At 37.5% G+C, this 124,568-nt stretch overlaps 2 protein-coding genes across 2 annotated transcripts; both read left to right on the top strand.

Moving 5' to 3' along the window:
- Positions 1–15,924: 15,924 nt before the first annotated feature.
- Positions 15,925–65,158, top strand: abca12 (ATP-binding cassette, sub-family A (ABC1), member 12; the record flags this gene model as incomplete). The annotated part of the gene is made up of 45 exons (XM_079821328.1): positions 15,925–17,249; positions 17,569–17,672; positions 20,087–20,193; positions 20,451–20,659; positions 21,263–21,339; positions 21,486–21,616; positions 24,398–24,565; positions 24,904–25,068; positions 25,152–25,347; positions 25,503–25,642; positions 26,042–26,161; positions 26,261–26,351; positions 27,236–27,415; positions 27,896–28,184; positions 29,792–29,906; positions 29,988–30,317; positions 31,839–31,908; positions 31,999–32,133; positions 32,250–32,405; positions 34,387–34,570; positions 34,736–34,954; positions 35,913–36,109; positions 36,537–36,694; positions 37,327–37,563; positions 38,519–38,666; positions 38,851–39,097; positions 39,973–40,062; positions 41,249–41,348; positions 42,267–42,394; positions 43,602–43,689; positions 44,445–44,550; positions 45,744–45,798; positions 48,194–48,371; positions 48,569–48,684; positions 49,562–49,721; positions 50,446–50,699; positions 50,797–51,001; positions 51,503–51,612; positions 51,749–51,899; positions 57,209–57,343; positions 57,730–57,833; positions 60,562–60,654; positions 60,810–60,915; positions 63,518–63,655; positions 64,259–65,158. The coding sequence occupies 45 exons, from the start codon at positions 15,925–15,927 to the stop codon at positions 64,358–64,360; spliced, it is 7,917 nt and encodes a 2,638-aa protein (XP_079677454.1). The 3' UTR covers positions 64,361–65,158.
- Positions 65,159–69,515: 4,357 nt separating this feature from the next.
- On the top strand, positions 69,516–116,509 carry bard1 (BRCA1 associated RING domain 1). Its single transcript, XM_079821323.1, has 10 exons — positions 69,516–69,646; positions 73,280–73,388; positions 77,403–78,409; positions 79,682–79,762; positions 82,873–83,045; positions 94,874–95,000; positions 95,168–95,300; positions 102,472–102,567; positions 112,202–112,299; positions 114,609–116,509. The coding sequence occupies exons 3-10, from the start codon at positions 77,975–77,977 to the stop codon at positions 114,942–114,944; spliced, it is 1,479 nt and encodes a 492-aa protein (XP_079677449.1). The 5' UTR covers positions 69,516–69,646; positions 73,280–73,388; positions 77,403–77,974; the 3' UTR covers positions 114,945–116,509.
- Positions 116,510–124,568: the final 8,059 nt, after the last annotated feature.

The raw sequence follows: 124,568 nt of genomic DNA, 5'->3' as shown, positions 1-124,568 counted from the left end.
GATGCCAAGTATGCCCAGGAGGTCTTCCTTTCTCTAATGAAGAATGAGACATTTGCTAAGGCCTGGGCTGACCATGGCATGGACTCTATTGTGCAAACAGTGACCAAGGTGGGTCAAAAAATGCCAATTTGCATGTGGGCTTCATGTTGTTTGCATTCAGGGCTTAATTTGCCACATTGGATGTCCCCTAATCTTTTTCATACAGGTTCTAGAAGGTCACACAAGCTGCAGAGAACTTTCTGCTCCCTGGGCTTGGATGTCAACATACAGCTCTATAGACCCTCAGTTGTGGGACATTCTAGTTTGCTCTGGGAATGACACAAGTCTTCAGAAAATGCTGTTAACACCATTTTTGCCTGTAATCGAGAAGGTAAAGGGATGTGTTTTAAAGTGATTTGCAGAACACTTAAAGCTTTGTTACTATTTGACCAAAAAAATTAAATGAATGATTATTACTGCCTAATCAAAATGTTTCCACAGGTCCAACAGATGGTTGGTGTAGTAAATGGGACTGTAATGTACAACGTCACACCCTCCATTATTCTGGCGGAGTGGCACAGTTTATACACAACCTCCCTGCAGTATGGCTCTGCCCTTCAGAACTTGCAAACTGAGCTTAATGAGGAAATTTTTGCAGCTTGGATCCCAGGGAACATTTCAGTTGGTTTGCCCCAGATTCTGTTGACCAGGTCAGAAACCTACTAATTGTTCAATTGCTACTATGTGATCAGGATTTTGCTTGTTGAGAATTACATCAAATAGTGACCCAACTTATTACAATCCCCATAGAAACACATTTCAGGGCATTTTATATGTTTATTTGCATTGTAATTTCTTGTGAAACAGGGGTATTGATGCATTTGAAACCATGGGTTCTCTGCTAGAGAAGAGCTCTCTGTGGCCCTCCATGGAACCATATTTCCATATGGCTTATTGGATTTTGACCTACCAACCAAATGCCACTGTATCACCAAACTGTGAGTGTTGAAAAATTACAAATCTGTGATAAATCAGTAGACTTGATTCTTAATATCTATTGCATAATTGTTCACGAAACCTAATGTTAACAAATTCAACCTTATTTTAAAGTGTTGCCGATTTTATTGATATGACATAAATATCATTATGTATTAAATGTTATATAATTACATAAATGTTATAAATTCCAATTATCTTGCAAAGTGTTATCATTTCCAATTATCCTATCACTTAAAGGGCACCTATTATGCAAAAAGGTATTTTTTATAAGGTGTTTGAACATAAATGTGTGTTGGCAGTGTGTGTACACAACCACCCTATAATGGTAAAAATCCACCCACTCCTTTTTTTAATCCACATAAATCATAAGCAGTGTCTCAGAACAAGCTGTTTTCAGAATCCTGGCAAAGTGACGTCACATTTCACAGGCCCCGCCCACGAGTGTTAATGGAGACTGCCGTATTAGCATAGACTGTTTTCATGTGAACTTTGTGTGTTTCTGACATAACATTGTGTGCATTTGAAAGTTTAATTGCAATAACATATGAAAGAGAACAAGTTTTAGACTAGTTTAATAGCCTACTCATGGACGCGCCGACATCCAGCTCTCTGTGCGCATGCGTCGGGTGTGTGTGCTCAAGTTGAGAGGGATAAGGCTTTAAAACACATGCAGATGATAATATTTCATGATGGTGAACGAAACAAACAGATATCATGTTTCAGTTTGCATTTGCGTGTTCACGAGCCGTGAAGGCTCCGCCCTCTGGGAAGGGGAGCAGCAGCTCATTTGCACTTAAAGGAGACACACAGAAAACAGCTAATTTTTCTCAAACACAGAAATTGGCATTTTCAAAATGGTATATGAAGTGACACCTGAGACCTTATATTACATCTTGTGAAAAGGGGCATGATAGGTTCCCTTTAACATAATCGTGGAATTACTGCTTAATTTTCATTTCATTTATTTTAACAAAATTATAATAAATATACACAGTGCAGTGAATTATGCTCACCTTTTTGCAGGCACTCTTACTTCATCGGCCTTCACCTGTCAGACCAGCTTTACCTGGGAAACAGCTGTTCCACTGATCTCTGAAGTGATCTCTGAACCTGACAGCCTGCTAAGGTAATGATTGTTTACTGCAAAACATTTACTGATACCCAAGTAATTTTGTATATATATTTACCTAGTCTACCGGTATGTGATATCCTGATATTCAAAATGTATTAAACTGCATAAGGAGACCTGTAGATGATATATTAAGTATATATATTGATTATTTTGTTATAGACTAAATTACTTTACATTCCACTGTAATACTGACATTTTTCTTCTGATTTTAGACCTCTCCAGGGAACAGTGGCTCTCCTCCAAAACAGTTACATGGCACTTTTGCAGCAAGTCCTTGTCAACAACATACCTAGTCAACTGCTTGGTAGTGACATTTCACTACAAGACTTGTTGCTTGACCTCATTAACACAGTTGAAAAAGAAATTCAGCTCCTCTCCAACATTGAGTCCACACAGCAGTTTGCCACTCAACTCTCACTCAGTCTGTTAAATGACATCTTGGCGGCTCTTGGACTGGAGCAGATAGAGAACCTGTGGTCAGGAGGATCCCAAACAACCAGCGTGCACCCAGTGATCATGGACATTCTTCAGGTCTTGAACAACGATTCCATCCAGATGCTAAACAACGAGGAGGTTTTTGCAGTTCTTCACACAATTTTGAGCCAACTTGGAGCCGTTTTGCCTCCAGAGCAGCAGTATCAGTTAGAAGCAGGGTTAAATAAGACTCATGCCCTCATTCGAGATCTGGAGATCTGTTCAGCTCTTGCCCAGGACTGTGTTGCTGATGTCCAGAATGTATTTGATTTTCTGGGTGGAATGCTTGCATTTGGAAATAATGTCACCGTCCGAATAACACCTCTTCAGGGTAACATGACTCTCACTGTTGTAGTTGATGTGCTCACTCTGTTCCTTCCATGGAACATGTCCCGACCAGCAGAAGCCTCCATGGAAATTGTGGGGAAGGTTCAACATCTTCTCGAGCAGGCTTATGCATCTCCTGTTTTCAATATCAGTCAAGGACTACAAGCCTCTAATCTCACCATTTTTGAATTAGCACAAATCAATTCTACAATTTATAATAGATGGTCAGCAGCCATACTGCAGACTCTGAATATGGCCGTTCAAATCCCACAATGCTTGAACACTCAAACCACACAATCTCCCCGATGGCATCCTGCCAGTGGAGAAGCCAAATGTGTCCTTCAGCTCATTCAGAGTGCTTCTGGTTTACTTGAAATAATACCTTTGGCAGAGAACGCTCAAATGAATCTTAAAGATTGGCTTAACATCACTGTGGTAGAGTATCAGAAAATAAGTAACATGTCTAGTTCCGGATCTGACCCACTTGCATTGACGGAAGAGGTGCTGATAACGACACTGTCAGCCATCAGACAGAACCTTCAGGGTCTCGGTGTAGAGAACATCACTGATATTACAAGAGAGCTAAACATTCTGGAAGACCTCTTGAAAAAGATAAACAGAGAACATTATCCATACCACACCATTAACTCAACATTGATGGCGCAAGGGCAGTATGCACAGAAGGTGTATGGAGATATCACACTGTGGTATCTAAACAAGCTTGGAAATGCCACCAGTGGCAGTATGTTTGCAGAGATTCTCAATCATCTGATACGCATGACAGAAATGCAGGTGGCACTCATAAATGCAGAGGCAGATATGGAAACGCTGGTGATGAATCAGATCCAGAACTTGACCCATGTGCAGCTTCCTCTGGAAGGCGAAGATCTTGTACAAGTTGCTAATACGATTATGATTGTGCTGCAAGGAGAGCTGGAACTGATTAAAAGAAACCTTAAGATTCAACAGGTGTTCTACGATTCTCTTGGCTTCCCAATGAACATTAGTATTCCTGCTGAAATTGAAGCTCAGATCATGACCTATCTCAGCTTGACAAAGGAATGGATCACTAACTCACAAGTGACAATGGCGCTTGCCGGAATTTTCCAATGGGAAATGAACTCTGTAGATATCACAACACCTGGGATGGATTTTGAGAAGCTCCTCCAAGCCATGATTCCCCTACTTCCTCCTGAAGAGAGAGAGTATCTCGCTGTTGTTGACCAGGTCTCACAGGCAGTAAACTATGCTCTACAGGTGGCTAGCACTGACGGTGGTCTCCAAAATGAAAACTTCACTGAAGCCATCCTCAGTGCTGTGAGAGTGGTTCTGGGGAGTATATCTAATGAGACTTGTGTTCTATCTCGGGAGGTGGTTGAAAATATTCTTAGTGCTTTTAACGGTTCCCTTCAGCTAATCCTAAACACCAATATGAGCTATGCTCAAGCTAGCAACCTCACACAGGAAACTCTCCAGAGGGTGGAGGGACTGATTCATGCACTTTTGCCAGCAGAGGCGGCTGAGGTATTGGTTCCCATCACAAATAGCATTCTCACCTATTTGCAGACCATCTCCCAACCTAGTGGACCTGACAAATGGAATGAAGTGTAAGTTAAGTCCAAATTATAGTTTATTTCTTATTTAATCATTTATTTGTTCAAAATTAAGTGTCTGTATCTGTAAGTGACTGTATGTGTATAAAGAGATAAAAAGATTCCATAACAGACTTGATGATTTTTCTTTTTTCAGCATTATCAATGTGATGAAAGAATTTCAGAATTCCTTGCCATCAAACAACACATCTCAGCCTATTGGATCCACGTTGATGATGGTCTTAGAACTAATTTTGAGCTCAAATGAAGGCAACTTGACAAAGGACTGGATCATTAACCAACAACTGACAATTGCACTTACCAGAATCTTCCAAGGGAATGTTAGTTCTGTAGATCTCGCAACAACTGGGGTAGATCTTGTACAGCTTTTGCAAGCCATTGCCCCCCTACTCTCACCGGAGGACAGAGCCTTCCTCGCTGTCACTGAGCAGGTGTCTCAGACACTAAACTACGCTCTGCAGATGGCTAGTGCTGATGGTGGTCTCCAAAGTGAAAACTTTACAAAAGCCATCTTTAGCATTGTCAAAGTCGTTCTGGAAAGTATTTCTAATGGAACCGGAGCTATACCTCAGGATGTGGTTGACAATATTCCTGGTTCTTTTAATGGTCTACTTCAGCTGATCCTGAACACCAATATGAGCTATGCTCAACTTGGCAACCTCACACAAGAGACTATCCAGATGATAGAGGAGGCGATTCATGCCCTTTTACCAGCAGAGGCGACTGAGGTGATGGTTCCCATCAAAAACAGCATTTTAACCTATCTAAATAACATCTCCCAACCTGCTGGATTTGATCAATGGAATGAACTGTAAGTGTAGAGACTAAATCTTTTTTGCATATTGTTCTTTCTCTATGTTTCACTCTTGCTTTCTAATTACATTGTTACATGTACTTTATGTGTATTTGGAGGAGAGATGACAGTTGTACGGATTTTCTTTTTCAGCATTATAAACGTGATGACAGAACTTCAGAATTCCCTGACATCTAACAAAACAGCTCAGCCCATCATATCAATGATAATAAAAGTCACAGAAAACCTTCTGAGCTCAAATGAAGGCAACATGTCAAAGGACTGGATCATTAACCAACAACTGACAATGGCACTTGCCAGAATCTTCCAGGGGAATGTTAGTTCTGTAGATCTTGCAGCAACTGGGGTGAATCTTGACCAACTTTTGCAAGCCATGGCCCCCTTACTCTCCCCTGAGGACAGAGTCTTCCTGTCTGTCGCCGAGCAGGTGTCTCAGACACTAACCTATGCTCTGCAGGTGGCTAGCACTGATGCTGGTCTCCAAAGTGAAAACTTTACAGAAGCCATCATCAGTGCTGTAAGAGTGTTTCTGGAGAGTGTGTCTAATGAGACTGTTGCTCTACCTCAGGATGTTGTAGACAATATCCTTGGTGCTTTTAATGGTTCACTTCAGCTGATCCTGAACCCCAATTTGAGCTATGCTCAACTTGGCAACCTCACTCAGGAGACTATCCAGATGGTAGAAGGTGCGATTCATGTCCTTTTACCAGCGGAGGCAGCCGAGGTGTTGGTTCCCATCAAAAACAGCATTTTGACCTATCTAAACAACATCTCGCAACCTGCTGGATTTGATCAATGGAATGAACTGTAAGCATAGAGACTTTATATTTTTGGGATATTGCTCTTTCTCACTGTTTCACTCTCGCTTTCTTTTTACATTTGTGTATACAATATGTGCTTTATGTATATTTGGAGGAGAGACAATTGTACTGATGTTCTTTTGCTTTTTCAGCATTATAAATGTGATGTCTGAGCTTCAGAATTACCTCCCATCAAACAACACAGCTCAGCCCATTATATCAATGATAATCAAGGCCACAGAAATTCTTCTGAGCTCAAATGAAGGCAACTTGACAAAGGACTGGATCATTAACCAACAACTGACAATTGCACTTGCCAGAATCTTCCAGGGGAATGTTAGTACTGTAGATCTTACAACAACTGGGGTGGATCTTGACCAGCTTTTGAAAGCCATTGCCCCCCTTCTCTCCCCTGAGGAAAGAGCTTACCTTTCTGTTGCCGAGCAGGTGTCTCAGACACTAAACTACGCTCTGCAGGCTAGCACTGAAGGTGGTTTCCAAAGTAAAAACTTCACAGAAACTGTCATCAGTGCTGTCAGAGTGGTTCTGCAGAGTATGTGTAATGAGACTGTTGCTCTACCTCAGGATGTGGTTGACAAAATTGTTGGTGCTTTCAGTAGTTCACTTGAGCTGATCCTGAATCCCAATATGAGCTATGCTCAATTTGGCAACCTCACACAGGAGACCATCCAGATGGTAGAGGAGGCGATTCATGACCTTTTACCAGCGGAGGCAGCTGAGGTGTTGGTTCCCATCAAAAACAGCATTTTAACCTTTCTGAATAACATCTCCCAACCTGCTGGATTTGATCAATGGAATGAACTGTAAGTGTAGACACTATACAGTATTTGTTGCATTTTTTTCTTTCTCTCTGTTTTACTCTCACTTTCTAATTACATTTCTGTGTATATTTGGAGGAGAGATGAGAGTTTTACTGATTTTCTTTTTCAGCGTTATAAACATGATGACAGAACTTCAGAATTCCCTGACATCTAACAACACAGCTCAGCCCATCATATCAATGATAATAAAATTCACAGAAAACCTTCTGAGCTCAAATGAAGGCAACACATCAAAGGACTGGATCATTAACCAACAACTGACAATGGCTCTTGCCACAGTCTTCCAAGGGAATGTTAGTACTGTAGATCTTGCAGCCGCCGGTGTAGATCTTAACCAACTTTTGCAAGCCATGGCCCCCTTACTCTCCCCAGAGGAAAACATCTTAATTTCTATTGCTGAACAGGTGTCTCAGAGAGTAAACTACGCTATACAGGTTGCTAGCACTGAAGGTGGTCTCCAAAATGAAAACTTCACAGAAGCCATCATCAGTGCTTTCAGAGTGGTTTTGGAGAGTATGTCTAATGAGACTGGAGCTCTACCTCAGGGTGTGGTTGACAATATTCTTGGTGCTCTTAATGGTTCACTTCAGATAATCCTGAACCCCAATATGAACTACAATCAAACTAACAGCCTCACACAAGAAACTGTTCAGATGCTAGAGGGAGCTATTCATGCCCTTTTGCCAGAAAAGGCAGCTGAAGCATTGGTTCCAATCACAAGTGGCATTCTAACTTATTTGAAGACCATCTCCCAACCTGGTGGACCTGACAAATGGAATGAAGTGTAAGTGCAGACAATTTATTTCTTCCAAATCATTCTGGCTATCTCTGTCTTTCAATATGTGTTGTGCGTAAGGGTGTATTCACACTAGGCAATCTGAACTGTGCCGACGTTGGACCCTCAAAGTCTGGTTTGTTTGACTAGTGTTTTTGCTTTGTTCCATGCCCGGACATGTAGTGTGATTGCTAAATGTGCCATAGCACTGAACAGCTCTTGTATGTGCTACTGCAATTATTATAACAACAATCATCTTCTATTACTACTTGGATAGTACTTTTAAATTCATTCGAGTATATTTAGATTTATAACGGAGTAGTTTGCGAGTAAAGCTGCAAATTCCTCCATCAATGTCAGCTGCCTCCGTAATAATCTTCTGATACGTGCCGTACAATTAAGTGAAAATCGGATGCAGCCTCAGTGACAGAAATGTTCACCTGCTTCTTTTGCCATATCTATGTACATAAGGTGCATTTCCGCCTCCTAATGGACTGGAGTGTGAAGCGCTGGATAGCGCTATAAACCTTCTTTAATCAGACATTTTTTTTAAACGAATTTTGTCCTCAGCACAAAAATTCCAATTACATCATATTTTTGTAATGGCTATTAATGTGATGCAATAAAAAGGTATGTTTTGTAAAACTCAGGTTGGGGAAAATTGGCAACTCATTTGAATGAGGACAAGTTTTCTCTTGTATTGTATATCGTATAATTAATGCAATAAATTACTTATAATGTCTACTGGGAAAATAATGGTTCTGTAGTTGTGAATGTTTTCACTGTTTGTGTTTTATTGCCTTTTCTGTTTCAGTTCTGCTAAAAAGCAATTAAATAGCATAGGATTATATAGCTTAGCCTATAATAATTAAATTTTCAATACAATTTGTTGTGGACATAGCTTTTTCGAAAATCTTCTTCTCAGATCACTGTTAATAAATGCAACTAATCTCTTATATCTCTTATGAAAGAGTCATGAGAAACTTGACAATGTTCTTTATCTTTTTCAGACTTCTAAATGTCATGAAAGAACTTCAGGTTTCCTGGCCATCAAACAACACAGCTCAACCCATCATATCTATGCTGCTAAACCTCATGGAATTTGTTCTGAGCTCAAATGGAGGCAACTTGACAAAGGACTGGATTATTAACCAACAATTAACAATGGCACTTACCGGAATATTCCAGGGGAACGTTAGCACTGTAGATCTCACAACAACTGGGAAGGATCTTAATCAACTTTTGGAAGCACTGGCCCCATTGCTTTCTTCTAAGGACAGAACCTTTCTCTCGGTCACTGGACAAGTGTCTCAGACACTAACTTATGCTCTGCAGGTGGCTAGCACTGATGGTGGTCTCCAAAGTGAAAACTTTACAGAAGCCATCATCAGTTCTGTGAGAATGTTTCTGGAGAGTGTATCTAATGAGACTGGAGCTCTACCTCAGGATGTGGCCGACAGTATTCTTGGTGCAATTCATGGTTCACTTCAGCTGATACTGAACCCTAACATGGACTACAGTACAGCTAGCAACCTCACTCAGGAGACTATCCAGATGGTAGAAGGAGTGTTTCATGCCCTTTTGCCAGCAGAGGTGGCTGAGGTGTTGGTTCCCATGAAAAACAGCATTTTAACCTATTTGCAGACCAGCTCCCAACCTACTGGACCTGACAAATGGAATCAAGTGTAAGTGTAGACTATATTACTTCCAAAGTGTTGGGTCTCTCTTACTAGTGCTTCCGTTAAATATGTATAGAGCAGTGATTCTCAGCCTTTGTATCTCCAAGACCCCCCTACTAGCAAATTTAGAGATTGTATCTTTAGAAGGGAGATCTGTTAATATTTAGTAGATAGTGAAAAACAGACATGTATCTATCTATCCATCCATCTATTCATTCAAAAGTTTTGGGCCAGTTAGATTAAAAAAAAAAAAAAATTTATCCAGCATTGATGAATTAAATAGATCAAAAGTGACAGTAAAGTCATTGATAATGGTACAAAAGATATCTATTTGAAATAAATGCTGTTCTTTTGAACTTTCTATTCATAAAGAACTCTGACAAAAATGCATCACTCAAAAAAAGTATCCACAAAAATATTAAGCAGCATAACATTTTTCAACATCGATATACATTTCTTGAATAATAAATCAGCATATTAAAATGATATTTGACGGATCATGTGACACTGAAGACCGCTTTGCTGCACAGGAATAAATTACATTTTAAGATATATAAAAAAGAAAATAATATATTAAATTGTAATAATATTAGTGCTTTTACTGTATTTTGATCAAATAATGCAGCCTTGGTGAGCATGAGAGACTTCTTTAAAAAACATTAAAACATCTTACCGACGCCAAATGTTTGAATGGTAGTGTATATGCTGTATGTACATGTATGTATGTGTCATGGAAGTTAGTGAAGTTGTTTTTTTTCTCGTTTTTAGCATTGTAAATGTGATGCGAGAGCTTCAGAATTCCCTGCCATCTAACAACACAGCTCAGCCCATCATATCTGTAATTCTTAAGGCCACAGAGTATGTTCTAAACTCAAATGAAGGCAAGTTTACTGTGTGGTGTTTGTTGGAATTCATTGGATGATAATTATTGTGAGCATCATTCTTTTTTATTCAATCTAGTTGTCATAGATATATGTATCATATCATTTTTCGCAGGACCTACAAACATGTGGGATAACTTAGCAAACATCAGTCTTGGCAGCCTAAATGAAATAACAGAACAGGTAAATTGCTTTTATTTCTCAAAGGCCGGTTATTGACATCACCTTCAAAACCAACAGCTCTTTTGACACAAAAATATCACCATATAGATTTATTGCATATGTAAAAACACATAAACATGTCAATGTATATTTGTTTTAAAATTTGCCACAGCTTTCCTTCTTTCTGGGCTCTGTGTCACCATTCTTGAATGAGTCCGCCCAGACTGTCACAGAATCTGTAGCCGTTCTGGTCCAGATCCTCTCTGGGAGTGCTGACCAGCTGACCTTTGACAAGTAAGACTGGCACTGAGACTGAGTTTTTTCTCACACTGAAGATCTGATAGCTTTTGTTTACTTTGGATTTGGTCAACAACAAAAAAGTCAGTGCAGAGTCATTTATTGCATATGCTGAATCAAGCATGTTTGTTGGTTTTCTACTCTTAAATAACTGAAAAATGATGAAAGCGGCGGTCAGAGGCAGTCATTTAGTTTGTCACATCACAACTTCAGCAAAAACAATCAGTATGTGCGTAAATTTTTACCAAAATGTAGTTGTCTAGAGTCTTCTAAAAGGATGCCTACAAAATCTGATGATGAAATTCTGCCATATTGGTCAGGATGGAGAATGTTCTTCAGAATCCCAGAACGCTAAAGTGCCCCTATTATGCAATTTTAAAGCTTCCTAATTTTATTTTGTAGTCTCCTACAATAGGTTTACAATCATCAAAGGTCAAAAAACACTTTCATTTCATCATAATATGCATTGCACATCATCTAATTTTTCAATGATTCTCAAATGACCTCTGACCAAACAAGTCCTCTGCTCTGGCCAGATGACCCAGTTGTGATTGGTCTGCCGCTTACAGCATATGTCAGAAAAGAAACGTCAATACCATAAGTGAACTTCAGCTCCGGAGGCTTCCTAAAGCTAAGCGTATATAAAATATATAAATTGTACAATATATAAAATATATAGATCAATAAATAATCATATTTATATGTTGTGATTCTGAGGAGCAAGTTGGTCCAAATAAAGTGATTACTGTCCCATCTGTAATGGATAAGCGGTTTGTAAATCCCATTTAGACCTCACGAAGATTTGAAAAGCAATCTCCCCGAATAGAATTAACAAGCATAACCACACACTATACTAGATTTTTTTTCATTGTCTCTCCGCTTTTGAATGTTAATCCGACTGTGTTTGTTGAACAGGTTGGAGGAGATGCTGGCTGCTCTGTTTTCAACTTTCAGAGATACTCCTATGTGGGATTCGTTGCCGTCTATTGTGTCCACAATTCAAGAAGCCATTATCAACAGTACTCACAACATGCAGGCACAAACAGGTGAGAAAAGCATCCCCTACAGTTGAATTCTATTATTACTACTAGTGTAGGTTTCCATATATACGGACAGATTCTTCCAGATCTGTATCTTTAATACAAGTGCTTTCTTTTCCACAGAGCTCTTCTATGTTCTCCAGCAGCCACTGTCCAGCCTTTTGTCAGACATTTTCCATGTTCTGAACACAAGCAGTTTTACTGCTCAGTCTATTGTTAGTAAATTGCCACAGGCCATTGTGTTGACTGCAGAAGCTGCTCTACAGGTTAGAACAACATTTCTATCTACTGATGTGTCTTACTGTTAAGACAATTATACAGAAGTTTCAGAGACTTACAGAATGTAAAGAATGCATAGTTTTCAGCATATAATAGAGGGTTGGTCAACTGGAATTTCTATTTAATCCCGCTGAAGCTTGGTGAAGAATGATTGACCTTCTCGTTCATGACACATACCGCATCAGTTACAAAGTTATGTGCATGATACTTTGTTATCAGATTCAAACAATGTTTTTGTTGTGGGTCTAGCTTAAAACAGTCCTTAGTGACAGTAGAAAGAAAGAGTGCCATTATACAAGCATGACAGTGTAAAATTTAAATGGAGATAGGTGCCCTTTTAGGTGCCTGATTGGAAGTGAGAGAAATGGCTCCCTATGATGCCAATTGAATAGTAACTGAAATCACAAAGAAAGATGATTTGAAAGGTTGGCTTAGAGCTAATGGGTTAAGATCTCTTTTTATTAGTAAGAACACAATATCACAGTAATGTGCTATGTTTTTGATCAGGCACTGAGGAAATAAGATCTTGAATAACCCTGGCGTTATTTGTTTATTAGCTTCCAAACAACTATATGCACTATTAATCTATTTTTTCCTGGCCCAACAGGCCCATTCAGTGTGAGGTGAAGTGTATTAATCACAGATAAACAGCTAGCCTAGATTAGCTAGTGTGCGTTAGATGTTGCTTTTCATCCCTTGAGAGAATTTGGTTTCCTTTTACAATAGATGCTTAAATCCTGGCAGGAGTCATATATCCATACTTTCCCACTACTTGTTCAATGAAGGCTTTGTCTATGAGAGTATCAATGATCACATCACTTGCATTCGCAAGGCATAAAACAAGATCATGCCCCCCTCCCTTTCCCTTGGGCCTAATGAATGAACCATGGTCAAAACTTTTTGCCATCATGACAAACTGAGAAAATGTGTTTATGTATGTATTTATTTGGCTGTTATATTTTTTATTTAGTTAAAAATGTGACCTGAAGTACCTGAAGAATAAGATAGAAAAAAGGAATCTATGTTGTTGTACATTTATCTGTGTATATAGTAGTTGTTCTTGCTTTTATAAGCTGTCTCTATGAACTTGAAGACATTTTGCCTTTAGTATTAAAAAATTAATTGCTAAAAAAAGTGTATTGTCATCCTATATCTCTTACAATTTCTGCCTTCTCTGATAATTATTTTATTTCCAATGCTCTCCCCTCAGGCTGGTTTGAGGGGTCAGAACTTGAACTGCAGCTACGTGCAGCAGATATGGCAGGATGTCAAAGTTGTGACTGGAATAAGTGAAGACCGTGTCACTTTGTGGTGTAACATCAGCCTACTGCCAGTCATAGCAGCCTTCAATAAACCAGGAGATGCAACTCCAGCCTTCAATATGACGGTGAGACAAGTTACAGTTTTATTAACAATTTACAACTTTTCTGTCAGTAGTTTGGTAATAGCAGTCTTTTTTCTTTTGATGGCTCTCAAATGCAACTGTTAAATGTCACCACTAGATGGTGGTGTGCACTAAAGACTGATTTAGACTTTGTCATTATGTGTTTCTAAACAGGGAATAGAGATGAATCCTCTTTGGATAAACGTCACTGCAGGAATAATGGCCGGGTCACTGGAGACTTTCTACGAGGCGATCCTGAACAATACCTTTGCTAGCATTCACCTAACAGAAGTCCTGTTGTATTACACATCAATGCTATCCAACATCTCAGTGTCTGAATTAATAAACCAGGCTGACTGGAATGCCCAGCTTTTCCAGATGCAGCTGTACCAAAGGTACATTTATAAACTAGTTATTTTTACAGGAACATATATTCTCACCCTGAAACATGACCTGAGTCATATTAAATGACAGAAAACAAATGGTAGTCCTATAACAGAGAAAGATCTTTTACAAAGATACACACTCTGTGCTTCAGTGTGTATTGAGCTTTTCACCATTATTTTTCAAACTGTATAGCTTGAATAATTTGGCAACAACAAAAGTATGCAGCAATTCCACACGCATCCATACGCCCATTATACCTCGACATTATCATGAGCCCGATTATATTACCGAAATACATCCTCAAATTTGCAGAGAGATTAGCAGGTATTACCCATAAGGACCAGGGGTTGGAATCATGCAAACAAACTAAGTAAGAGTAATTAAATTTGCATTAAGGTTGATTTATTCAGTTTGACTCCTTTGCTTCCAAACATGTTTGAGCAGATAAAGTAGTTTCTATTATTCTGTTATCTCTATCTCCCTGCTCTTAAATTGATTCTGCTTTATGTGCTCATCCCTGTAATGAACTGACTACTGATTGGAATCAAATTATGCATTTGTGGATATCTGGGCAAATCAGTCACGTAAGACCGCAGGAACATTTATGCACCCGCTGTAGATCACTGAACATGACAGAAATTGTCTCTAAGTCTATTATAACTATACAGTTCTATTAATATAATGTTAGTGCCCACTGAAATGGAGAGCAAAATCAAATGAATTATTAACCATTTTGCAGCATTTAAATTTAAGTTATCCAGTTTTTAGACATTTTATGATTGTATGGCCGATTCATAAAGATCGATTGAAATATCTTGGACTGGAATAGTTCATAATCTCTCGCATATATGCATAACAGTACATTATCTAATCTAGCTAGTGAATGGATACTTAAAAATACATTTTTATTTGTAACTTTTTTGTGAACATGCAATAATAATTTCTCTCTCATCAGCCTCTCCACAGTACAAATGACACTGGAGCAAATTAAGACAGAAGCTCCCTGGATGACGCCATACATCGAGGCAATTGGAAAAACAATTGAGGTCATCCTACAGAATGGCAATATCCTCCAGAACTCAACTGCGAGCCCTCTGATCGTCATGCAGGCTTTGGAGATCACACTGACCGGAATGAATTTCACAGAGGAAATCATTAATTATATCCTGAGTGGTGACATATTTATGAACCCCAATGGAAGCATGGTTGACAATATATTAAAAGAGGTGATCCAGCAAATAATTGGTACAGGATTGCTGGAAGACTGGCCCATGCTTTATGTAGTAATGCAGCAGGTTCTGTATTTGGAAGATACAAGTGGCACCCTATGGAAATCTGTTGAGTTTTTCAACTGGCTGTACACTACGGAAGATACTGGACTAAATTTTGCCTTGGAGATCCTGCGCAAGATGTATGAGATATTAAGGAATGCTCTAACCAAGATGCCAATTCCTCTGTCGTGCTTGTCAGACACTTTTATTGATATTGCAGGGAATGTTTTGTACCTGCTGAAACAGATCAAGCTAACCAGTGACCTCTTTGCCCCTGTGGAACAATATCTAAGCCCACTTAAAATGCACATTGCTAATGAAGAGGACCTAAAAGGTCTTGTGTCCTATACAAGACACAACAGAATGGCTTCACGTGAAGTACAGAGGGAGCCGGTGGATGACTTCCTTGACCTTCTTGACATTGACTACCAAGCCTTGCTTGAAGTTCTCGCCATTCCAGCCACCTCGACTGAAATATTCGAGACCATCCATGTTTTCTTTGCAAATCCAGACTTGGGTGTCATCCTGAAGGGACTTTCGAGGGAAACAGCTGGAAACATGAGTCAGGAGGAAACCATCGACACAGCTTTGAATGTGCTGTCTTACTTGACACTTCCTAGTAATGGACAAAAGTTCCTAGAGATGTTCATGGACATTGCTAGTGAAGGAGGGAGTTTGCAGGACCATGGTAAAGTAGAGAAGCTGGTAGAAAGCCTTGGAAGAATGATTGATGTGGCCATGGCGCTATCTGACCAGCCATCTTTGAACATCGCACAAAGAATCGAGCACATGGCCCAACAACTTCAAGCTTCGGTGTCAGACATCGTCTCGCAGGAAGGAAATGGCACTGACACTGCAATCGAGTTCCTCACGACGCTCAACAGCATCCTTAGTGAGAACTTTGAGGGAATCAAGGACATCAGCCCTCAGGTCACTGGCATTCTCCAAAACATAATTGGTTCATTTTTCAGTACAGGGTCGCAGATGAGCATAGCATCCTATTTGGCAGCCGTGGATCAAACTGCTGAAACCTTCGCCTCACTCCTCTCTGGAGAGGTAGCAGTGTATTTCAACATATCTGGACAAATGCTGCAAGCCTTTGCATTGCTCGAGGCGTATCCTGGAGACATAGAAAAAGTCCTGATGTCCACCAGCATGATTTCTAACTCCCTAAACCACGTCCTTGCCCTCTCAAATGTCACAACTCTTCCAAATGGACAGTCCATTCAAGAGGTCACCCATCCCCTCATTCTTAGCAATGCCATGGCCACCCACATCCTATTCAACCTCTCCATGTCAAACTACAGCCTGAGCAGTGATGCTGAGAGGGAGATGCTTTTGACCCAGACATTCAATCAGATGGTTATCATTGTCCCCAAGGAAACACACCCGTACCTCTTTGCTATCAAATCAGCTCTTTTCACTGCACTCTCAAGAGTATCCAGCACTGCAGAAATCACATCCAACTTCCCAGAAATCTCTCAGTTGGTTACACAGTCTCTCCTCAACTCTCTAAACATTACTTATGATCCGACATCCACGCATATGACTCCAGATGGCCTTGTTTACATCTTGATGACTGTGTCTAATCAAGTGTCCATGAGTCTCTTCGAGGGTCTTATGTTATCCGGTTCCCCTATCCAAATTGTACAAGTTGTGAACTCTTTAAGTGAGGTTGCATCTTCCATTCACTCGATAATGCCTGTTGAGGGACAGCCGTACATCAATATCATGCTCAAACTCATGGAGACGATGTCTTTTGTTCTTAATGACACCAGCACCTTTGGGGATGTCAATGGGACTGTATCTAAAGTAGTCAATTCTTTCAACAACCTTCTGGCCATGGTGCCCAACATGAACACAAACTCTTCCAGCAGCATTACAGGTGACCTGGAGCACACCCTGAAGACAATCTTAATGATCATCCAAGCAGACCAAAGCCCTCTCACCCGAACAGCTGATATTGCCCAGCAGCTGCTGCACACCATCCAAAATCTCATCTCGCTGGGCAATAGCAGCAGTGTGGAGTCTGAATTCGCCAACATAGTGCTGGGGGCTTCTAGCATGAATATTGGCCATCTGCTGGGGATGAATGACACTAACTGGACCGACAAGTGAGTTTCTTTAAGGTTCTGCTCTCAAGGCTGGTTCCTGGTTATGAGCTCATAACAAGGCCCAGTTTTCACTCTCTTTTTTTGTTCATTGCAAGGCTATTACTTTGCTCTCATACATTACTTTTCATCCACCATGGCATTTACCTGCATAAATACTTACTTCTTCAGAGAAATACAGTTTTTGACTCTGAAAAGAACACATTCTTGAGGTCATGAAAATAAATAATTATAATCCATAGTGTAGTGCATTCTGATTAAGTTAACCCAGGAAAAATATCAAGTTTGTGTTAGTTAATTAAACTTTTCTATGTTTGCATAGGCTGCCTGTGTTGCTGACAAACGTTGCTAATAGCCTTCCAGATGACCTGCAGTATTCTTCTCTTGTTAAGTCCATCATGAGGAGTCTGGCCAACGAATCCCAAGGTACATATATCATCTCACTACATCTACTGACCTTTAACACTGTTCATTCTGGGGTTTTATTTCCACAATCTTATGTGCTGATTAGATATCCACAGTTGCATATTGCGCGTTTAAGTATTTTGCATTCAGCCGTGTGAATACATAATTATTTTTCTGCATAATTTACATTTGTTTAGCTCAAGAACAAGATGTCTGTTCACAGTGTATGTTGCAGACTCCATATTCTCCCCCTGAATAAATTACTCTTAGCAATCCCCATAGACATTAAACAATGTATGTTGCTTTATGTTTATGCCTTTGCAAAAATGTTTTGCGTTATCATAGCAACTCAGTAAAATGGCAGGTTTGATATCAGCATTCTGTAATATTCAGCCAGGAGGCATGTGGCCAGATACAGTATATGAGAAAGCCTTTTACAGTGCCTGTGATATTTAAAAAAGCATATATTTCTGTTTTCGTCATCGCTACTCTCTTTTTTTTATTATGAGCCCAGTTGCTTTTAATGAGTAGTTCACCCCAAAATGTTCATTCATTTAAAGTGCCCCTATTATGCTATTTTAAAGTTTCCTAATTTAGTTTTGGAGGTCTCCAACAGCAAGTTTACATGTATCAAAGGTAAAAAAAACTCATAATCAAAATTTTTTATTTTCTCATAATATACATTGCACATCACCACAATGTTCAATGATTCTCAAACGACTCAATGGATGAATCAGTCTCTCTAAATCCCTCCTTTCCGTGAGCCTACTCTGCTCTGATTGGTCAGATGGCCCAGTCTGTTGTGATTGGTCTAACACGTACAGCACGTATTTCGGAAACAATCGCCCATTACCATAACTGAACTCCAGCTCAGTCGAGAGGCTTCATTAACCTCAGAGATTGTACACACTGTATAGACAATAATGATGACGTTGATTTTACATTAATCCCAGCACGAGTCCGAATTGAAGATGAAACATCGGTAGAAATAGTTATTCAACCCGAAACTTGAGCAGGACGTTTCTTAGCCATGCTACTCAGTTTGAGGTACATTATGAGATGTTTCAACTGTAATTTCTCACCATCAGAATTAACAAATGTGTGGCCATGAAGAAACGTGTGTGTTTGTGTGTGTGTGTGTGTGTGTGTGTGTGTGTGTATGTGTATGTGTATGTGTATGTGTTTCTAATTTATTGTGGTGCATATATGTGGGAACTGTATCAATAACAGCACATACGTTAGCCGAGCACGTAAATGACTGATGTAACATTTGCAAAACAAATCTTGCACCATCCTTTATCTTTACTCAAAGTAGTAAGAATGACAGACAATCTGCATTAATAGACACAGTTTTATGTAAAGTGGCCCACAGCTGATTCACAGTAGCATTTCAGTAAGACCTGGGCGGTTGGCTAGATACCTACACAATATGAAACACAATAAACACATTGTAGAGCACAGCGTCTTGTCAACGTCAGTATCCACTGGAGTTTTTGAGGTTTCCCTGGTGTCTGCACGCACAATAAGTGGACGGGTAATATGCTAATGTTTCATCTTGACGTCACAACGAAACGGCTTGCGATTTGTTTGAAAAACCATTTGTTTAATTGACTCAGAGTCGACTCTTACTTTTGAGAGACAATAACTTTATATATGGTGCACTTTCAGATTTAAACCTTTGCAGGATGTTTTCATTCACTTACACACTTCATGAAAGGTAATTTTCAAAGATCCATAATAGGGGCACTTTAAGTTATTATTTACTAATTCTTGTGTCATTCCAAATCTCTATGCATTTTTCTCCTGTAAAACACAAATGGAAGGAAGACATTTTGAACCGTAAAATTTCTTGAAAAGAAAAGGTGCGTGAGATATTAAAGCTTGTTTTCTGAGAATATATCTTAAAATAATAAGTTTACCCCATTGGCAAATTGATTTTGTTTTAGGCATACATATAACACATTTTAGGACATTTGTGCTTTAAAATGATCCTTTTAAGAGTTAACTTTAAAATATATCATCATGCTGTACTTATTTCTCTGCAGATCCACAGTTTTTCCTCACTTTCTTTGTCTGCAGCACTTATTATTTTCTCTTTAAGCCTCTCAATTTGCGTTATATTTTCTTTAATAAAACTGATGTCTTCTTGAGCATTTAATTTCCCTAATAAGTGTCTGATCTTTTATATCGCTTGAGGTGTTGTACAGGTAGGAGCTGTCAGATCTAAATCAGCACACGGCACCATAAAGCTTTTCAATGGCACTTTTCTAAGGGGGGTTTCTTTGCTAGATCATTTGCTGCTTGCTGCACAGTGAGGTTGGCTCGAAAGTGGAGTTAGGTGCAAGTAATGATGCCTGTAGGGAATTTAAGTTACTTTAGCTCTGCAAAAGCTTGATCTTTGTTTTCTCTCTTTCATTTATCTCGCTTCTCTGCAGAAGATCTGCATCTTCTACTGCAAGTGCTAAACACTACCTTTGAATTTGGCTCAGCCAACTGGGCAAATGAGAGTTCAGGCCTGATACTGGACCACCTGTTAACTCAGGTAAGATTTTTGATGGTTTAGATGGGGAAAAAAATTGACATTCATTAAAAGAATAGGTCTCTCAAAAAAAAATCCACATTTTGTCATTAGTTATTATAATTTTGTCATTATTATTCAAAATGTTCTCATGTATCTCTTATGCTAGATTTCAAGTATTCTGAAGACATGCATTTAGTTTTATGTCAATATACAGTAGCACATGAGTGGATTTCTGTGTAGGGTTGGTTTAACTGTACATTTCTTTCTTGATAATATAGGTGTGTACTCTGGAAAACTTGGCCTCTGTGCAGCTGATAAGCCAGGTTCTGCCACTGGACCCTAGACTGCTATGTGACACCGTTGTTCCCGCAATCCAGGCTTTCCATGTGCTTTCAACCAGCCTGGTGAACCAAACCAGCGAGATCTATGATCTGATTTTCCAGACGTTTGTCGGAGACCCTAGCACTTACAACACTGACGTGAACTGGTACTGCATTCTATAATGACCTTCAACCTTGTTGTCGTAGCTTGTATTATGCATGTTACCAGTGTTGGGGAGTAACTCACTAAAAGTAGCTATGCTACTAACATTTTTAATAGAGTGAAATCAGCCAACTTATTTTAAATACAGAGAAGCATTTCCAGTAACAAGCTACTTTTTCAACGATTTGCACTACATTTGTTATTAGTGTCACATTCATTAGCATGCACAGCCTAAAGCTTAGCAAACTGGGTTGTGATTAAACTCACTAGCCTAAAATGTCCACTTTTCCATATGAAGCATTGGCAAGTCTGATTTATTTTGAGAATTAATTTTTTGTTTAGACCCCAAATTCCAATGAATAGGTAAAAAAAATGACCAATTCATCAGATGTTTACACATTTACACATTTTTATAAAAAATATAATAATTACATAAAATTGTGTTTTTTATCATTATTATATTTATGACAATAATATTGATATAATAATACAACACAATTTAATTAATATTATTAATTTTTATATAATACATTTTACAAAATTTTGAATGGTTTGTCTCCAGAAATGATACTCATGGCGCTTACTCTCTCTCTCTTTTTTTTTAAAGGACCTCAACTCTCTCTCAACTTGTAGGCTTCGACGTCTCCACTCTGAAAACTCTTGATATCAATATTACATCTCCAGGTGTGTACCGCTGTCGCTTCCAGCTAAAGAACTGCAGAAACACCAGTGTTCCTTAGCTATCAGATTGTGATTCAATCAGTCTTTTTTAACCTTATCATGCATGCATGTCTGCTCTCTCACTTGTCTTTTGTCTTGAATTTTGACAGCTGAAGTGAAAGTTTCAGAGCTGCTGAAAAATACAACTCTGTTTGTTCAGGATGTCAAGCGGTATACCAACTTTCCCCCTAACGTTCTTCAGGCTCTGCTAAATTACCCTCTACCCAGCAGCAACAAGCAGGTACACCATGACTCACACATACAAAATAGGTGTCCAAAAATCTTGGCTTCACTCAGTGTGAGGCAGAAACTAAAATAAATAAATAAACTGAATCTCACTTAATTCTGAATTTTATCGCCATCCTCCTCATCCTACCTAAACACCTTTGACCGTTTTCATTGCTATTTTTGCCTTTGGCTTACTCATGGAGGGGTGTTGGGCTTTGTTCTTGGTAAAGCTGCTTTGAAGCAATAGCCTTTAGTAAAAGCTGTATGCAGATAAATAGAGAAATTAAATTGAAAATTAAAATGTAGAAATATGTGCAAACAATCAAAGTGTAGCATATATACTGTATATAATATATATATTTATTATATAAATAAAATATATATACATGTGTATCAGTTTGTATGCATTTCACAAAAAAAGTTCACTAAAAACTTTATTATTATTATTATTATCTTAAAAGTGTTCAAAAGCTAAAAGTAGAAAAAAAATAATATAAAAATGTATAGATGTGGTAGAATTGGTTGATTCTTTTAGTCGGGGGCATCATGCCCATTCAAACTGAGGGTATGGTGTACATTTTAGGACATCTTCAGACCTCAGTCATATGATGAAAAAGCATCATGCCTCAGGCTAAAAGGCTTCAGCCATTAGACGAAACGCCACCACGCCACAGACTGAAAGGCTTCAGGTCTCAACAACATCAGGTGTCAGGTCTCGTACAATTAGGCATCGGGCAAAACAACCACAGCACAGACTAAAAGGCATCGGACAAAATGGCATCTGACAAAATGGCATCAGATCTAAAGGCACCGGGGAAAATAAACTTTATTGTAAAATGCCTAATTGTGCGAGACCTGACACCTGACATTGTTTTTCTGACATTTAAATACAGATAAGTATTAATAATATCATGTCTGACTGTTTGGTTTTAAATACTGGTGTACCGCAGGGATAACCTGGTCCTACCAGTCTCTCGTACATTTCATTTGTACAGAGAGTCTGGCCACTCTCCATTGACAAGCGTTCACTTCCTTGAAGGCGGGTTTAAAACTTTTGGATCTGCCCAGAGCCACTCTGGATCTGCTATAGCCAATTGCTAACGTTTGGTTGTGATGTATGTCATCTCAAACTAGCGCACGACATCAACGTCATCGTTCTCAGCCACTCCCTCTGTTCAACAAGTTAAAATTTGACCGGAGAAAACCAGAGAATATACAGCAATCCCAGACGGAGTACTGAAGGAAAATAAAAATTGAGCGGAAGTACGTAGGAGGGCGGAGCCAGGCCACCGCAGGGATGTGTCTGTCAGGGACTGTCTCCAATACTGTTCTCTGTATACATTGATTAATTACAGTGTGATCATGATAATCTCTCCCTCACAAAGTGTGCTGCTGATATGGCATTGGTTTCCTGTCAGAAGGAACTGCTCCTCATACTTTGAGTATATTGATAGTCTTATTTGTTGGTCCGATAGTAGTTTTTCGATATCTTAATATCGAAACGACAAAAGGGTTATGCTTGAGGAACCACACAAGGATAGGAGGTACAGGCCTTGCATACAAACCAGTCATCATAAAGGGACAAACTGTACAGCAGGTCTTGATTTTTAAATACCTAGGAACAATTATTGAAGATAAACTTTACTTTGAAAGTAGCATAGAGTCCATCCATAAGAAGGCAAAACAACACATTGGTCTTCTTTGGAAATTGAGGGGTTTTAACATTAGCACACATACTCTAACTATGGTTTATAGATCAATGATTGAGAGCATCCTTACATATTGTCTTGTACAGTTAAACAGAAGAACAAACTTTCACAAATAGTTAATTAGGCAAATATGATCACTGGGCATATAAAACTCACTCCGGGACTTTTATGGACGTTATGGAAAAAAACGTCAGTTGTAATTTTTAAAGACCATACTCGCCCCCTTCACTCTACTTTTGAAATGCTCCCATCTGGGCGTAGACTGAATTCCTTTGGCCAGAAGAAATGCGTATAAAAATTGGTCCCAATGGCAGTGATTATTTTAAATTGCACTATTTTCTAAATAATGCAAGATAATGGTTGTCATTATAGGGCTTTTTAAATTGAATGTCTAGATGTTTACAGTATATATACAGTATATATATTATTGTGAGGTGTTTGCAAATATGTTAGGAATGATGTGGATATTGTAATTCTGTTTAATTATGTGTTTTTGTTATTAATGTGTGTGTTGTTAAGCGCTAAACTAAGTACTAGCAGAAAGATATTTATAGTTTGTAAAATATACGCTAGTCAATGGAAGTGGGTATAATCCTTTCAAATATAATTTGATGACGCGTTTTATTGATATCTGATATTCTGCACATTGCGTAGGTAACTATACATTTTATTCTAGTCTTAGAATATATAAGTACAAAATGAGTAGCGCCTAAAAGTTGTTGTGTTTTGGTGAACTTCTTAGTTTTGAAGCCAAAATTTGTCACACAGCCTAGTCGATTCGTGCAGAACCAGCAATTTTGTCGCATGCAGGTGGTTGGGGGAATTTGTACAAAATACATTTTTAGCCTTCTGTTAAAATGACTATTTCTGATCGAATGAACTCAGCGAACGCTAGGTAATGGAGAGGATGATGCTGCTGTCACCAGCCCCCCCCCAACCCCCGTTGCCGCCTCAGATAATCTTGAAAAAAAAAAAATAAAATCAGCTTATGTATCATGTATTGGTTTATCACTAGTGTGAAGTCTTGAAGTAGAGTGCCAGATTATTGCAATAGTCTCTGTTTGTCCTCTTTCCTCTCATCACAGATCTTGACATGGTTGGCAAACCTGCAGAAGTGCTTAGACCCCTCGTCTTTGCACCTGGACCCTACAAGTCAGGAAATCTTCAGCGCCTTCTGTCAACTGTCAGATGATTGGTACAGCATGACAGTTATCTTTCTTCGTCATGTGGACATGAAGGCTGCTTTGTTCAAGGTAAAGAGCTGGGGGGCTCAGAATGTATTTGACACACTGTATAGCCATTAGCCAATGAAATACAAGTATGTTTCTAACATGATTACTATGAAACTAAGTAATAATAGTTGTTGTTTTTTTCTTATACATTCATTATTATGATTTTTTCTTATTTACTTTAATAGATTAGGGATTGCAATTAGCTGGTCAAGATTTTGCTATAACATTTATTTATAATGGAATATCCAGACATAGACACTACTACTATAAAACATCTTTTGTTACATTTCCAGAAAAAAATGAAAAATACTGTTACCCATTGGTGCTGTCTGTCATAACCCTGTGACATTTTGTTGCAGCTGATGTTATCCAAAGAGATTCAGGAATTGGTGGAAATCATGCTACAGATGATCAAATTTTTGACAGACATGATGCAGAAACTGGTACCTGCCATTAGCAAACTGCAGGAATACCTAACAAACATAGGAGAACTAAACCTGGTGGCCAACAAAGAGTTCAGAAGTGTAAGTTCTCCCAAAGAAAAATGTATTACTTTACTTTATTTTTATTTTTATTAAAATGTGTCTTTTGATTCTCTCTCCCACAGCTGGTGAGGGGAAAGCGGTCCACCATGTCTAGCAGGGCCACCTTTAACACCATCTCTCGTGCCTTGTGCAAAAACGGCATCCTGACACTGTTTGCCATCACGACAGTTCCTATCTTAGCCGAGACTGATCCTTCCGTCCAATCAGACCACAAGAGAGAAGAGCTCATTGAGAAGTTCAAAATCCCACACGATGCTAGTAAGGATGCATAATCTCAGCACACAGCTAAATGTGCAATAAAGCATTATGATAATGACCTGTCAAGAATCTGCTTACAGCATATTGAGTTCAGATTGATGAAGTGCTGTGGTCAGGCTTAATTAATATACTGCTGCTTATGCCTTGGTCTCCAGGTCCCTTCTGTATGAGCCTCTACTTGGATATGGTGAACACTACAGGCGGTGCGGTGGCCTGGGCCTTCCTCAAGCCCATGCTGTTAGGACAGGTCCTCTACTCACCAGACACACCAATGACGAGAGAGATCATGAGAAAGGTGCTGCTTTTAATATTTTTTTATCTTCCAATATAATAAAATACATTCATGATAATTGACAGATTTTTGCAAAAAACATGAGATCGAATCCCATTTTAAATGCGTTTTAATGTTTTCAAGTTGGAATTCATTTTTTCCATTGAAAAGTGTGATTGAATATCACTTAACTTCTTTGATGAGAATCAGATAACCTGCAAAATAAAGTACATAGGCATATTTGGGATGGTCTGCTGCCTAAATCCTGAAGTTTTACACAAGGTCATCTGACCTATACCTAAACAGTCAGATTCTCCTCTTAAGATATACAGTAGACAGAGTCTGGTCACAAAGATAAAATATTGTCTCTTCTTGTAACATTTTGTGTTGGACTATAACAAAACTTTTTTTTCTTTCCTGCAGTCAAATTCTTCACTGCACCAGTTTGGCGATCTAAAGCTTTATGCGTCTGAGTGGATAGAGTCATCGTCCTATGTGATTCAGTCTGCTAACTTTCTGAAAAAAACCTTGCCAATACTTCAGGTATACTACCATGAGTCAAGAGAGAACCAAATAAATAGTGATTTTTTTTTATTCCCCTCCACTGCATTTACTGTTCTCTTATCAAACAACTCTTCACAGAATTCTCTGCGCAATCCCTTCGTCCAAAACTTCATTCAGACTCAGACTGGTATTGATGTTGCACAAATGAGCTCAACTCTCAACCAATTCTGTAAGTTCTCAAGAGTTTGATACATGCAATGCTTGAATCATGGTGATGCGTCATTACTACTACAAAGTTATTATGAGAGAAGTTAATATAACAAGAATATTTATCTTTTTATGAGAAACAAAGTCATTATTATGAGAAGGTTCTCATTATTACGAGTTTCTAAGTCATTATTATTAGAAAGTTTTACATATTTTACCATATACCATATACATATACCAACAATTCTTTGAGTAGTTTTATATGTACAATATATAAATTCTTCCTTGTAAACTCAAAGACCCTGGAGTTTGTCTATAAACCATAAGCAGTGGTTAAAAAAACAGGACATTAACGTTTTACACAGCAATTAAAGGGATAGTTCACATAAAAAAATTAAGATTCTGTCATCATTTACTCACCCTCAAGAAGTTCCAAACCTGTATGAATTTCTTTCTTCTGCTGAACACAAAATAAGATATTTTGACATCCATAGTATGAAAAAAAGTACTAAGGAAGTCAATGGCTACTGTCACCGTCACCGACATTCTTCAAAATATCTTCTTTTGTGTTCAGGAGAAGAGAGAAATTCATACAGGTTTGAAACAACTTGAGGGTGAGTAAAGGATGACATAATTTTCATTTTTGGCTGAACTATCCCTTTAAATGACAGACTACCATCTATAAATGCTGAAATCAGGACTAAATGCTGAAATCAGGGCTTAAGTCTATGAGATACAAATTTACCAAACCTCCCCAGGGAAAACTAACCCCGTCCAAATAGTGCTTTACAGCCGAGCACTTGACAACTCATGACAACAGCCAGAGAAGCATTACTCCTATACAGCCAAGTGTGTCTTATCCTAAATCTGCTGTGGCTTGAACAGTTTTTCTTACTCTCTTTTCAGCAAACATGACAGTCCTGTTAGAGAAAAACAAGTTTATCATGGAGCAGATCACCACTCTCTCTATGCTGATGATGAACCTCTCCTCCTGTGTCAACTTCGACCGCTACCGAGGCTTCAACTCCACGGATGAGCTTGACACACAGGCGGAGAAGCTGGCTCAAAACCGTGAACTCTACGCCAGTGAGTGCATGCACGCACGCACACACACACACACACACACACACACACACACACACACACACACACACACACACACACACACACACACACACACACACACACACACACACACACACACACACACACACACACACACACACACACACACACACACACACACACACACACACACACACACACACACACACACACACACACACACACACACACACACACACACACACTCTCTCATCAGGAGATACCTCTTCAACTGACTACTCCTCTCATGCGGTTGGTGATACTCTCGGTTGAGGACACCACAGACACTGAAGAGCCATTGGGTTGTTAAGCCTGTAATTCAATGCAATTCGATTCAATTCCTTTGAGATATAGATTTTCACTGTTATCGAGGAGCAGCAGGCCTCTGAGGTTACTATGACAACAGATCACTTGCATGCTGAACTTCCCTTTTATACACATGAGTTCTGCTCATCTTCACAGGCATCATTTTCAAACTTCCCGAGGAGACCTCCAGCAGCCTGCCCCCGAACATCGACTACACCATCCGCATGAACATCGAGAATGTCATGCGTACCGACCGTTCGCGAAATCCCTTCTGGGTGAAAGATGCCTACATCTCAGTAACAAAGACCCAGCGGTACAGCCGAGGCTTTGTGTTCCTGCAGGAGAGCATTGAAAGAGCCATCATTGAAATGCAGACGGGTAAAGCCATGGATGGGCCCGCGGTCCAGATGCAGGCGTTCCCTTATCCCTGCTACTACAAGGATGAGTAAGTGTCTCACAAGCAGGGACTGAGATGCTCACCTAAGATGTGGTGTCTGCACAAATAATCTACAGCTTTTACAGCTTGTTCACCTGCTTCGTTTTATTTATTAGAAAAAACTCTAGTAAGACGAATGTCCTCTTCATAGAAATACTAGATTTGCATTTGCTACATAAAACTGTAGTGCTTGCAAGGCAGCAAAACAATTGTGAAGGTTTTAGGTAAGCTTAGGTTTGGCTTTGGTTCTGTGTAGATGAAGTGCTGGATCAGAGCTGTTGTCATGGCACTGTGTTTTCTGTTGGCTATGCATGAGAATCAATATAAATAACCTCACAATAACATCCCATACAATTATTTTTGCAGTGCAAAGGTGGCTTTAGATTGTTAAACAGATGCTGATGTTGTTTTTTTTATATATTAAAACTAGTGAAAATCATTTTCATTAATTGAAATAAAGGCAAAATAAAAAAAAATATTGGATTAAAATAGTGAAGTGAAATCGAATCAGTTTTAAGTTGAAGTACCAAAATTACTAAAACTAAAATATATAAACTAAAGCTGAATAGAAATACTTAAACAAAAAACTATTAAAATTACTACAATTAAAAAATGACTAAAACTTAAAGGGGTAGTTCACCCTGAAATGAAAATAAAGCCATCTCTTACTCACCCTGCTGTTGTTTCAATGCCTTCTATCTTTTTATGACCTCAAAAGCAGAAATTAAAAAAAAAATAGTCCTGCACACGCTCTTCCATATAAGGGCAGTGAATAGCGACCAGGCTAAAACATTACAAAAATGATACAAAAGTATCACGCAATGATACAGTGAGACGCACGCCATATATGGAAAGTGTTCAGGAGGCATACTATAAGGTTTTGCGAGAAAGAAACCGTATTATTCAGTCAAAATACTGAGCTCGGCCTTTTACAAAGTACTATGGCTGCCCCAATGGAATGTATAGCCTTACTGTTCCAAAAACATATTGTCCGGATCTCCGCTGGGAAGGAAATATAGAGACTGGACCTCTAATTGTATACACTTTGTAGACAGATAAATTACTTGACAATAGAAACTTCATCATGCCAAATGCAATGTAAGGTGCTGTCGCATTAGTAAAACTTCAACAAAAATTTCTGGGGGAAATAGGTCTATTGTCAATAGTGTAGCAAAGCATGAAGCACAGCTTACTCTGAGGTCTCCTCCAAACCAAGCTGCGTTGATGTATTTTGTCTGTGGAATTTCGCCATACAAAGGTAAATGTGGAATTATGCAAATATTATTAATATGACATCATCATTGTTTGAATGCTCGATATTCGACGATCTGTGATTTGTACCATTTAGTCTTAAAAAAAACGAATCTTACAAAACTTAATCTTACAAAGAATGAAAATAGATTGCATACAAAATTAACATTGAATTAATTGCAGAAGTTTAACATTTGGGCCATCAATTTAAACTCGTAATTACAACATAAATCAAAGAGGAACCTGACCTAAAACAAGTCAGTCATCAGTTTCTCTGCCTTAAACATTTGAAGTGATATAGTTGGGTAAGGATAACAAATATGGCAAAAAATTACCTGCTAATCTCAAATCTTTCTTTTCCCCAGGTATCTTAACAGCATTGCTTTTGCCTTCCCAATGGCACTCATGATTTCCTGGGTGCTGTTTATTGCCAACTTTGTGAAGAAACTCGTCCATGAGAGAGAACTACGACTTCACGAGGTATGGGACCAAACATATTTTTCCTTAGTCTGTTCCAACAAGCTTTGATTAAGTCTCTAACTCTCTTCACTTATCCCACAGTACATGAAAATGATGGGGGTCAATCCCTCTAGCCACTTCTTTGCCTGGTTTATAGAGAGTGCTGGGTTCTTGCTTGTGACCATCATCATCCTCACCATCATTTTGAAAGCTGGTGGCATCCTTCCCTACAGTGATGGATTTGTGGTCTTCCTCTACCTTTGTGACTACGGCTTCAGCGTCCTTGCAATCAGCTTCCTGGTCAGCTCCTTCTTCGATAAGACCAACATCGCCGGGCTGAGCGGCAGCCTTATCTATGTCATCTGCTTCTTCCCCTTCATCGTGCTGATCCACTTGGAGGACAATCTTTCCTTCTCTGTGAAGAGCGCTCTGGTCTGTACTGCATTGCAATTTAACATCATTGCACGTTACATTTTGAGATATGTAAAAGGGCTTATGTAATATGTAAAAGTTCTCAATAACGCACAAGATTAATTATATAAATGAATGCAGCTTTTTTTAAGGCTTTCAGCTTGACATTATGTGATTTCTAAAACACTGTTCTGTCATGGTGGGGACCTTTTTGCATTTTTATATTTAGACATTATTTAGTGTGTTTGTTAGGTCACTTTCCTCAGTGATTTCTGTCATTGTGGGGAACTAACACACACACACACACACACACACACACACACGCACACACACACACACATGGACCTCTAAACCTACCCATCACACAAAACGTTCTGCATTTTTACATTTTCCAAAAAAACATAAATTACTACAATCTATAAGCATTTTTTTTATAAGCATGGAGACCAAAAAATGTCCCCAAAAGGATTTTGGAAGTTGCCATCTTTGTGGGGTCATGATGTCCCCATATAAAAATGTCTGTGGGTTTACCAGTACGCACACACACACGCACGCGCGCGCACACACAAATCCAGAGAAATGTATTTCTCAGTAAATTGAGGAAGGAATTCTTTACAGATAATTTATTTATAAATCAAAGCCAGACGGGACATTTAAGTCATTTGCATTCTTTGTATGGTGAAATTTAATTATCATAGCAGATCCACTAGTGAAATATCACCCACAAATGTGAAACCACATCATTCATAGAAATGTTAATGCGAACACCAGCAGAGGACTAATGCGCAGGCCACGGCAGCGGCAAAAACATATTTACATGTTATATTATGTCCATGAAGTGTGGGGTTATAAAATTGTTTTGTTGAATTATTGCAGACTTGCATTTTCATTTTCGGTTTGATCTGTTTTTGATCTATTTACCTCTGTTCAGTCTCGTTATATTGATATGGACATACACTATATTGCCAAAAGTTTTGGGATGCCTGCCTTTACGTGCACATGAACTTTAATGACATCCCATTCTAAATCCGTAGGGTTTAATATGGAGTTGGCCCACCCTTTGCAGCTATAACAGCTTCAAATCTTCAGGGAAGGTTTCCAAAAGGTTTAGGAGTCTGTTTCTGGGAATTTTTGACCATTCTTCTAGAAGCATTTGGAGGGGTGTCCCAATACTTTTGGCAATATAGTGTATATTCCATTACTAAACCCAATAATTAAAGATTATTTTGTTTTCTTGAATGCATTACCGTTTTAACTACAAGAAACATGAGATTAATCACAAATAAAGGACTAGTTCACTCCAATTTTTTTTATTTCTGTCATTGTTTACTCACCCTCATTTTGTTACAATCCTGTATGACGTTTTTTTTTTTATGACGTATAGTGTCGCAGTCTTTAACAACAGCTCACGTTTTGTAAGAAAGTAAAGTTTGGAATGACATTATGGAGAGTAAATAATGACAGAATGTTCAATTTTGGGGTGAACATCGATTGACAGCTGTAATATAAATATGTCTGACTGTGTTTGTTTTTGGTCTACAGAGTCTCTTTTCACCGACATGCTTCAGTTACGCCAGTCAGTATATCTCCCGCTATGAAAAACAGGAGGAAGGTAAGTCGGCACAAAACCTCAGACTCTCTGTAATTAGTTTTTGTTTGGGATAATTAAATTGACGGAATGGATTGTGTACTTACACCTCAGGCATCCAGTGGAGCAACATGTATATCTCTCCCCTGGCTGGTGACACTTCCTCCTTCGGTTGGCTCTGCTGGTTGCTGTTTATTGACTCAGTAGTATATTTTATCATTGGGATTTACATCCGCATGGTCTTCCCAGGTATGTGTGAGCTGCCCAATTGAGAAACTCATCCATTTTTTTGTGTGTGTGGTTAGATAAAAAAGTGAATATTACAATATTACTGTTGTAATCCCCTGTATTTTTCTTTCAATCAGGAAAGTATGGCATTGGTGTTCCGTGGTACTTCCCTGTGACACGATCCTTCTGGGCAGATATGTTCAGCTGCTGTAGCAGAGGGCCAAAGAAAATAGGCAGAGGGCTGCTGTTCACCAACATGATGCAGGAACAAAGAGGCACTGACAAAAGCAAAGGTACATTATTACACACTGATTTGGAATGCTCGATTCTGATTGGTCTATAGCAGCTTTGAGCAGTAACTTTTGCACGAGTGCTAATCTGTATGTTTGTTTGTCTCTCATATCACTCATATTATCAAGGCATTTCACAAAGAAATGAAATGCTTCAAATGCTCTACATTTTTAATGCCTATTAATTAATTAATTAATTTGTTTGTTCAGTAGCGGTGTAAATAGCAGCAGGGCTTGACATTGACTTTTTTGCTCGCCAACCAGCTGTGCTAGTGGTTTTCCAAAGTTACTAGCCACTAATCATTTTCACTGGCCACAATTTTTACATCGATAGCATGGGGAAAAACTGCTATTTAGATATTTTTAATATTATCTCATAATTTGGCAATTGGTATAATAGGCTCACTTTAAGACCTGACCCACGGATCCATTAAACTCTTACACATGCGTTATCTTTCTCAACTGTTTACGTTCCCTTAAAGGCTGGGACACCAAGCCGACAGTCAGATGCCGGGCAATGTCAGGCTGTTTTTCAGCGTCGGTCGGCTTTTTTTTTTGGTGTGTTCCGCACCATTGGCTCTATTTGGAAGTTTTTGGAGTGTTGGGCTGTCGGTGAGAGAGAGAACTCTGATTGGCTGTTCAGCTTAGTGAACAAGCCAGTGCACGAGAATAAACATGACAGACTGTTATTTTGTGTGTATTTGACTGTTGAAGAAACTCAAAGAACTCAAATGACCTATTGGTAAGCCCCTCCCCTCGAACGCAGGTGAGCCGATTTGCAGTTGAGTATCAGTTGCATGGGGACCGGAACTCGGACATCTTTAGGTTTCAGCGCCATAGAGAAACACTGGAAGATCCGAAGCTCTCATTGGTTTCATGGTGTTTATGCTACTAAAATTGTAAAACGATGTGTCTGGGGTACTGTAACACTGATTCCAGGTATCCTGAGAGGATTTTCTAGTTGTCATACTCTCATTAAGTTACGATTAAAGTTAGTGAGTACCTGCTAACATACAAACCGAAATAACGAACTGTTCTCACATCATGTAACGTTAAAACACATAAACGAAGGTCTACATTTCAGTGCCTCTCTCCATATTAAGATGGTGAAATGCAAATTAATTTAATCTAACCCTGCGGTACATGAACAGTGTTGATCCTGGAGGTTGTCATCTGCGTTCGTGATGACCATAACATGAGGCTTCTCCCGCTTGAATTGTGATCTGTAAACCCTAGGTTCCAAATTAATCTCCGGAGAGATGAGAACGCGAAAAAGCGCAGCTGGTATCGTGTATCAATTCAGCAGGAAATTAGTATGGGAAGTGTTTCAATTATTTCAAAATGTGTCGAAAAATCTATTTTTTTGTCATCACTACATTGCACTTAGTTTATTATTTCATATATATTTTTTTACAATTGAAACATATATTAAATATAAAATTCAACCCGCCAAAGTGACAGGGGTGACTGCGTTACACGCAACTGCTGAAATCCCCCCAAATTTGGCTGGTTGGCGGGTGTAAATGTCAATCCCTGAGTAACAGGGTAATATTCAGTCAGCTGGTCATTATCACAAAATAATAAGACCCCTCCGTTTCGCCTCAGAACATCATAAATACAGTAAAACTAATTATTATTAATTATTACATTTTAAAATAACTTTCAATTTTAATTTATTTGAAAATGTATTTCTTCCTGTGATGGCAAATCAGAATTTTTAGTAGCCAATCCTCCAGTATTCAATGTCTTAATAATAATATCATTAATGATCAATATAATGTGTCCTTACTAAATAGAAATATGGATTTCTTGACCCCAAACTTTTAAACAGTAGTGTTTCTTCATTTGCTTCAGATTTATTTGCTCCAAAATACTTGCACTCTCTACCCTCTGTGAAGGTGACACAAATTGTAGCTGTGGAATAAATGTTAATCCTTTCAATTTCTGTGCAGTATTTTAACATCTTTCTCTTCATCTGTGTTAGGTAAAAGTAGCTTGGCGGAAAATGGAGACGAAGACTTCTCAGGATTGACTGTTGGAGTGTCACTGTATGGCCTGACAAAGACCTACGCAGGCCGGCATGCTGTAGACCACCTGAACCTTTCTTTCTATGAGGGGCATGTCACCTCTCTGCTGGGTCACAATGGAGCTGGAAAAACCACTACTATGTAAGAGCAGAACGGGATTTTATATTTAAATAATGCTGTTGATTGCTAAGATAATGATTTAATATTCTAATAAGCATACAAATACGTAGTCCACGTGAATTTTAGGTTAAAAAAAGTAAATTTTTCATTCGATTGAACTATTTTTTTGTATTTTCTATGTTTCAGGTCACTTCTGACAGGGTTGTTTTCACCTACCAGCGGCACTATTGAGGTTTATGGGATGGATATGCAGACGGCTATAGATGATGTGCGTAAGGAGATGGGTGTGTGCATGCAGTATGATGTCCTGTTCGACCACCTTACCACTAAGGAACACCTGTTGCTATATGCTCAGATCAAAGCTCCCCACTTGTCCAAACAGGAAGTGAACGAACAAGTGCACAGGTAAGTCTCAACACTTGTCTCACAGTATGTTATTATTATTTTGTCCTGTAACATTTCCTGAGAGAAATTAACTTTATCCGGGAGCCATTTGTTATCTTGACTCATATGGTATGTAGGTTTCTTATGTACCCATAATGGTGTTGGGGAAGCTACTTTAGCACTGTAGCTTCCCACATAACAACCAGCTGCTAAGAAAAAGTAGCTAACTATATTGATGTTGTAAGGTGACATGTTTTCATTACCAAATATTAATACATAAATAATGAATGATAAATTGTTTAGTTTTTTTATCAGTCAAAAACATGAATGTTTAACATAATATTTAGACACAAAAAGTCAGTTTTGTTTTGCATGAAAAATATCAAGTCATTAACTTGAAATTGTATATTTTTACAAATTTTTAGACCAGTGTTATTTTAGTATTATGTATACAAGGTTATCGTTTTTATTAATATTTTGAATTGGCTTTTATTTTTATATTTTCAGTTTTCATTTGAATTTTTGTTTATTTTTTTAGTAATTTTGTTATATGCTTTTGACATTTTATTATTATAATTTTTTTGATATTCTTATATAGGTTTAATTTATTTTTATTTTGGTGTTAGTTTTAGGTGTATTTATTTCCAGTTAGTAATTTTAGTGCTTCAACTTCTTTTAGAGCTCTAAAAATGAGAAGTTATTCAACTTCATATTTTTATAAAGATGAATAACTACATTAAATATCAAATATAGATATGTTATTTTATTCCAACTTTATTTAAATTTAATTTTAATTTACGATCACTGTTTCAGACAAATGGAGGGTTTGGTAAAAGTTTGTTGGTTCAAATCCCACAATAGACGATACATGAACGCGCTGTGCCCTTGAGCAAGGCATTTTACCTCTGATCACTTTAGATAAGAGTATCCAGTAAATGAGAAATTTGCATTAACACGGTCCCTCTTTTTCCTGTCTTAGGATCCTAATGGAAACAGACATGCACGCCCACCGCCACAAGCGTGTTGGCACCCTGTCAGGAGGTATGAAGAGGAAGTTATCCATCTCCATTGCCTTCATTGGAGGCTCTCGGCTGGTGGTGCTAGATGAGCCGACCACCGGGGTGGATCCCTGTTCCCGACGCAGCATCTGGGACATTGTCCTTCAGTACAAGCAAGGTGAAATCCCTCTGCAATTTAGTCCAGGGTGAAAATAATCTCCTGGCTTGTACCTGAAACAAACTCCCCAATGGGCTTTGTTCTTATCGGGTATCTGACACTTAGTTTAGAATTTAATTAGGCTTGAATGGATTTTCTCAAGGTGCGTGCAGTCAAATCCAGACAGGGAAAAATCTAGACGCAGATGTAGTAACGACTGATTGTTATCCGTCATGCTCCCTCTGATGTTTAATTATCTTCCTCAGAGACAGTTAGCGAATTTATCTCGAGCAAGGATTTAAGACCGTAAAAGAGGGTCATGTCAGATTCTCCTGTTTTATCTTTGTTCATCAGCTCTTTGTTCCGAGTCTGTCTCTCTCTCTGTCTGCCTGTATCAGTGGATCTTTCATTTGACATGCCTCTGTGTTCGTTTTGTTTAACTGTCCAGAACGCACCATCATTCTTTCCACCCATCACCTGGATGAGGCTGAAGTTCTCAGTGACCGCATCGCCTTCCTGGAGCGCGGAGGCCTCAAATGCTGTGGTTCACCCTTCTTCCTTAAAGACAAGTTGGCTAAAGGCTACAACCTCACCCTCACAAAGAAGGTACATCCTAGGGAATATGTCATTTACCCCAATTGAGTTCTTTCTTGAGTTAATTCTCACAAAAAGTACCATGTGAGTACTGTAGTACACTACAGAAATGGTATAAAATAGTAATACCAAGATACGTTGATATACACTACTGTTCAAACGTTTGAGATCAGTAAGATTTTAAGTCCTTTATGTTGACCCAGACTGCATTTATTTGATAGAGAATACTGTAAAAACAATAATATTGTGAAATGTTATTACAATTTAAAAACGTTTTCCTATTTTAATATATTTAACAATGTAAATAATTGCAGTCATGACAGCTGAATTTTCAGCATGTTTTCTCAGGATTCTTTGAATATAACTTTCAAAAGAACAGCATTTATTTCAAACTTATTTTATTAATGTCTTTACTGTCACTTTTAATAAATTTACTGCATCCTTTATGAATAAATAATTTTTATAAAAAAAAGGTCACTTTTATTTGAAACCTTTGAAAGGTAGTGTATAAATACAGTAGTATATGCTGATTATCGTATTCATGTATAATTATATAACTGTGGTAAAATGTGACACCCTGGTATTCCAGAATTTATATTTAAAAATTTGTCATATCAACATGTATTTCTATGCTTTTGGTTCAGGTTCAGACTCCTGATTCAAATGAAAGGTTTGACATTGAAAAAATCAAGGATTTCATTCAATCCTACCTGCCTGATGCTCGACGGAAGGAAGGAGAGGTGGGTGATTTGGTCTATGCCCTCCCACCGTACAACACCCAGAACGCAGCTGAGTACCAGTCTCTTCTCAACGATCTGGATCAGAACCTGGACAAGCTTCAGCTGGGCTGCTATGGCATTTCCGACACCACCTTGGAAGAGGTAATTATCAGATGAAGACCCAGGTGCAGGATTGGATTATGGACTGAGCCACTCCCACTGGGGTTCAGACTGCCAGCACAGCAACGTTCAAAGCCTCAAACAGTGCAGACCAAGATTGCCAAAGAACCACACTATGTTCCCTGGGACTCTTGGCGCATACAGTGCAAGCTTCACATTTTACATAATTTCAAAGATCCTACGTAGAGCTGGGAGATATTGAGTTATTTAAATGATCAATCAATCCATGCGTAAACACATGAGATTTGTGTAGGCTACTATTTTTAGCCATCTAATGCATGGTTTTCCAACATGAGGGTGACTGCTTCCAGAAGAGGTTGCCAAGCAATTTAAAGGGCTAGTTCACCCCCCCAAAAAAATTATTTCATCATTTACTCACCCTCAAGTTGTTCTAAACTTCTATGCGTTTCTTTGTTCTGTTGAACACAAAATAATTTATTTAGTGGAATATTGGTAACCAAACAGTTGCTGGCCCTCATTGTCTTCCATAGTATTTTCTTCATATTATGGAAGTCAATGGGGACCAGCAACTGTTTGGTTACCAACAATCTTCATCTCCTTTTGTGTTTAGAACCGAACTAGAACTTCAGGGTTAAGTAAATGATGACAGAGAAAGGGATAGTTCAAACAAAAAAAACTAAAACATTCTATGAAAATTTGTTCACTTTCACTTTCTTCAGAACACAAATGAAGATGTTTTTAATATTCTCTCAAATAGTACTTTTCTTCCAAAACATACTCCAATAATCTTTGAAAAATACGGTTTACCATTACGATTTCAAACAATGTTGTGCATGTTGTGAGAATCGTGAAACACATCAAGTAAAAAATTGTCAATATATGAAGTAAAAAGGGGGAAAGTTGCTCTAATGTTAACCTAACAAAACCATGTTCCACCCTGTCCAGGTGAACTAAAAAAGATTGTGTTTTTTCTCAGGTGTTCCTGCAGTTGACTCGAGATGAAATGGACCCTAAAGAAAGTGAAACCTTGTCTGTATCAGAGTCTGTAATAGTGAATGACATGTATGCTTCAAGAGACAGTATTCCTGACGACATCAACAGCATGTACCTTGGAGAGAGAGCCAGTAAGTGGTCTTTTTAGACTATTCGTTTCTTGCAGCATTCCGCAGAATATTAGTTCCACGGCCTGTACTTTCCCAGTTAACCCTTGAATGATCTGAAAGCACATCTTCAGAATTTTCCTGGATTGAAGCGGTTGAGATGATTGCCTCTGTCTCATATGGCACACTCTCTTCTTCTCTTTTATAGGCCTCACTGGGACCTCGACCGTGAGTGGGCTTGCTTTGACTGCACAGCGGGTGATGGCCATGTTGCTGAAACGCGTGCATCACTCCAGGAGGGACTGGAAGGGTCTGTTCTCCCAGGTGTTGTTGCCCGTATTCTTTGTAATTGCTGCCATGGGCCTGGGCTCCATCAAGAGTGATCTTCAGCACTTTCCTAAGATTGCGCTCTCTCCTGCTCTGTACCACGTTGATGAACAGTATGCCTTCTTCAGGTTAGACTCGCTCTGTTGTGTAATTTGCCTGTGATTCAAGAGTAGCTCAGATTTCAGTTATAAAATATGGGTACTCCTGAACTACAGATGATTAACTTGTTTTTGAGATTAATAATATATTCATTTACATTTATGCCATTTGCCAACACTTTTATCCACAGCAACTTGTGTTGCATTCAAGGTGTACATTTCATCAGCTCATGTATTTTGAGCTACATGAACCCTATTCACATTTATTCAAATTTAGATATTGCTAATCTACTCAAAGATAATGGTGATAATGATGATGACTGGGTAATATAGCTAAACAGTATGGGATAATGTGCTGTCATCTGATCTTCTTTGAAAATATACAAAAAAAGATTTTACGATTATGACCGGCTAACCTTTATTTATTGATTTATTTAACTCTGACATCGTCTAGAAGGGTGATTTTTATAAATGCAAAAAGTAGAGTAAAATGTAGCATCTGGCAAATTATTTTTTATTTACTTTTATTTATGGAAAATACATAATAAACAGCAGTATTTATATCCATATATATTTTACTACAGCCTTTTTAAGCATGTAAAAATGTCTCACCAAAACATGCATGAGTTATTATGCTTATGAATCATTCATTTACTGATTCAAAATAACTGATTCGCTGAAATTATTTGAACTTCCTCACTTTGTTGACATTTAATGAGGTTAATGACAGAGATGCTTTTAGAATACCTCTCATACTTACGGGTCACTGGCGCACAACTAGCCAGTTGTCACTTTAGCTGTTGCAACCCAGCACATTATTGCACCAAAACAATATAGTATATAAAGTGTAAATATTCAATATTTTGCACAGACTTAAACATTGCCATTACACATTCTCTCCATAGCAATCAGAATCCCACCAGCAGCGGTCTTGTAGATACCATGATGTCCTATCCAGGCATTGACCACGTGTGCATGAAAGACCCCACAGATTCGTAAGTAATCATCCATATGTCTTAGTGATCTGCGATGCAGTTCGGCACTCTGAGCTCAGTAATCAGACTGCAGGCCGCTATAAGCCATGAGTGATTGCATATCACAGCATCAGCTCACCTGGCCACTGCAAATGGCTTTCATTTTTGCCGGCTATGATTTTAGCCTCTCTGATCTTCGCAGGTCTGTTCTTAAGCTCTGGTCGCCATCTCCTTAGCTGAGCCCTGGGACTCTGATACTCTGTCTGCTTGTATCAGTGGGTCTTCTCGTGTTCCTGGTCAATTTCATCACACTAATGTGCCACTTTTAGTTTTCTATCACTGTTTTTTATCACACTATTTTTCCCATCTCTTCTCATCTTACTCTTTTTTCCCCCTCTCTCTGCAACTCGCACATTACACTCTCTTGCTTTCTTGTTCTCTGTTTTTCTATTTCTCTCTTTCACCCACACATCTGAAAACTCTACCTTTTGTAATTCCTCTGTAAGAGCTCATAATAATGCTTCTGTATAGGGACGTACATCTCAGAGAAGAACCTCACTTGCACGTTTTTGCATGGGCGTCGGAAGCAAAAAAAATCCTCTCTCAGAAAATTTTTACTGGAGTAGATGTCATTTACATTAAGTACAACTATACCACCTTGTTTACTAAACGTATGGTTGGGCCAGGAAAAAATTACGGAAATCACAGTATTATTTAGAGCGGCAATAGTGTAGGGGTAAGACGCATGACAGAAAGTTTTGATGCAAATCGACCCGAGATTCGAATACGCCTTTTGCCGAACTCGCTCTACTCCCTTTTCCCATCACATAGCAAATCGGAAAGGCATTTATTTTCAATAAAAATGAAGAAAATAAGAAAAGTGGAAATAAAGCGTCTAACGTGTTTAATAATAAGTGTTTATCGGTTATGGGTAGGTAAACAGACGTGCTGAATTAGAGACGATAAAAGTGAGTGGGTACAATATCATTGGTTGTGAAAAAAAGTGACATACAATGGTTCTGACGCCCATGCGTTTTTGTGAGATTCACCCAGGGATCATTTGCATTTTCTGTTCATAGGATCGATTACAAATTTATCACCTTTATACCTTCAAAATAATCATCACACTTTTTGAAGTGGTTCTTGTATGTAGACTATTGCTTTCTTCTTCTTTTTTTTACGACAAGAAAACATTTATTTTTTACAGGGTTTGCAAAGAGAGACCACATACAGGAACTGAGACCTGGTTCTCCAGAGGCAACAGCTCTGCTACATTTACCACCTGCAAGTGTAACAACCAAGCGCAGGTGGGTCAAACAGAGCATAACCATCATAACACAAAAAACATTATCACTTATCTTCAATGATGTGCATCTCTCACTGTTTAAATATTGATAAAAAGATCATTAGTGTTTTGATAGCGTGAAGGTGATTGTTGATCACAGCAGGGTTGCACGCCCTTCAGAATTGATTTGAGAATGCCTTTTAAAATCAATTCCTTTGACTTTGAATCAAGGCAGCAAGCAGAATGAAAATTCAACATTCAAATTTAAGGAAACATGGAATGTTTAATAATTCATAATTCAAATAATACTTTTTAAAAATGCTTTCACTTCAAATTACACAAACATGTTATCATTCACAAAACACATTTACTTCAACATTATATTATATTAATTCATGTTTTGAAATACCACCTATAAAGTTTGTATTTAATTTATAAAGATTTATTTTTAATAGCTTTAATTTTATGGATTGAGGACTTAATTTCTCAGAAGACTCTATATCATCAGAATTTATATCCGTTTTAAAAAGATTTAATTAAAACTGTGGTTCTGTATAGAGATTAAAACCAAAGTTTTTTTGGCTGTTTTTCCACAGTATTCAACCAGAGAATTGAACTTAATTTAGGGAAATATGTCAACTGAGGAAAAACAATTACACATTAGAGAGTAAATGGGCATAATTTGTCAACTTAATGATGTAATTAATAATGTTTTGTCACCAAATTTGAGTTGGGCTAATGCAATTTTCTGCTGTGTGCCTTACTTGTAATTTACTTGTAATTGACATGTAATTTAGTAAATTCCTCTTCCTGTTATTTCAAATCAGCTTCCTCTTGTACTCTTGAATTGACAGGGAGCTAATTGTCAAATTCAGAATTTTCCCCAATATTTCATTGCGGTGTCTGCTCAGAATATCACTCACTTTTCTGTCCCTTTCAGTCATGTCCTGCATCAGGTTACCAACCACCTCACCGAAGAAATCCATCATCCCAGATTGTCTACAACCTGACGGGCATCAACATAGAGGACTACCTGCTGTCCACGGCGAATGACTTCATCAGAAACAGGTGAATTTGATAACACATTTCACTTCACATCATTAAACTAAAAGGTAATTCCTTTATGTCATAAATTCAGAATATGGTGAGGTGGGATATTAAGGAATTTATGAACCACTAGTAGGCTCATTAATAATTAAAAAGGAAGCACTTCGGTTTATCCCATCTTTACCATGGCATTTCCGACCAGCTGACATTTTCCAACCTAGTCAAATAGCACACAGCGCTTGGGCATGCTGCTGGCATGAAAATACTTTATTACACCTAAAATAGTAAGGCAAGCATTTATTATTCATACATTGCTCTTCCAAAAAAAATGTAATAAAATACACAACCCTGCTGGCGGGTGGTGGTGAAAATAGTAATAAAAAAGGCAAATCACTGCTCTATCAAGAAATTGGATGAGAATTCAACAAAGGCGTAAAACTAATAATTAAGAGTATATCATGAGGAAAAAGTCTTTAGTGTCTCAAAACACAAAATGTATTGTTAAATAAATTGAGCTTTAATATATAAAGATTTGCAGGCAGTGAGTCCAATTAAAGTTACTAAAAGAGATTTTTAAACCACTCCTTTAACCCTAGAATGCATTAATGCATATACTTCCAGATACTTAATTTGAACAACTTTAAAAGCGATTTTCTCAATATTTCAAAAAAAAAATTTGCACCCTCAGATTCCATATTTTTAAATAGTTATATCTCGGTCAAATATTATTCTAATAAACCATACATCAATGGGAAGCTTATTTATTCAGCTTTCAGATTATGTATAAATCTCTCTCTCACACACACACACACACACACACACACACACACACACACACACACACACACACACACACACACACACACACACACACACACACACACACACACACACACACACACACACACACACACACACACACACACACACACACACACACACACACACACACACACACACACACACACACACACACACACACACACACACATCAATCAATGTTAAGTGGTCTCTTAATTTTTTACAGAGCATTTTTTATATATAGCGTTTTAGTGTCATTGTTCAGCTTAAGTCAGTTCAGAGTTTGTTTAGTTCAATTCAAGTTCATCAATTATTAAACAAGTTCACTTGTTTAAGCAGCTCTACAGAAGACAATAGTGTTGTTATTAATATGGACAACATGTGAACAAGATTTTACTAATATAAGTTGTTTTGTGCTTTGTTTCAGATATGGAGGCTGGGACTTTGGAAAGCCTCTTCCCATTGATCTTAAGTTGGACATGTTAGATGTGCCAGCAAACAGAACCCTTAGTAAGGTAATTTGGATGAGTGATGTTACATTGCCCCAATGGCAAAGTGGCTCATGGTCCCAACGTAGCAGTTTATGTAGATGCTAATTGGCTCTGTTCCAAAACCAAGCTGCCACGTAGGCAGCATTTAAATGCATCATAATCACCCTCCTGATGTGAAAGCTGTTCCAAAAGGTAGGCAGCATAATTATGTTACCTTCTAAGATACCCTTTTGGCATAATTTTAAGGCAATATTGCAGGCAGTAATGCAGTGTTCAGTAAAAAAAAAATACTTTCAAGATAACGAATGAAGCAAGATAAAAGTTCATTCAGTTCCAAAATACAGTAGTTGAGTCTAATTACAAATTGATTTTACACCCAATATTTGTATGAGCTATGTACAGTAACTGTCAAATGTTTGGAAACATTATAATTTTTGAGCACTAATTAAGATTAGTAATATTTCTAAATATTAAACATTTTCCATTTGTATATATTTTAAATAATTTATTCCTGTGATGTCAAAGCGGAATTTCCAGCATCATTACTTCAGTCTTCAGTGTCACATGATCCTTCAGAAATCATTCTAATATCAGGTACTGTATCTTTTGTTAGGATGTTAGGTTGTTCGTTTTCCTGTTAAAGCCTTAAAAGGCAGCTGCCTATGTGGGCAGTAGATGGCAATGCAGCTCAGTACGTTTTGGAACAGAACCTTAGCCTCATGGACAAGATGATTATAGAGTAATTGTGGAGTATTGCATTAATATTTGTGTTCACACAGGTTTGGTATAATCCAGAAGGTCACCACACCATGCCTGCCTACCTCAACAGCCTAAACAACTTCATCCTGAGATCCAGTCTGCCACCTGAGAAACGACAACAATATAGTTAGTTAAACCTCTCTCTCTCTCTCTCTCTCTCTCTCTCTCTCTCTCTCTCTCTCTCTCTCTCTCATCTCTCTCTCTCTCTCCTCTCTCTCTCTCTCTCTCTCTCTCTCTCTCTCTCTCTCTCTCTCTCCTATCTCTCTCTCTCTCTCTCTCTCTCTCATTTTGTAAGGTTTTGTAGATTCTAGTTATCTCTTAAAATCTATAAAATTTAACGCACACTGTTGTTCAAAAGTTTGCGGTTCGTTTTTTTGTGAAGAAAAATTAATACTTTTATTCAGCAAGGACGCATTCAATTGTAAAAAGCTACCCTAAAGACATTTATAATGATAATTGTATATTTTAAATCCTGAAAAAAGTTTCCCTAAATATTACCAAATCAGCATATTAAATGATTTATGAAAGATGATTAATATTTGTACTATATTTTTGACCAAATAAATCCAGCCTTGATGAGCATAAGAGACTTCTTTCAAAAGCATTACAAATCTTACCCACCCCAAACTTTTTAACAGTAGTGCATATCTAATAATTTGTATAAGTTGTATAACAGATAAAATGTGTTATGCATCCTGAGCTTTCATTTTTGTGTGCTTAGTTTTTGCGTATCTAGAGTTTTGCAGCATAAAGTCTAATCCACTTAGCAGCTTATTCTGAGCAAGAACCGCCCACTTAGACAGGAGCAGACCTTCTCACTGACTGCAAAGATCCCAACCATGTTATTTTTGTTTTCATATGTAATAATTACTGTTTATCTGAAATATGCCTTTTTGCAATATGCTGAAATATCACCCTTGCCCTCTAAGACAATAATGACAATAAAAAATTGTAATGCCACTACCCTTAGACAGGGGGCAGTGTGTCTATTCTGTCTCCCACCATAAGGCAGAGTGGTCTGAATGCTAATTAGAGGTGCTGAGAACTGAAATGAAGGAATAGAGCTGGTCTTATTTCAACACTGCCAGACTGGCCCAGTGGCTGAGATTCACTGTCCGCCTTCAGGCAAGCAAGATTAATGCAATCCAAGCAGTCAATAATGGAAAGGGGGGATGCATTCATTCAAATGTAGCCAGTGAACTCATTCAGGGCAAAACAGAGCATAAATTCAGCAAAGATTCATGGGAGGAGCAGATTGCCGATCACGTGTTGGCCAGGCAAGTGTGTATTTTCTCATGTGCTAAAATCTCTCTTTACAGCTATCTCCATATCCAGCCACCCTTACCCTGGCCAAGTGCAAGACGAGGATATCATGTAAGAGCACACACACACACACACACACACACACACACACACACAAGCACGTCCTTCTGTCTGGCAGCTAAAGCTGATAAAGTACTCTGTGGGACCAAATACAGACTGAGCATATTAGTTGGGCTGGTACCAAATCACAGACCCAGTGGTGGGGAAAAGAAAGCAATCAGCCAAATGATGGGCTTTAGATAAGATATGCAAACATTGCTCTGACATTTTCATTCTAGTGGAGCACTTGAACTAATGTAATTTGACTCCTGTATTTACTCCTCTTTGATTTTTTTCCTGAGCTTGGCTTATTGATTACTAACCCAATATAATGTGTGTTTACTCTGAAGGTGGTTCGGAGGTTAATTGATTCAACATCGCCACCCAAACATGCTTGTATTTTGAACACTGTGGGCAATTTCAACCGTGCCTAACTTTGAAAGACACGCTCTGTAAAATGAGTGCAATTGTTTTAGTCTCACAGCTGGGATGAGTCTGGCTTGACGCCTGCTACTTAGGCTTAGGCTGAGGGGAAAAACATGCAGAGAAGGCAAGTCAAATAGAGAAGAATAGATTGGCTACTCAAAATGAGTAGCTGAAAAGAGCAGAAAATAATGTATTCGTTTTCCAGATACTTTAAATCAAAAGCAAAGTCCCTTTAAGGCAAGTCAAAGCACTTGGCGGCCATATTGGTAACAGCCTCAGGCCGCTGTTTCAAGTACAAATAGAGTGCTGCAGGAATGAGTCCTAAAACCCAGAAATTATTTAGCATTTTTCAACTTCTGGTTCCTCATGCCGCACTGGAAAACTCATCTACTCACTATAGTCCATTTTTAAAGTCTTGTTGTATTAATACTCACGCGCTTACCATTCTAACTCAAACTTTACCACTTGTAGATTTAAATAAAGCTTAAAATATTTGTTGGGGACATTGAAGTCAAGCGACTGTGGTGTAGTTCGTTTATAGACTAACTTTTGTATAGACTAAGCTTATTTTCTGACATAATCAAAAAGCCAATGGAAAAAGCTCTATTGACTTTTTGTTGAGGGAACCAGAGTGATCTAGGTTGGCGTACAAAATTACGCCATTCCCACAGTAGTCTATTGTATTTACTTCAAAATCTCAAAAACTGTGAAGATTATGTATCAGTAACATTTTAATGTGTGATTGCTAACCTTGTCTCATACCTGATAATCATAATCTGATTGGCTGATGGCAGCCATATTTACTTATTTGTTTTTTAAAGTTGTCATCTTAGTTAAGACCAAATCGATCTTAACCGCCTTAACCATAGTTTAGCACCATTTTGTCATGATGTTTATAATTTTTATAGTTTCAACAACTGCCTGAAAAAGTTTTCTGTGAGTAAAACCAAATGTAATGAAAATGACTTATTCAGGAATTATAGCAAAATAGACAATGTCCAACAGTCTTCATTTGCGTCAGACAGCCACGTTGAATTCAAAGTAATAAAAAGTGCTTCAATAGGATCGAGTCAACCTTGGGAGGCAGTAAGAAAACGTTCCAAAATTGTCTAGGAGAGTCTGAAGCTGTAGACAAGTACGTTCTAAGTAGTTTCTTATCCATTGACTTCAGTGATCAACCAACCGAGCCCTTTCTTATCTGAATATAAAATGATTCTCGCTTCTGCATTCATGCTCAACTCTCTGTGGTATGGGCCTCTTTCCCTGAGATGAGTTCATTCTTATTTGTCTTCCATTTTTGAGTTCTTGGGAGCAGAGCTGGGACGCAAAGGGGCAGCATTAAAGGCAAAAGCTCAGCTGGTGACTGCTAGAAAAAGAAGTGTCCTGCTGAGACTGAACTCTTGATCGTCTCTGACTCTGTCTTACACATTTCTCACAGATAGAGAGATCTTAATTCTCATGGCTTTCATGTTTTCTCCTCACTGTGTCTGGTGCCGTTGTAAATGCATCAGGCTTGACTGAAGAACAGTGTTAAGCTCATGTGTGAGACTGTTGGAAATGTGAAGTGCAGTTTGTATTGTAAGGGTAAGACAGCAGGATATGCTTTTAAAACCTGTCTCGAACTGCACCGCTGCTGCAGAATAACAGGCTGTTGTTGTTTTTGTTTTTTTGCAGGTGTATCCCATTCACTTTTTTATTTCATGTCTCTGATCTTATTATATATAGAACAGAAAATAGTTATTTTAATTGTAATATTTCACAATATTACTGTTTTCTGTATTGACCGACCCTAAACGTTAGCATAAAACATAAACAATAAAATCTAAATATATTTATAAAATGCACCAATATATCATTTATAGTATTTTTTTCTATTTCTATATTCTATTGTAAAGGGACACACGAGGTCATATACTCTGAACTTGCATGTCTTGAGGTCCATTTCCTCAATATTGAGATCTTTCTTTTTTGTATCCTCAAGGGTGGGCGCTTTGGTCAGCATCCTGGTTGCGCTCTGTGTCCTCACTGGCTACTCCATCATGACTGCCAGCTTTGTCATCTATGAGGTTCAGGAACATCACACGGGCTCCAAGAGACTCCAACAGATCTCTGGCATCAGTGAACCTTTTTACTGGATCATCAACTTCTTCTATGATATGGTACTAGTTGACAGAGTTCAGCCTTTTAGATCTGTTGCGTTGATCTAAAACATCGAAAAAACTAAACTATGGACTACATGATGAGCATGCAGTAACAATAAGCATTTGTGCCTGTGCTCAGATTATATAATTAATTTAATATTCATAAAAATATAGACTGTTTGTATAATTACGAGGTCTTTTCTGTTGCATTGCAGACTCTTTACATGATTCCCGTGGTCCTTTCGGTGGCGATGATAGCAGCGTTCCAGCTCCCAGCCTTCACAGAGAGGCAGAACCTTGGCGCGGTCACACTTCTGCTGGTGCTATTTGGGTCAGCATACATTAGAGTCCCTTTACCACCAGAGATTTTCCTGTCACAAGACAGACATCTCATTAGAACGTCTCAGTGCTGACAGGTCCTCAAGGCACTAGAGCTTCATGAATGTATTATTCAGCAAATGCTACACGTTGCGGCATTGGCAAAGGGGAAGTTTTAGTTAATGCACCGTCTTTCAGGTAAACACAGGCTCTCTGCTAGAAAGAGGAGAGCTGCTTGAAGCTTTCCTGCAAGGCCTGGGCTCTGAAGAAGCGATTTCACACACTTCGTCACCCAGTTAATTGCATTGTGGAGGGCAGTGAGGCCACTCACAGTCAGTCTTTAGGCTTCAGAGCTCTAGGCTGCTTGGGAGGCCCTTCATTGTGTGAAGTCAGCAGTCTGGCCCGCATTCATCCGCCTGTGAGCTCACCAGCTCTTGGCCCATAAATAACCACACATCACAGCGATCCGACCACTTTCCCTTCAACCTGCTTAATTGCTTTTGTTTAGCTGAGCGGTGTGGACTTTCCACCACTAACAATACACGCACACAGGCCGACAAACGTGCACATATACACACACGGTACCCCCTCAGTTTAAACACATCCTCTTCCTTGACCCCGCCACCCCAATCACCAAGAGTAATGAATAAAAAACCAGATCATTCTGTAGAGCTGAAGAGTAGAGAGAATGCTTCACGAAGAGGAAATAGATGAACTCATTTATCTTCTGGCTTCTTAGCTCAACTGTGGAATATATTCTCTCTCTCTCTTTGCTAAACTCAAAGCAGAAGTCTTACTATAGTTCTTTAGTCTTCCTCCATGTTGTAATTCTTTTCAGACATTTTTTTAAGCTTGCCACTTACCACATTGATTTCATTGTTTCTTTTCAGCTTCTCCACCTTCCCTTGGATGTACCTAATGTCTGCGATATTCAAGGATACAGAGATGGCCTTCATCGGTTATGTTTGCATCAATCTCTTCATCAGTATCAACACTATCATCTCCACATCTATTATCTACTTCCTGGGCCAGCTTAACCAGAATGACCTGGTGAGAGAAGAGTCAGAGGGACATTTCACCCCAAAATGAAAAACAAAAACAAATTCGAATTATATTTTGGCAAAAATTACTAAAAAACAATTTTAAGAAATTTTTGAATTTTTGCTTTGTGATATTTTTTTCATGACAATTGAGCACATTTATTGCCCTCAAATTTTCATAACCGATAATCCTTTTTTTAAATGATTTTGTAAGTAGGGACATATACTACCATTCAAAGGTTTGGGGTCGATAATATTTTTTATAAACTATATATTTTAAATAATATATTTTAAAATTATAAAAAAAATTCTGTGATGGCAAAGCTGAATTTTCAGCATCATTACTCCAGTGTCAGTGTCAGAAATCATTCTAATGCTGATTTGGTGCTCAAGAAACATTTCTTATTATTATCAATGTTGAAAACAATTGTGCTGCATGATATTTTTTGGGAAGCAGTGATAATTATTTTCAGGGTTTTTGATGAATGGAAAGTTCAAAAGAACAGCATTGGTCTGAAATAGAAATAACTAACATTAAACTGTCACTTTTGATCAGTTTAATCCATCCTTGCTGAATAAAAGTATAGAAAGGTAAAATGTAGCGTATAGAATAAAATAGAATAGAGAATATAGAACATTCAAATAAATTTCCACCAAGCAATAAAATTATCAACAAAATAGACAGTAGCTTTGCTCATTGTCCTTCTCTAACTTGATCTCACTGTCCATTTTAGAGCATCCAGGATGTGTACCGCACCATGACCAACATATTCCTAGTCTTCCCTCAATTCAGCTTTGGCAATGGGTTGATGGAGTTGACAAGGGTTGACATGCAGGTGCAAATCTTGAGCGGTTTCGGGGTGGATGCCTACAAGAACCCCTTCAGCATGGATGTTCTGGGCTGGATGTACATTTCCATGTTCCTGCAGGGTTTCATCTGCTTCACGCTCCGCCTGCTACTTAACAAGACACTCCTTCGCAAAGTCAGGTATACCTGAGGCTCTGGCACTATTGATTGAAAGTGGTTAGTCGATCCTTTTACCCTATAGCTGTCTTATTTTTGTGCATTTGTGTTTTCTTTACAGACGTGTATTCTGCAGGAAGAGAAACGTTGTTCAGAGCTATAGCCCCAATGAAGATGAAGATGTGGTGGCTGAAAGCTTGCGTGTGGACCGTGGGGATGCGAGTGCGGATATTCTCCAGGTTAATCAGCTGACTAAGGTGTACCAAAACCTGAGCAAGAGGGTGCAGGCGGTGAAAAGGCTGTCTGTTGGCATCCCAGCTGGCGAGGTCTGTACCATTTGCATAGTAACATTTATTATGAGAGCATTTACATGCACAAGAATATTCCAGTCAACATAAATTTGCAATACATTTTGCTTTCGTAATAAGATGTATTTCCGATTATCAACAAGAATTTATCATTGCTTTTGTGCATTGTGAATTAATTGGACTGTGAAAAGTGGGTGTTCTTTTCTAGTATGAAAAATAATAATACTTGGAGGCTAAGAATGTATACTATGCAAGTAAATTGGGTCAATTCAGATCAAAGATCAAAATGCTTGTTCTGATTGTTATGCTTCAAACTGAAAAGAAAAAAAAGTTGATGACCAGAATATGGATCTTAATCATAAAATGTGCATGTAGATGTGGTCACCGAGGGGAAATGCAGCTATGTATACACAGAAATTCTTGTTTAAGGCACTTTGCATATGCTGTGCTTGTGTTAAGAATAATCAATGAAAGCAAAACATTCAATGTAAATGAATGGAAGCTCAATATCTTCCTTAGTGCTTTGGATTGCTGGGAGTCAATGGTGCAGGGAAGACCACTACCTTTAAGATGCTGACAGGAGACATTAGCCCTACCGATGGCTCAGCTAAGATCCGTGACATTGACGGGTACTTTTCTTTCCCCTTTTACAAACTACATCTGGTACCTTTACTGTTGCTCACCTTCTTCTTCTGATGCATTTTACTAGACATTTGTGCTGGGTTTCATTGCATGTTCATAAATCTACCTGGCCTGTGTCCTCAGGAGGATGGTTGACATCATAGACTGCAGGAGAGAGGGCATAAACATTGGTTACTGCCCCCAGGTGGACGCACTGGATGACCTCCTGACTGGAGAAGAACATCTCTATTTTTACGCCCGCATCAGGGGCATCTCCAAGAGGGAGACTGACCGGGTAAGGTCACAGCTATATCAACATCTATTTTGTTCTGGCAAAGGCCAGCTTCTTATCAAAGTGACCTACAAACAGTGCATGTTTTCGGTTGTAATGTGACCTGTGGGTGTAGTTGTCATTTTATGTACAAAAATTACAGTATTCGATACCAGTGAAATTTGAAGTTTCGCAATACCAATTTCAAGAGATCAAATGTTGGGGGTCAGTAACATTTAAATAATACCTTAATACCAATATAAAATCAAATAATATCAATATCAATAAATAATATAAAATTTATCAAAAGTGATCAGTGCATTTATAATGTTACAAACAATTCTATTTCAAATAAATGCTGTTCTTTTGAACTTTCTATTCATCAAGGAATCCTGAAAAAATTTCACAGTTTCAACAAAAAAAGCAGCACAACTGTTTTCAACATTGATAATTATATAAAATGTGTCTTAAAGGGATAGTTCACCCAAAAATGAAAATTAGCCCATAATTTACTCACCCTCAAGTCATTCTAGGTTTGTATGGCATTCTTCTTTCAGACTAATAAAATATGAGTTATATTACAAAAGTCCAGACTAATCCAAGCATTAGAATTGGATTCATAGTTGCTCTGTTTTTGAAGTCCATAAAAAGTGCATCTGTCCATCAAATAACTGCTCCACGTGGCTCCGGGGTGTTAATAAAGGCCTTCTGAAGCAAATCGACGAGTTTGTGTAAGAAAAATATCCATATTTAAAATTTTATCAAGTAAACTTTCGGCCGACCGCCTTACGTGGAAAAGTGTTGAATGTTGAAAGTGAAACTCAAGATGCATACTTGACGTCATGACGAGCCTACCTGGTCACGTTAGTCTTTCGATCGGCAGGGGAACTTTCAACAATTTTTCCATAAATTGAACAGGGAAGGCGGTCGGCCGAAAGTTTACTTTATAAAGTTTTAAATATGGATATTTTTCTTACACAAACGCATCGATTCGCTTCGGAAGGCCGGTTCAAACAGACAGTCAAGTGACACTGAAGTCTGGAGTCCTTTTGACATCCCTGCTTATATGCAACTAAATGTTTGCCGCTAATATAGTTTGCTGTTTGGAAATGAGAGGGAAGATACGAGGTGTTGCAGACAGCTGTCTGTTCATATCATGTCACATCTCACTGACTGACTGACATCATTTAACCCTCTAAGAAAGATTTGCATCTGTTTTTCGTCAAGTGTCACTCTAGCCTGATGACGTATTTCCACATATGTAAAAACATGTCAGGAAATGGAGGTTTAACAGCTGTTCTGAAAGCACCAGCATATAGTGGGATTGAGATGCTGCTGCAGCGTCACCAGTTTTAAACAACTTTGCAATGCGGGTCTGCCGGTGACCCGCTTGGCCAGCACTAACCATCATCGACCCACCTGGAAATCCCTGCTGGACTTCTCAGTAGGATGTGAATAGATCTCAGTTTGGTATTGTCCGAGTATTGCATTTGACAGGAAATGGTTGGCTCTTCTCCACATTGATTAATGAGGAAGCTAATTAATCTTGCATTCTCCCTGGATTATTGGTAAAAAGCACTTGCCTTTGGCTGCAGATGTGAACTCTTTATCAGTTTTCTTAAAGATAGAAACACTGGTCTGAGGAAATATAGCTTGCATAAAAGGTTGCTATGTCATATTAGCAAGTTATTATGAAAGTCGGAATAGTGGTCCTATTAAACAATGGGTTATTAACAGCTGTGCGTAACACTGTAGCATGCCTTGTATTGCTCTTATACAGCAGCAGCATTCTAAATATGAAAAAAGTTACTGTTCAATAAATAATTCAATGTATGGATTAAATGAGCCTCTAAATCAAATTTTAGAGTCGGAGCCATCCATTTTTGTAATGCAGGACCAGCCGTGCTGTTTTCAACAGCTAAATTGCTGAAGATACACTTGAGAACTGTTTAGATGATCAATCACACTGCGTTGTCTATTTTGTCTTTATTGAATCCTGCACAATATTTTGATCTAGAAGGCTTAAACTTAAACTGAATATATCAACTCCATTATGATCAGAGACTGACACACACATTATGACATTGTGAGCACATGGCTCTAACATGCGCATAACTCTCTGTCACTCACTTTTTCCTCTAATTTAATTCGGGGTTGTCTCTACTGATACTTTAGCCGCTGGTTAGCCTGCGGAGAAAGGATCTCAAATAATGCACATAATGACGTGAAAATGAAGCAGAACTTTCAGCAAGATGAGTCATCCACATAAATTGTGAAAACAGAGTTCCTTTGTAGATAAAAGTCGAAAGGAAGATGCTTTATATGAAGGTTGCCACCTACAGTATTTGATTACACTAATGTGACAATTCAAATTTAAAAATGAAAATGTATTGTTTACTCAACATCATGTTGTTTTAGAACTACATAATTTGCCAAGGTAAATGCTTTGAAGAATGTTCTTTTTTTCCCCTATACAATGAAAGTGGATGGTGACCAAGGGCTAGATTTTCGGGGAATAATCTCTTCTGTTTCTCACACAAAGCTATCGATTGGCTCCAGAACACTTATAATATACATTGTAAAAAAATATCCCGTTAAATGTATGGTAAAAAAACCAAAAACATATATTGTGAGATAATGTACATATACCTACTTTAGCTACCGAAATCTGCCTTTTTACCTTAAAAAGTTCAGATAACCACCACAATAATACAGGTGGCACTGTTTGTAAAGCACAATACTCGTATATAGACGATGCACTGGGTCATACACATAAACACAAAACACCATCATGACATTAAAATAATGCAATAAACATTAAATAACATAAAATTTAACACAAACACTAATGTACATTACTGATAGCAAAAATTTGAAGAAACAATTATTTATTAAAATGGAATATGTGATGTCTAACGCAGGGAATTCTGGGAATGTCTTTTTCGTTTTTACTTTTAATGAATTGCACAGTATTTTACAGTAAAAATTACATAATGTGCTGTTAAACCATTTAGGGCCCTTTTACAATCTAAGTGCATGGTCTGAAGCACATGACACAGGTGCACTTAGGATGTGTCTGAGTCCGCTTTTGCTAGTTTAACTAGCTAGTTTTACACCCTCAACCTGACGAGTCCGTTTAAATACATGTGTGTATTGCCACGATTGGTTAAATAATTAGCCAATTTAATTTGCGATACTGCAAATAGGTAATTCTGATACATGCAATGACTATCCATTATGACATGTAGCATTTTTATCTTTATGTTCACAATAATAATCTTACATTGTAATCCTTTTATTTAAAATTTTTGGCATGTTTGTGTGCTGCTGCGTGTCCCTGTGTGTGTAATACACAGAGTGTTTGCGTGCTGTGCACCCGCCTATAGGCGCATATTACTAATAGCCCTTTAAATAACAAAAAATACTGCGCTATAGACTTTAGACCAGGTTTCTGTTGGTCAATGGCGGGTGTATGATAGGGTTCTTATAGTATTTACAGTATTTTATTTTATTTTTTTACAGTTTAAAAAACAATGGCACAAGTCATGTAGTAGACTATTTTTTTTTTTAAATCTTTTTTGAGCTTGACAGTCCTTGGTCACCATCCACTTTCATTGTAAGAAAAAGAGCTGCTGGAACATGTTACAAAAGTCCTTTTTGTATTCCCATGAATAAAAGAAAGTCATAAATGAAAAGGGTGAGTAAATCATAACAGAATATTCATGCTTGGAGCACTAACCCTTTAAATCTTTGAGTAAAGTTGATATAAAGTGCAACTGTCTAAAATGAAGTAAAACCGGCACCCTGTAATGATGATGTTACCCTTCTATAAAAAGGGCAGAGAAGGAATTGACTCAACAATCTATGAATACCATCAGTCATCTTTTGGCTATACCGAAAGCCTTTGTGTAGAAGCTGCTGAGACTTTGAAATGGCTTTTGCGGTTTGGCCCATTAACTTGGATTAGAGGATTCAGAGGAAACGGCTGGTAAATTTTGATGTCCTGAGGGAAGCGCGCAGCACAATGCCGGCCCAAAAAGATGATCTGTAGGTGCAAATAACCCCTGTTAGACCGAGAGTCCTTTATGGTTTCTTGCAGGTTTATGAGAAGCTATTTAAATTCATAGAATGTCTACTTGGATCCTTTGATGTATGAATCCAATTAGTCAAATGAATGCAGAAACCATGACATGCTCTGTGTGGGGTCAAATGTCAACAGGCATTTAATCAAAACATTATTCAAAGTGACTCATTATGATGTCAAGACTACACAATTAATGTGTTAGAGCAACTTGTTAAGCCTTTTTGGGGACAATTATTGCTTTGTTAATCAAAACTAAATTGCAGGGAAATTATGACTGAACTGCAAGTGTAATACATGTTTTAAAATAGGGCTACACAATTTTGGAAAAACATGAAATTGGGATATTTTTTCTGATACAAAATTAAATTGTGATTTAAAATGGTGATTCGAAATATTAGTAAATGTAGTAAACTAAATAAAGGATATATTCAGTGTAAAAAAAAAAAATAATAAAAAATAATAATAATAATAACAAAATTTGTTGTAGTTGTAAAATTACAATACTTAAATTTAAGGCTGTCTTGATTTCTTAATTTTCAAACGTTAGACCATCAAGATTTTATTTTGGACCAAGGAACCTCTATTTTGTTGACCACAGTTGGCTTATAAATGCTTCTCATTATAATTTTGGGAAGATGTTTGGCATATATTGTGTTCCCAAATGCTCATTATGAGCGACCCAAATTCAGAGCAGATGCAGAGATGAGAAACATGCAGAGTATATATTTATTTTTTATAAATTTTAGCGGCATCTAGTGGTGAGCACATAGAGAAGCTACGGTGGCTGACACAGGACAACGATGTTGTCGTCTGAGACAGCAGAGAATAGCTAGTGCTCTGTAGAGAAGTTTGTCCATTTAGGGCTACTGTAGAAACATGGCGGCCCAAAATGGTGACTTTACTCTAAGGGGACCCGCGGTGTATGTAGATAGAAATGGCTCATTCTAGGGTAATAAAAACATAACGGTACATTATGTAAGGGTTTTATACACCACTGAAAACAGAGATATGTATATTATATAGTATTTCTGTCAATAGATCCTAATATTACACACTGCACCTTTAAATCGCAGCCTTTGCGATTTGATAATCTATTAACATTTTTCCAACGTCCTGGTTTTTGCACGGGCAAGAGGCACTCATATAAAATATGAAAATCTAATTATTAATTTAAGTTTTCTTTTTTAACATGCTGTTATAATAATGCATGCTTTGAGAATCTCAATAGTTGATCTTTTGTTCCCTTTAGGTTGTGAACTATCTGTTGAAAAAGTTGGAGCTGGATTACCACAGACACAACAAAAGCGAGAACTACAGTTGTGGAACACGCCGGAAGCTGTCTACAGCCTTGGCCCTGATTGGAAACCCACAGATCCTTCTCCTGGTGAGCGAAAAACACAAATCATCCTGCTAAACTGAGACTATTAGTTACCATTTAATAATCTGTACAGCTACACTATAAATCACTATATTGCATGTTGTCTTGAGTGTTGGCTCCGAGGGGTTTGAATGGGTAAAATGTTGCACGCTCATTACAAACACCTCTAAAATGCGTCGGTGTGCTGTTTGGCCAAAGTCTCATAGCACATCAATTATTCTTAAGTTATTCTAAACTTGGCTTGTTCGATACTGTACTAAATTTTGGCTTGATGCATTGCACGATTGCATTTACCTGGGGAGTGTGTGGGAATTGCATTGGGTTTTTCGGTTTCTGTGTAAACTCACAGAAACATCCCACATGTTTCTTAAATGTCTCCTCTAACCTTTCAGGATGAACCCAGCTCTGGAATGGACCCACGTTCCAAACGACACCTTTGGAAGATCATCTCTGAGCAAGTGATGGGCAAATGTGCTGTGGTCCTGACATCACACAGGTAATGATTGCTCTTGACTGACACTGCATCAGTTCCTCCAAACAAATGGGTGGTAGTAATGACACATTTAGCCTGGGGTTTTCAAGCTTTTTGATGCCAATGACATCCAAATATGACAATCCACTTTCAAATATAAGGGAGATCTTTTGTAAATGATAAAGGCAGCTACATATTTTCATGTATACGAATTTATTTGTATTGAGAAAAATATTAAGCATAATATTACAACGACAATAATTGGCCTTTACATTGTCATTATACTAAGCAACCCTCTATTAGAATTAGATGTTTGAACTAAAATATTTTATATTCTTGATATCCATGTTTACCACAATAAATATCATTACAAAGTAGCTTTACAGACAATTTTGCCTATGTTCACCCAAAAATGAAAATTCTGTAATTAATTACTCACCCTCATGTCGTTTCAAACCCGTAAGACTTTCGTTCATCTTCGGAACACAAATGAAGATATTTTTGATGAAATCTGAGAGCTTTCTGACCCCTCCATAGACAGCAATTTAATTACCAATTTCAAGCCCCAGAAAGGTATTAAAGACATGTGACTCCAGTGGTTCAACCTTAATGTTATGGAGCGACGAGAATACTTTTTGTGTGCAAAAAACAAACAAAAAGTGGGCCGGCCCGTTGCTACTTAACTATATATGAAGAATGAAGAATATTACATTTACGTAGCCTAGTTTATCCTTCCGTTCTGAAAGCACAGACGAATCGCCCGTGCGGCCCACTTGAGGGGAAAAACTCAAATCTATTTTGCCTGATCAGTCTCACTGGTGTAAAAGCGCTCGTCAATGTCAAAATGTTTGAGATATCCAATCAAATCAAAGGAGGCGGGATTTATTGTACACAGAAACCGAGCAGCTTGAATGCGAGCCGAGGTAAGATAAAATGCTGAACTTAACGAGTCAATACAGCAATATTTCCCGACTGTTTACGATTGAAAAAAATGTTAAACAATACACATTAATTTCCAGGGATGCAAACTACTGCTGACCTTTTCGAATTTCTCAGATTGTAATGCAATTTACGTTATTCGTCACACAATGCACAAGCAACATTAACGCAGCAGTTTTCATCATCAGAGTGAATGTTTGTGTATCTGTTTCCAGGCTTTCTTCAGTAATATCACAGTCATTTGAAAATGATTCATAAAACTCAAAATATTATTTTCACTAAAACATGGTAAAACTGGCAACTTTCATATTCAAATATACGTCCCGTGAAGGAACGTGTCATTTACTAAAATAAATATAGGCTATAATTTGCTAGTTAGTTCACATGCATTATTTTACACACTAGCAATAACAGTTTTAAATAATTAAGACTTTTAATAATTAAGACTAATGTTTTTGAAAGGAGAAGGCTGAATTTATTTGATTAAAAATGCAGTAAAAACACAATATTAAGAAATATTAATACAATTTCTAATAGCTGTTGTGAATATATAATAAAATTGTTTTTTTTTCCTGTGATCAAAGCTGAATTTATCATACTCCAGTCTTCGTTGTCACATGATCCTGCAGAAATCATTCTCATATGCTGTATTTTTCATTAAAAAAACTTCAGGACCAATATAATTTTTAAACTTGAATTTTTAAACAATTAGAGCTCTATTTCCATAAAATGACAGATGTCAAGCTCCTGAAAGGACAAATACTATAACCACTAGAAAGGCACCATAAAATAGTCCACATTCTGCACTACATACTAAGTCTTAGACCATAGCATTGCTTTATATGGACTGATTTTATGGTAGGTATTGAACTTTAGTGATATTAAACTTCACTGTATGGAAAAGATTTCAAAATGTGTAAAAAAAAAAAAAAAAAAATCTAAATTATTTATTAATTGCCATGTGCATGTCATAACATTGGAAAGACCAATTATAACAAAGAAGTATGCCAGTCATTCATTAATGTTAATGATGAGCATTTCAATAAATAAAAAAAAATAGCATTTATATTTCTGTATAAATAGCATCTATATTTTTATGTTAGTAAGTGGTGTTTAAAATTGCTCTGTGCATAATGAGCTAGTGAGTTTATGGTGAGATGAAAAACTTTTCTTCAAAAGCAAAATTAATTTCCTATTATCACTGTAAAGCTGCTTTTAAGCAAGCTGTGTTGTAAAAAGCGCTGTAGAAATGAAGGTGACTTGACATGTTAAGGACAGGTTTTTATGGGCCGCTTTGTGCCAGAAAGTCAAGGGCCACTTTTTTGCCCCAGTCCGCCCCTGGGGTGAGTAATTAATGACAGAATTTTTATTTTTGGGTGAACTAACCCTTTAAAATATACATTTGTACTGTATTCAATATGGCAATATACATGGAAATAAATATTGATGTATAGTTTGTTAGGATAGGACAATATTTGGCTGAGACAACTATCTGAAAATCTGAGGGTGCAAAAAAATCTAAATATTGAGAAAATTGACTTTAAAGTTGTTAAAGTCCTTAGCAATGCATATTACTACTAATACATTTTTTATATATTTACAGTAGGAAAAGTTTAAGACAAACGTTGAATGTTGGTTTCACTAAGCATTGCCTGAAACTGAAGTGATAGTATACACTGAGATACTATGTATTTCTTATGCTGCTTTTGATCTTTCAGCAAAGTGCATTTTTCTACAGAAAGTTTTTGCCAATTTTGATGGGTTTGAGAGAGTTGACAAGGGAGTTTCAGCAATATGTCTTTGTGTCCTACAGTATGGAGGAGTGTGAGGCTCTTTGCACCCGTCTGGCTATAATGGTAAAAGGACAGTTCAGATGTCTCGGCTCCCTACAGCACATCAAGAACAGGTCAGTGGTTTATCTTTCTGTGCCCTGTGTTTTCTCCTACCAATTATTTTTTTCCACGTCTCCTTTTATTTTCCACACTCTAGAGCCTGATATCTCCTGCAGACACTTCATCATTTTTTTTCCTGGTGATAAAATAATCTGTGTTTATCTGACAGGTTTGGCAAAGGATTCACGGTGAAGATGTACTTAGCTGGAGCCTCCTGCGATGTAGATATGATCAGTAACTTCATGCAGCAGAATTTCCCCAGCACGTTCCTGAAGGTGAGAGAAAAAAAGCATCATAATGACGTTTTTCTTTAATACTGTCTGTTTTAAGACAACACATTTTTGGGGGATATTTTCTGGGATATTTCCTACATTTAAATGAATTGATCACTTTTATTTCTGGAGTCATACCATGAGGAATCACATTCACATTCATTTTTTTTTTAGATAAGAGATGATTGTTCTATGAAAACATATTGTGAAAGTTTCAAATCTACTTCTCCAGTGAAAGCGAGTATTTATTAAAAGAGGCCCTATTATGCCCAAATACAAAGTCTTGATTGTATTTTTGAGGTCTTCTAGTAAAGGTTTTCATGCTTGAATGTTCAAAAAACACATTATTTTTCACATATTTTACATTGTTGCAGGCAGCACCTCTCTTCCCAGTCTGTCAGTAATGCTCTGGGGTGTGTTTCCCGTAGAACGACCAAACTTGACCACTATAGCTAGAAACTAGTCTCAACTGAAACATTTGAACCACGTTGCTTTAACAATCTGTCGATCTATGATGTCGATAATGATGATACATGCAGGTGGTGGAGTAAAAACTGCTAATTTTTTTATTCTAGTTTTATTCTAGCAATTAATGTTTCATATTATTATAGTTATTTTACAGAAAGCCGTTCATTTTTTAATCATGTTTACATGCAGTATTTGACACACTTCAGCAGCTTTCTCCACTTAACTTTTTTCTGACATGATAATGTAACGAACTGAGGACTATTTCACTGTTTTTGTTCCCTTTCGTTTTGCTTTATTTGATGTTTGATTCACTGTGGGTTCCCTCTGCGTCATACCTTGTTCCTTTACACATTTATGTATGTGCACACTCCTCAAAAAAGGCGCTGATTGTTGACACGCTAAAATATTGGGTATACATAACCGTGGGAACATATTTTATCAGGGGGTGCTGGGGGTGGGGCATGATGTTGCAGGGCGGTGCCACAGGCCAACTCCGCCCCCTGGTTTTCCTATGGGGTTTTTCAATATACAAGTAAAATAATGCCTGTGGTAAGCATAACTTGACGATACTGATGTTTTGTTCTACAACGTAAATTACACACACCCATAGCAAAACACGCATTTTGAAGCAGTTTTTAATATGTAACTAGATAAAGCAGTTTGGAGTGTGTGCAGTTTACATTGTAGAACAAAACATCAAAGTATCGTCAAGTTAGGTTTAGCAGAGGCTTTAGATTGAAAAACCCCATTATTAAAACAACATTATTTCAAGTTATCTTAAATTCCAATGCAGTGAAACAGCCCTAGCTCCGTATATATACTATATATTTAAATGGGACAAAAGATATACAATGTACTGAATATTAGCTTGCTTATTGTGCCCAAGAGCACAATCTATTTAAGTCCACATGTCATTTAAACAAGAAACTATGCTTCTTACCACAACCCAAGAACTGTAGATCCAGCCATGCAAGTTTGCAATGCTGTTTGCGAATGTTCGTTGGTACTATGGTTTCGGGAAACGGCAAAATCGTTCAACTACGTTTGTAACGATGGGACTTGCAACCATATTTGGCTAACGATGCTTGTGGGAAATGCACCCTTATTTAGTTCCTGTCTCTAAGAAGCCCCTCCTTCCGAAAAGCGCAGTGTGCTCTGATTGGTCGTGCTGGATCAGCGTGTTAAGATTGGTCAACCGTTTGTAGTGTTTTCCGGAAATCTCACACCCCTTATCATAGCCGCAAGTTTCAACACACTACTAACTAGGGCTGCGCAATATATCAAAATTATCGAAATATCGCAAATGTACATATCGCAGCATATCTGAGTGATTTTAATAGGCTACTTCAACATTGTGAAAAGTGTACATTTTAGGTTGATGCATATAGCAGATAATAGACTGTGAAGGATATCAGTTGGGGAAAGAAATAGATTTTACACACTTAAAGTAATATCGTATCGCATATCGAATATCGCATTATTTAACAAGGATATCGCGTATAGATTTTTTCTTCAATATCGCACAGCCCTACAACGCAGCTCAACCAGGCATATGATTTGAGCGGAAATTATTTAACTGAGAAATACAACGATGTGTATATTCCCGGAAGAAAACTGAAGGCTATAATCAAGGCTTGTCAGTGAGTTTAGAAACAGTGTTTGCTGATATAGAGAATAACTCCATTTGGAGTGGACTTTGTGCTTTGTAACTTTGAGGACCTTTTTTTTGGCTGAAACAACAACATTACACATTTAAGAAAAACCCCAAAACGAAATAGATTTTAGCTATGAAATCAGCCTGTTCTGCACTCCTACTACTTTTTACGTCAGATGAATACATTTAAACATATGACAGCCCACATGCAATTTTTGAAGATTTAAATTTACAGTATATTGGACTTGACAGCAATGCACTGTATCTCATTTCACATGTAAATAGGGTGTTTACATAGAAGTCTAGAAGGCACAGCAGCAAAACAAAAACAGCATGGGTCAGAGAGAGGGTGGAAATTGTCATAAAAATTTAATTATGCCTGTTCTGGAGACAAAGAAAATTATGAAATATAAATCTTTGATGTGAAGTGTATTTTTTTATATAGTTGTCTAAGTTAACGTTATCCATCTTCTGTCCATAAAGGATCATCACTCGAATATGGTGGAGTACCATGTGCCTGTTGCTCAAGGTGGTGTGGCTTCAATCTTTGGCCTGTTAGAGTCCAATAAGGCTGTACTGCAAATTCAACACTTTTCAGTCAGCCAGACCACTCTGGATGAGGTAAGATGCATAAGCTCTCCTACCCAACATTATTTATTTTCCCTCATGCTTTGTGTTTCTTTGAAACACAAAGGGATTTTTTTTTTAAGAAGAAACATTTTCACACATCTCTTTTCTATAAAACTACAGTCCATAGTGATTTGTCAACTCATAAAAGTAGTCCTTAAACCAGTTTTATCATTTTTTAGATTTGTGTTAATATTTTCTGTTTTCGTTTTAATTTCAGTTAAAGTCTTAGTAATTTGTTGTTGTTTTTTAAGATTTTATTAAATATCTATATAGAGTTTTGTAGATTTTAAGTTTTTTTTTTGTACATGAAGTTAAACTGAATGACAGTATGAGATGGTGCCCTTTTTATATTTCACTTGATACATTAACATTTTTTTATTTACAGTAACATTTTTAATAGTGTTACTTTAGTTTCATTTATAATAATAACCCTGCCTTACACTAGTCATTCAACAGCATATGAATAAGTAATGAGTAAATAATGACAAAATGTTCAGTTGTGAAGGTGATGATGGTGGAAATAGAGAAAAATAAAAAAGAGAGACAAAGGTGGTGATGTAGAAACTAAATGATCGTCTTGACTTGTCTCCTTAGGTTTTCATTAACTTTGCCATGGCGAAAACGGACACAAACGCACAGGAAATCAATGAAGGATCGGACATTGACAGTCTAGACTCGTACAATGCTTTGGACTGATGAAATACTTGCACATTATGATACTAAACGAACCTCAAAGAATAAATGTATTTAATGCATAGGAAATCTTTTATAGACTATATCATATTTTGGGTTTGTGATTTTTGATGAAAGGCAAAAAAGATGTATGTTGTATTGACAAATGAAGTCGCCAAATACCTTACGGATAATTATTGAAGATTATTATGAAAAAATATGTGTATTCACCTTCTTTCTACTCCTCCAAATATGGGTTAAAATATTAAAGGACTTTTTTTTGTTATTTGTATCACCTTCGAGGTTGAATATGCAGAAAGTCTACATTAGTTTACATAGTTTGATGCAAATTCAGTAGTCTGTCATTTGTCCTCAAACAAATTTGCTGCTGCTTATCAAAGGAAATTAAGTCATTTATTTACTAAATTGTTTGACATTTTACTAGCTCTACCAGATATATATTATATATATTTTAATCAAAAAATAAGTAATTTACATGAACAGCCAACAATGTGTTACTCAATTCAGAATTAAATATGTATGCAGAGTGAAGAGTCCATCCTGTTAAACTGCTGGCTGCATCAATGCAACTCTTGTCTAGGGTTCATATAAATCACAAAGACCTTTTTGGCTCAGAGATATAAATGATTTTTCAATGTCTGCACATCTTCACTCTCATTAATATTTTCTCTGAAGGCACATCTCTTGTGCAAGAATGTACTGAATATTTCATCGGCCCTTTCCTCTGTCTGCTTCAAGGCACAGTTCCTCTTTTAAAAATGTACCAAGCTTATTTTTACATTAAAGCTATTTTTCAAATGCAGTTGTTGAGCGTTTGTCTTATTGAATGCAGTGCAATTGGTTCTTTATGTCATGAGTTGAGGTATGCAATTTCTTTGCATAGAATATTGAGCACTGTGGAAGTGATGAACTATCCAATGTTCATTTGAACTGCATTTCAGGCATGTTTTCGTTTTCCTCTTTACATATGGAAACACAGGTGTAGTGGGACACTTTCTGATAAATTGTCACCGGTGTCATTTTAAAATATTTCAAATGACTTAACCCCTTTCAAATGACTTACAGATGGATTTTTAAAAGCAAATTTACAAAACATATTAACCTTATAGACTGAACTATATACACTGTAGGTATACACCGATCAGGCATCGGTGACCACTGACAGGTGGAATACATTAGGCCGCAAGTGAACATTTTGTGTTAGAAGCAGGAAAAATGGGCAAGCGTAAGGATTTGAGCGAGTTTGACAAGGGCCAAATTGTAATGGCAAGACGACTGGGTCAGAGCATCTCCAAAACTGCAGCTCCAGTATCTATAGTGGTAGTGGTCAGTATCTATCAAAAGTGGTCCAAGGAAGGAACAGTGGTGAACTGGTGACAAGGTCAGGGTCAAGGCTCACTGTCAAGGTTCACTGTCAAGGTCAAGGCTCACTGATGCACGTGGGGGAGCGAAGGCTGGCACGTGTGGTCCGATCAAACAGACAAGCTACTGTAGCTCAAATTGCTCAAAAATTTAATGCTGGTTCTGATAGAAATGTGTCAGAATACACAGTGCATCGCAGTTTGTTGCGTATGGGCAGTGGTTAAAGTGGGATTTGGCAGGTGGGGGAACCCTCAATTTTGTGTAGGTGAAACGGAAAAATTACTCACCGTGGGACAACATTTTGAGCATCGTGGTATAGCAATACTTTTTGGGACAAGAGTGTCACTGGCACCAAGTATCACAATACTTATTTACTTTATATTTGAATTGATTTATTTTGGTCCATCTACATCTACACTGATATGATGATGATACTATGTTAAAATAATATGGAACACAACCTTGTTTTTCACATTGTAAATTCAAACATAAAAAGAGGAAGTATAAAAATTCTTAACATTTAACACACCAAAATGGCTGAAGACACAACTAAAATAGAAATAAATCACAGTCTAAAAAGACCTATTGCAGTCTCAATGTCAAAATGCAGAATCAAAAGTTTTGCTGTATCATAAAACATAAGAAACAACAACAAAACAACAACAATGTATGATGGTCCAAATATTGTCTCACATCCAGCGAAAATAGCTCCCATATTGACTGGAACTGTGATTTGTACTTCACTGCAACCAGGCCATGATTAAGAACATGCGGGCCCTGAGGCAATAACAAACCCAAGGGCCCCCATAGCTGATCTTGGTGCCACAACGTTTTCTACCACAGAATTTTTTTTTTCACTAAATCGTCAAAGCACAGAGATACAATGAGTATATAATGTCTGAATATTCAATTTTAATATTAAGTAGGCCTATAAATATTCCAAGCTGCAACACATTAACATCATAACTCCATTATATGAGGTCAAAGCAAACATGTTTCCAGAAACAGTCGCCTAACAACTTTTGAGTATAAAACTGCCTTAAGGAATTTTAAAACCGGTGAGGTCCCAAATTCAAGCTATTTAGGGGGGTTTGGGGGGCATGGTCCCCCAAGAAAATTTGTATTTCTCTGATTTACATATGTGCATTTTAAGGTGTTTGAATGCTAAAAAATAAATAAATAATAATAAATAGCTTTTATCTTGTCACACCTGTTCTCTCCTCATTTCATCACTCTCTCATTTCCATCACTCTTTCTTTTTCTCTCAGTCTCCTTCTCGTCATGTCTCTTCCCATCCTATCTGAGCTCTGACTAGTCTCTTCATTTTCGCCTCAGAGAAGAAAGTAAACATAGGGTCAACTGATATTTTTAGCCTATATTTTATTAATTCACCGAAGGCTCCGAACGCTAGGTAAATACATTTAATAAATTAATTCACAATATGTACACACACATTCATTATTCTATGCTAATCTGGTTTAAATTATTTTACAACATATATTATATAGCTACACCTCTGAAAAATACCGGTGAGCTGACTACGGCATGATTACAGTCGTGTAGGCCAGTGTTTCCCAACCTTTTTTCGGTCATGGCACCCTTTGAAAATGTTCTCCATTCTGTGGCACCCCCTCGCATACGCTACGCTAGGGGTGTAACGGTACAGATTGCTCACGGTTCGGTTTGTATCACAGTTTTAGGTTCACGGTTTCGGTACGGTTCAGTATTTGCTATGTTCAGGGAAAAAAGAACTACTGTCAAATAAAAATAAAGAAAATAATAAGAAAAAATAATTTAAATACAAGCAGCAGCACAAATAGATACTATTGAGCAAAGATACTAAAATAAACTATGCTTTTCAGGTTTTTCAGGTACGTCTAACATTAGATTTCAGGTACAGAAATTTATCAAATGTAAAATAACATTGCAAATAACAAATAACATATTTGAGTGTATAAATTAAAGATTAATCCTATTAAACTTACAAAAGCTATTCAATCAAGAGCAGTGAGTGATGTCCTTGTCTTTTGTTGTTTGACATTAAACAGACAGCAGTAAATGCTACTGCCCCTTTAAGATATGTGTTGTCTTTCTCGATTATATTAAGTTTACCTAAGGCATGTCTGCTAGAATACTCATCAAGATGGACATGTTGACATACTTTTTGTGTGAGTTTGCCCGTTCAAGAGCAAGACTTGAAAGATAACTCAATATTTGCGCGCTGTGAGACGTGTGCGCGCTTTCGGATGAGTGCACAGAGACAAATTTTCTCACAGCACGCGAGACTTCTCATTCGCGTCTTCTGGCACTACACCCGGGTGATGACGGCGAAAACGACTGGTCATATTCAAACATACGGCAGCACTCGCATGCATTGAACAAAGTTTACAAAGAGAGAATTATTTGAAAAAATTGAAAGCAGCACCCCGGTTGGGAAACACTTCACTTTATATGGTCGGACTTGGAGCTATTCAGTCTGGTTAAGCTAGTTTCGCCACAGAGCCTTTACTATACACATGATGTTGCGCTTGTATTCAAACGGATACAGCGACTGCCTGGCGAAAGCGCCGAACGAGTTTGTCAGCGCTGTGCGTGAAACAAATGAAACAGTTCATACTTGAAACAGTTGAGTCTATTAAGTTATTAATTTATCCGAGGTGCCGGGACGCAGTTCCGGACCGTTCCGGCCAACTTAACCCCTGCATATGGGGCTGCATAGCCGCAGACCAGTCAGGGTGCCCAGGTTGACCCCTGTCCACCGCCGAAAGCATAATCTTGTGAGTTTAAGAACTGGACCACAAAGCAATAGAAGAAGGTGGCCTGGTCTGATGAATCAAGTTTTCCTTTACATCATGTGGATGCGTCGCTTACCTTGGGAACTCACCAGGATGCACCATGGGAAGAAGGCAAGCTGGCGGAAACCTTGGGTCCTGCCATCCATGTGGATGTTACTTGAACACGTACCACCTACCGCATTGTTGCAGACCATGTCATCCTTTCATGGAAACGGTATTCCCTGGTGGCTGTGGCATCTTTCAGCAGGATAATACACACTGCCACAAAGCAAAAAATGGTTCAAGAATGGTTTGAGGAGCACAACAACGAGTTTGAGGTGTTGACTTGGCCTCTAAATCCCAGATCTCAATCCAATCGAGCATCTGTGGGATGTGCTGAACAAACAGGACTTAAAGGATCTGCTGCTAACATCTTGGTACAAGATACCATGCCTCTACGGGTCAGGGCTGTTTTGGCAGTAAAAGGGGATCAACACAATATTAGGAAGGTGGTCATAATGTTATGCAATAATCAAATTTAAATGGAAGTCACAAACTACCTATGAGATTTAAGTCTCAAGAACGTTCTCAGGGAAACGTTTTTTTTTGTGTAAAATATATTTACGTCTATTTCTTAAGAATAATATAATTATTATTTCTTAATTATTATTTCTTAATTTTGTATTTTAGAAGCACTCAAAGTAATTAAATTATGTGGGCTAATTGCATTATCCTATATATTCACTTAATTGTGCTTTTGTGATAAAAGAAAAACAAACTATTATGATTGCCATCTATAAAAGTTTGAGTTTGATATTTTATCCAATGTAAAAACGATAATAAAAAGATAATATAGGATAAAATATTATATATACACACACAATAACAACGACCATGAGGTAGTATACTTTATACTATTAAATAAAAATAAAGGAAGGAAGTCCATTAAAATTGAACTTCATAACTAAAGCCCAGTTGACCAATCAGAGTGTAAGTTTCGCTAAGCTGAGCTCCTCCCACTCGCTTCCGCTGTTGGCGCGGCGCCACTTGCAAAACACGTCTGTGTTTATAGCCTACTAGAAATACTGTGATCGGTGTCTCTTCTCATTCATTGTGGATCAAGAAATATCATCCTGTAATGCAGTCAAAACTTGTGAGTAAAGAGGCACTTGCACAGTTCAGAAAACGTCTGCTGTGTTCTAAATGGCAGGCTATGCATTAGTTTCATAATGAAAGCAGCTCGGGCATCCTGGTTCTGTTAACAGGCCAAAAACTTGGTTTCTGTGCAATCAAAGTCATTTTAACATAATTTTGCTGCTCATCCCTCATGAGAGAGGTGGCAAGCCTTGGACTATATGACCATATGCTTTGCCGGCAAAGTAAATTAGCCGCCTTTTATTGATTCGCATCATGCATATCCGAATCTGCAGCTTATTTATGGTTGCAGCTTTATTATGCCATGAATAAGTTATCTCTCTATCAAATAAACATACTTTTAAAACTGTTATATTCATATAAAAATATGATTGATTACATATAAAGTAATACATTTTCTGTAGGCCTGTATCTGTGTATGCCACCGTCATATTGTGTAGTATTTACATAGCAATAATAATATACTATTATAAATAGTAAGCCTACAATTTGTATTTTCAAATATATGCACATTCATTTATTTACCTTACTGAATTCTTTGCCTAAAATTGTAATATGTGAATTAGAGTCTTGAAATGATTGAAACCTGATTTTAACTTATTAAAGGCGCAATATGTAAGATTTTTGGATTTGAATATCCAAACCACTAGAACAATGTTTTATATATTTTGTTGACTTGTGTACGTACTTTGTGACATTATCCCAAGTGTTTCCAAGAATGTTTCAAATAAGCAATTTTAACCAGGACACAGATTGTGTCCGTGTGTCGCCTTTTAATGACAAAATACCCGTGTTACCCTCGATTTCCGGTTTTATTTTGTAGAAACCATGGAAACACCAAAGACGCTTTAATATATTATGTGTTTATATGAACAACTACATTCATCAGCAGAAAACTAATCATTGTTATATAGCTCAGCACAGTTAGTCTTATTGTTTAAATCTTGTTTTCTTGATATACCATGTTTTACCATGCCTAATATCGATCTAGCTTACTGCAGTGTGCAACCACTGTCTCATAGTAGCACCCGAACAAACGCCCAGAGAAGCATTATAACAACTTTCAACGCTCAAATAATGTATCTAATATGATAAAACAGTGCTGCGTACACTTGACCGGAAACAGGGGAAGCGGTATAATAAAAGCTCCTCGAGATCCAGGCATCATCAAACTACGCCTTTGTTTTGAATAAGTGACCTTGTGGCGAAAAATTATATATTGTGGCTTAAAAAAAAAGTAATAGTTGCACCTATACTACACTATGTACAAAAGATTAAAATCACTGTGAAATGTTTTTTTTTTTTTTAAATGGGTACTTCGATTCACATCAAATTGATCAGAAAAATACAGTGAAGCCATTTGTAGTGGTGCAGAGTAGGCCTACTTATTCAATGATTTTCTATTTCAAATAACTGCTGTGCTCAGTGTGCTGTGCTTATGTATTCTAGCAGTCAGATTACTAAAATATTCAGATGACATTTCATCTTTCTGCAGCATTTCTCGTACAGCTGTTTTTTGGCATGTCTCATAGGCCTTCCACATCTCGAACGAACTTGCTTTAACCTACACATAATACTCTTTTCTAAACATTTGCCATACAGTTCCTAAGTTGTTTTCCCAATTCTATCCTTTTCTTCACATTTGCCTGTTTCAGATGTGGTTTTATCTTTGAAAGTCTTCTTAAAAGGCCATCGTCTCTGAGTCTTCTCCTCAGTTTTTCAGATGAAACTGGTGTTTGTAGTGTACTGTTCATTGAAGCTGCCAGCTGAGCGTCTGTTTCTCAAGCTAGAGACTCTGAAGTACTTGCCTTCTGCGGTGTTGTGCATCTGGCCTGTCCACTTCACTCTCTGTCCTGGTTAAACGCAGTTTACTTTCTTCTTTTGAGGCAGTGGTTGGTACATGCGATGGCCTTTAGCTCTCAAATGAACAACAGACTGATGAGCTTCTAGAGAAAGCTGTTTCTTTACAGCCCTTTTTGAAGCTAGAGTTTAGGAATGCAAGTGTGCTCAATACTCAAAACAAAGCCGTTGAGTTGCTGTTTCTCTACTTCATTAAGTAAGACAAGCTTTTTAACTGCACTAAGATAATAAGAAAGGATTCTTTAGTTCTAAATGAACACATCACAACACATTATAGTGATTTCTTAAGAATAGGGTAATGCTGTCTTAGACTGCAGTATTGGCTGCTCGTAATAGGGCTTTTCATCACAGATTAAAATTGAATTACAAAGACATTATTTCAAACAGTAATAATGCTTTACACCTTTTTATTAATCGTGTTTTTAATCAGTTAAAAGTGACCTTGGTTATCACAGGAATATCACTTTCAGAAAAACCGTCTTGACAATTCCAAATGTTCTCAGATCTTTCCCCTTAAAAGTCAAAATTATAGAAGAATTAAGATTTTGTAATGTTTTTTTATTCAGCAAGGACACATTAAATTGATGAAAAAGTGACATTAAAGCCTTTTATAAGGAAATGTCCTTATAAAAGGCATTTGTTTGAAATTTCCATTTCAAACAAATGCCATTCACTTAACTTTTCATCTGAGAAAAATGTATCATAGTTCCCACAAAAAGCGGTTTTCAACAATGATATTAATAAGAACCATTATTAAGAATTGAGACATTGAAGACTGGAGTAATGGCTGCTGAACATTTAGCTTTTCAGTCACAGAAACTACATATTAATGAATTTTAAAGAAAACAGCTATTTTAATGTCATAAGTTTTTTTTTTACAGTATTTTTGATCAAATATAATATATAGTATTCATATAGTGAGTATATCTGAATACACATTCAGATTTTAGTTTTTCAAAGAAAGTTTTTTTCCCCCCTCCATGTTATTTCAACATTTTATTTCTCTTTGTGAGCTTTGGTTAGAGGTGGCTAAAATGCAACTTTGCGCACAAATTCAACAGACCGCAGCAGCTTCAAATACCTGTTTTATTTATAGCAGCTGAATATAAATGGGGCGGCAGTGGCTCAGTGGTTCATGTAGGTTGTCTACTAACCGGAAGGTTGGTGGTTCTATCCCCGGTTCCATCTGACCAAGTGTCGAGATGTCCATGAGCAAGACACCTACCTAACTCCAGCTGCTCCCGACGAGCTGGATGACGCCTTGCATGACACCGCCGTCGGTGTATGAATGAGAGAATGAATGGGTGAATGTGAGGCAATATGTTAAGCGCTTTGGTGGCCATGGGTCTGTTGGCCATATAAAGCACACTTGACAAATCAAACGTTATCCTTCCCGAGTGTGTGTGGAAACAATGCGAACATACTGAAATGTGTCTGTACCATAGACTGTAAAAAAATAGGTCTGTACATAAATGCAGCGTGCGATCAGTGATATAGAGCCACTATAGACAAAACACAGACATTTGAGTTTAACGGTTTAAAATGGCCTGATCACAAACAGAGAAGCAGAATTAGAATGGAAATTTCCTCCTATCAGGGTTACAGGTGCTTGTAGATGCTCAGTGTGATAAAACTCCCGACTTCTAAGATCATCTAACTGCGTGATGAAAATTACGTTAATGACGCAGCTTCACGTAATACTTCTGTTTTTATTTTTTTATTTAAGCCCTGATAAGTATATAATAAAGTATGCATGTGGTCTGTCCTATAGGTCCTGTGCAGGACCTCATGCTGGTGAAAGACATTCGAATTAACAATCAGCTGAGCAACATAGTTATTCTGCAAGCTGGAGTCCCTACTGAACCCACCAGAGCCCTCAAGTAAGACAAGACCTTCACATCATGACATCAAGCACTCAATTATAACCAAAATACATATATATTATTATATCCCTGACTGTATGTAATGTACTGAACACTATGGACTTGGGACACTGACACAAATCCCCAACTGAACTTTAAGCTTGATAATGACTATAATTATGCAATGTAATGTTCCGTAGTAGCTCTGACAATTTCCTCCGAGCTGATTTGAAGCTCGGGGTGCTGTTGCCGGTGACAGAGAGATGTGCTGTTTGACAGACAGGTGTGTGCCCCAGGGGTCAGGGCGTTTAACGCTGCAGAGGAGATTGAGTTGATGGAGATGTCACGCTGGTTCTCTCATGCTGGTGCTGCTATAGCATCAAAGACAACATCTAGGCAGGAGAAGTGGATAAAACCACAGAATAAATGTGCTCATTACACCTTTACACACCACACTCTGCTTTAGCTCTGCCCAACATTATAAGGTTAATGTCAGCAGGGGACAGTTAGCTCCTACTTAAAATAATGTCAAAGCTCACTGCACTTTTCTTTCAAAGGTTTCTTTTTTGAAGCTTAAGGGTCAGTGACAAATAAGGATGTCTGAGATGATGAAAGGGAGAAATCTGTGAAAAATAAATACAATTTATTGTTACAAATTTTGTATATATACTGTGTGTGTGTGTGTGTGGGCGGGTGTATATATAAATAAAATAAATAAATAAGTATACAATCAGTATATGTGTATGTACCTGTGTGTATATATAATATGTGTGTGTTTATGAATATTTGGTTATTCCATTTCATATTAAAAAATATGAAACCTTTTCCTACAAATTTCCTGCCATTTGCTTGGTCTCACCGCACTGAATTTATATAATATTTTAAAGCAAACTTGTTTTGTTTTCTGTTTCAACTTAATATTTTTTTAGAATTTTTAGGATTAAAAAAGTGTATATATTAGTATAGTACTGGGAATCGATAAAAAAAATTAACTAATTAATCTAAAATAAAATATAAATATTTTGATATTGTATTAATTTCAGTTACTCTCCAAATTAATGTAGAAATAATATAAAGACAGCATCTTTTATATATTTGTTTTAATGGCATCCTTTTATGAATGAAGGTCAGTATCACTACTAATGTCTCTATGAAACTTTAATGACGTTACATTACAGTATAACTGAAAGCTACCAATTTCAACATTTAGGCTTTAAAAAATTCCTTTTAATTTAAGCGAACTTGCATAAACCCATTATAATAAATGTTATATTTACCCATGGCTTTCCCTGTTAGACATATACAGAAATGTAATAGTTATCAAACACCTTTCTTAACTGCAAATAATAAATGAAATATATTAATCATCATTAAAGCTACACTTTTCTGTTTCCCGTTGTTCTTTGATGAACATTGATGACAGACATCATTAGTGCTGCTAATCACTTTACGATTGGCCGCTGCCGAACATGACGCGTCATGCGCATCTCATTTTCTCACAAGTTCATTTAAGACGTTTTTTAACTAATTTAAGACTCCTAATATGAGAATACTCGACAAAACTCGCAAAAAGTGTTCTAAAAGAGAAGTCGATGTGTGCACGAGACTGACGTGAGTCTGTCTGTGCGTCGAGTGTGTGTGTCAGGGTGTCCCTCAATGAGCTGACATGAGATGCACCCACACAGACAGGACACTGACATACAGTGCGTTCTCTTGTGTCTTGTCGCGCTTAGATTGTTTAAAAGCATTACATGAATAAGAGCGTGATCATATAATGTAACGCTAGGCAAAAATGGATATAAAAACGGACGCTGCGTTAATTGCGTTAAATATTTTTATATATATATACACTCACTCACTCACTCACTTACTTACTTGATAAGTGAGTGAGTGAGTAGGTATATACATCTGAGTTTATTGTTAAAGGTTGCTGTCCGTAACTTTTTTTGTGTTCAAGATTTACAAAAATTATATAATGAGAATGTATATAATGTATAATGTAATCATTATAGTACGCTTATAATAAGTGTTTATATTGGGACTATTTCAGACCGGTCTGGTAGGAATCGCTGCGGAGGAGCACAGTCCCTCCGTGACTCGCCATAGACATAAACAGAGAGAAGTAGCTCCGGCTGCAATGTTCTTCCGCAAGACGCATGCAGTTCTGTTTATTAACCGCTAGAGCGCCAAAAGTTACGGACTGCAGCTTTAAATAGCTGTATTTGAGTTATTGGTATGAAAAAGTGTGGAATTTGATTTGAGCAATTTCCAGGTCTGGATAAGTATGAAAAAAATGTGTTTCCAGAATATTGCCCCTATTCAGTTTTGTATGTTTTGTAAGTTAAAGGGTACATAACACACACAGTTTCTGCCAATCTTATGTTAAAGGACAACTCGAAAAATGAACCTAGGGGTAATTAACACATGGTTACCGAGTAGATCGTTCTCTGGGATGCGTTTTCATGAAAATCAAATGTAAAGAGTTTTATCTCTAAAAACAGATTTGCTTATAACGCGAGTAAATGGGGCACAGAATAAGTAAAATTAAATCGCTAGCTAATACCACTAACAAGGCTCAAAATAGCCTCACACTAACACGGTAGCATAATGAGGGTCCCTACATGCAAACCGAAGCATCGAGAACTTTGTAAGTGTACAAACGGTTTAATAAGAAGATACTTTATAAAGACAGAACATTACGCGTCGCGTATACAGACAGGAGCCATCTTGGAAAACAGTCTCGACGAGTCGAGCCACGACGCTGTGCTAAGCTGCGATAATTCCTATCGACCAGCTCACTTAGCACAGCGTTTGTGTCCTTTAATCTTGAGTACCTATAGAGTGGTATTTCATATCTCAGAAGAGTCTTTAGTTTTATCATATTTATAAAAGACAGATACACTGTATCGATTCTTTCCAAAAACACCCAAGCTTGTGCAGGCGTGCAGTGGGCGGACCTAAAGACTCATGCACACACACACACACACACACACACATACACACACACACACACACACACACACAATACATCATGGCATTGTCCCTGGATAACTTTTGATTCACTATATGTTCGTGTTGTTTACATTATATGTACTTACGTGCCGATTGCAAACAAAACACAGACTTTTGATGCAGTTTCACTCACCGCCTGCGGTTTCGACTCATGACCGGGAACAAACAAACACACTTGCAGAACTCCATTGCTTCTCCGGAAAAACAAAATGCATCCACTGTTTCCTTAACACTGAGTTATTTGGGAAGCTGGACAAAGTTATCTTTCACTCACAAAAACACACTTCTTAAGTTCCCTCACAAATACACACTTCTTTAGTTCCCTCACAAAAACACACTTCTTTAGTTCCCTCACAAAAACACACTTCTTTAGTGACATTTGTTGATTTCGTGGTCTAAAAACAAAATGCCAGCGCTGCCAACGGCTTCCGTAACCCGAACAAAGCTTGTTGATGGGCGTGCTCTTGCTCTCGCTCTGGTTGATGTGTGCTCATCCGGGAGAAGTGCCCATAAAAGCAATTCAGCCCTTTATGTCATACAGGGTCATATTTGAAAAAAACTTTCAGAAACGTGTTCGAATCCTGAAGGAGTGTATTTGGCACAGAAATACTCCGTCATAAGTCCAACTTGTTTTTTGAAATTTTGGCCATATTTAGCATGAGAAATGGTATTAGACCCTCCTTTAAGAGTTTCTAAAAATAAATGTATTATACGAGCAGAGTGTTTTCATGGCATAAGTTTAGTGATTACTTAGTGGTTGTCGGACACGACTGAATGAATTTAAGGTGCACATTATCATTATGCAGATATGCATAAATATGATCTGAAAAATAGTTTGGAAGGAGGTTTGGAAATTTGAGTCTGCAAAAGTATGGAATTCTAAATTGAAAATGTGTAGGAACCCTGTCCTTTTGTCCTTCAAATATTAATCAACATTAAAATCAAATAAGTGCTCAACATTTTACTTCCCGTGATGACTATTTTTTTATTTGATGGTGCGATGTGATTCTCTTTGTTTAGCCACGGCCACTGATGCCGTACAATCAGAAGAGAGCTCTCTCCCTAAGAAAAAGAAGAATGTCAAGATATGGTTTAGCCCAAAAAGTCGCAAAATACGCTGCTGTATTGAGAAAGCCGCTGGATCAAACAAATCAAATGGAGACCAGGGAAAGGAAGCTACTTCATCCAAACCTAAGGACCTGTCTGTGTTCAACTTCACCTCTTCCTCCCAGGAATCTGGCTCGTCCACCCCTCCACGGGGGAAGGCAAATAAGAAAACAACGAAAAAAAAGAGCAGCCAAGTATACAGACAAGCCAGCTATGGTCAAAACTCCACAACACGGACTCAGACTAAGCAGGAATGTAAGAGGCTGAAGCTAGAGGCTATCAATCAGCAGTGGGCCATTGGAAAACAAGCTTCTATAGACAAGAAGGATGAAGAGCATGAAAAAGTGAGCTCTGGAGATGACGACAGGAGGTCTAGTAAGAGAGTTTCTTTCCTTTTCCCTCGCAGCCAGCCCGAGGAGACTCATAAGACTCCTCACCAAGGAGAGAATCAAATTCCCAGTCCCCAAAAAAGCATCCTCAGCAATATGGAAGTTGAAGACAGTGAAAAGCAAAGCTGTGCAACTTCGAGTTCATCGTATCATGATCAACAGGTTGAGCCTGTCACTGATATCACACCAGAATCAATTGAAAATGCTCAAGGGCTGCCTCAGCCTTCCCTTCCTGAAGCTGGTAAGAGACCAAGAGGGAATCAAGACAGTCATGGTCCACAGAGTACGCCAAAAGAACCCAGAAATTCAGGACGGAAGCATAGGTTATCTAAAGGAGAAACTTCTCCAACTGAGAACTCCTCTCAGAGGACATCCAAACAGTCCAATGAGAAACAGAATGTGAAGGCAATCACACCAGCTACCCCTGACCTTAGGAGGAAGTCTCCCAGTGTGAGACAAAATCAGACAAGTCCCTCTTTCATGAAGAGGAACCACAATGGAGAGACACCTCTGCACTTAGCTGCCATAAAGGTTTGTGTTGACTTCCACACATCTACTCATTGGCTTGTTGGCATCTGTATAATTTGGCTAGCTTTAACAAAATGAGATGCATTTATGCTAAAATAGTGCTTCAATACAGCCTTCGGCATCAAGACATGGAAAATATAATGTGGATTCCTACTTTTAAAAGGGAGAAGAAAACATTAAGACCATATTAGTTCTTTTTTTATTTAAATTAATTGTTATTGGCCAATATTTGCTAATTGCATATTCGTGCGTGCCCATTTCCCCTATTTTTACATGATATTCCCTTTTCCATTATCTTTAACTAAAACTAATTTTCATACTGTAGATTATAATGTGAAACATAACTTAACTTGTAGCAATCAAAATTAGTTTTTAATGTTTTTTTTTTTTATTATTAAAACAAAATGGTATAAACAGAATACATTTCAATAGCTGCCATTTTTCACCTTTTGGACATAAAATGGTTACCACATTTTCTGGAAGAAAGCATTTGCATTGTTGAGAGAAAATAAGTTAAGTTGCATCATTGTAAGCATGTTGTTATTATATTCAGCAATATTCTTAAATACGGTAAATAAAATTAAACTTTACAAATATTATAAGCACTAAAAACGTTTTAGTTCCATTCACTCCACAAAAATGATTATATTTTCAATCGTCTGTATACTATTACCATACTAAACCTACAGTACAATTCATTATAAAGAACATTTATTATAAACAACAAGCCTAAATTAATTTATAGTGAAACTAAATTACTGGCATGTGGGAAATGAGCTATATAAAAAAAACTTGAATGTGGGGAGAGAGAAAAACTGAAACCCATGAGATGAAACATTTCTGTACGACTGTGTTAACCAACATAACATCATTTACAGAATTCAAAATACATAATGATTTTTGTTAAAGAGAATTGTGTCTGTGTGCTTGCCAGTTAATTGCATTATACAAGTTGTAGGAGGTTTTAAAAAAATGGCACTCAAATTCTGAAATGTTTGGTAAGCCATTATTTTCGTATTCTAACTATGGACAATTTTATAGCTGCATTTTATTGTAATTTAGTTCCCCCTCTCTTGTCCATTTCACCAATTATCAACCATAAACAGCCGTTTAAATCTACTATTTATTTCCGCACTTGTTTGTTTGTATCTGAGATTGTTGTTAGTATTCCAGCTGCGAGTCACTTTGACCACTTAATGATTGATGCTAGGTCAGTGTTTGAGTCTGGTTGATCGATATCTACCACTGATCTTTTGACCCTGGTCTTCTGTGCAGGGTGATGTGGAGGAGGTCCGTAAGCTCCTTGCTCAGGGAGCCGACCCCAACCTGAAGGACAATGCAGGCTGGACACCACTGGTGAGCGAAGAGAACTCACACAATTCAGTATACATATTTTTCACATCCTTGTGTCTTGTTTGAGGTTGTCTGGGCTAAAGAGCTTTTGCTTGCTTGTACTGTAATGTATGTTGTCCTAGCAGAACGCTGCATGTTTATTGAATACTCAACTGTCTTAATAGATAATGTGCCACCATTGCTTTTCCATGTTTGTGGTAGTCTTTGAAATGTTTTATCCTGTATATTTTCATTTATTGAGCATTTCGGAAGTGGTGAAATAAAATAACACTTCTAGGAAATAGTGCACATTTTGCTACTGTTATTGTTAAATAAATTGGTGTAAAATAAATTCAATACAACAGGCACTACCACTGTGCACACACACAGACACACACACACGCGCGCACACCGATCAGGCCTAACATTATGAAACACTAGTTATCTCTTCATCACGGCACCTGTTAGTGGGTGGGATATATAAGGCAGCAAGTGAACATGTTGTCCTCAAAGTTGATGTGTTAGAAGCAGGAACAATGGACAAGCCTAAGGAGTTTGACAAGGGCCAAATTGTGACGACTGGGTCAGAGCATCTCCAAAACTGCAGCTCTTGTGGGTTGTTCCCAGTCTGCTGTGGTCAGTATCTATCAAAATTGGTCCAAGGAACAGTGGTGAACCGGCGACAGGGTCATGGGCGACCATTGATGCACATGCACACCATGTACATCCTTTCATGGAAACGGTATTCCCTGGTGGCTGTGGCCTCTTTCAGCAGGATAATACGCCCTGCCACAAAGCAAAAATGGATCAGGAATTGTTTGAGGAGCACAACAACGATTTTGAGGTGTTGACTTGGCTTCCATATTCCCCAGATATCAATCCAATCGAGCATCTGTGGGATGTGCTGAACAAACAAGTCCGATCCATGGAGGCCCCGCCTCGCAACTTACAGGGCTTGCTGCTACCATCTTGGTGCCAGATACCATTCATGGGTCTAGTGGAGTCCATGCCTGGACGAGTCAGGACTGTTTTGGCAGCAAAAGAGGGACCAACGCAATATTAGGACAATATTCGGCCTCATCGGTATATATACACAAACACGCATTTGAAACTCTGAGGACCCCCCCCCCCCCCCCCCCGCTAATTCACTCTCTACCAGAAGGTGGCGCTAATGGGACAGCAGCAATACATTGCAAAATAATGCTTTTCGTACTTTTAGTTGCTTTTTTCAAAAATGCTTTGTTTCTAGTCCAAATATATTTAAAAAATCTTAAAATAAGATGCTTTTACTAGATAAGTAAAAACTATATATTTTTTCTAGTTTTCTGGTGGCAAAACAAGCAAAATGATCTGCCAATGGGGTAAGAAAATATTCTTGTTTCTTTTTGGGACAGAAACAATCTGCCCCATTGGCACATAATTTTGCTTTCCAGAAAACAAGAAACAATATCTTGTCATTTCACCAGCACTGCGCTTATATATAAACTACTTTGATAGGCATCATACGGAGGTAAGATTAAAAGAAAATGTAATCGAAAATTGTGTGAAGTCAGTCATTTCCCTTCAGAAATGCATTCATATAAGCCCCCACTCCAATTTAATGGGTAGAATTTTCGTCCAATATTCCAAGCATCGCATTTGAAGTGAGCTTGCTCTGCTCGGAACAGTATTTTCTCTGCTCTTCTCTTTGCGTCTTTCTTCAGCGTGTCCCGTCTCTGGATTAATGCAATGCATTTTGTGTGCAAGTCCGGGACAGAGACCGGGCGAAATAAAACAAAAAAAACAGAACTGGCCGGTTCTGTTTGATGGTCGGTAGACGGGTGGATCTCTACTGGCAACCCTTCACCTGAAGCTCTGAGTTCAGAAGAGAGGATTCTGGATTTTTTAAATAAAGTAGTTTGAACCGTACACACCTTTTCACTGCATTCATTTGAGCCTGAAGACGCAGCCGCTGCGGATTTCATTTTTGCCAAACCTCTCATAGGTGGTCTGAGCAAGCTTGTGTCTTTTGCGTAATTAAAATGTGATCGGCAAGCTGAGAGACCACGTATAGAATCAAAGGAAGTAATTGTCAACATTTTCGGATAAGTGGCCGATCATTTGGAGCATTCCTAGAAATTATACGGAAAGGTTTTTCGTATTCATGTTTGACCTCAAAGCATAAACTCTCGGAGACACTAACAGAATAAACTTACCTCGCAATCAGCGGCTGAATCCGTTGCTCTTAGAAATAAACAGCTTTTCTTCTGAGGTAAATTATTCCAGGATTATTCCTCACCGTGTCTCAAAACAATGTAAAGTACATGCTCTAATCTTTGTGTTTATTTGAGTTCCGTGGGTGTGGCCGCATTAACACTAATGAAGAGGCTTGCGAACGACTGACATCTCACTCTTTTCAAATAGATTACATAAACACAGAATATTTGTTTTTGATTTGATTCACATTATTTAAAACCTGGCATTTCCATGTTTCTTTAGACATATGTATCATGTTTGTGTGATAAGTATTCAGTAAATTACAGTTCATTTTCTGAAGACTATCTGAATGAACTACATTGAGAGAGAGGCTGCAGATCGCGCATCACGTTTGTTTTCTTTATTTAGCAAAAAGCACAACATTTTGTTTTTATTGTGAGTGTACACAATTAAAAGTAGATTCTTAACAGATTAAAATCATGTATAACACTTACCTGAATGATAAAAATCGACAGTTATTTGAGTCTCTTTGGCACTGATAAGAAAAAAATTGAGGCGTTGCGCCAGTGTGAACTTCGACCTCTCTGGGTTAAATAATATATCATTATTTCTTTCACATTACAGTAGGCTACTGAGAATTGGGAAAAGGAGTCTTAACAGCTGAACCATAAATTTTCTATGAAAAACCTTTCAGAACTGGAATAATGAACCACATGTTCTAAGAAAAATCTCTGCAAATATATAACTGCATTTCCCCCAGTCATAAATTCCACAGGTCTGGCTTAAAGGCCTTTGCCAAGCTGTTGATTCTGGGGAATTATTGGGTCCAGATTATTATAATAATGCTCTCACTCTTATAATCCTTCATAATATGACAGAACATTGTTATATCTGCTACTAAGGCAATTATGTATTATAATTGTGTTTTGTTTTTGCAGCATGAGGCTTGTAATCTCGGTCATCTGGGAGTGGTGGAGGAACTGGTTCAGCAGGGGGCGCTGTTGAACACACCAGGCTATCAGAACGACTCTCCACTGCATGATGCTGTGAGGAACGGCCACATTGCGGTGGTCAAGCTCTTGGTTGAACGAGGCGCGTCCCAAAGTGTTCTGTGAGTACTTGACATCACATGCTCTCACCTGATCTAAAACTCAACCAATCACCAGAAGTTGAGGTTTGGTTGGGCTTAAAAGATGTCAAAGAAATTTCTGTTGGAATATCCCCCAAATAGGGTGGATGGTATAAACATAGCTATGTATATTTGAGTGTATGTGTGTGTACAGTAAATATATATATATATATATATATATATATATAGATACAGTATAATATATCAAATATATAATTTATCTGCTTAATAGTTTATGATATTTATTTTAGGATTTTTTTATAAATAAAATGATCGATAGAACAGCATTTTCTTGAAATAGCAAAAAATTATAAATATCTTTACTGTCACTTTTGATCAATTTAATGTGAACACTTAGGCTAAGAAGAAGCAAATATATTTGGGTTCCTATTCAACTGTCCATCCTATTAAAAACAACTAGGCTATAAGATAATTGTAAAAAAAGAAAGAAAAAAAAAAGAGTATTGTATTTCGGCAGATTTTATAGTGTTGACATATGCAAGCGCGAATGAGAATATAACCGTTTCAAGGGGGATGCCAGGTGTGCGCGAAAAACAAAACAAAAAATCGAAATACCAACCCATCGAATATTCGAATATTCTGGTCCAGCCCTAAATATTTATTAATTAATGAATTAATTCATTCTTTTTTTTGAAATGATGTACACAAACCCCCAAAAATAGGATTTGTCATAACAAATACAGGGAGTGCAGAATTATTAGGCACGTTGATTTTCTGATCATATTTTTTTTCCAGGCACATTTGACCAATTCCAAACCACAGTAATCCTAATAACTACTATTGATTTAGTATTTAATAATGTATAAGTGATATATAATTGTTCATGAAGGCTGGAAATGAAAATCACCTTATATTCAGGTGTGCAGAATTATTAGGCATGTTTTCTTTTACAGATAAATTGAGCCAAAAAAGAGATTTAACTCAGACTGAAAAGTCAAAAAGTATTAAATGCCCATGAGAAGGATGCAATACTAATGCAATACTAGACATTGCAGTTAAGGCATGACCATTGGACAGTGAAATGCTCGTTGGGTCAGCAGGTTCTGACAAAAACAGGTGGTGAAGAAAAGACACCTGTTAACTGCAAAATAATTAAGAATTAAGGTGAAGAATTAAGGGTGAAACCATCAGGAACCCTTTAGTCTTCAGCGCCACCATTTTCCAAAGCTGCAACCTACCTGCAGTCTCCAGAAGTGCAAGGTGTCAGGATCTCAGAGACTTCAGTTAGGTAAAGAATCCTAAAAAATGACCCCCACTAGATAAGAATCACAAGCTGAAGTGTTGTAAAATACATGAAGAAGGTTTTTTTATAGGCTTTATGGACAGATAGGTTGAGAGTGACTCTTGAAGGACCAGCACCACATCCTCTAGTACCACTGTTTGAAGAATTCATCTTCCAGAATCTGGCAGTACGTTTTGGGAGTTCATTTTTAGTCTATCTCTGCAAAACGGACTTCAGGATGGACTAAAATGAACTCCCAAAACATACTGCCAGATTCTGGAAGATGAATTCTTCAAACAGTGGTACTAGAGGATGTGGTGCTGGTCCTTCAAGAGTCATTCTCAACCTATAAAACCTATAAAGCCTATAAAAAAGCAGGCTTCATGTATTTTACAACACTTCAGCTTATGATTCTTATTTAGTGGGGGTAATTTTTTAGGATTCTTTACCTAACTGAAGTCTCTGAGATCCTGACACCTTGCACTTCTGGAGACTCCAGGTAGGTTGCAGCTCTGGAAAATGGTGGCGCTGGAGACTAAAGGGTTCCTGATGGTTTCACCCTTAATTCTTCACCTTAATTCTTAATTCTTTTGCAGTTAACAGGTGTCTTTTCTCCGCCACATGTTTTTGTCTGACCCTGCTGACCCAACGAGCATTTCACTGTCCAATGGTCACGCCTTAACTGCAATGTCTAGTATTGCATTAGTTTTGCATCCTTCTCATGGGCATTTAATACTTTTTGACTTTTCAGTCTGAGTTAAATCTCTTTTTTGGCTCAATTTATCTGTAAAAGAAAACATGCCTAATAATTCTGCACACCTGAATATAAGGTGATTTTCATTTCCAGCCTTCATGAACAATTATATATCACTTATACATTATTAAATACTAAATCAATAGTAGTTATTAGGATTACTGTGGTTTGGAATTGGTCAAATGGGCCTGGAAAAAAAATATGATCAGAAAATCAACGTGCCTAATAATTCTGCACTACCCGTACATCTAGCATCAAACTGTAATCAAAACAATAAAACTAAAACTATTAAATGAACAGTCAATATATCTTCATCTGACCGTCTCAGCACTGCAAGAGATATTGCAAAATCTCCACAGGTTGACACATGTCTACCGTTGTGTGGTATACCATCATATATCCTGCTCTACCCAATTATGCGATAGTGTTTCATTTTGTCATTTTATATGTGCATATGTTATAACTGCACCTTGGTGTATACCTGGTGTAGAGATGTTCTGGAACTTCTGCTCTGCTTCTTCCCACATGCCCTTTATCTTAATGAACTCTATTTCCCCAAGATTGGCAGTGAACCCAGATGCACGAATGCTCATCCAGAGAGTTCTCTGCATGCGTCTCTGCGTCTCTTTTTGTCTGTCTGCCCTTTGTACATTGATTGACTAGTGCTGTGCTGTACATTGGGAGAGCATAAAGCATCAGCAGATTTATGCTTCGTTAGTCAATGGTGAAGTGAAGCATCAGCTCTGTCATAGAAGCACTGCACAGAAGCAATCCACTCCTGTCAGACATAATCAATCACTTTCACTCCTTGCGGTCTGGAATCGGAGCAGTGGGGCTATGGGGGGAACTGCTGTGGGCAGAGCCTTCTCTGTAATGTGTTGTATGAATTGACTGGCACATCCCTGCTGTACCAGCAGTAATCTTTAATGCTTTTCAGATCTGAAAAGACGCTTCTTGAGGGACCATGCAGGTAGCAAGTACAAGCAAGACGGAGACGGTTGTTCTGTTCCAAAACTGAGCTGTCTTCTGGCTGTACATAAGCAGCACCTAACTGTCACAGAACCTCATAGGTGACTGATTTGGAACATTCTGCATAGGATATTCGACTCCAGAATAAAAATAATACATGGCACTCAAATATTAGGTAAAATAGTAAATATCACTGATTCTTGAGATAAGGGACAAAACATGTTTTAGAACACTACATTATTAAAAATTGGTATTTTTGTAGACAAAGGTTTCAGATAATGAACCATGTATATATTTATTCACTCTATAACTTAATTTGTGTCAACTCTGTCAGACACACTAAAAAGCATGCTAATTTAAACTATCCAAAAACAATGTAAAGTCTTCAGTTATGTAATATTAGTGTTCAGTAAAGGAGCTAAGTCAAAATAAATTTCTGGTCATTTTTTGTTTGTTTTCACACTATTATGAACAACCCAGTTTCTAAATTCCTAAATTCTCCACCCTCCTTTTAATATTAAAGGGGTCATGAACTGGCTTTTTAATTTTCTATACTGTTGTCTGAGGTCAACTTATGACGTTCGCATGGTTTTTACATTCAAAAACATCATAATAAATAAGTAATAGGCTATTTTCTGCCTTGGTTTTGAGACTCTCTCAAAAACGCTCGGTTTTGATGAGCATGCCGCACTGAAGACTTGGAAGTAAACGCCCATGGCTATGATTGGATAAGATTTGCATATTTAATGAGCTTCAGCTCCCCTCAGTACATGTGGAAATTGTTTTGAAAGCATCTGTGGAAACGCTCACAGGTCTTGCAAGATGTCTTTAGCAAACAAACACAATGATTCATCTCTCATCCACCCGCGATTGATTGGAATGTTATTTTTTTATTACTTGGCCGGCCCGATCAGTGAATATAACCACAAACCGCACACACAGGTTTAGCTCCACGAGTCGGTGGGCGGGCTTGAGGCGCCGCTTCAGCATTCAATGACATCAAGAGTCGACATATTCTGAAATCGAGCGTTTTCTGGGCCTGGTGTCAATAAAAGCTTTTCTTTGACTAACAAGGAAGTTTTCAGCTCCGAAACTTACAGGATATTATTATCACGATTAACTTTTATATATCAAAAGCTCAAAGGAAAGTTGGTTTCTCAATTCATCACCCCTTTAAATGTATATCATCAATGTTCTTAGGTAATTAAGACATATCATGTAGTTCCATTGATGTTTTAAATTTTTTACACAATAAATGGAAAAAAGAATAAGACGTTTCTTTCAAAATGAACAAAAACTATCACCTGACGGTGTAAAATACTGATGGAGTTGACAAATACTGACGGTGTTGACAAAGGTTGAGCTGATGTAAATAGAATCATGAAACAGCAGTAGAAGATTTCCCCATATGCTAGAAACATTAAATCACATTATACAGACTTTTTGAGAGCACTTGTCAACCATCAGTGATGTCAACCATCATGACATCTGATGGAGTTGATCAAATTTAATTTATTTACACTTAACCTAAACTTTGTTCTACAGAGCAGTAATTTAGTTTTAGTAATTTAGTTGAGTTGACAAGTCAAGGCTGTGACAGCAGAGACTTCCAGGAGATTGTGTCCTAATGTGAGATCCACAATGAGCAGGAAATAGTAAATTCTCTTCTGGGTTAAAGCTGCCCATGACACTGCCTGATTTATTCAGAATTATAAAAAATCCTGAATGAGTTGACACACAAGTGAGGGCACAACTTTTATAGCTATTTTTTAATGGAAAATATAATTCAATATTTACTTTTTGTATTGTTTGATATCTTAAAAATCTCCGCCTTTTAATGTAACTCTGTATTTTTTAATTTGTTGCATTTTTAAACACATTGTTTGGCAGTTTTACACTGTGACCTAATGCTGAGGACAGGTTAGATTACATGCGTTTCCAAGTATAGAGTGTGCTTTTTAAAATAATACTAAAGAAATTATTTAAAAGTATAAGCAATACATGTCCTGAGAATACAAATTTCCCTTAGATGTAACTTTTTAAGTATTTTTATTGTGTTGATATTCTTACTTTTTAACATAAATAGGGCTTTTGTGTTTGGAACATGTTTTGTCCCTTATCTCAAGAATCAGTGATGTATATAAAATATGGATGAAATTGTTAAATTATTCACAAAATCTAACCTTTTTCTCTAATACACATTGTAAACAATTAATGGTACCCTTAGAAATTCAAGAAAAATCTTCCTCGCTCATCCAAAAACAAACTCCAGCATATTCAGTGGTCAGACACGACTGGAACTTCAAACAGGATGGGGTTCTGTGGTCAGATGTTACTAAAAATAGAGCAAACACACCAGATGGGTTTGGTGCAAACAGGGATAAAATGTACCCCATATCCATGGTTAAATATACAGCTGGATATTTAATGTTATGGGCCTATTTTTTTGCTGGAGGTCCTGGACATCTTTTTCAGATACATGGTATCATGGATTCTAGCAAATACCAACAGATTAAAAAAATCTAAGATTTCCTCTGCTTGAAATCTTATAATGGGCCGTCGTTGGATCTTCCAACAGGACAACGATCCAAAACAAACATCAAAATCAATACACAAATGTGTCACTGAGCACAAAACGAAGCTTCTGCCATGACCATCCCAGTCCCCTGACCTGAACCCTATAGAAAATGAGTGGGGTGAACTGAAGAGAAGCAGCACCAACATGGATCTGGGAATCTGAAGGATCTGGAAAGATTCTATATGGAGGAATGGTCTCTGATCTCGTAAGTTTTTGTCCAAACTCATCAGGCATTATAGGAGAAAACTCAGAGCTGTTATCTTGGCAAAAGAAGATTGCAAAAAGTATTTAATAAAAGGGTACCATTAATTGTGTATAATGTGTATTAGAGAAAAACCTTTATTTCATAATGTGATTCCCCCCATTTTAAATTCTTAAACTTCAATGAAAGGTTAGAATTTTGTGAATTAAAAAAAATATATGTATCTAAAGGATTACCAAATGTAGATTTATTTTCACAGGCTTTTTTGTTCATATTTTCCAAGGGAACCACCAAGTTTGTCCTCATCTGTCTGTTTATATATGTATCATTTGCATATTTGCCTCCAGAGGAAGACATCAACGAATACATCAGTGCAGATCACAATTCTCCCACGATTTTGAGCAAACAAACTAACAAAATAATGTTATTTACTAGAGGTTCTGACAAAATGTTAATTGCTGTAGTCTATTTAGTTTTTTTTTTTGTTATTATTTGAATGAATTCTTTAAAAAAAAAAAATCTGTTTGGATGAATAATTTAATGACTCATAAATACTTAATTTGTTTCATTACTGGATAAATCAGCGTTTTTTTAAACAAATCTCTTAAATTAATGAATCAATAACAAATAAATATTTTAACAATCACTTGTTGCCACCTACTGGAGTAACTATGTAATTGATACAATCTTTATTTTAAACTTATTTATATTTTATAAGTGTCATGTTACTTTAAAAAGTTGTTTTGCTCTACTTTGATCGCTACCGTAGACATCAGTGTTTATATATGATCTATAAACTTTTATCCCAGTATTCTTGTGATCAATTTGAATATTTGTAACAGACACAACCATACTGTAATGTTCAAAAGACTGTTTGTGAAGTATGTTTTATACCTATACTTGATAACTGCTTTCTCTGGATCAGCGGCAGCACGGACACAGATCTGAATCTTCCAGTGTGATATTGTCAAAGGTTTATTAGACACGGGCAATTGAGGCGAATCAATGTCATCGAGATCCAATCTTTTTAACGACTAATCATGCAGCTCTAGATACCGTATACAGATGCACTTTCAGTTTCTGACATTCCACGCACTTGAGTCTTTTGACAACAGGAAAAATGGAAGAGTGAAAGTATGTTCGCTTTTAAGCGTCCCGTTTAAACAGCTCGTTTGCTTCTCTGTACTGACTTCAGAAGGATCCCAGCATCGGAAACAAGTGGATCGTTTATTTTAATGGCGGCCTGGATCACGGAGGATTATATGTTTGTTCGGAGCATTTGACTGTAGATTGTTTTCCCAACTCTATTGGATCAGACAGCAACTGCATCACAAACCTTAAGTAAATGCTTTCATAATGCTTTGTCTGTAAATGACGGTTTTATATGAGTAATGTTTTTAACATGCAATAGCAAGTGGGCATCGATATGGTTTCCTATGCAATGATGTTAGCCAATCATAACAGTGGCCGTCTACTGACAAGCTTTAAAGGAGCCAATCCTTAAAATGGATCATTTCAGACAAGAGGTTGGAAATAATAGTTTTTCTGCAGAAATATTTATTTTTTATGCTAAAGACTGTTGACATAAGTGAGCCTCATGGAACATATTAAAATAAAATGTCATGACCCTTTAATATATTACATTTTTTATGATGGTAAAGCTGAATTTTTATCTTCCAATACTCCAGTCTAAAGGGTCACATGATCCTACATAAATAATTCTAATTGATCATTCTGGTTTGGTGCCCAAGAAACATTTATTATCAATGTTAAAAACAGCTGTGCTGCTTAATATTTTGTGGAAACGGTAATGCCTGCTTTGCTGATTGTTGGTATCTGCAACACCACTGAAAAAAGCTATGCTGGTCAACCACTAATCTTTTGCATTTTTACAGCTTGGAGCAGTGCATTCTGGTCTTAGGAGGCAGCATAATTAAAATGCCATGACACTTAGTAAGGCAGCTCACTAGGCTTTGGAACACAACAGCTGTGTACTTGTAGGAAAATTTAGATGGATTGGGCTTGCATAAGCTTGATTTGTTTTGTTGATCTGATCCGAGCAAAGGAGCGCTCCTTTTCTTTCAATCGATGAGATCTGGTTAGCTCTAGTGCTTAGCGCCACCATTCTTGATTGCTTCGGTTATGTGGACAGGAACAGCTGGAGCACCTCCGAGGACTAATTTTCACATCTCCATCGATCTGTGATTCATTGGTCCCTTTTACCGCTGGCATCTGTGTCTGATTTGTCAAGTGCGAGATAGATGCAGTTGCTCAGAGGTTTTAGCTTATATCACTCTTTAACCGCACGAAGTGTCTTATTTTGCTGGAGGTGATGAATGCACACCTCCCCTATATCAGTATGGGTAACACACACGCACGTATGTATGTGGCGTCTGCGTATGAGACACTTTGGCATTATTGGATTTTCACTTTTTGAGATTAGAAGCTGTGCACAGACCTAAACAAAATAATTTACATCCTATGGGAGTGTGAAGGGACTGTGGGCTTGTTTGGGGGTGTGGGGTGGCTCATGAATCCAAATGAAATTTTATGGACCAGTGGACCTCTTAATTGCCCCCCAGGTGTTATCTGTGCTAAAGCTTAATCTCAACATACATCCCTCTTGACTTTCTTTCATTTCCACCTCCCTTCCCCTACCAGCCAACAGGGAAAAATTATTAGACGAGGGGCTGTCAGGTACTACTTGCCAAATAGATCCTTTCCGGGTTTGTCCTAGTGTGATATCCCCATCTGATAGTTGCACTGTTTAAAAGTCGTAATCTGCAAACACTTGAGTATATTGATGCCCTGTCCTTAAAGGGATAGTTCACCCAAAAAGGAAAATTACCCCATGATTTACTTACCCTCAAGCCATCCTAGGTGTGTATGACATTCTTCTTTCAGACGAATGCAATCTGAGTTATATTAAAAAATGTCCTGGCTAATCCAAGCATTATAATGGCAGCTTTATAAAGTAAAATATCTAGCTTCTGCCAGACCGCCTTCCATATTCAACTTATGAAAAAAGCGTAACTGGCGCGACATAGGAAGTTGGACATAGCGCAAGCATTTTGAACGGCGAGAGGCGTTACACTTTCTTCGTAAGTTGAACGCGGAAGGCGGTCTGGCGGGAGCTATTTTACTTTATGAATTACACAAGCGCATCACTTCGCTTCAAGAGCTTTATTAAAGGGTTAGTTCACCCAATTAGCCCATGATTTGCTCACCCTCAAGTCATCCTAGGTGTATATGACATTTTTCTTTCAGACGAATAAAATCTGAGTTATATTAACCCTCTGGTGCTCTTCGGTCATTTCTGATCGGAAAATTTTCTGTTGTGAAATGTTAAAAATCATAGCTTCATCGGAATGATATGAAATTTGGTGACTTTTCTTGCATTAGGTATGTAAAAAAAAAAAAAAATTGGGGGCATGATTCGAGCATGCTAATTGGTCGTAAAAAAAAAGCAGTGTTCATTGTCTTCGGTCATAAATGACCATAGGAAATGAATGGGAAATCGGCAAAAACACAAAAATTCACAGAATATTGGTGTGTACAATCTACAAATCGGCCACAATGCTGAAAAAAAGTACACAGCTGTAAAGGGCTGACACTCTAAAACATCAAGAGTGTGATATTGACTCATCCGCTCACACACGCACACAAGCACACTTATACACACACACACCTATGAAAAACTGAACCTATGAACCACATTTGGAATTTTTAAAAATCACAGCTTCATCAGAATGATATGAAACTTGTGGTGACTTTTCTAGCATTCGGTATGTAAACCCACCAAAAAATTGAGGGCATGATTCGAGCATGCTAAGGGGTCGTAAAAAAAATACTCCCACTTGTGCTCTTCGGTCAAAAATGACACCATAGGAAATGAATGGGAAATCTGCAAAAACACAAATTCACAGAAAAAAATCTATATTTCTAACAAAAAAATATATATCTAAAACTTTATAATAAATAGTCTTTGAGATTTTTTAAATATATATTCAAATCCATCAACAAAAAATCATTAAATGTAGGGAATTCTCCATAGAGACCTCTAGTGGTTACACACATGGTTGCATGATTTCTTAAATAATTCCAAAAGAGGGCGCTAATCTGCCTTCAAAAAAATAGATTTCGAAGGCCTAGTCTCTATTTTAACCTGAAATAATTAAAAATGTAAAAAAAAAAAAAAGAATAATTTTCAATGGCAAAAATAGACCATAATTATTGCATAAATATTAAAAAATACCATCAAATCTCAAAATACAAAATTAAAAAGAAAAAATATTATTGAAGAAAAATAAATTGCATTGGTTTTACTGAGGTGGAGGAAGTTTAATTTTTAGGTGTCCGGTCACTTGTGACCGGGAAGCCAACCAATGCAACCCCTAAACGAAGAGCACCAGAGGGTTAAAAAAGTCCAGGCTAATCCTAGCATTATAATGGCAGTAAATAGTTGCTCTTTTTTTGAAGTCCATAAAAAATGCATCTGTCCATCAAATAACTTGCGCCACGTGGCTCCGGGGTGTTAATAAAGGCCTTCTGAAGCGAATCGATGCGTTTGTGTAAGAAAAATAACCATATTTAAAACTTTATAAAGTAAAATTTCGGCTGACCGCCTTACGTATTCAATTTATGGAAAAAGTGTTGAAAGTGCCTCTGCCGATCGAAAGACTAACGCGACCAGGTACGCTCGTCAGACGTCACGTATGCATCACGTCCTTTTCGTGAATTGCGAGAAGGAAATTTCAACACTTTTCCAAGGCGATCGGCTGGAACTTTACTTGATAACGTTTTAAATATGGATATTTTTCTTACACAAACGCATCGATTCGCTTCAGAAGGCTTTTATTAACTCCTCGGAGCCGCGTGGAGCACGTTATTCGATGGACAGGTGCATTTTTTTATGGACCTCAAAAACAGAGCAACTATTACTTCTATAATAATGCTTGGATAAGCCTGGGACAGACTTAAATTTGCATTGGCATAATTATAGTAAATAAATATAGATGTTTCATGTTTTTGAAAGAGGTCTCTTATGTTCACTAGGGTTGCATTTATTTGATCAAAAATAAAGTAAAAACGGTAACATTGAAATATTATTACAATTTAAAACAACTGTTTTCTATTTAATATATAAATTCATATATTAATTTTCAGAAGCAATTACTTCCGTTTTCAGTGTGACACGATCATAACGAAATAATTCGTGCCACGTGAAATGGTGCTTAAGAAACATTTCTTATCATTATCAATGTTGAAAACAGTTGTGCTGCTTTTGTAACATTATGCATCCTTGCTGAATAAAAGTATACATTTTCTTTCAAACCATTTTTTAAACTAAAATTATGCGTTATATTAACACACCTCGATGGTTGCAAACAGGCACGCAGGACACAAATCACTATTCAAAAATGGAAATAAAAATCCCATAAACTGCTGTAACTTCAAAATCCTATTTATTTAAACAGAAACGCTTTACATTTATTATTTTAAACAAATATAAGGAAGTTTGCCAGCTGCAACAGCGTGCAGGAAAATCATCTTACTTTAAATACTTGGGAGACTCAGCAATTCAGAAATCTTTATTAAAGAAAAAATAAAGATTTTGTTTACTTGCTTGATAAATATAACACTATTATAAATACAAAAGTTCCCCAAGAAGAACATTCCATCAACATTCTGAGTAATATCTCTGGCTTTTTAAAGCCAATTAAACAATATTACATTCACATTTGTATTTGCCATTTTTCCCCCTCTGTCACAAAGCTCCTTTTTAAGCCACAAAATGACAAAAGGCACATCTTACATTCTTGTGGAATTTATATGTGCATGACTTTGAAATTTACAAAACAAATCCACAAAGTGCACCCTTTTGTGAGGTTTATTTATTTCATGTTGGTTGGAACACCAACTTTTCTTTGTGTGTGATGCATTAGCAGGCTTAACAGAAAACATCTAGAGAATACACAGTATGTCAAGTATGTCCTTGAAAATGTTTTTGTTTTCAATAAAGAGTACTTTGCATAAACTATATAGATATGTCTGTGTTTCCCAGGAATATGCTTGGCTTGCGGCCGGTGGATTATGCACTGACTCCAGAAATGCAGGAGGTCTTAAGAATGGCCCCGGCAGCACCGTATCCTTTAACAACCACCCCGAGGCCCCCCGCCAGCCTCAATAAGGTACACGACCCGAACTCACCTCACAAATAAATAGATAGACACACTGAAAATAAACAGACAAATTGCTGGTATTTTGCACTTCATCTTGTATGTTGCTTTGAGATAGCATCTGTCAAGAACGTAAATGCAAATGTGGTGTGTGGTACAGTTTATTTGTATTCTTGCAGGCTCCAGGCTGTGAGCGGGAGACGGGTTCAGTGGTTCTGATTGGCAGTCAGCTGACGCAGACTCAGCAAAAGCAGCTCGCCAAAGCAGCTCAACTCCTTGGAGGAAAACAAGTGAAGTCATTTTCAAGTGCAGGTACATCTCCTTTGAGTTTTTGTGTAATGGAATGAGTGGGCGGTGTATCATAGCCATTTTATATCATGTATATGGTATACTCTACTGTTCAAAAGTTTGGGTTTGGAAAGATTTTTTAATGGTTTTGGAATAAGTCCTTATGTACTAGTCTTAATGTACTAGTGTACATGAAAAAAATATATATATATACATAAAAAAACAAGTGATTTAACTAATGAAAACAAAAGAACAAATTAAACAAATGAAGACCGTTCAAAAACAACTTTATATTCCCTGGTGAAAAAAAGTATGCAAAGTATACTTGCAGGCAGACTAATTATCAGTTTGCTTCGTGTGTTAATGATTGGTTAACTTGAAGTGTGCTATTTTGGAACAACTAATTTTGTACTAAGTATATTTTAGTTCTAACTAAGTTGTATTAAAGAATAACTTTAAGTGTATTTAGTGTACTTTTCTGAAATACATATCTTGGACACAGTCTCCGCTGATAACAAATCACTTTAAATTGTAATGTAGATACATGCATTTTCTGTGAAGCTGCTTTGAAACGATATGTATTGTGAAAAGCGCTATACAAATAAATGTGAATTGAATTGAATACTTTTATGTGCTAAATTGGAACAACTTCAGGTATACTTAGTACACTTTAAGTATATGCCTGTGTAAAGACTAATTACATGCCTGATTAGTGATATTAAAGGGGTGGTAAAACACATTCTTTTGAAGGCTTGACTGTGTTTGTGGGGTGCATTGTAACGTGTTCATGCTTCGTTTAAAAAAAAATTGCCTTATTTTTCATATATTTGACCTTTATTCTACACTGCTCTGTCCCTCCTTGTAAAACGGCCTGATGCTTTCCGGGTTATATGAAGCCAGTCCCTCAAAAATACGCAGTGGGCTCAGATTGGTTAGCTGGCCCAGTGTGTTGTGATTCGCTAACCGCAGTGCACGTCGGAAACGTCACGCCCCTTACCGGAGGCTGTTCAGTATTATGCTGCCTTCACGTGCTATCGGAAATTTGATAATTCCGATTTCTGAAGTCGTGATTACGAGCTCATAGCATTCAAGTTTCAAAATGTGAGGGCGTTCATGTGCAATGTTTACCTAGGAACTCGTATTTACGATAATTCCGAGAGCACGTGAAAGCAGCATTAGAAACAACGGCGTCAATAAAACCACACCAATCTGAGCCCGAATCAGACCCAGAACATTTGAGTGAAGATGATCGAGCAGAACCTGTTCAGTCCTCGAGAGTAAAGACTGCGGATCTATAATGATCGCTACTGAATGGCACTTTAACTTTTGTATTTTTAGAACGATTATAGCCAAATATCTGTCGCAAGAACTAACCCAAAACGAACACTAAGCACTGGCTTTAACTAGTAAGTTAGCCAAATCACACACAGAACCATGTTTAGCAAGCCTGTAGATAAACAATACATAAAAGCTCTAATCAAAGAATCATTTACACTAATGCCAGGTTCGCTGTTGAGATTTTAACGTTAATGTTTGTAACGTTAGGTGTTCGTCGGATAACGTTAAGTATGAATGAGCTTTTAACAGACTGGTTTGCAGAACAGTGTTGTCATCTGTTTACTTCCTTGCTACAACCTATTACAGGAAAACACATCGATGAAAAATAAATCAGACTTACAGGTTGTGGCCCGTGAACAGCTTCTGTTTGTAAATCCAGCTTTCAGGACAAGCCGTTGTGCATATCCTGTATTGAACTCGCGAAGTTTGTGGAAGTTTGTGTTGTCCTCCGTGAAATGTGCAGCGCGCGCGTCGTGCATCCACGCACCGGCAGTGTTTTTTTCACGCAGCTGACGTTGTGCAAATCTGGCATTGAAATCGCGAAGACGGTGGATGTTTTCCTCTGTTAGATGTGCTGCAGAGAGCCCTGCGCGCGCCTGATTCCCCGCTGACTCAAACACACGTGCATATAACATGCTGTATGTTAAACGCTCTGCAACGCACCCCCGTCCCAAGGACTGCTGAACAGAGCAAGTACCCCAGACCTGCAATCCGGATGAAAATAACAGCGTTTCCTCGGCATCGCGGCAACACCACTCCAGCCTAACTATACCACAACAACACAGCGATACAAAATGGCCTCACCCCCCCTTATTTAATATTCTCGGAGGAGGGGTTTATGTAAATATTGAGCCTGGTGATGTCACCAACCCTGGAGGAATGTCTGTAGTCGCCTACTGGCCGTTTGCTGTAGTTCTTAGAAACTGATTTCTTTAAAAGCAGATATCTCCCTTTGCTTTAAACTTTGAACGTTGAAACTTTGCAGATGTTGTTTATGCTCAAGCAGCAACATTACACGTTAGCTAAAGTTAGAATAGTGAAATCGTGGTTTACCACCCCTTTAAAGTGAACTTTATTTGTGTTATAAGTACATTAAGAAATTAATTACGAATTACTTCAGAACACACAAGCAATATACTATGAATTTATTATTATACAGGTAATAATATACTGTATTCTCAGTACCTTTGGCTTATTGCAAATACTAAAAATTACACACTTTGTAGTCAATAACAAAACACTTTATTACTTAGTAGGCTTGCTACGATATTCGGTGTTGCCGGTGTTGCCGGTGTTACCGGTGTTCAGACTCAACACCGGTTACATCACTTGCCCACCGTGCCACCGTTGTTTTTTTATAGTAATAAAATACTCTAGTTCAGTTAGAGAACAGAGAATACAAATAAAAACTGAACGTGTCTGCTTAATAAAGCATGATCCGACCGTGAGTCTCGGCAGCGGCAGGAGTCATTCATCAGATTTCATTCATCACAAGAGTGAGGAGCTGACTGAGATGAGCGCGGAAGATATGGTTTCAAAGCGAAACGTAAAAGCGCCTATTTAAGGGAGTTTATTTGTTTTTTTGTCATGTTTTTCATAAAAAAGCGCGCATTTACGGACGAACTGTCATTCATTCATGTCCTCACAGAGTGCGCATTTACAGACGAGCTGTCATTCACGGTGTGTGTGCGCACTGGCGCGTTTTCAGTTCAGTTTTCAGTTGCGTTATGAAAGCCCGAACGGTTGTGTGCATGTTACTTTCGGTTAGATATAATTAGTGATTTAAAAGCAGAGTCGGTGATACCGGTATTACCGGTGTTGTCACACGTCGATTAACCGGTGGGAAAATGTCCTCACCGTCACATCCCTATTACTTAGCTATACTTTGTACAATATACTTTGAACATTACATAATCTCACACAATACAGTATTTTAAATATTCTACCATTTAAATTAATTACTTTGGAGACATTTTCCCAATGTTGAATGCACTTGTTTTCAAGGCCATTCAAATAAATCAAATGTAACAACATCACTAATGAAGAGCTCAGGCTGGAAACCTGTTCATTTTTCTATCCTGCTTCCATTACAAATCTGCGGGGACCAATCACAAACTGGCTTATCTACCTGGCGCGCTATTGGCGGGTTTAACACGATGACGATAGAGAAGCGTCTCTCGCACGACCGTCAATCTAATTCCTTTTAACCTCTCGACGATGCTCAATGGCTTCTTTAGTATGAATAAGTAAACTTTAAATATACTAAAACATCAGGATATTAAATAATGTATTTTTAAAATATACTTTCAGTGCATTGTTACAATGACAATTTTGAGCATACAGTTTAACATGTACCTAAAATATATTTTAAGTAATGTACTCTTTAAGTACACTTTAAGTACACTTTAAAAAGTACACTTCAAAAAATGTAAGTATACTTACAAACAGCAGTGCGGATCACACCACAAGTACTAAGGATCGTTTGTGGTAATGATATTTCAGCGCTATTTCATTCAAGCCCTTTAAAGGGATAGTTCACCCAAAAATGAAAATTCTGTCATCATTTACTCCAACCATGTATGAGTTTCTTTGTTCTGCTGAACACAAAAGAAGATATTTAGAAGAATGTTTGTAACCAAGCAAATAGAGCAACCATTGACTGCCATAGTAAGGGAAAAAAAACTATGACGATTTCAAAACAAGGCATCATGAAGCTTCGAAGCGTTATAATTCAGCAAGCCGATTCATGATTCGGACCGCGTGTCAAACCGCCAAACTGCTGAAATTTGGCGATTCAAACTGCTGAATCGACTCGCTGATTCATAACGCTTCGAAGCTTCATGATGCCTTGTTTTGAAATCGTCATCACTATGTAAGTCGTTATTTACTATTATCGCCGATTCATAAAGTTATTTTAGAACCACTGTAGTGAGATGGACTTTGTAACGACGTCTTTAGTACCTTTTAAGGGTGTTGAGAGTGAACCGTGCCATTGTGCCAATGGAGGCCTTTCAGAGCCATCAGATTTCAACTAAAATATCTTCATTTCTGTTCCGAAGATGAACGGAGGTCTTACGGGTGTCGAACGACATGAGGGTAAGTAATTAATGACAGAATTTTCATTTTTGGGGGAACTAACCCTTTAATGCTCAAACGCAACCCCCAGATGTCATCGTCCATCACATCATCGTCTGATGCCAATTTGGTAGACATCGCCTAACCCTAATTGATAGTTTTGACTCTAAATTCTGATTGGAAGAACCACATTCAAATCTGTTGAAAAATGGCTTTTAATACATTTTGCGATGTTGTAAATGTTATTTTTCTACATGCAGCGCAGTCTAATATCCGTTTTAAAACAAAACAAAATTAACCTGGTGGCAACATAAGCTTATTTACATATGCATATGCATATGAGTGTTTATATTACCAATGGTGTAGAATTGTTTGTGCCAAAAAAAACATCCAAACAGATTTTTTGACGTGCTAATTTTCCTTCAAATAATCATATAATACATATGATCATGAAATATGTGGCATGTAATCAGAATACATATTGTTCAATTTAATTGCATGTCAGGTCTTAACGTGTCTAAACGTTTGTGTCTGCTGAGGATAGAACTATTCCAACACCACGTGGACTGTTCAGCCCTTGGAGACGACAACAATGAAACATTTTCAGAGCAGTGAAATGAAGTGTCTCTTCTTTCTTTGCCTTTCTTCCATCAGATAGAAGAGCATTACAAGGCATCCAGCTGCAGCATAAGAGGGATATTATGAAATCATACATTATGAAACCAGCACTTTCAGTGACAAATGTAGCTCTTACAGAGTCTTTCGACAACTCCAGAAATCACACCAACAGACAAACAATGCGCAGTGTCTCATCATCTAAGCAATCAAAATTGAAACAGAGTAAAATTAAAGTAATTGAAGCAGTTTCTCATACGTTGCACGTAGCTGAACAAGGGCAAAACGAAAAAGAATGTTTTCTTGGAAGAATGTAGGCTGTGGGTTTGTCACACAACAAAGAAGAGCTTTGCGTTTTCTAGAATTAAAAGGATCCCTAGGGCTTGAAGAAGTGTAGCATACTACTTCTCTATTAGGTGCCTCTCTGTAGTGGCTTTGTTTTTCTGATACATCCATTGTGAGCGGTGTTGTTCATCAGTTATATTAATAACTATAACAAACAAACTATATAAAAAATACTAAAACTCAAAATATAGATATTTACGGAGCCCCTAAAGAGACATGGTGATGGGAAAAAAAGTATTTTTCAATGATTTTGTGTTCCCCCGAGAAACTTTGCATTCTCTTGCAAAAACTTTTGCGTTCTGCCGAGAAAGCAAAAGCATTGACTTATTATTTTTCCTCCTGTCTTATATTTCTTTTTTCCACCACCATGTCCTTTTAGGGTGCGTTCTCACTTGGAATGTTTGTTTCTATTAATACGAACCCTGGTGCGATTGCTCGGTTAGTGCGGTTCATTTGAACATAAGTGAACGCTGCCATACGAACTCTGGTGTGCAACTGATTTGACGACGCGGAAAGATCGATGTATCCAAAATGAGTAGAGGGCAAACGTGGAGCAACGAGGAGGTAAAGTGCCTCATCAATATATGCAGATGTTCGTTTCTGCATACAACGGAGGAAATCCTGGTGCTGTTTTGAATGTTTTGAACATTTTATGAGCTCTTCGTGAGTTCAATGATCGCGTTTAATCCAGCACAGCATTGTTTTGAATGTTCGGTAAGCAAGCTCCTTCGCGAAATATATGTCAAAAAAGCCGACCAATCAGGTTGTGACCGTATCCCTATGCCTTTGGTTCGGTAACTTTAGGTTCGCTGTTGTTTTTGTTTTTTAGTCCGGACCAAACGAACCGAACTACAAGTGTGAACGCACCCTTAGAAGCACCGTAGCATTCACCCACAGAGAACTCGAACGTTTTGCAAGCAAACGCAACGTTTTTCAGGGGAATGCAAACATTTAGCAAGCGAACGCTAAGCTTCTCAGGGAACGCAAAACATTTGTGAGGAAATGCAAAAGCATAGACCTTTTTTCCTTCAATCTCATTTTTTTCCATCACCATATCCTTTTAGGGGCTCCGTAAACATTAGATGAAAAACAACAACAAAAGGGTTAGCAAAAGAAATGTTGCCTTGGCAACTACACAGTAAAAATGTTGTTGCAATTAGCTTTCACAACTTACAAATTTGCATTATAATAACTTGTTGAGAGAACTCAAACATCCAAGTTGTCACCTAATACAACTTCACGTTTTAAGTTGATTGAACTCAAACTTTTAAGGTAGCATGAACACTTTTTTTTGTGTAACTGAAATAAGTTTGAGTTGAAGTAGGGCTGCATGATAAATCGCAATAAAACCACACGCGGTTTGGCAAAGGCTGCGATTATTTCATGTAAATTTCGATTTATTGTGCAGCCCTAAGTTGAAGTACTAAAACAAAAATAAAGATAAATAGAAATAAAAACTTATGCAAATGGTTAAAGCACATAACAAAATCACTGAAACTTAAACTATAAAAATAAAAGCAAATTCAAAATATGAATTAATACTATAATTGTATATATACTAGATAATACTAAAACAACAGAGACAACTACCTGGTTAATCAACAACTTAACAGACAGTATTTTAATTTAAGAAGCTTTTAAAGGAATCATAATACCAAATCTGATTAACAAATTCAAGTGAGCTTTAGACATAAACAAGGGAATATTTAGTGATTACAATGCTTAGTTCTCAATAGAAATAAATGTAATATTACTATATTATTAGTCTTTTTTTAATTCATTGTGATTAACTGCTTTGCTCTTTGATTAAATGTCTCTCCAGTCACCCATGTGGTTTTACCAGATGTTCCCATCATGCCCTCTACCCTGACCACACTACAGGGCGTCCTCAACGGCTGCTGGATGCTCCGTTTCAGCTGTAAGTACACAGTAATGAGTCAAAGTTTGATGAGTTTACATGACTATTAGTACTATTCAAATGTCTCTTTCTGAACGCCAAGGTTTCTGAATGATAGAACTTACAATATAGTGCCCAAAGTAATTGGGTAAATTGCGCTTGCTAACGTCCACATTTACTCTGTAGTGTTCTTGATGAGCAAAGCACATTTCTATTGGGAAAACCAATAGAAAATACTATAAACCTAGACTTTTTTAAATATAATATTAATAATTATATTTGCACAGTTTCCGTATGTTTGAAAACAGTCATTATTTTTTCCATTCCATTTGATGCAGCTATAAACTTATCGTGTGGTCCTTTTTCTCGTGAATTGATCAGCAATGAATAATTCCATACGTAAGATTTCTCACAGCTTCAGTTCAATAGGGAAAATCAATAGACTCCGGTTGAAGCTGTGCCCATTAATTTACCTTTAAAAAATCCCTTTCTTTTTTTGAGTCTGCTTTCTGTGCTGAATTCATTTCGCTCTATGCGGTAGCAACATCAGAAGTGCACGGCCCTTCTCGCATTGCAGCATAGAGGGATCATGGTGAGGTGTTTGTTCTCCAAGCTCAATTTTTTTACTTTGGTTATTGTTAACATATTTGCGATGTCTCTTTAATAGCCAGCCCATGGCAGACAACACCTTTTGAGGGCAGATTTACTGCATTATCTATCAGTTCTCCCTATAGATTTGAAAAAACAAAACAAAGCAAAAAGCCTTGCGGTAGAAATGTTACTTGCTGGGTATTGGAGATGCTCGATGCATCTTGATTTAAATCTATAGTGTGTTTCAAGTGCTCCAGATTCACTATATTTTCACATTGATGTAATTCATGGCATTTCTAACCGGCTCTAGTTATTATGCAAATCTAATAAGGTAACACAGGGTCACCAAAAAGGACATGATTGAATGCATTACATACTGTATGTAGAAACTATTTTCAGCTACACACTAAAACTCTAAAGCCTTCCTTGAGTTTATACAATGTACAATATATGCTCAATGTTCATGTATAATAATAATATTGAATATTCAGTGTTTATTATTATTAATATTATAAATATTACTTATAATATTTAATAATAGTGATATAATAAGAATAAGATTTAGAATAATAAGAATGGAAATATTGTATTGCATCATAGAAAAAAGCTTTTTTTTCTGTACTTTTGTGTACCAAAATCACACTGGAGACACTATTCCTTAAAATAAATCACTTTTCATTTTAGGTATAATAGAATGCCGGGAGTTACTTTAAAAAAATGTTTTTTTTTACTCTAGACATCTGACTTTGAGCAAGTATCAACAATATTAAAGAGTAACTGTTTTCTCTGGCAGAGCATGAGCAATGACTTAAAGGGGCTAAATGTTAGAATGTTCATATATTAATCACTTTCTTGTTGCCAATGTGCGAACAGCTTGTAATGAAACTTAAAAAAACAACACATTATTCCCTGACTTCCTAGGTTGTCCATGAAAGCCTGTAGACTGATTTTTACATAAATGACACTGGACATTTCTGCGGGAAAATCAAAAGGATGTGACGTTTACGCAAGCTCCCGATAGGCTCCATTCTATGACACATGAAACGAATGCTTAAAAAACAATCTTTGCCGTGAGCATATTGGGGCATTGAATCACATTCAGTCTCTTGTATGTTACGTTTGCAAGAGTGCAAGCATGAGCAATAAGTTGCTGGCTGCAGTTCATTTAAAGGCCATTGGTGTCACTAATAACCACGGTTTCTGAATTCTACATATTGCCCCTTTAAAGTTGCCCAGGAATGAAAAATGCCATAGTTGAATAACAAGAGTTCAGTACATGGACATCACATACAGTTAGTCTCAAACACCATTGCTTCCTCCTTCATAATGTAAATCTCGTTTGTGATAAAACACCACGGAAAAATAGGCGAATCTCAACATAACACTGACTGTTACGCAACAGTCGGGATCATTAATATGTACGCCCCCAACATACGCATATGCCAGCACATGTCCATGGCCAAGCGGAACTGCACAGCCGAATCATCGGGAGTTCTGCAGGTATTGTGAAGAAACAAGCGTCAAACGAGGACAGCGAAAATGGCAGATCATGGAAATAAATGTTATGTTCAAGGCTGTGCAGGGGACGTGAGGACTTTTCATACCCTTCCCACAGAACAAAACTGTCAACAGGCATGGTTGATGTTTATCTATAACCGGATACCGCAACAATTTAATTCAAAGTTGTTTGTTTGCTCAGCCCATTTCACCACGAACAGTTTTTCTAACCTGGGACAATATCAAACAGGCTTCGCTCAGTGTCTGATACTGGTGAAGTGGCAATTCAAACTATATTCCCGCAAGCCGTAAGTAGTGATTTTATCCACTTATTGACTGTCTAAACAATTTCTGATTAAATTGAAAGTTTCATAGTGAGACAACATTAACGATAATATTCCCTGTGTTGTCTTGATCCAAGGCAAGATGCTAGTACAGTAACAATAGGAAACTCCAAGTAGCATACATAACAGTTTGACAAATGTCAAATGACAACGGTTAATATTATTATTTTCTGCCTACAAAATACAACCGTAGATACATATTGCAATCCCTTTTGTCGGATAGAATTATAATTTAGCCTATATTTCATCAACAACACATAACTCAGGAGCTAACTTAACTAAGCTTAGTTTAGATGCTAGCTAACGCCACCTTCTCCACCACTTAAGTTGAAAAGATAGTCATTTGACAAGGCATCTAGTCAATTTGTTGAAAAAACAACAACTTTACTATACTGTACAAACAACATATTTACACGCTACCCAGTTCGTGTTTAGAGTTTGATTCAAAGTGAAGAATCTATCTTTGTAAAATCATACGGTGACTCATTACAATGATTAAAATATTTTCACAATGCTAAAAACAAAGTAGTGACTGCTGACATTATGCGTTAACATGTAAAGTTAATGTTATATGCTAGTTCACATGTAGGCTGAAGTTATAGTACTGACGTTACGTTTTGCAGGTTCTTACTGAAAATAAAGAATAAACTTACCACTCAGAAGCGTCAATTTCCAATCTCAAAACAATTGGTTGTTCCTCAAAATCTGCATCTTCGTCAGAAACAGGATCAAACATATAAGGTTGGATGCATAATCTAAGCCAATCAGAGTAGAACTCCACATTAATATTCATGACCCTTCCATATAAGGCAAAAAAAGACCATTTCATTCTAGGGACAATTTCTAGGGTTGTAAATGGACCTGTAAAACCGTATCTGGACAATTTTTGCCCTTAAATAAGTCACATACCCTCTATGTAGATATCAGAGTTTAATTCAAAGTTGTTTGTTTGCTCAGCCCATTTCACCACGAACAGTTTTTCTAACCTGGGACAATATCAAACAGGCTTCGCTCAGTGTCTGATACTGGTGAAGTGGCAATTCAAACTATATTCCCGCAAGCAGTAAGTAGTGATTTTATCCACTTATTGACTGTCTAAACAATTTCTGATTAAATTGAAAGTTTCATAGTGAGACAACATTAACGATAATATTCCCTGTGTTGTCTTGATCCAAGGCAAGATGCTAGTACAGTAACAATAGGAAACTCCAAGTAGCATACATAACAGTTTGACAAATGTCAAATGACAACGGTTAATATTATTATTTTCTGCCTACAAAATACAACCGTAGATACATATTGCAATCCCTTTTGTCGGATAGAATTATAATTTAGCCTATATTTCATCAACAACACATAACTCAGGAGCTAACTTAACTAAGCTTAGTTTAGATGCTAGCTAACGCCACCTTCTCCACCACTTAAGTTGAAAAGATAGTCATTTGACAAGGCATCTAGTCAATTTGTTGAAAAAACAACAACTTTACTATACTGTACAAACAACATATTTACACGCTACCCAGTTCGTGTTTAGAGTTTGATTCAAAGTGAAGAATCTATCTTTGTAAAATCATACGGTGACTCATTACAATGATTAAAATATTTTCACAATGCTAAAAACAAAGTAGTGACTGCTGACGTTATGCGTTAACATGTAAAGTTAATGTTATATGCTAGTTCACATGTAGGCTGAAGTTATAGTACTGACGTTACGTTTTGCAGGTTCTTACTGAAAATAAAGAATAAACTTACCACTCAGAAGCGTCAATTTCCAATCTCAAAACAATTGGTTGTTCCTCAAAATCTGCATCTTCGTCAGAAACAGGATCAAACATATAAGGTTGGATGCATAATCTAAGCCAATCAGAGTAGAACTCCACATTAATATTCATGACCCTTCCATATAAGGCAAAAAAAGACCATTTCATTCTAGGGACAATTTCTAGGGTTGTAAATGGACCTGTAAAACCGTATCTGGACAATTTTTGCCCTTAAATAAGTCACATACCCTCTATGTAGATATCAGAGAACAATTTAAAATATGGTTTCAACTCATTCTAGGGCACCTTTAAATTGGAGACTTTTTGTTCTTTTACCCTTCATACCTTCAGCATTAACATGAGATGATGCTTTTTTTATTATATTGCCATTCAGATCACATCGCAATGTGATTTTTGTGCAGCCATAAAATTAATGAGTGAGTGAGTAAGTATACATCATTCAGTTTTAGCACTGTCTCTGTGCCACACTGTATGAGTACTTGATGCTGTGCCTCAGCTTTTCTGTATGGGTCTCCATGGCTCAGTGCATCACGGTTCAGTGCCCATGAGTGTGTGAGCTGCCAGCGCCATGATCCACAGCCACCCACCGCACACATGCATGCTGAGCTTCGATGTCTCCCATCATCGTGAATCTAATTAGCTAATATGCTAATGGCTCTTTGGTGCTCGGCTAACAACCTGGCCCTATCGTCCATAGAGAGAGTCGGATTAACCCCGGGATGTAGCATTCTCACCGCCACCGCCCTCATGGGGTCCCGGGAAATGAACACTGTAATTAAAGAGGCAGAGGAAGTGCAATTACAGCTCATGATTACTATGGAGGATTTTGCGTGTGCCTGCACTCGCTCCTATAGGTGGTGTCGGTGTTCTGATACCATTGGCAGGGCTGGATATAGAGAGTGATACACAGTGATACTTTGGATGCAAGAATACTAATCCTGCTAATGGCTCAGCGGCACACCGCCACAACGGAATGCAAAATTTTAATCTAAAGTGGGTTTTTCCATTATGATAAGAGACAGGGATGTGGACAAAAAATGGTTGGTTACCCCACCAATTTTATTTTAATTCCTGGCCCGTTGCATTTGTTGTTGTATTTATTTTATACTATATTAGTATTATTGTATACTAAAAATACTATCAAAATATTTAATGAATAATATTTTGATAGACTAAAGTTTGCTTTTTAGCTTTTAGTATGAATATGTTAGCCTTAAGGTTATGAATAAGCTGGTGTGCTCCAAAACAATGACAAAATTCACATTTAGGAGATATAAGCGTTCAAAATGTACAGTCTCTAACTTCTGCTAAAATGGATCACAGATTTTTCGTCATTGTAGACTTCAGCTTCTCATCACAAGGGCACAGTACACTATATAGGGGATGGGCAACAATTCAGACAGTGTAAATATGATTTCAGTTGAGGAGAATGAAGTCTGGTTTCACGTTAGTTACACACGCACCGCCGTAGTGCACAAACACACACAGTCTGCTCCGGTCCAGAGACACGTGAGCGCAGAGTGGATCACATGCGCGAGTCAGTGCAGAAAACAAAACATATCGGACCCATTTGAATTCTGCACAGAATGCTGCATTTCAAAGCGATATGGAGGAGATTATGATGAGAAACGGTTAGAAGGAAGGAAGGAAGTTTAGGAGGAAACTGCAGTTTTACTGAGCTGAAAGACTAGTCAAACTGTGATATAAACAAAACGCTATTGGCTGTTTTAAAAAAGGGGAGGAGCTGCTTATGTCCCGCTCTGTCTTCCTGTTTCAGGGGAAATTACGTCAACACATTGAATAATGCTGCGCGTTTCAAGGCACTTCAGTGGGCATTTTAAAGTTATGCTTATTTTATGTTAATAATGTTAAAACATTCTATAAATCATTCACCAACTCCGAGGTTCCTGACTGTCCTGCAAGGATTTATGGGTGACGAACCAAGCTGAATGCAGAAGTTGTGATTTTAAGTGTTGGGTTGGTCGAGATCAAAAGCAGTTGTCTTTGCAAGGTTGAGTTGAAGGTTGTGCTCCTTCATCCAGTCCGAGGCAGGCTGAGAAGGCAGCTATCATCGGATCATCTGGCTGGAATGAGAGGTAGAGTTGTATGTCATCAGCATAGCAGTGTTAGGAAAAGCCATGTTTCTGAATGACAGATCTTAATGATGTCATGTAGATAGAGAGGAGAAGTGGTCCAAGCAGTGAGCCCTGAGGCACCCCAGTAACTAGATATTGCGACTTATAGATACCTGACCCCTCCAAGACACCCTGAGACTTACCTGAATGGTAAGACTCGAAACACTGGAGTGCGGTTCCTGAGATGCCCATTGTCATGAGGGTAGACAGGAGGATCTGGTGGTTAACCATGTCAAAAGCAGCAGACAGATCCAGCAAGATGAGGACTGATGTTTTTGGATGCTGCTCTTGCCAGTCTCAGAGCTTCAGTAACCGAGAGCAAGGCAGTCTCGGTTGAGTGGCCGCTTTTGAAGCCAGACTGATTGTTGTCCAGGAGGTTGTTCTGTGTGAGAAAGGTAGAGACTTGGTTGAACATGATTTGCTCAAGTTTCTTAGCAATGAATGGAAGAAGGGATGTCGTTTTGTAGTTTTCTAAAAGTGCTGGATTTAGAGTGGGTCTCTTAAGCAGTGGGGTTATTCGAGCCTGCTTAAATGCTGTGGGAAAGGTACCAGTGTGAAGAGAGGTGTTGTTGATGTGAATGAGTGCTGGTTCAACTGAAGAAATGGCTTGAAGGGGATAAGATCAAGCAGACAGGTAGTAGGTTGATTGAAAAGGATGAGTTTCGAGACGTCTTCCTCTGAGAGCAGAGAGAACGAGGGGAAGGGTTCTTTGATGAATAGAAAGTACAAAAGAACAGCATATTTTTTAAATAGAAACATTATTAACATATTGCAGTTACGATCAAAATGATCCACCCCTCCGGAGACTGTAGAAATGTATAAATGTAGGCTTTTCTAAAGATACAGAGTTTATATATAAAAAGAAATAGTATCTATAACAGTTTAGTGGCCAATTAAAAGTGTTAATGTCAATATATAATGTAATGCTTTTGAGTTATAGGATTTTTTTGTAATACAGCTGTCATAATTATTCAACCCCTATTCAACGCTGCTGTTTTTAAGTCACTTATTTGTATGGTATGGTACAAAATTGTGTTAAAACAGAATTAAGCCTTTGGAATCTCTATAACAAAACTGAATTAGCTTGTGCTGCTACACACACATACATACATTTAGGCCATGCATGTGCCAAAGTTGAGTAGCAAATATTGCCGAGTCAAAAGAGCTCTCAAAAAAGCTACAGAGAATTGTTCTATTACATTAGAAAGTCTATGGCTGCAAGAAGATTTCCAAAAGACTAAAAGTTCCTAGAGACACAGCTGGCAGCCTAAACACAGTTTAAAATGTGTTGTACCAGAAAACCTTTGAGGGTTTTTGAAGAAAAAGCACAATATCATTGAGGGGAATAAAATGTTTGATCAGAGCAACTGAGAAAAACCCTCGAGTTACTGCCAAAGATCTGCAAGATGACCTGATGAAAGGAGGAAAAAACATTCCAATGCAGAGTATAAGAACAAGACAAGCATGGCCTTCATGTTGGGATATTTTGCAGAATGCCACTCTTGACCAAGAAGAACATAAAAATATGCTAAAATTCATTTGGAAAGACCTGTTCTGGAAGAATGTTTTATGGAGTGATGTGACCAAACTGGAGCTGTTTGGACCCATGGATCAGCGATATGTCTGGTGCAAAAAAATAAAAGGGCAAAGTTCCTGATCAGAAGAACACCATCTCCATGGTCAAACATGGAGGTCCAGTCTTGTTATGGGGGTGTTTTGCTGTTGCAGGAAGTGGAAATCTTGACTGTATGAAGGACATCATAAATTCTTTTGTAGTGTTAAGCCATTTTGGCAAAGAGAGCAATGCCTTTGGTGCAGAGATTCAAGCTTGATGATCAATGAACGTTCCTGCATGACAGGCTTCCCAAAGTATACATCCAAATCTACTTAAGCTTGGTTCAGGGATCAGTCGTTGAATGTTCTTTAGTGGCCTGTCTTCAGATTTAAATCTCATTGAAAATATTTGGAAGCTTTTTTACAGCAAGGAATGAGCCGAGATTGCAGTAGAGAGGTAACAGAAGCTTCTAAGCACTTATTGGAGGCTATAAAGAATAAAAGATTCTGCACAAAATTTTACTTTTAGTGGTTGAATCATTTTGAACCCAAATTTTTAAAAGCCAAATCAATTATTATTATTATTTTTTAATTTCTCATCAACTTTACGTTCTCAGAATAACTCAGATGTGTATTAAACTTTCTATAAGTGAATGGATGCCTTTGTTGAATTGTTTTCATAACATTTTGTTCTTGGCAGCAAAATGTCTTGCAGGTCAAGGGGGTACAACTGTATGTATGCACACACACACATGCACAAGTATATTTAGAAATATTATTAAAATAAAAGCAAATGGCAAACTGTTATAACCCTGTTTCAATATAAAGGCACACAAGACCGTTGGAGAAGCCAATGAGAGCTATCATCGTTGCTCTCCTCTTTAACTGCTTCAGAAATATTTTTAGACACTCTACAAGGTGCCCATTTATTCCCCTTGTCCTTTTTCTGTCATTCTCATTGGAACAACAGACAATAGCTGCCTGCTACTCTAGAGCTCTTCAGTCAAGAAAGGGCCATTTCAGCCAGACGTACAACTAGGGCAAACTGAGCAGAACGCTACCAAATAGTTGTAAACAAGTTCAGCGGGCGAAAAAGGCTTGTGATGGAGGATTTGTTTTTTATATATGTGTGAAGCAGCAGCTGTTTTTTAGACAGCCTTGTGCAGCAGAGAGATCACTTGAAGTATATTGTGCTGAAAACGTTTTGTGAAGAAATTTACCTGACAGAAATGAATAAGCGAGATAAAGTTAGAGATCCATGATCCCTTCTAGCTGTGCGTATTCCTGCCCTGAAAATCTTGTCCTGCTCTGTTACTTTTCCCAAATTCAAGTTGTAAAATGCAGCATAAGACTTGCAGAATTTAAGTGCGCGTTGCATCACTGCTGTTGTACATATTTGCCTTGAAACCGCAGATTTCTTTTACACCTTAAAAGAAGACTTCACCCGGAAAATGAACATTTTCTCGCCCTTGTGTTGTTCCAAACCCGCACGCCCATGAAACAAAAAAGGACCAGCTCTTTAAAAGCACCGTAAAATAACTGTAATAAATGTATTAGCCAGTATATTTTCAGCCTTATGAAGCCATCCAAGAGAATTTTTCAAAAAATTTGTTGTAAAGTAGCATACAGGTTTGAAATGACATGAGGAGGAGTAAATAATGACAGAATTTTAACTATTCCTGTATAAAGCTGATGTATAGCTGCTAAGTTGATCTGTTCTGATTCGCTTTCTCATTCTCATTCTTTCTTCCAGGGGTGAGTTGTAGCCTTCAGGCAGGCAGCTGGGTCAGTGAGAGCGGGTACGAGGCAGGTGACGGCCCCCTACGTGCCCGTGCGAACAGAGGCAGCCTGGTGAGTGACAGGCTGACATGTAGAGGGTCTAACAGTTATCGACACATTTTCCTCTCCAGAGAGGAGGAATAATGGCTGAGTGAAACCCTCTCCTGGTCCTGCTCTTTAATGGTCTCTCATTGTCAATCTGCCATGTTGATCTGCTCTCCTCAGGCCGGCTTGGCTTTTATTACTGACTGTGCTATGGATTGTGGCTTGTTTAGAAAGTCACACACTTCCTCGAGGACAGGGAATTCAAAGGGAGGCAACGCACTTGTGACTTTCTGAGAGGACTGTGTATTGTGAGACAATATAGGGCACTGGTGATCTCCCTAGGCCACGGTGTACTGCTCAAATGCATTGCAGCAAAGAAGCCAAGCTTGCTGTTCTGCTCTGATTGCTAAGAAAACTGGTGACGCATATTAATAGCAGCATCTTTGCCGTCATTTACCATAAAAAACACAGGGTTTTGGATGCGTGGTAGGACGAGGTGATATTTTCACAATACATTTATGATTATTTCGATGGTTATGTAAAATGAATCAACATTTGTGAACATCAAAATGGCTTTACATTTCAATTTGTCCATGAAGTTTTCTAAAGGCCAGCTGCGGAAGCATTTCTTGTCTCATTACTTTGCAATTTATTATGTTAGTATAAAGATATTTTAATTGCACTTCTGATTCAAACTTCAGTAGCAAAAATTGTGCTTGAGAGGGAAAGTTTGAATAAATTCAGATTCAGAACTCTGATTTGATGATTCCTTTGCATCATCACTCGAAGATTATCACAGAAGGTATTGAATATTTTAGTAAATATATGTGGGTAATTATGGAAGTTTATTACTGTAAATTGGTATATTGATGCATATGAATGGTTACATTAGTGAAAATTATTCAATATAATTCTTAATTGTGTTCATGTTGTGAAAAACAGTTTTAAAATCATGCCTTGATGTCTGTCTGTCTGTCTGTCTGTCTGTCTGTCTGTCTGTCTGTCTGTCTGTCTGTCTGTCTGTCTATCTGTCTATCTATCTATCTGTCTCTATCTGTCTCTATCTGTCTCTATCTGTCTGTCTGTCTGTCTGTCTGTCATATGATATATAATCTTTTTTTTTTTTTGCAACAATACATAGCTACCGTCCAAAAATGTGGGATTTTATGAATGTTTTTGAAAGAAATCTTGTGCTCCCCAAGGCTGCATTTATTTGAAAAATACAGTAAAAACACTAAAATTGTGAAATTATTCAAATTTAAAATAACTGTTTTCTATTTGAATATATTTTACTATGTAATTTATTCCTGTGATGGCAAAGCTGAATTTTTAGCAGTCATTACTCCAGTGACACAATGACATGACACAAGATCATTCAGAAATCATTCTAAATTGCTGATATGGAGCTCAAATTACATTTTATATTATCAATATTGAAAACGGTTAATAGTTTTTTGTGGAGATTATATACATTTATTTCATACCAAGTGTAAAAGTCTTTTGTGTCACTTTGATCAATTTAATGCATCCTTGCTGAATAAAATGATTTATTTCTTAAAAAAAAAAAAAAACTTAGAGGAAAAACAAATGAAAATAATGTTGTTCCATTGATGTATTGTGAAATTGCAAGTGTGTCCTGGTTATTGTGCGACTGTAATGGCCTGAGACTAGCGCGTTGACCTCTCAACAAGTGTGTGCCAGTGACCCACATCTTACGGGCATCTTACAGCTCCCCTGAGCTGGCATTGTCCCAGTACCATCCAGACCATACCAGAGTAGAAGCGTGTCACTTTAACCCCAGATGTCCTGCAGAGACTTTCATTGATTGCACTTAAAGTGGCTCAGACTTTCACTGAACCATAATCTAGCACTTTTTTCTTTACACCTGCTTTTATCTCTTTGTGGCAGGCAGTTACCCTTTTAGTTTTGAAGTGCTCTATTTAAAGGGTTTCTGCGGTTATGAAGTTGAACTAGCTCAGAAATGGAATCAGATTTTATATTGTTCAAAAAGGGTTACCAGTATTCATGCATCACCTTTAAAAATGCAAATATTTCTGTCTGAATTGTCACTTGGCAGTTCGCACACTTCAGATCCATTGAGCTTTGGTGCTCAAGTGGGAATTGTGGGTTCCATTAAAGCCTGTTTTGTGACCCAGTCAGCTTTCTCCTTCTTTTTCCAATAATTTCCTGTCACTTCCACTATCAGTATGGCAAAGGCTTAACAAAACGCCAATAATTACGATGAAGGCCATTTTAGGATGTCATAAAGGATCTACTCAGGTACTTCACTGATGCTTAATGTACTGAATTGTTCTCCATTTCTCATACATCTTTAGATGCCTCCACTCTTTGATGGCTGCTTCTTCTACATGCTGGGCTCCTTCCTCAAGCCGCCTAAACAGGAGCTCCTTCAGTTAGTGAAAGCGGGAGGAGGTCAGCTTCTGAATCGCCAGCCCAAGCCCGACAGCGACGTCACGCAAACCCTGAGCGCAGCGGCCTACCACGCCCAGCCTGGTTCAGACCAGATTCTCTGCACCCAGTATATCTTATATGATCCTCAGAACTCCTACAAACCCCAGAAGGTCCGGGTAGGTAAGGTGTGGTCGGCTCCATCCACGTGGCTTCTGGACTGCATAGCTGCCTTTCAGCTCCTGCCTGTGCCGGAGACCTAGACCACCATATCCTTGCTGTAGTATTCTGTTTCAACTTCATGACATCAAATAAAACCTTTTGTCTGCATAAAAGAAATAGTTTTTATTCGTATCTGAAGATGGAGAAATCATAATTGCGCCGTTTTAATCAAGCTTTTGTATGCGAGGCAAAATAAAGATTCAAGTCACGTGGCAACTCTCAGGAGAAAGTATTTGCACGCTTTTTAGAGTCTATTGTGCTTGTTCTTTTTTTTTCTCAGTAAAATTATGCCATCTAAAAGCTAGAAAATTATAAAAACGTTTGCCATTGTTAGGATACATGACCTATTTTGAGCAGACTTGCAACTTGTGTGCCAACCATTCAGAGATCTCGTGGGATTTTGCTTTATATTCCACCAGACAGAACTTGCATCTTCATCAGACTTTAAAATGCAATGCTAATTGCTTGGATAGCTTTTGTTTAAAAAACCCAAATGGTATTCATATAGACCAGGACAGGATAATGGGGCTCTGGCTTTCTGTGTCTCTACAGATGATGAGGTGGCATTTAGATTAGATGGGGGGAAAAATACCCAAAGAGATGAATGAAAAGAAAAAGAGCAATTAATTCTCAAATGTTGGCGCTTTCAAACAAGCACGTTTTCTTTGCTCGTTGTTTCTGCAAGGGTTAAAAAAATGAAAGATTTCTGGCCCTCTTTGGCCATCTCCCAAGACGCGGCTTTCAATGGGATTAGTCAGGGATGCTCCTAATTGCTATTGATTGCTGTGAGCCGCATTAAATTGCTTCGCCCTCGTCCTGCAGGGACGTGGAGGGAGGCAATTAGTGGTGTGGACAGGGTTTCGTGGGGTGATTAATTGGAGGGTATTGAGGGTCCTGTGGGTAGAAGGAAACATGCACCCTTAACTCTTAACACCTGACTTTGCAAACTTTATCATCTCGCTACGAAGTGTTAAGAGCTGTCACATGCACTTTTACAGAGCAATGTGTGCAGACAGATACAATCCTGGGGGCAAATATGAATTGTATGAATATGACATTCTTTAATATGAATGCTGGCTTTCTATTCATCCAAGATAATCTTTTTTTTAGCCTGAATTTATATTGAAGGGAACGACTGGAGATCTAACTTTATAATTATTGCCTAGACTTATAGCAGGACCCAACAGAGGCTGTTACAAATCTCAGAACTACTGAAGAATGATCTTTTTTTGTATGTTTGGGAATTTCTGCTGCCAAGCAAGCTTTCTTCACTATATGTAATGAATGATGCTATACTGGATTTCAGTTAGAGAGTGCAATGTCTCAAGTCTAGTCTTCAGACAAGCCTAGTTTTTCTTTTGGAGGTTAGTTCCCATTCAATTCAAACGTGTGTTTATCTTGCACAACCGTGGTAATATTTGAGTAAATTACCAGCTGTTTTTTTTTTGTTGACTAGCTCAGGCATCATCTGACCAGTGTTATTGTACAAATAAAACTAAAACCTTAAAAAAAAACTTGAAATAAAATATAAAGTGAAATGAAAATTTTCATTTTCTTTCAGTTTAACAAAAGCGCAACAACATTTCTAAATCTCTGACAAAAATTCAAATAAAAAACGGAAAATATAAAAATAAATACTTATTAATAAACTCTAATGGTATTTTAATGATACTAAAATAACACTGCCTCTGACAAATGGTGCATATATTGAATTCTATGGATATTTATGCACCATATCTGATATTAACCAGTTTTGTAAATGCTGTATATTAATAAATATAGTATATTTTATACACATACTATATTCAGTTGTGCATGTCCATATATTTACATTGCCTTGGCCCTGCTTTAAAATTAATATTTAAAAAGCATAAATAATTTAACTGTTAAATGTAATCTTTAGGAAGTCTTGAAATGAATGTCAATTTCTACAGTATTAAAAAAATATTACTTTTGACTAAATTTACTTGATTGATTTCAATGTTTTAGTTATTAGTATTATGGGATTTTAATATTGGGTGCATGTTGGCATTTGAAAAATATTAACATAGATGCATTTCTAGTCATGGCACCTTTTATTTTTATTTGTTGAATATTGTATCTATGCTAAATTTCTTATTCCCCCCCCCCCCCCCCCCCCTTTGCATTATTAAGGCTTTTTGCCAGTTGGCGGTTCAAGTGCTGCCTGCTGATATCCCATCTGATGTAAAAAGAAAATGAAATCAATAAAGAGAGTCGGATGCTCAGTAGTAGCCGCATCAGGTAAGATCCTCATCATAATTAATTTCATCCCTTAATTATATATGATCTTGTGGGCACATGAGCTTAACACCATCACCTGTGTAAATAGCTCTTAATTCAAAGCATTCTTTAGAGAACAAATGGTGTGTGAATAGTGCTTTCCATGGATGTTATAGTATGTTGGTCCATCAGGATTGGAAGCAATTCAGTTCCGGCTACAGTTTCTGCTACTTATGATCAAAGTTGCACTCCTTCAATAGCTTTTAGGGGGTTCAAGCATTTCTTTGTGCCACTTCCTCCTGTTGTATCAGCACTATACTGCTGTCCTAGACAATGATGGATGAGTAAACCTGTGGTGTAGTTACAGTAATGGTCTGAGTTCCTCTCATTCCTGCTCTCTCTGACCTCGGTGTGGTGTCTGTTTTCTTAGCAGTGGAAGAATAAAGTGAACATGTGCCCGACTCTCCCTGTGACAGAGGGAATGTGATGTTTCCACACTGTAAATGAATGGCTGGTTGTAAAATACTGCTTTGTCAGCATTCAGAAACTGCTCATGTCTGCAGTATCGGAGATGCCCTGTGCATCTGGCTGGAGAAGAGCTGGTTGGATATGCTTACAAAAGATAGGAAGTGGGGGAAAAAATAAATCCATACACCGGCTTTCTTTTTTACTGAATAACACTTTTTTTTTCAGTCTATTTAACAAAATAGGTTTGTCTTCATAAATAATACACGTTTTTAATCCTCTTTCTAACTCTGAATTCAGAATACACATTAAACGCTTTGAGATATTTACACGTTTATACATTAGGAAGGGCACCTGGGCTTTGTACTGTCCCATAAAATGATACGAGTAATATTAATCATAATAATTCTTAATCTTAAATAATAGCACTGTGTTAAATGATACATAATCACTGAGTAAAATGAGTTTTAAATGAATAGTTCACAGAAAAAATGAAATTCTGTCATAATTTACTCATCCTCATGTTGTTTCAAATCTTGACAACTATTTCTTCTGTTTTTATTCACTTCTTCAAGATGGTGAATCTAACTAGAGACTTGTCTTATTTATAAATGAATCAATCAGAAAGATTTTGTAAACATGACCAAAAGATCCCGAATAAGTTGTTCCCAGATCAGGCATTAATTCTACCAGTTTTGGTTTGCTTCCCACGCAAAGTTATAGTATGGCTATGAGACTTGGAATATTGCACACAAATTATGGCATGCTTTTATTTTGGTTTGGGGTCCTTTTGAAGCTTGAAAGCTTCAGCTCCAATTTGAAAATGAATACAATCCTTTAACATGTCTCCTTTTATGTTCCACAGAAGAAAGTCATACGACTTTGCAACAACATGAGGCTGAGTAAATGATGATAGAATTGTCTTTTTTGGGTGAACTGTCCCTTTAACCGTAATGAACCTCAGTGCCCGTCAGTAAGAAAAGCTGATTGTTTAACAGTATTTTTTTTCCTCTTCCATTAGAGATGCAGTTTGTTTGTTTTCAGGCACAAGTTCATATAACAGTTTTGTATAGAAAAAAGAACAATCTTTCACAGCTTCCAGCTACAGTTAGTCAGTGTCTCAAAAAAAAAGAGCAATGGTTCACCTTTACAAAACTGACAGTGAATTGTAGAGACATTGACAGACATCGAAGGCCATGGCATGTGCACAAAGAATCAGTTCTTTCTAGAAGCATGATGCAGAACACAATTTCTTCACAGATGAAGCCGGTCCTTCCTTCAGTGGATGTACTGTAGCTTGTTGTGAGTCAGGAAAAAAGACGCTGTGAAAAAAGTACAAATGAGATGTATTCCACGTCATCAGGCCTGGCCATTGCAAATTCCATGTGATTGTCAAAAGGGAACAGCAGGGGGAAATCATACATGAGGACAGATGGGAGTTTTAAGTGCCACAGCTGACTTTCAGTCAATAAATAATCAATAAATGACAGTTTCGATGATATGTCTCATCATCATGTCCCATGATGTGCGATATGCTGCCAAAACAACGAACAGCTGTCCAGTTTAATGAACATTTATGGTTAATGTATAAAAAAAAGACACTGTTTTATCCCGTACAACAATTCCAGGACGCGTTTTGTTTCAGTAGCTACTTTGTTCACTTATTATGGTGGCTCTCGCAAAAAATTTGAAAAGATGTCCAGGTCATATATCACCAACAAAATAAAGAAAGATTTTATCAAATCTATTTTTTAGCACCATTAAGATTTGTTAAATTGTCATTTTATGCAATATTATTGTGTCAATTAAGCAATTTCCTTCCCTAAATTCTTATTACCATAATGCAATAAATAAATAAATATAATGTTCATTAATGATTGAAACTTTCAATATTTATACTTAATGGTAGAATTAAATATTTACCATTAAGTATATAGAATGTTAAATATTTCTTAAAAAATACTAATATACGATTCAACGTGGAGAATAATGGAATAGGAATTACCATTACATTTAAATTATTTGTTGTGGGATTTTGTGATGGGAACTACAATTCAGGTTTTTAATGTTTTTAAAAGTTTTGTTTTATTTACCAGTATTTTACTTTATTTCTGAATGTAATAATAAAATATGACACATACACCAATGCGACGGAAAATATGCAGTGTTGGGGAGTAACTAGTTACATGTGACTAGATTATGTAATTTAATCACAAAATAAATGTAACTGTAATCAGTTACTGAGAAAAAAAATTGGAATTATGAAAATGTTAAACGATTACAAAGGGGGGTTACATCTGAATATGTTCTGTATTCAGCTAGGATATGTTAAATAATATTAATTTGTTGCTTTGCCTGTTTTTGATGTGCACGATGCCTCCTGCCATTTTAAGGCCGTTTAGTAAAGCAATGCTAATTTGCTATTCTGATGCTTTTGATTGGTTCTCGCTTGAATTTGCAGTGCACCACGTCTGCCAAATACATCAATCCACATTGCCTGCAAGCTTTAGGCTACAACCAGTCTGAGAGTTGCCACCATGGCAAGTGATAAAAATGCGTTTCATTGCTAATTTAATCAGTTACATTACTTGAATAAAGTAATTGAAATGGTTACATTACTTATTACATTCTTAATAGGGTAACTTGTAATCTGTAACCTATTACATTTCCAAAGTAACCTTCCCAACGCTGCAATATGGTACATACCAAAAAAACTAATGCGTCCCGATGGGTTACAGAGAATTTGGTGCGTGTAAAGGTACTTAAAAATGTCACAATGCAAACAAATCCTTATTGATCCCAAAATAAGCATCATTTTCATTGTGCAATTTTTGGATTTTTAGTGTGAAATGTGATCTGGACATATTTTTGTGAGATTTACCCATTAATGTTTGTTAAGTTTTAGTTTTTACAGCCATATATCATGACATCGTAATCTGAGATTGTATGCTGAAAAGGTTTCCAGCTTGGGCTTTGAAGCTCCTGTTGAAGTAAATGTCATAGTTTTGGTGTTTCAGTAGATGTATCAGTCTTGAACTACAGCAGACGGCAGTTTAGCTTAGAAATCCTCGTCTAGTCTGTGATTTTTAGAAAGGCAAGCGCCTTGCACCCATTGGGATGGGCAGGCTTAAGACAAAAAGAAACACAGCCATGGAAACAAAAAGATGGCCATATCGCATAAGCCTGAGCTTTGCTTGTAGCTGTGGGTCATGTTTGGTGCTTAGTGCTTCACAGTCTCGCTCATGACAGCTTGTGTACTCATCTGCACGCCCTGTTCTTTTAGTATCACCCTGTCTCTGCGTTAGATGATGCTACACAACATCTGTTTTTATATGCTCAGAGCTGTAATAAATGTCCAGTGTGAAAAAGACTCTAGGGACTGTTTAATAATCGTTTGTCATCTGCTATATGTCATTTATAGACCTTTACTGTTCATTATTTCAATTGAGACCTAATGATTTGCTGACTTATTGGACAAGTCTTGGCTTCTAGCCTTCTACCTTGAGCTATAGAGAGACAAGAGACCCCAAAGATGAAGTAAAAGGCAGTGGGCGAATATATATTTATATCTAGCGCAATATATATCTAGCACCTTTGGCGGTCACGCTATTGCATTCATTGTCGTCTCATTACCAAATCTGCAGATCTGCTACTAAGTAGCTCATCCATCAGTGCTTAGAAACTGAGTCCAAAAGGTTAAAGGCATTGAATTCTCTTGGAGGGGAAAAAATCCCTATGATAAATCACAGGTGCTTGGTGAATTTCCTATTGAATTAATGACTGGTATTCATCATGGAGAAAAGGCGGAAAAAAAGGAAATCGTGGAGGTGGGTGTCTGTTTTGAAGGGGGTCTATAAGCTATGCATTAGTTAAACCGCCGAATGATGGTCGCTGCTAACGTTGTGCTGTAATGGGTCTCTGCGTAGATGTGTTACGATATAGAAGAAATCTTCAGCAAATGTGGGCTGAAAGCGGCTCAGAGTCTGTCTGGAGGTTCTTATTGGTTTAAGTGCTTCTCAAAGTGCAGTTGATCAACATCTTCCTTCTAAGCTGCAAGCCAAATTGCCGTGAGCCGAGGTTACGGATGCGCTCGAGATCAAAAGAAGTGGTTTTGAACGTGGCTTTGAAGCGCCAGACTGTATGCAGATTCCTTCCTTTGTTTTAGCCCTCTGCATGCTGGGCTGCGTGTCTGCCGGGCAGTACCACAGAGGGCAGAGGCGGATCATTTATCACTGCATATTGCCTGATTAAGGAAAATTAAAGTAGGCTGCTGTGGGCTGGCTAATTGCTTAGATAACAAGTTCAAGCAGCTAGACTTTCGGAAAGCGTGTTTGTTTGGGCTTGGGAGAGAAAAACGAGGGTTTTGCAAACAGACGAAAGAACTGCATTACGGTAGAGATTTGTAGGTTACAGTTTTAACGTTAGATGACACTTTCCACGAATAGGGTACAGTATATTGCCTGAAACTACAGCATTTATTCAACAAATGATGAATTAAAGGATTAGCTCACTTCAAAATGAAAATTTCCTTATATTTTACTCACCCCCATCTCATCCAAAATGTTGATGACTTTCTTTCTTCAGTCGAAGGAAAACGATCCAGGATTTTTCTTCATATAATGGTTTTCAATTGCAACCAATAAATCAATGCAATTCAAAAGCGCTTTGAAGAGCTTCAGAGACTTAGACGAGGAATAGGGTCTTATCTAGCAAAACGATTGGTCATTTTAATAAAAAAAAAAAAAAATGAATATACTTTTTAACCTAAATTGCTCATCTTGCGCTGCTCTACGGCCGCCAGTGATTGCGCAATGAAGTCGAAAACGTCATACTAGACGTAGGCGAAAGAACCGCCCCCGTATTTACAAAGTGCACATGCGAAGACTAATGCAAACAGCCTTTAGCAAAAAAAGGTGAAACAACGATGTCGGATGATTTTGAAGTTGAAGAAGGAGTGTTTTTTGGTAAAGGGCATTATTAGTCGTATGCGTATTAGGCGCATTAGTCCTCGCACGTTTGGTTGGGGCGGTGATTGGGCAATCACTGGCGGTCGCAGAGAAGCGCAAGATGAGCAATTTAGGTTAAAAAGTATATTAATTTGCAATTTTTGGGGAAAATGACCAATCGTTTCACTCCTCGTCTGGGATCGTGCAGAGTGTCTGAAGCCCTTCAAAACGCTTTGAAACTGCATTGATTTGGACCTTCAACATTTTGGTCGCAATTGAAAACCATTATGTGAAGAAAAATCCTGGAATGTTTTCCTGAAAGACATAAACATTTTGGATGAGATGGGTTGTGAGTAAATTATCAGGACATTTTCATTTTGAAATGAAATTATCCTTTAACCGTCAAAAAGAGGTCAAATTTAACATATTTTCTAAATTGTATTGGAATGAGTCTAAATAGTTTATACGCAGATTTTGTTATTGTCTTTGAATAGACATACACATTTAATTTATCAAAATGCAGTGATATTCCAAAATATTATTACAATTTCAAATGACTGTTTTCTATTTGAATATATTTTAACATTTAATTTATTTCTGTGATGACTAAGCTAAATTTTCAGCATAATTACTCCAGTTTTCAGTATCACATGATCCTTCAGAAATCATTCTAATATGTTGATTTGGGGCTCAATAAAATGTTGAGAACAGTTGTGCTGCTTAATATTGTTTTTGTGGAAATTGATATTTTTTCAGGATTCTATGAATAGAAAGTTTATAAGAATAACAGTTATCTGAAATAGAAATCTTTTGTAACATTATGTCTTCAATATCACTTTTGATCAATTTAATGCATCCTATAATAATAGTCATATAAACAATTATTATTATTATATTAAATAAAATATTTATGTCTGATGCTTAACATCACAGGATGTTAAAGTGTACCCTATTCGTGGAAAGTGTTTCCCACCTATTCTGCTGGATCTATTCTCATATATAAAGCAATACAATAATTTCCCTGAACAATCACTGAATCATCTTTGCTTCTCAGCTGTTTCTCTTGGGCCATTTTCCAATTATGTGGTGTAGATCTACCTTATTCCCTCTTGTTCCACTAATTAAACAATTGAAGTCAAACTTCTCATTAATCATGTTTCTTAATGAACAAGTTCATACCCCCTAGTAATACTACCACTAAATATCACTCATACTCAACAAATGTGGGAACACAGAGCCTTGTACAGGGCTAATGGAGGTGTGGTTTTGTGTATGTAATGCTGTAATGTGTGCTGCGCTTCAGTATCTCACTGTAAGCTCAGACTAATATGATCAACTTTATCTTCAAAGGACCGAGGTGGTATTTTAGGTTTAAATGTTCTCTTTGAGCGCTCAAGGTCTCGTGAAAATATACAAACACTGTTTAAGCAGCATAAGCAACTAATAAAACTAGTGGGTGAATCTTATGAAACTGGTCAAGAACATGTCCCGATCATATTTCACACCAAAATAATCAAATGATTAAAATAAGAAATTGTATTTTGCCTAAAGAAAATGAAGCTTGTTTTAGGACTATTAATGTATTTTAACAACTTAAGCACAGTTACTTAAACTTAAATCGTCATACTCGTAATTGTATTGTACTGTAATTATTATTAATGTAATGCAAAAAACAAACAAAACTATTTTAATCTTTGTTGTAAAGTATAATATGAGAGTAATTGTTGTACTTGTATTCTTGATGATTTAAATGTTTTTGTTTTATTAATTAATTTGTTTATTTGTAATAATTTAATCTTATTTTGATATTTAATAATTTGGTAGTTTAATATTGTTTAATACTTTCATTAGTGAGAATCTAATGAGAATCCCTGTGAATAATGGCAATTACAAAATAACGTTTGTATTCATTAAAGTAATTTTGGGGGAAAATATAAAATGAGCATTGGGGTGGGGGTCATTTTTTATGAAGAAAAACGCACAAAATCATAGCGTCCTAAAATAGACGTTATA

Source organism: Gobio gobio (assembly GCF_949357685.1).
Source record: "Gobio gobio genome assembly, chromosome: 7".
In the NCBI taxonomy this organism is placed as follows: Eukaryota; Metazoa; Chordata; class Actinopteri; order Cypriniformes; family Gobionidae; genus Gobio; species Gobio gobio.
This window is presented reverse-complemented; position numbering and strand designations above follow the sequence as displayed.

Coding starts and splice junctions, on each gene's coding strand:
- bard1 (XM_079821323.1), top strand. CDS start 77,975: ATGGAAGTTGAAGACAGTGAAAAGCAAAGCTGTGCAACTTCGAGTTCA. Junction 83,046..94,873: donor GGCGCGTCCCAAAGTGTTCT/GTGAGTACTTGA, acceptor TGTGTTTCCCAG/GAATATGCTTGGCTTGCGGC. Junction 112,300..114,608: donor GTGCGAACAGAGGCAGCCTG/GTGAGTGACAGG, acceptor ATACATCTTTAG/ATGCCTCCACTCTTTGATGG.